This window comes from Lissotriton helveticus, chromosome 2_1, assembly GCF_964261635.1.
Source record: "Lissotriton helveticus chromosome 2_1, aLisHel1.1, whole genome shotgun sequence".
NCBI classification, from domain to species: domain Eukaryota; kingdom Metazoa; phylum Chordata; class Amphibia; order Caudata; family Salamandridae; genus Lissotriton; species Lissotriton helveticus.
This window is the reverse complement of record NC_136059.1, coordinates 1,425,338,036-1,425,482,214: the sequence shown is the minus strand read 5'-3', so window position 1 is coordinate 1,425,482,214 and position 144,179 is coordinate 1,425,338,036.

Genomic DNA, 144,179 nt, shown 5'->3' with positions numbered 1-144,179 from the left:
CCCGTAGATAGGAACGTGGCCAGACACCACTGCCCGGCTTTGGGGGACCCATGTTTCCTTTCCACCCATCCCACCCCCGAGAGCCTGGACATCCAGGCCTCCAATTCCCAGTCTGCATTCCTGTCGGCTCCGCCGGACAGGGAATCCAAGAGGTACGAGCAGTACGGTAAAAAGATCTTCTCCTCCCTTAGTCTGGGACTGCGGTCTTCCAATACCGCCTGCCTCTTGGGCCGCTACACCCACTCTCAGTGGGATACGGTTGCGGAAGTGCTTCCAGAGTGTCCGTTGGAGGTACGGGCCAAACTCGGCCAAGCCCTTGTGGAGGGCCGGGATGCAGCCAAATATTCTATCCTGTGTGGGCTGGATACCACCGACTCACTAGGTAGAGCGATGGCAACAACAGTGGCAGTCAGACGTCACGCCTGGTTGAGGTCCGCCAACTTTTCGGCCGATGTCCAAAACACACTGATGGACATGCCGTTTGATGGCCGTCGCCTTTTTGGCGACAAGGCAGACCATGCGCTTGAGCGCTTTAAGGACTCCAGGGCTACGGCCAAGTCCTTGGGCCTCTCGGCCCCGTGCCAGCAATCGGCTGCCTTTCACTCCTTTCGTGGCCACGGAAGGGGTGTACCCACACGTGCTGCCAGCCACTCTCCGCAGGGTAATACCCAACACGGTGGCGGCCGTGGAAACCGCTGTGGCGGCGGTCGGCGTCAGCGGCGAGGTCAGTCCACACCTTCCCTCCTAGTCCGTGCTTTCAGGCCCATGTGACGCCAGTGGGGGGCAGGGTTCGCCATCACCACCTCCACTGGCGCACTGTCACGTCGGACAGGTGGGTGCTGCAAATCCTCCGAAGGGGCTACTCCCTCCCCTTCGAGGCGACTCCTCCAGCCATGCCACCGCAGAACCACCGTGTATCGGGGGATCATTTGCGACTTCTGCAGGAGGAAGTTACTGCCCTCTTTGCCAAGGGGGCCATCGAGCGCGTTCCTGGGCCAGAAGTAGGGTGTGGTTGCTACTCCCACTACTTTCTGGTACCCAAGAAGGGCAAAGGGGGCCTACGCCCTATCTTGGACCTACGGAACGTCAACGGCTTCCTCCGGAAGGAGAAGTTCAAAATGCTGACTCTGGCTCAGGTCTTAGCTGCCCTGGACCCAGGAGACTGGATGGTAGCGTTGGACTTACAGGACGCTTATTTCTACATCCCCGTCCTGCCGGCCCACCGGCGCTACCTGCGGTTCACGGTTGGCCACAAGCACTTTCAGTATACCGTGCTCCCCTTCAGCCTTACCAGCGCCCCACGGGTGTTCACAAAGGTGATGGCGGTGGTCGCAGCTCTTCTGCGCAGGTTAGGGGTTTCAGTCTTCCCCTACCTCGACGACTGGCTGTTGAAGGCGGGCTCGCCCCAAACAGTCGTCAGCCACCTCCAGACTACGGCAGATCTCCTGCACCAGCTGGGGTTCTCCATCAATGTGCCAAAGTCACACCTGTGCCCCTCTCAGAAGCTCCTCTTCATCGGAGCGGTTCTCGACTCGGCGCAGTTCCGGGTTTATCCACCCGAGCAGCCGGTCTGGGATATTCAGGCTCTGATTCCGATCTTTCAGCCTTTATCCTGGGTCTCGGTCAGGTTGACGCTGCGGCTTCTGGGGCTGATGGCCTCCTGCATCCTACTGGTGCATCACGCCAGGTGGCGGATGCGGGCTCTGCAGTGGGACCTGAAGTTTCAGTGGGCCCAGCATCAGGGCAACCTGTCCGACCACGTCCTGATCTTGGAGGGCACTGCGAGACAGCTGCAGTGGTGGCTCACGGACCACGATTGGGTCAGTGGCAGATCCCTCTCCCTTCCCCAGCCGGAGCACGCAGTTGTGACGGATGCGTTCCTCCAGGGCTGGGGAGGCCACATGGGAGAGGCGGAGATCAGAGGCCTCCGGTCTCCGGCGGAGTCCCAGCTCCATATCAACCTTTTGGAGCTGCGGGCGATTCGTCTAGCACTAAAGGCATTCCTCCCCTCTGTCCGGGGGAGAGTAGTGCAGGTGTTCACGGACAACACCACTGCCATGTGGGACTGCAACAAACAGGGCGGGGTGGGGTCGTGGACCCTTTGCCAGGAGGCTCTGCGCCTCTGGCAGTGGCTGGAACAGCAGGGCGTGACCCTGGTGGTTCAACACCTGGCAGGTTCTCTGAACGCCAGGGCGGACGAACTCAGCCGTCGGTGCATGATGGATCGCGAATGGCATCTGGACTCGGACGTGGCGCAAGGCCTCTTTCAGCGATGGGGAGCTTTGATTAGATCTATTCGCCACCGAAGAGAAAGCTCAATGTCATCAGTTCTGCGCGTTGGAATTTCCAAGGCGGCACTCGCTCGACGATGCTTTTCGTCGCGTGTGGAGTTGCGGTCTGTTATACGCCTTTCCGCCTATACCACTTCTGCCCAGAGTGCTGAAGAAGATCAAGCGCGACCGGGCACAAGTCATCCTTGTGGCTCCGGACTGGGCACGAAGGTACTGGTATCCAGAGCTACTCAGTATGTCAGTCGATCCCCCGGTTCGTCTGCCTCTTCAGGAGGACCTTCTGTCGCAGCAGCAGGGGCCGGTCCTCCACCCGAGCCTGTCCAGTCTCCACCTCCATGCTTGGAGATTGAGCGGCGACAGTTGAGGCCATTTGACTTGCCTCCTGAAGTCTGTAATGTAATTCTGGCTGCCAGGCGTCCCTCCACTAAGTCGGTATACGCCTGCAGGTGGAACATATTTGTGGCATGGTGTACAGCAAAGGCTGTGGATCCTCTTGCTGCCCCTCTTTCTGAGGTTCTTCTCTTCCTTCTTTCTCTTGCCCTGCAGGGCTCTGCTCTGGGCACTATCAAGGGCTATCTTTCTGCTCGTTCAGCCTTTCTGAGGCTGCCTGATCAACCTTCTTTGTTCAAGTCCCCTATTGTAAATCGATTTCTGAAGGGCATCACACACACATTCCCCCCTGTTCAGTTTGTGATGCCTCAGTGGGACTTGAACCTTGTTCTTACGTTTCGGATGTGTGCTCCCTTTGAGCCACTTCAAAACTGTCCTCTCCGTCTTCTTACATTGAAGACTGCCTTCCTGGTTGCCATCACCTCTGCCAGGAGAGAGATGGAGCTCCAGGCTCTTTCTTGTACTCCTCCTTTCCTTTCTGTCCATCCGGACAAGGTTGTGTTGCGTACTAAGCCATATTTCCTGCCCAAGGTTGTCACGGCCTTCCACATCGGGCAGTCTATCACCTTGCCCACCTTCTTTCCGCCACCGCATCCCTCTAAAGAGGAAGAGCGGCTCCACCGTCTGGACCTAAAACGTGCGCTCTCATTCTATTTGGATCGCACACGCCAGTTCCGGGTGGATGACCAACTCTTTGTTGGTTACGTGGACGCTAAGAAGGGGAAAGCGGTGCACAAGAGGACCATCTCCCGGTGGATCAACTTGTGTATCCAGGCATGTTACTCCTTGGCTAAAAAGGAGCCCCCTGTTGGATTGCGGGCTCATTCCACCCGAGCCACGGCGACTACAACCGCCCTGGGCCGGGGTGTGCCCTTACAAGACATCTGTCAGGCAGCTACGTGGGCCTCGCTGCACACGTTTGCAAGACACTACTGCCTGGACAGCCAAGTCCGGAGGGATGGCTTCTTTGGCCGTTCTGTCCTCCAGGACTTTCTGGTGTGATTATTGGTTCGCAGACCCACCACTGGGGTTGGTATTGCTGGGGTATCTATTCTAAGGTAAGGAATCTATAACTAACGTGTCTCTTTCAGATGCACAAGTTACTACTTGTGTAACGATATATCTGTAAGAGACATTAGTTAGTGATAGATTCCTTACCGACCCACCCATCCTCCCTGTTCTGCGAACCGATATCTAGGGTTAGGGTTATCCCCTTTCAGGGCCCTAGTTTCAGTGGCACCAGTGATGGTTTTTAACATGGCTCAGCGCTCCTGGCGCGGAAAAGCTGTGTCTAAGAACTGACGTCAGCACGCGGAGGCGCCGTCTAAGTACTCCGACGTCATCACGGCGCCCACGAAGCCGACGACGGACGCGGAGCCGCAGACGACGCCTACCGACCCGCAAGGGTACTGCTACGCTAAAAATTTCCAGATCCAGTTTGACACCTGGGGAAATTCTAAGGTGAGGAATCTATCACTAACTAATGTCTTCTACAGATATATCGTTACACAAGTAGTAACTTGTGCATTTCTGCCGGTAGTTTGTCGGGTCCAGCCGCTTTCCCCAATGCTAGTCCATTTACAGCTGCTTCCAACTCTTCCATAGTAAACGGTTCCTCTAACCTCTCCCTTTCCCTAGTCTCAAGTTGTACGATGGGCCAATCCCTGCTATCTAGAGTGGGTGTCCTAGGAGGTAGATTCTGCGTATACAATTCTGAGTAAAACTGTTGGAAAATAGCTAAGATCCCTTTAGGGTCCTGGCACCGTACACCAACATTATCCCACATCCCCGCAATACGCCGCCCAGATTCTTTCATACGTAGGCGAAGCGCCAAACACCGGCCGACCGATTCGCCAAATTCGTGAATTTGTTTTTTATGGACCCGATATTTCCTGGCATTATCCATATTTCAGATTCCCTTGTTTTTGGACCTCACTAGCTCCGCAGCCTCCTCTAATTCTTGTATATTGCCTATACGCGTAGTAACCCCCTGAATGAGTCTTTTTTCCGCATCCCTAAGCTTATATAACTCCAACATCTCCTGCTTTCTGTTCCTATTCTGATAACTCACAAAACTTAATACCTCCCCTGTAAAGCATGGTTTGAATGAGTCCCACACAATTGCAGGTTGTGACGAATACCGATTAATAGAAAAAATGTCCTTAGTCCAGTCCGAGATATATCTCTGAAAATCTTCATTCTATCATAATTTCTGGTCGAAAGAAAAATTTAAGGTTGGAGGTGGAAAGGCGAGAGCAGGAGCCCAAAGCACAATTGGAGAGTGATCGGATGTAATTCTTGGCAAAGTTTGCATTGAAGCCCCATTAATTAGTGAAGCGGACAAAAACAAATGGTCTAAACGTACAAACTTTTTGTGAGGGAAAGAATAATAAGTATATCCCGGATCTACCATGTTTAAATGGCCCCACGCATCCACCAATCCAAAATCTGTTACCAGATTGTATAATGCTTTAAACACTTTTGGCTTACGCCCTTTATAGTACCGGGGCCCCTTCTTCAATTCATCAAGGGATAAAGATGTAGGAGAGTAGGGCCTGCTTCCTATGGTCACCCCCACTTTTTGCTGTGATTTTCTGGTTTTTCGACTTTAGTGTGGCTGTGGGCCTGCTAATCAGACCCACAGCCCAGCTGTTCTCTCTCTAAATTGATACAATGTATTTTAGGTACATACCTGATTGGGTATTGGGTCACCTATGTGAGCCCCTATATAGTGTACCATAGGTACCCAGGGCATAGGTGCATCCAAGGCCTACCAGGGGCTGCAGCATGTATTATGCCACCCCTGGCTGGCCATCCAAACTGACACCACAGGCTGATCACTCAGCTTGGCTAAGGTGGTGTAATCACCCCTTACTTAGATATAGTATAGCCCCTCTGTAGCTTTCGGAACCATCTCCTTATAGCTGTTCTATGATATAGCCATACCATGTACTCTTAAGTGCATTATAATCCTCACGGTTAATGCTAACTTTGGTTTGGCTTACCAAACCATGTCGTGTAAGGTGTCAAACACTTTGGAATACTACCCCCCCCGCCAATTCTGGCGGCAGGGGTAGCATTCCATCCTTCTAGAGGGAAAAGACATGTATGTTACTGCTTTACCCGGTTAAAGTTAAACAGAGCCCCAGCATCACAAAATGGATGCTGCTGCCACAGACACGAGTCTGACCTCCTGCTGCTGGAGGAACCACCAGCAAGGGAGGCCTGGACAATAGGTTTCCAGACACTGCCTGGGGCACACAAGGTGCTCCATGCATAGCCCAGTTCAAACCAGTTGCTGGGGCACTCCAGCCCCGCTCTGGCGCGAAACTGGACAAAGGGAAAGGGGTGTAACCACCCCCTTCCCAGGTCCACCCATAGGAGGGACCTAGCAGGTAATCCAGACCATTTTCTTAGTATAAAGATAGGTGCTGTGTCCCCAGGACTTTAGATTATCCTGGAACGAAACTCTGAAACAAAACTCTTGGACCTTCGACGTTCTATTCCGACTAGAAGACAGAAGACATCTCCCTTGTGGTCAAGGAGTGAACACCCTGTGCAAACAGGCACCACCAGCAACTTGCCGGTCTGCTTTGTCGACGCTCCCGATGGAACCCGAAGACTCAGCGACACAGTAACTGGACTCTCAGACTTCTCTGACTCCGATCCACAGCAAAGCTGAGACCCGTGGCGGACACGAGAGACGTGGGACCAGACACCTTGGACATCCTGCATTTTGCTAACTGGATTGACTCCTAAGGCAACTCGCAGTTGTGCATTGGGGTACGAGAAGCCCCAGACCCGAGCGTCATTTGCACCGAAGCTCAGCCCTCCACACTCCACGAGTGCCGCGTGGGGCCCACTCTTGCATTTCAACTCACTCTTGCATTTCAACTCAACACGTCTTCCCGGTTGCTAGCCCGCTGGCTAGTGAGCCCCCAGAAGACAAACCTTTGAAACCAAACTGCTTTCCTGGTTGCTCCAGCCCTGCAAAGGAGAAGCTCCTCGGACCTTGCTGGTCCGACTCGACGCCAATCTTCACTTCCTGCGTGGATTGCGTTTGCCAAGGCTTGTTCGGTCCAATCCGGATACCGACACCGCAGTCAACTAGATCCTTCGTGGGACGGCTTGAATCCAGCTACTGGTCGTCGTCGACACCTCCTGGACCTCGTGGCTGCAGAGACAAGCTTCACCTCTTCACCTGAGATCATCGTGACATCGCCTGGTTCCTTCCTGGTCACTGGCTAGTGACCCAGACTCTGTCCCCTCTGCTTTCAGGTTCTTCAGTTCTTCGATCCACCCTTGGATCCAACCGGACCCTCTTCCTCTGGCCGCCTGAAGCACTTCTTTAGCAGATCTCCATTGAAAGCATTGACGAAACCCAACACCAGAAGGCACATATGCACCCGGCTTCCCTGGGTAAGGTAACACGAGTACTCCGGTGCTCCTGTGGGTCTTGACTCTCGAAATGTCCTAGTCTAAAGGGGTTTTGTCGTAGGTTATCCGAAAGTACCCTAAAACAGTAACTTTGTAACTTCTTCGTTCTCCAGTATAAGTCAATGGTAACTCACGACTGTGTTTAGACACTGCACGCGTCTCCCGTGGGTCTCCTACTTCCTAACCTTTGGTTATCTAGTGTAGCCCCAGCGATTCCTTAGGCCCTAGGCCTATTCACTATTTCTGAAGTGGTCCTTATACCACTTACTTAGTATATGGTTTGTGAGGCCCCTAGGGCATAACTGTGTTTGTGCAACTTATTGTATGCTTATTGAGTAACTTGTGATGTACTTTGATCTCTGCCCTCATAAAGAGTGCAGAGGGGTTGTGTTAGAAATAAATACATATATATTTGATATATACCTTGTGTGGTGTCCTTTCATTTGGTATTCAAGGGATTATAATTGGTAAAACAGATTGCTTCACATGCTCTCTGAAGTTTTAGCCTATGACTGCTGGTCCCTGCTACCACTAGGATAGCGTGTCTATAAGGTTGACTTTACAACCACCATCAATAAGGGTCGTTTAGACTGGTGCAAGGTGCCCACTAGAATAGTGAACATCAAATGCCAAGCTAACTTATCACATTGGTGTGCAGCAGATGGGATAAGAGCTTGCTGTTGTTTTACCATATAATCTTAAGATATCATTTAAAAGATCACATTAAGGTACCTGTAGGTACATATATACATCAAGTTCTTATAATACTTTAAGTTCTACTGAACTTAGCAGTTGTAGAGGAAAGGGCTTAGCGCACACTGACTACAACTCCTAGAGAGGTTCTAGTAGGAAACCATTTAGTGTAGGTAGGTGCACACATCACACCTCACTAGAAAATGTCCTTGGAAGCAGGCCATAGTGGACCTCTTCAAGAAGAAACCCTGAGGGTGCCCTCTAAGTATGACTCATTTACTTTTAATGAACTTAGAAGCCTGTGTGCAGTCAGAAGACTGAGACAAGCACAGAGTCCAACTTTTAACCACCTGGTAGATATCTTAGTGGCTCATGATACAGAGAATGCATCAGCCACAGATAACCAAGGTAGCAGAGAGGGGGGGCCATCCATCCACAGAAGAGAATGTTGGGGAGGATCCAGCCCTATCTGATGAGGAGGTGGATGCTGAACAGGATGAGGTTAATGAACCTATCCTGGGCAACACAGGACTATCTGGAGGTGGAGAGGGCCTTGGTGGGCCCCCACCTGACCTTCCAAGTAGGCCTAACAAGAGGAACAGAAGGAACAGATCACTATCCAGTGGTTCTGGTCATTCTGGGTCCTCAGTAGGGTCCAGTGCCTCTGCTAGGAGGAGGATGACTTCCCCCTCAGAGGAGAGAGCACAAAGCTAGGATGAAGGAAGTAAATCTTAGCATCAAGAGGCAAGAAGTTGCTCTTGCAAAAGAGACCCTGGCTCTTGAAAGAGAGAAAAAGTTAAGTGGGTTATAACCCACTGGTGGCAGCAATATTTCTAGAGATAGGAAAAGGTCTTATGACCATAAAAACCTAAATAATATTGTCCCTCCCTACAAGAGTGGGGATGACATCCACAAGTGGATAACTGCTTTGGAGAGGGCTTGCAAAGTACAGCAGGTACCCCAAAGTCAGTGGGAAGCAATCTTATGGCTCTCCTTTTCAGAAAAAGGTAGAGACAAGCTCCTAACAGTTAGTGATGAGGATGCTAACAACTACACAGTCCTGAAGAGTGCTCTGATTGATGGGTTTGGCTTAACCACTGATCAGTATAGGTTGCTGTTCAGAGACACCCAGAAGACACACTCAGGACTGGACTGACTTTGTAGATTGTGCTACTAAGGCTCTGGAGGGCTGGTTACTGGGCAGTAAAGTTAATGACTATACAGGATTGTATAATTTGATCATGAGAGAACAAATACTTGACAACTGTCAGAACCAGTTATTGCATCAACACCTGATTGACTCTGATCTGACCTCTCCCCTAGAATTAGGAAAGAAGGCAGACAAATGGGTCCGAACCAGGGTGAAGCGGAAGGTACAGAACCAAGGTGGTAATCAGTAGAAGCAAGACCAAAAGGGTGGGGAGAAGGCAAAAGACCAGAAGTCTTCGCCAGGTCCCCAAAAAGCTTCTACTGGTGGGGGTCCCCAAAAGTCTAAAAAGAAAGAAGGTCCAAAGAAACCATGGTGCAACTTTTGTAAGGTTAACACTCACTGGTCCAGTGAATGCACCAAAAAGGAGGCAGCTCCAGCCACCATTGTCTCTAAGGCAACTGTCCCCCCAGTACAGCTAATAGTGGTGGTTCTCAACAGAAGGGTGTTGTAGGGTTGACCCTGGGAACTAAGGTGGATTCTGGCCTAGTCAGAATACCAACTCAAACTGTTCTTGACTGTGATGTGGACATGGCTATGTCCTCTACTGTGAGCCCCAGTAACTTGGGAAAGAAGAGACAGACTCCTTTGATTAATAACAAAGTGGCTCAGGCCTACAGGGACACATGTGCAAGTGTCACAATGGTGACACCCAACTTTGTGGACCCTGGACAGATCATACTAGGTGACAATTAACTAGTGACCAATGTAAGCAATGTCACTACCACCCATAGTATGGCAATTGTTAATTTCTCCTGGTGAGGGGTAGCTGGCCTCAAAAGAGTTGTTGTTAGTTCAGACCTCCCTGTAGAATGTTTGCTTGGCAATGACGTAGAATCTTCAGTCTGGTCTGAAGTGGAGTATAGGATTCATGCAGAAATGTTAGGTATCTCAGCACATGTCCTTGCTGTGACCAGGTCACAGGCCAAAAAGTGCAACTTTGAACAGGCCCTGGATCCTGAAACTATGGACCAGTTGCCTACCAGGATGAGAAGCAGTAGGGTTAAGTCAGTGTCTTCCCCCTTGCCTCAGAATGAGGATCAGGCTTCCAAGGAAGCGGACTGTGAGACCCAAGAAGGAACTGTCCTAGAAGAGCTTGAGACTGATCAGTTTGAGTTTCTTGGGACAGGGGGACCTTCAAAGGCAGATCCGAGGCAGGCGCAGTTGGACTGCCCTTCTCTTGAACCCCTCAGACAGCAAGCTGCTTCTGAGGCTGCTGGAAATGCTAATGGAACCCATAAAGTGTATTGGGATGAAGGGCTCTGCTGTGCGGCAGTCCGAGAGCTCTCCCTCCACACTGGAGTCAGTAGACTGCTAGAGCTTCTAGTATGCAGTTTAAATCGACCTACTAGCCGAATTTCTAAGATTGCAAGTGGGGCACACGCAACTTTAATAATAGCGCGTAATAGCGCGTGTGGCGAAGAAAAGAAGGGAGAAAGGAGAAACAACCGAACCAGCATTGCGGCAGTTTTCTCTTACTTGCAGTTCCCCCGGGACGGCTTCCTTTTTTTTGGCGTCCTCCTCAGGTGACGGATGCTGTGGCTGCCTACGGCTGTCTGGCGAGCGGCCAGGAACTGGCTAGAGACCCGGCTCGCCCGATCTGGAATCGATCTGTTTGGTCTGCCGGCGGTACACAGGGCGCGGAGTACAGCTGATCTACCGAGTGTGAGGCACTGTAGAGACATGTCGCCCAAACACCCCCCGTGCACTACGCGGAATACTAAAACCTCCGCAACGGCTGCAGCAGCGGCAGCCGCTCTGCCCACTTCTACAGTTCCAGCCTCTACCCCTCTGGTTACCACAACATTGGCCATTGCAGAAGATATAACGCCGGAGGGGGTGGCGAATGTGACAACGGTAACAACAGCAGCAGCGGCGGCGGCGGCGTCAGCCCAAGGAGACTCGAATGCACCTCTAAGCGCTGCAACTTTGAGGGGGAGCGATAGGAAGGCGACAGGTAAGACGATCCTGCGCCCTCCTGTATTAATAAACTGCGGGACAATACCTAAAGCTGTTACACAGAATGGTGCCTGTGAAAACACTAGTGACCTTGCTAAGCCCGGGGTGGCTTCGGGGAAGATGTTGGCCCCCCAGCTTAATGTCAGGACACAAGACATTCCTATACCATCTAATATTGAAACTGAGACACAGGCTGTCTCACACTTTTCATCAGGGCTGCGTATGGATAAAGTCTTCTCCTTCAAAGAAGCAGGGCTATTAACATTTATCCACCCAATCGTGCCTTTGTTGGATAATACTAACTATGATGATCTCGCTATCTCGGCTACTTCTCCTACCTCTACCTCTGCCGCGACCAAGGGTAATGAGACCCGGGAAATCTTAGAAAATCCCGAGCTCGAGATACCAGAAGAAGTAAATGTGGTAGATGGGGGGGGGCCCCTTCAGTAAATACCCCTACGATACTACTGGACGCCTCAGGCAGCCCCAGAGAGTTTCCGCCTACTAATCCTACGGCTACCCCCACAATCTTGGGCCCAACAGACATAGGTACTGGCATAACAGAAGAAAACAGCGGTCCAGTGACGCGTCTAATGGACAACACCTCTCTGGAACTGGCCCTGGAACCGGTTGAGGAGTACCACTCCTTTGAGGACTGCGAGGATGATACGGAGGAGGAACTGGATAAGCCTACGGATAAATCTTTGAGTAGGCTACCCTCACAGAGACGCAGAGGTAAAGCCAAGACAAATTACAAGAAGAGAGGGAGAGTTTTATCTAACCTGGCCCACCCTGTGGGAGCAGCCCCCCCGGCTACCAAAAAACTGGTTATTGATAAGAGTCCGTTAAGGAAGTGGATTGAGGCCAAGGGGTTAGTCAAGAGCATGGCTTTAAGGCTCTCAGGGGGCAGCCCTACAGATAATGAGACGCTTCATGTCCCCGTAACAGGGCCTCCTATGATACAAACCACCGGGAACGCTCCCTCTGAGCCAACCGCAGGAGGGAAAGATCTCCCTTCAGCTGCTGCAGGCTCTAATCAGCTGATATCTGTTAGTATAAATACTGATTCAAATATATCTTCGGTCGAAAATATTAATCCAATAGAAGAGTTCAGGTTGGGGCGCACTGATCACTCCCAACTGGATACTATATTAAAACTCTTGATAAGCCAAAGGGTAGAATCGGAAGAACACTATCAGCAACTGAAGAGCGACAACGTTAGATTGCAAACTTCCATATCCGATTTAACATCTATATTAAAGGGTGTTACACAGGAGATAACAGAGCTTCAGCAACGCACAGTCGTGGTAGAAGAAGAAACCCAGCGGATAGGTACCACTGTGGGGCGCCATGATGCAGAGCTAACTCAACTCCAGGGGAAAGTCGAGGACCTGGAAAATCGACAAAGGAGATCCAACCTTAAAATCTATGGAATTCCGGAAGGGCTAGAGGGATCTGACCCAAGGGTTTTTTTGGTGAAACTTTTACCTCGTGCCTTTCCGGATCTTTCCGACTGGGACTGGGACTCCCAAATACAAAGAGCACACCGACTCCCACTTGGTCTGAAACGTCAGAATAGTAAATTCCCACGTCCACTTTTAGTACATTTTGGCAACTTTCTGCTCCGACAAGCTGTGTGGCAAAAAGCTAAACCTAATACTCCAATAACTATAGACAACCTTACCATCTTTACTCGTTCAGATCTTAGTAAAACCACGATGGATAAAAGATGGGAAATGCGTAAATTAATTGACCCAGTTAATAAAGTGGGAGGCCTAGCATACCTACAGGAACCCGCTCGACTTAAAGTGATCATGAATGGGCGCACAAATTTCTTTAGTGATGTGCAGGAGGCACAGTCATTTCTAGCTAGCGCTAATAGGAGTAAAGACTGAAGGAAAGAGGAGGGATCACTTTTACACGTGCTATAATATCACTAGATAAATAGAAATGGGATTATGAAGGGGCACGGGGAATCTAAGATCGAGATGGGGCACTGAATCACTAAACACTTAATCACTAAAATTTAATAAGCACCAAGTATCACTAGACAGCAGTGGATTTATAACTCACCCAGTCAAATATAACACCTTGATATGAAGATAAGACCAGGGTTGATGCTGCATCACTGACAGCTGTAGGTGGGTGGGGGGAGGGGTAATCGGACCCACTGCCGCAGGCGCTGTTTCACCAACGGCAGCAGTTGGTAAGGGGGGAGGGGGGGTGGGTCTTCGCAGAGAGGGGAGGGAGTGGAAGGAGCGGGTAGGAGGGGGGTGGGTGGGGAGAAAAATGAAAAAAAAAATTAACCTGGTAGAGGGACATGATCTGAGATTTGAGTTTGCAAAATATATTTTTTGTTTGGAATTATTTAACGAATTATTTGGACTAATAGAAATTATGGAATGGATGCCATTTAGCGACATAACGCTTTACATTAGTAATGCATAATATTAAGTGTCTGGCATGGAATGTTTCAGGGTTGAATAACAAACGTAAAAGACTCTTAGTGGCAGAAGAACTAAGACTTTATAACCCCCACTTAGTATTTTTGACAGAAACACACATTTTAGATAAAGATAAGAAATTGTTAAATCAATTGGGTTTGGAGATGATAATAAGCTCGGCTGTTGTTTCTTCTACAAGAGGGGTTGCGATACTGAAAGATAAAAGGTTTAAAGCTGAAATAATTAAAACAGCACGTGATAAATGGGGAAGGTGGGCAATCACTCAATCTGCTTTAACAAAGTTAAGTTTGTAGCCTGTTATGTTTACGGGCCTAACAAGAAAGAGCCCAGAATATTTGAACAGTTAAATATAGCTTTATTAGACTGGGAAGGAGAACTAATAGTTATGGGAGATTTTAATTGTATTCTGAACTGTCAAACAGACACTACACGGCCGGGTAATTATAAACGAATGCCCAAAACCAGAGCATCTATATTAGATCTATGTAAGGTACACAATGTTAGAGACGTATGGAGATGTTTATACCCGAACTCTCCTGGCTACACTTACTATTCAGCACCCCACAGGCTATGCTCTTGTTTAGATATGGCTTTTGTTTCAGACTTCCTGATGAAATCTGCATCAATGGTAATTTACCCCCGTATAACATCTGATCATAACCCCATTATGGTCGAACTCTCTACTTCTACGAATCGTAAACCTCCTAGACCTTTTACATTTCCTAGGAACTTAATATCAAATGCGTCTTACACCTCGCAGTTAAAACAACATATAATAGAATTTTTGACTATTAATAGAAACACTGCTTCATGTTTAATAGTATGGGACACATGTAAAGCTAGTATCAGAGGGTTCACGCAATCATTTGTCTTGAAACAGAATCACGAAAGACATAAGAATAATTTAGCCCTGACATCTGATATCGCTGCTGAAGAGACACGGCTAGCACAAGCTTTAAGAGATAACCTATCTACTCTGGAAATCAGTGCAAATCTTAGCCAACTAAAATGCAAGACTAAAGAAATACTTCTAAAAAAAAGAAGTACTCAGATTCATAAATATAAATTTTCACAATATGAGGGTGGAGACAAAATCGGCAAAATTTTAGCATTTAAGGTGGCAGAAGATAGAGCGGAGTCTACGACTGCTCAAATTATAGGGGTTGATAATAAAAGATATAATCAGCCAATTGATATAATTCAACAGTTTGCTAAATATTATGAAGCTCTTTATACATCGGAAAACACGCCTAATGGTTCTGCAATTGAGAACTACTTGAAAGAAAATTTAACGAAACAGATAACAGCGACAGAAGTAGAGGATCTTGCTACAGAAATAACAAGCGAAGAATTAAAAGAGGCTATACAATCATTGCCTATAGGAAAAGCCACCGGTGAAGATACTATTCCATTGGAAATCTATAAATTATGCTTAGATGAGTTAATACCTTTTTTTTTAGAAGTGATAATCCATATCGGCAGAACTGGGTCGGCACCCCGCTCATGGAACAAAGCTAAAATAATTTTTTTTCACAAAAAGGGTCAACCTAAAGAGGAGATGGGTTCATATAGACCGATATCCCTGATCAATGCAGACGCAAAGATCTTTGCAAAATGATTGGCTAAAAGACTTGCACCACTAATGCCCAAAATTGTAAATACACAACAGCACGGGTTTATAACAGGAAGGGATACCTCAGCTCATATCAACACGGCAATAACAGCATTTGACATAGCAGAGGTAGAGGCAACCCCTCTTGCCATGATAATGCTTGACGCCGAAAAGGCATTTGATCGGGTGGGATGGGACTATTTATGGCATATAATGGGATCGATGGGATTTGAAGGAGAATTTTTAAACGGGATCCGAGCACTTTATGACAAACCAACGGCATATACTAGCTATGGAGGGCTCATCTCGCCGTGTTTTCCAATTAGTAGGGGCACACATCAAGGGTGCCCCCTTTCACCTTTATTATTTGCCCTCTCTTTGGAACCGTTTTTAAAGGCTCTGGATACCCAGTCTGGAATAATACCATTCAAGACGGGCACGCAAAGTTTAAAAATTACTGCGTATACCGACGATATTGCTATCTATTCGTCTGAAGTAAACGAGTCTCTAAGAACTATTAATATTGAAGCATCTAAATTTGGCATAGTGTCAGGCTATAAATTGAATGTTCACAAAACCCAAATAATAGCCAACTTCGCGCCCTCGCTACCGGTGCCAGAAATTTGTAAGGTTGCTACCTACCTCGGAGTTAAGATCACTTCAAATATCAAAGAACTTAATGCTATCAATTATAATGATTTAACGAAAACTACCATCTCGAGTTTAAAAAAATGGCTTAGACTTCCACTAAGTCTAATTGGTAGAATAAACCTGATTAAAATGAAAATTATACCCAAATACTTGTATTTATTTAGATCAATTCCTCTGACACAGAGTAGGCTTTTCTTTAAACAACTAGATAGGATCTTTGGTAACTTTATCTGGGGGTACAAGAAGGCTAGGAGATCGTTAAAGCTATTAAAAAATCAAATTGGATCAGGTGGTCTTAATTTTCCCGATATGAAATTATACTTTGGGGCATCATTTGTAAGACGCATACGCTCATTATTAAATTCAGAGGACTTGCTTTTTTACCATCATTTATTGCTAAAAGGCGACTCTAACCAATTTTTATTTCACATCACAGACCCCCAACTACTACAAACGGGTCAAGTTTAAGACCGCACGTGATATAATAAGAATATGGAAGGATATTCTTGATTATTGTAAAACTACTATATTTCATTCTCAACTGATTTTGTGGAATAATCCTGGTTTACCGAGTATATTTAGTGATGGGGAATTTCGAAGGTGGCAGCTGAAAGGTGTAACAGTTTTGGGCGATCTCTATAACTCTCAAGGCATACTAGATTTTCTTACTTTAAAACACTTATTTGGATTATCCGAAACACATAGGTTTAAATATATACAAATTTATGAGTTTTTTTAATGCATAAGAACAGAATTAATACTGTGTCGAGCGGTGGCATCTGGGACTACTTAAACTCTAAGAAAGAAAAATCTATCATTAGCTCGACATATACATTTTTTATAGGCTTACAACCTGACGATAACGATGTACTTGCTAACAAGTGGAATTTAAAACTTGGATCAAATCTTACAGGTAAACAAGTCTATCTTACACTAATATTCATAACTACGTACGATCATCAAGCTTACGACTTCAACAATATAGAACCATCTATATGCTATATTACACACCAGAAAAGTTTTCAAAATGGTCTTTAAAATAATACCATGGGAGAAAAAACTAAATGCCCGAAATGTGCTGAATATGCGGCAGACCTTGTGCATATGCTGTTTTTATGTCCAATGCTTAGGAAATTCTGGGAAGAAGTGGAAAAAACTTTAGTTGCAAAAAACATTCTTAGCTCCCCAATAACGGCTCCTATGGTAATACTTGGCCCACATTTGACTAACCAATCACATCATATACTGTTATCAATACTAATCTCATGTACTAAATTAATCTTAGCCAGGGCATGGATTAGCCCTAACACACCTAATGCTATGGAGTGGTGGCACCTGGTCAACGAAATAAAAAATATGGAGTGTACCTTAGCAGAGTTAAGATGTATTCGTTCGTTATATAAATTTGAGAAAATGTGGGGGGACTTAGAATGAATTGATTGTTCCAAAGGCTACCTTTAATTGCCTAGATGATTTCGCTGAAATAGCCTAGCATCTTTATAAATTTTAGCAAATTGAATGCTGATTTATATATGTTTGTTTATGTATATGACTTATTTGATGAAATGAAATTATTCTGAATGTATTATTGTCTCGTACCAGGTGAAAATAAAATAAAACTTTAAAAAAAAAAAAAAAAGGGATGAAGGGCTCCTGTATTCAGAGGCTAGAGACCCCATGCATGGTGCTTCCAGGAGGTTGGTCATACCTTTGACATTCAGGAGCTTCCTTCTTACATTAGCCCATGATATTCCCCTTGCAGGACATCTTAGCCAGAACAAGACTTGGGACAGGATTGTCCCTCACTTTCACTGGCCCCACATGTCAGAAGACACCAAGGAGTTTTGTCGCTCCTGTGTCACCTGCCAAGCCAGTGGCAAATCAGGTGGCACCACAAAGACCCCCCTAATACCACTACCTGTGGTGGGGGTTCTCTTTGAAAGAGTTGGGATAGACATTGTTGGACCAATGGATCCCCAAACAGCATCTGGGCACAGGTTTATTCTGGTGGTAGTGGATCATGCCACCAGATACCCAGAAGCTATTCCCCTAAGGACTACAGCAGCACCTGTTGTGGCAAGAGCCCTCCTTTGAGTTTCTCAAGAGTGGGTTTTCCGAAGGAGGTTGCCTCAGACAGAGGTGCAAACTTTATGTTTGGATATTTGACTGCCATGTGGAAAGAGGGTGGAGTGAACTACAAGTTCACCACACCCTACCATCCACAGTGCAATGGTCTGGTGGAGAGATTCAACAAGACCTTAAAGGGCATGATTAAGGGTTTACCTGAAAAGCTTAAGCGAAGATGGGACATCCTACTGCCCTGCCTTTTGTTTGCTTACAGAGATGTCCCACAGAAGGGGGTTGGCTACAGCCTTTTTGAACTTCTGTTTGGGCACCCTGTAAGAGGTCCCCTTTGTCTGGTGAAGGAATGATGGGAGTTACCTCTCAAAGATCCAAAGCAAGACATTGTGGATTATGTACTTGGTCTCCGCTCCAGGATGGCTGAGTATATGAAAAAGGCATCCGAAAACCTTGAGGCTAGCCAGGAACTCCGAAAAGCCTGGCAGGACCAAAAGGCTGTGCTGACTGTTTACCAGCAGGGCAGAAAGTGTGGGTGTTGGAGCCAGTGGCACCAGCAGCACTCCAAGACATATGGTCTGGACCCCACACTATTGTTGAACAAAAGGGAGAGGTAACCTATTTGGTTGATCTTGGAACTCCCAGGAGCCCCCACAGAGTGCTTCATGTCAACAGACTGAAACCATATGTTGACAGGGCTTGCTCATGGCTACTGATGAAGGACAGGAGGAAGAGAGTGACCCTCTCCCAGACCTTCTCCTCTCAGAACCCTGATGATGGATCAGTTGATGGTGTAGCCTTGGCAGGCAGCCTCACTGATCAGCAGCAGAGGGACTGCAGACAAGTTCTGCAGGCCTACAGACATATGTTGACCAGTGGCCCGGTGGCAGTGGGCTGATTGGTCTATGCTCGGAGAGTTTGCTAGCACCCTACGCATTTCGCCCCGCTGACTGCGAGCGGAGGCGTCATTTCGCTGATTATTGCTTTTAAATATTGTCACTAACTTGTTTTAAAATTATGCAGGTGCTAATCTAATCTTGCTTCCAGGGGTGAGCTGCCGGCTGGGGCTGATCGGGTTCTCGCGGGCTCCCAGCGTCAGCGGGCGCCATCTTAGCTTGGGCTGAATTCTCCATCACAGCCCTGCCACTCCCCCGCCGCTCCGCCCCTATTTAAACAGGCATTATGAGGCAGCGCAGCGGACGAGCGCAGCGGGCGCGACGGAGGTGCGCCGGAGTTGTGCCTGAGTTAAGCCCGTCTGCGCCCGTCCGCGGCCGATTGAGGCCAGGGGCACGTGATGCTACCGGTTTTGTCACGTACTCACCATCCCAGCTATGCCTGCATTGGGCCCCCGGTTCCATCGACCCCTCCACAATGACCTACCTGACACATCTTGGTCTATACACTCCCCCTCCCCACTCCCTTCCCGGGATTGTTTCACATTTAGCCTCACTACCCTCCACACCCCCCTCTGCCTCCCCCTCATTTCCGGTCCCTCCCGCTCCTTTATTCAGCACTTCGGCCACACTTCTAAACACTAGGTCTGCAGTCAATCACCAATACGAACTATTCGATTACATCGACTCCCATGAACCAGATCTCCTATTCTTAACCGAGACCTGGTTCAAGACCGACTCCCTGCCCAACGTGCTTGCCACCTTGCCATCTTCATACTCCGCCATCCGAGCGGACCGCCCAGAAGGCAAGCGGGGTGGAGGAGTGGCCCTAATAGCTCGTACTGATCTTAATTTCCAAGTTCTCCCTTCCCCCTCTATCCCCGATGTTGATCACCTTGTAGCCCGTTCGACTTCCCACCAGGCCCCCCTTACTTTTGTCTTAATCTATCGTCCCCCCCAACCCACTCCCTCATTTCTTTCCAATATCCAGACCCTCCTGGCTACTCTGGTAATTAACAACTCATCTGTACTAGTCTTAGGGGACCTCAACTTTTCGCCTAACGATTCTGCCGAAAGCCTTCAATCAAAGGAGTTTACCAGTCTTATGAATAGTCTGAACTTCTTGCCGCTCATTCATAGTCCCACCCACATACACGGTCACACGCTAGATCAAATCTGGTCACTGAACGTTCCATCCACATCTCCTACAATATCTCCATGTTCTTGGTCAGATCATTTTACCATCACGTTCTCCCTCGCCCTAGCGCCCCTGGTCAAACCCCCGCTTCCCAAAAACATCTGGGTTCGGAAATGGGGCAAAACAGACATGCCCTCTCTCTGCTCAGCTCTGGCCAAAACCAGCCCCGACCTTTCCGGCCTTGCAGCTACCTCCCAGTTGGCCGCTATTAACAACTGGCTTACTGTGGCGGGTGATGAATTCGCCCCCTTAAGGCGGCTCACAGTCAAACGGGTCCATGCAGCCAATCGCTGGTTTACTCCCGACCTCAAAGCAAAGAAACTAGCTGCAAGGAGGGCGAGCGAGTCTGGAGAAGAACCTACGGCACTGCACAAAAGTCAACCTATCTGTCTGTCCTACAAACTTACAAAAAGGGCATTCTTGAAGCAAAAACTGAATACTACACCAACAGGATAATGACAGCTGAGTCCCAATCGAAGGAAATTTTCTCCACCGTTCATGAACTAGCATCATCCAGTAGAGCCACGGTCACCATCCCCCCTTCCCAGTCCCTCTGTGACTCGCTCAATGAGTTTTTTATTGACAAGGTTGTCAAAATTAAACATAACATTCCCCTGCCCTCCCCCACATTTGTCAACCCCTCCCCACCCCCCACTACCCTCAAATTGACTAACATTCCCTTACTAACCCTTGACACACTCCTTCCTTTGCTTCATCGGGTCAAATCAGGCTCTCCCCAGGACTTTGCCCCTGCTCGTATCCTCAAGGAAATCTACTTAGCCTGCCCCACACCACCTTCGACCCTTCTTAATGATTCACTTATGCACGGTACTGTTTCCAGCCCATACAAATCGGCGGCTGTCATCCCAATTCTAAAAAAACCTGATGCCGACTCATCCTCCCCCTCCAATTACCGCCCCATTTCCCTCCTGCCCTACCTTGCAAAAGTCCTTGAAACCCATGTTACCACCATTTTGAGCACCCATGTTGAGGCAAATCATTGCCTCTCCCCCTGTCAAGCCGGTTTCCATCCCCTGCACTCTACCGAGAAAGTGGTCATCTCAGTAATGGACAAACTGCGTGAAGGCATCGACACCAACCTTCCGCAAGCCTTGATACTCCTAGACTTGTCCGCCGCCTTTGACACGGTGGACCACTCCATCCTCCTCAACCGTGTCAGGGCGGCGGGCATAGAAGGCTTGGCCTTCTCATGGCTTGAGTCCTTTCTTGCTGGGAGAACTCAAGCGGTCCGTTTGGCTGGCTTCGCCGCGGCCTCCCGCAAGGTAGAGTGTGGGGTCCCCCAGGGCTCATCACTTTCCCCTCTTTTGTTCAACCTATATATTTTTCCCCTCATTTCTATGTTACAGCAGCTGGAGGTCACCGTGTTCAACTATGCGGATGACCTCCAGCTAATTTTCAACCTGTCTCACTCATCCTCATCCGCCCAGAACGTCCAGACAGTAATGACGTTCATTCAAGATTGGATGAACTGCAACCACCTCAAACTCAACCCAGACAAGACCGAGCTGGTCTTGACCGGAGGTGGTTGCAGTCCATGGTCCCCCTCTTTTTGGCCCCCTTCCCTTGGTACCCCTCCACTCCCTGTACCCAAAGTAAAAACCCTTGGGATTTTTCTTAACTCTCAACTCACTGTTCACTCACATGTTGGTTCCGTGGTTTCCTCCTGTTTTTTCTCCCTTAGAATAATCAGGAAAGTTTCCCGTTTTTTTTCTCCCTCTGCTTTAAAAATAATTGTGCTGGCCATGGTACTGTCTCGTATAGACTATGGTAACATAGTCTATAATGGGGCCCCTGCCTACGCGATCCATCGCTTGCAATTGGTACAGAATCAGGCTGCCCGCCTGATCCATGGCCTACCTAAATACCATCGGGCCACCCCACTGCTTAAAACATTACATTGGCTCCCTGTGAAAGAGCGTGCCCTTTTTAAACTCGGCTGCCTCACCTACCAGGCCAGATCGGGCACTGCTCCCGAATTCATCTGCTCTGCCATTAAGCCCTACCTCCCAGGCAGAGAACTCCGCTCCACTCATTTGGCCCTCTTAACCATCCCACGTTTTAAAAAACAGAAGGCGGGTGGAGCGAGATTCGCTGTCTTGGGCCCAGCCTTTTGAAACTCCCTCCCGGCTACCCTGCGCACCTCACCTTCTTACCTCCAGTTCCGAAAGGACCTCAAAACCTTCCTCTTTATGCAAGCCTATCTGACTTAGACTCTATCTTAGCTGCTGCCGTCCACTGCTTCAACACTAGCGCCATGAAACCGCTGGGTAAACGAGCGCTGTATAAATGTTTTTAAATTCAAATTCAAATGTTTCACTGACTCCAAGTCAGACTACCTGGTGCACTCATGAGTGGACACTGAGGACAGTCTGCCTGTCAAGAGTAAAATCTACAGGCAACCTGATCATGTCCGGGACTGTATCAGGACAGAGGTCTAAAAGATGTTGGAGTTAGGAGTCATTGAGCCCTCAGAGAGCCCTTGGGCTAGTCCAGTAACCCTGGTGCTAAACCTCACACCCAAGATGGTAAGAGAGAGATGAGGTTTTGCGTGGATTACAGAGGCCTCGATGCTGTCACTAGGACAGTTGCCCACCCAATACCAAGAGCAAATGAGCTCATTCACAGATTGGCTTCTGCCAAGTTGTTGAGTACATTTGACTTGACAGCTGGCTACTGGCAAATCAGACTAGCTTATGATGCAAAAGCCAAAACAGCATTTTCAACCCCAGGAGGTCATTATCAGTTTGTGGTAATGCCCCTTGGTCTGAAGAATGCACCTGCCACATTCCAAAGGTTGGTGAACCAAGTCCTCTCAGGTCTGGATGACTACTGTGCAGCCTATTTTGATGATATTGCTGTCTTTAGCTCCACTTGGGAAGATCACCTGATCCACCTGAAGAATGTTTTGGAGGCCCTGCAAAAGGCAGGCCTAACTATCAAGGCTACCAAGTGCCAGAGCAAGGTTGTGTACCTGGGCCACGTGGTAGCTGGAGATCAGGTTCAACCATTGGAGAGCAAGATCCAGACCATAAAGGACTGGACTGCTCCCACCAACCAGACTCAGGTCAGAGCTTTCTTGGGCCTGACTGGGTACTACAGGAGGTGTGTCAAAAGTTATGGGTCCATTGTGACACCTCTCAATGACTTAACTTCAAAGAACATGCCAAAGAAAGTTAAGTGGACAGGAAGCTGTCAAAAGGCATTTGATGACCTGAAGCTGGCCATGTGCACTGCACCTATTCTGCAAAGTCCAGACTACTCCAAGGAATTCATTGTTCAAACAGATGCTTCTGAATTGGGTGTGGGTGCTGTTCTTTCACAACTGAATAAAAATGGTCAAGACCAGCCAATAGTTTTTATTAGCAGAAGGCTGACCCCTAGAGAGAAACGTTGGTCAGCTATTGAGAGGGAGGCCTTTGCTGTGGTTTAGGCCCTGAAGAAGCTGAGGCCATACTTGTTTGGTACTCACTTCAAGATTCAGACAGACCACAAGCCCCTCTTGTGGCTAAATCAGATGAAGGGTGAAAATCCCAAACTGCTTAGGTGGTCCATTTCCCTAGAGGGGATGGACTTTACAGTGGAACATAGACATGGGGCTGACCATGCCAATGCAGGTGGAGTCTCCAGATATTTCCACTTAGAACATGAAGACTCAACTGTACACTTGATGGGGTCGCACACTGCTTACATACCAGCGGGATCGCCCCTAAGGACTGTGGTGAATGTAGTTCTTCTTCTGCGATGCATCTTCTTTCGAGTCTCGCCTGTCTTCGCTCTCTTCGCCATCCCTGTACACGTGTTTTGGGGTATTTACCCCTCATCAGCAGGGATCAGGCCATCTTCTAGGGTTGCCGGTAGCTGCCAAATATTACCAGGTTTAGTACCACTCCAAGGCACGCAGGTGCGGGGTCCCGGCTCGTCAGCCAATAGCTCGAGGGAGCATAAACAATGCACTTGATGGGGTCGCACACTGCTTACATACCAGCGGGATCGCCCCTAAGGACTGTGGTGAATGTAGTTCTTCTTCTGCGATGCATCTTCTTTCGAGTCTCGCCTGTCTTCACTCTCTTCGCCATCCCTGTACACGTGTTTTGGGGTATTTACCACTCATCAGCAGGGATCAGGCCATCTTCTAGGGTTGCCGGTAGCTGCCAAATATTACCAGGTTTAGTACCACTCCAAGGCACGCAGGTGCGGGGTCCCGGCTCGTCAGCCAATAGCTCGAGGGAGCATAAACAATACACTTGATGGGGTCGCACACTGCTTACATACCAGCGGGATCGCCCCTAAGGACTGTGGTGAATGTAGTTCTTCTTCTGCGATGCATCTTCTTTCGAGTCTCGCCTGTCTTCGCTCTCTTCGCCATCCCTGTACACGTGTTTTGGGGTATTTACCCCTCATCAGCAGGGATCAGGCCATCTTCTAGGGTTGCCGGTAGCTGCCAAATATTACCAGGTTTAGTACCACTCCAAGGCACGGGGCTGACCATGCCAATGCAGGTGGAGTCTCCAGATATTTCCACTTAGAACATGAAGACTCAACTGGTCAAGGTTAGTTTAATGTCCCTGCGTTTAGGGGGGGGGGGGGTAGGAGAGTAGGGTCTGCTCCCTATGGTCACCCTCACTTTTTGCTGTGATTTTCTGGTTTTTCGACTTTAGTGTGGCTGTGGGCCTGCTAATCAGACCCACAGCCCATCTGTTCTCTCTCTAAATTGATACCATGTACTTTAGGTACATACCTGATTGGGTATTGGGTCACCTTTGTGAGCCCCTTTATAGTGTACCATAGGTACCCAGGGCATAGGTGCATCCAAGGCCTACCAGGGGCTGCAGCATGTATTATGCCACCCCTGGCTGGCCCTCCAAACTGACACCACAGGTAAATGTAAATGTATTGCGACTTATATAGCGCACGTATCACCCGAAGGTATCAAGGCGCTTGCTTAGGGAACCCGTCCTGGTATTCCCCTGTGAGATACCCCGGCAGGGTATCCACAAGGTGAAAGCCAGGCATCCCACCGCGAGGGGCCGTAGTGGAGATTAAGCAAGCTATTGCCCAGAGTCGCAGAGTGTGACCCCGTGAGTCGAGTAGGCACCGGAGCGAGAATTGTCGAGTCCATGGAATTTTTGAGCCCGAGACCCGCCGAGGCGGGGAATCGAACCCTGGTCCACGGCCGTTCTCAGCTTCTGGGTCTGCCACCTTTAACCACTGAGCCACGCTTCTCCACTGTTCACACAGCCTGGGTAAGGTAGTGTAATCACCCCTTGCTTAGATATAGTATACCTATATCTACCTTATATATAGATACATATGCCTCGACAATCCTGAAGGCAGAGTGCTTGGTTTTTTGTGAGATGGTGCTCTAGCATGAGCTGAGCCCCTCTGCAGCTTTTGGAACCATCTCCTTATAGCTGTTCTATAATATAGCCATACCATATACTCGTAAATGCATTATAATCCTCGCGGTTAATGCTAACTTTGGTTTGGCTTTATCAAAACATGTTGTGTAAGGTGTCATACGCTTTGGAATACTACCCCCTCGCCAGTTCTTGTGACGGGGGTAGCATTCCACCCTTCTAGAGGGAGAAGACATGTTGTTCCTACTAATCCCGGTTAAAGTTAACCAGAGCCTCAGCATCACAAAATGGATGCTGCTGCCACAGACACAAGTCTGACCTCCTGCTGCTGGATATTCTTTCCAGCGAGGGAGGCTTGGACAATAGGTTTCATGTCTTGGGAGGTGCTAGCACCACCCCAGACAGGCCATAGTGTATTGGGGCAGGGAGGGCTGAATGAAATGAGACACTGCCTGGGGAACACAAGGTGTCCCATGCATAGTCCAGTTAAAACCGGTGCTGGGGAACTCCAGCCCCAACTCTGGCGCGAAACTGGACAAAGGGAAAGGGGTGTAACCACCCCCTTCCTGGGTCCCACCCATAGGAGGGACCTAGCAAGTAATCCAGCCCCTAAATTTGGTACATAGGTAGGAGCTGAGTCCCAAGACTTTAGATTTATCCCGACTGAAACTCTGAAACGAAACTCTGGACCTTCGACGATCTACTTTGCAAGAAGACGACTGAAGAATCTCCCTTGTGGTCAAGGAGTGAGCACCCTGTGCAAGCAGGCACCATCAAGCGATCAACGGTTTGCTTTGTCGACGCTCCTGCCGGAGCCCGAGCACAGAACCTGACAAGACCCGGACTTCCAGGCATCCAGCAGCCCGATCCACAGTCACAGCAGAGCTGAGACCCGTGGAGGAGACGAGAGACGTGGGACCGGCCATCTTGGAAAGCCAGCAAATTGCTTTACGTGCAACTTCTGAGGCACCCTCGAAGTTGTGCATTGGGGATTGAGAAGCCCCAGCCCCAGCCCCGAGCACCAACTGCAACGAAGATCAGTCCTCCACACTCCACGAGTTCTGCGTGCGGCCCTTCTGCATTTTCCTGCTCGACGCGTCTGTCCGGTCACTTGCCCGTTGGCTAGTGGCCTCTGTGATGACGAAACCTTTGATTTACACAACTGGTCTGGTTGCTCCAGAATGGCCCTTGCTTCCCTGAAAAGGAGAAGTCCATCAGACCTTGCTGTTCTGATCAAGGAGCCATCTTCGATTTCTGCGTGGGTTGCCTTTGCTAAGGCTTGTTGACTCCAATCCGGAAGCCGACACCGCCGACAGCGAGAGCCTTCGTGGGACAGTCCGTATCCAGCTCCTGGTCGTCGTGACACCTCCTGGTCCACGTGGCTGCAGAGACAAGCTTCACGACATCACCTGATTGCTTCGCGACATCGCCTGGTTCCTTCCTGGTCACTGACTAGTGACCCAGACTCTGTCCCCTCTGCTTTCAGTTACTCTTCATCCTCGAGCAGCCCTTGGATCCACCCGGACACTTTCCTCCTGGTCGCCTGCAGCATCTTTCTTAAAGGCTCCATAAGATTCAGTGACGAAACCCGACACACTTTGACACCTACGCACCCACTTCCTGTGGCCTCCCACTTCCTGACCTTTGGTAGTGCAGTGCAGCCCCAGCGATTCTCCAGGCCCTAGGCCTTTCCTTTGTTCGTGATGTGGTTCTTTTACCACTATTTTAGTATACGGTTCAAAGTGCCCCTAGGGCATTACTGTATTTTGTGCAACTTATTGTATTTTAATTGAGTATCTTGTTATGTGCTTGTGCCTCTGACCTCATAAAGAGTTCAGAGGATTGTGTTAGAAATAAATACATATATATATTGATATACAACCTGTGTGGTGTCCTTTCACTTGGTATTAAAGGGATTGCATATTTTTATTTATTTATTTAAATAGTTTTATATAGCGCTGGCTAGACCCGAAGGTATCAAAGCGCTTTACATGAGAATCAACAATGTAACAGAGAAAGTTCAACAATTACACAATACTTCCAAAAAAATAGGCAATACAATTAGGAGAGGAGAGAAAAGTAGTGGAGGGGGCAGGGGAGGTGAGAAAGGGAGGATAAGGGAAGAGACAATAAGGAGAGACGAAAAGAAGTCAGTCTAAAGACCGACTGGTTAGATGACAACCAAGGAGGGAATCCATGGCCCATCTCCCCTATAGCTAAACCAAGTAGCTCCATCGGGCATCAGACAAAATAGTTCAGTCTTAATACATAGAGAGAGGAGGGAAGGAGAGCCATAAATAGGGGGAGGATGCGGGAGGGGACGACAGGAGAGACGAAAGGAAGTGCAACAATGTGGTTCAACAATATACCAGAAAAAGATCAACAAGTAAACAATATATCAAACAATCAGCAATACATTTGGGGAGGAGAGAAAGGAGAGAGAAAGTAGTGGGGGGTAGGGGAGGAGAGAAAGTGAGGGTAAGGTTAGAGACAACTGTAGAGACGAAAGGAAGTCTGTCTAAAGACCGACTTGGTGGGTGACGACCAAGGAAGGAATCCACGGCCCATCTCCCCTATAGCTAAATCAGGTAGCTCCATCGGGCATCAGTGTAGGAGGGTGGATACCTGACTATGGTTACCCCAGATTTTCTGCCTAGTGTTTAGCTGGTTTTCGACTTAGTTGGCCTGGGATCCTGCTAACCAGGGCCCCAGGCTATCTGCTCTCTCTTCAAATGGGCTCCATGTACCCTAGGTACATCACCAATTTGGTCCTGAACACCTTATCAGACCCTGCACAGTGCACTATAGGTGCCCAGGGCATAGGTGCATCCAAGGCCTACCAGGGGCTGCAGCAAATCTTTTGCCACCCCTGGCTGGTCCTTAAATTGACACAACTGGCTGATCACTCAGCTGGGGCAAGGTGGTGTAATCACCCCTTGCTTAGATATCGTATAAATATATCTAAACCTATATCTGGACACATATATACCTATCAGTCACTCCTATGGCAGGCCTTAACAATCCTGGAGGCAGAGTGCTTGGTTTTATGTGAGATGGTGCTCTAGCATGAGCTGAGCCTGTCTGCAGCTTTCGGAACCATTTCCTTATAGCTGTTCTAGTGATACTGCCATACCATATACTCTTAAGTGCATTATAATCCTCGCGGTTATTGCTAACTTTGGTTTGGCTTTATCAAAACATGTCGTGTTTGGTGTCATACACTTTTGAATACTACCCCTCGCCAGTTCTGGCGACGGGGGTAGCATTCCACCTTTCTAGAGGGGGAAGACATGTTACTTTACTGAAAACGCGGTTAATTCTAACCAGAGCCCCAGCATCACAAAATGGATGCTGCTGCCACAGACACGAGTCTGGCCTCCTGCTGCTGACCGAAACTTGGCAGAGGATGCCTGGACAAAGGATCTCCTGTCACAGGGAGGTATCACACCACCCCTGACAGGAGATAGTGGATTGTAGCAGGGAGGGTTGAAAGAAACTAGACACTGCCTGGGGCGCACAAGGTGTCCCCGAGCCAATGCCAGCCAAACCGGTTCTGGGACTCTCCAGCCCCAGTCCTGGCGGGATGCTGGACAAAGGAAAAGGGGTGTAACCACCTCTTCCTGGGTCCCACCCATAGGAGGGACCTAGCAGGTAATCCAGCCCCTTGATTTGGAATAAAGGTAGGAGCTGTGCAAATGCACATCAGATTATCCTGACTGAAACTTATGAAACAAAACTCTGGACCCTTCGACATCCCACTCGACGTGGAAGACTGAAGAATCTCCCTTGTGGTCAAGGAGTGACCACCCTGTGCAAACAGGCACCATCCAGCACCTCAACGTTTGCTTTGTTGCAGTTCCCGCCGGAACTCGAGTGACAGAGTTCGACAAGACCCAGCGTGCCTGCCTTCTAACAGCCCGATCCACAGTCTATGCAGAGCTGAGACCCGTGGAGGCGACCTGAAGCGTGGGAGCGGCCATCTTAGAAAACTCAAGAAGTGCTGACCGTGCAGCACCCGAGGCTCCCTCGAAGCTGTACATTGGAGTTTGAGAAGCACCAGCCCCTTTTGCATTTTCCTGCTCGGCGCGTTGGTCCGGTCGCTTACCCGTTGACTAGTGGCCCCAGAACCAACGAACCTTTGAGTTTACACAGCTGGTCTGGTTGCTCCAGACTGGCCCTCGCTCCCCTGAATAGGAGCACCCGCTCTGACCTTGCTGGTCCGAGTGTTAAGCGATCTTCGAATCCTGCGTGGGTTGCCTTTGCCAAGGTTTGTTGACTCCGATCCGGAAGCCGACACCGCCGACAACGAGAGCCTTCGTGGGACAGCTCGTGATCCACTCCAGGGCATCCTCGGTGCCCCAGAGTCCACGTGGCAGCGGAGACAAGCTTCACAACATCAACCTGATTGCGCCCGACATCGCCTGGTTCCTTCCTGGTTCCTTCCTGGTCCCTGGCTAGTGACCCAGACTCTGTCCCCTCTGCTTCCAGGTACTCTTCAACTTCGATCCACCCTTGGATCGCACTGGACACTTCTCTTCTGGACGCCTGCAGCATCTTCATCTCCAGGCACCATAGAACTGCGTGACGAAACCCGACACATCTTTGCACCTGTGCACCCGCTTCCTGTGGGTGAGGTAACTCTTGAACGCCGATGCTCCTGTAGAGGTTTACACCTCTAGTGTCTAAGTCTAAAGTTTTGTACTTCTAGTCCAGTCGGGAGACTCTTAAAACTGTAACTCGATAACTTTTACGCACCATTGACTTTGCATTGGTGCATGCTTGTGCTTTAGGCACTGCACCCGAATCCCGCGGGCTACTCCCGTCCTAACTATCATTAGTCCACTGTAGTCCAAGCGATTCCCAAGGCCCTAGGCCTTACCACTGATCGAATAGTGATTGTTATACCACTTTTTTGATATATAGTTTGAGTGGCTACCAGCCTCATCCATAAAAGTGCAACTTCTATATGTTATATTGTTCTTTTGTTTAAACGCTTGTGCTTCATTGCTCATAAAGAGTAGTGGGGATTATTCTGAGAATAAATACATATATTTTTATAATATATAACTTGTGTGGTGTCCTTTCATTTGATATTACAGGATTGCATATGGTAAAACAGCTGGCTTCACATGCCCTCTTGAGTTTAGCCTTTAAGGCTGCTTAGTCCATGCTACACCTAGGATAGCTTGTCTATAAGGTTGACTTACAACCATCACCATAAGGGATTGTTTGGACTGATACAAGGTGCCCACAGAACTGTGGACATCATATACCAGGCCAACTTCTCACAATCAGAAAAAATAGTTCGGTCTCAATACATTGAGAGAGGAGTTAAGGTGAGACATAAATAGAGGGAGGATGCAGGAGGAGACGACAGGAGATACGAAAGGAAGTGCAACATGGTGGTTCAACAATATACCAGTAAAAGATCAACAAGTAAACATATCAAACAATCAGCAATACATTAGGGGACGAGAGAAAGTAGTGGGGCGTAAAGGAGGAGAGAAAGTGAGGATACACGGCTAGGTCACGTACGCAACAAGTGTGGCACGTCTGCTGTCTTAAGTGCACAACTGCAGGATCTGGTGAAGCAGTGCAGTAGTCTTGACCCTCAAGATACATGCCTGTAAAATCTATAACCTGCAGGATAACTATGCTATGTGAGCGCTGCACAACTGTAACATCTGATTTCTCTGTATGATATACATAAAAACGACATGAGAACAAGTAATAACTGCTGTTTACTAGACACTTAACATCTCTAATCTCAGAGCTAGCTCAGCTGTCAGAACACAGTTCTGTTATCAATATAACCAAAGGCACAGCTATTCTGTCCAAGAGATATGTAACTGATATGGGCAAGCCAACTCTGTTGTTTGAAGCATATTATAGCCCCCCGTAGCAGGCCATACCGGCTATTAAAGGCCCGCTCCAGCGTTCGGCGAGGACCTTTAACAAGGGAGCGGGACTTTAATAGCCGGTACAGCCCACTACGAAGGGCTATAAGGCTATTAGAACATTCTGAAATCCCCTCCGGCTCACTGAAGCCTTAAAGAAATATTGGAATGTTGGAGCTCCGGCCTTATACCAGCTATTATAAGCCTGGAGCTACTTCATTGTTTTCAATGGAGCTCCCAACATTCCAATGTTCTAATATCTCTTGCAACATATTAGACAAGATAATAGACTGTCACAGAAAAACTAACCTAAGTACTCTTCACAGCTTGGGTGAATTGATTATTCTCACAAAGTGGGTGTGTGAAACTCAGGAACCACTTCTCTGATTCGGACATCAATTCTAAATTATGTCACACTTTTAATTTTGCATACTCTGGATTTTCAAGCCAGAACACATATTGGTCAAGAAGCAGACTGGTCGGGCTCTGAGCCTCACTGCCATACTAGTCCCACAACCCCTGTACAGAAGCTCAATCACTAGACTTGCAGATGACCCCTCGCTACCAATAGGTGCTCATAAAAGACAGTAATTGCCTCTTCTGCACTTTACATTTTCTGCAACTACAATTCAGCCGCTGAAGCACATACTTTCTGCCTTCTCTAGTGCCCCCATGTGTGGGCTGCATACTAACTGCATTTCTAAAACTCCAGATGTGGCATTGCCTACAAGGTCCACAATGTATGCTACATCACAATCCCCTCCATTCAATGGGTACAAATCATACGTATGTAGCAACTATTTTTTTCTTTCAACAAGTATACATACTTATGCAGAAGTAGAAATATCTCCCTTACTGTAAATGAAAGTGAAAAGCAGTGAGTTATTGCAACAGGCAAAAGGCTTGAAAGGCCTGCTTTGAGGCCAAGTAAAAGTCGATATTACCCCTACATCCATCATCTTCATCCCAGGCAATACTTCGGAGATGTTCCTCCTTGAGAGTAGAGGAAAAGATCTGGAAGTATGCAGCACTGTCCACCTACATGGATGCTGAATATAGCTAGCTTACCCAACATGTTTCCTGTTATTTCCCTACTGTTTCTGACTAAGCAAGGACCTGGAAACATTGAATTACCTGGGACAAGTGACGCAGGTGTTTCTCAGAAGTTATTTATTGACACTGATCCATGTCAATCTGTTTTATGTTCTAATTTCCAAGTGCAGGTGCTTAAAGGGAAGCAAGTCTTATTGTAGAAAGGCGTCTTAACTTTTGCTGAGCAAAAGCAACAAAGTTTGATCTCAAGGATGTAGGTAGAGATACTGTCATCTAAGCTCCCTTTAATGGCTTCTATGCGGTAAAGCGCAGCGAGCGCAGTTTTGGGAGTCCCGGAGGCACATATTTTCACTTACTGACTGCACATCAGTCAGAAAGTAAAGGTAAATTCTTCTTCTTAGGATATTGTGTTTTTAGCAAATTTGATTCCAGAGATATTTGTTGCAGTGGACAAGCAAAAAAGAAAAAAGTCACCGTTTGGAGGGTTCCTATTGCACTGCCTTCCACATGTTCACCTTATAGGAAACAGTCAGAAGAAATCTTTATAGCAGTATGAGGAAGACACGTCACAGGATTCACAGGATTACTTTTGAAAACATTGCACTTTCCTGCTGTCTACTGCCAGACCAAAAGCAGATAAAGATTTCCAATTTGATTCTTCTGCATCAGAGGTTGAAAGAGCAGACGTTTCTGCTTCTGAAAAGAGAGGAAAATAAATTTAAGAGACTGTCCGAATTCCTGCTGAAAACCCATAACCTAGGATTTCCTATGGAAGAACTGCCTGGTACTAGTAATATGCTCCTTCTATATGTCTACTCCTCCAGCAACACATCCATGATGTGGTAGGGTCCAGATTGGATTAATCTATCTAGGACTTATGTCTAGGTTTTATCCTTTAGAGGCTATGAGGAAAGCTATTCCTGAATCTGTAGAAGTTGACACTCTTGTGACAAGTCCTGCTGGCTGTACATCCAAGGCTGAGGAAGTCATTCTCAAAGACTCTGCAGATAGGAAAGTTGGTTCAGCTTTGAAGAAGGCCTGCAGCGGATCACACTTGGCACTGTGAGCAGGTATTTCGGAGTTTAAGCTTCTCAATCTCTCAGCTTGAATTTTAAGGAGCGCTTTAAGGACATTCAAATTGGTTTGGGGTGCCCAGCTTTGCTGGAAGAATTGGAAAAGCCAAGGGAATTTTTATCTGAAATAACATCTGATGTATTTTATGCTTCAGCCTTGGTGGAAGGATCAACCCCTGCTGCCTGAAGAAACCTTTTTTTCCTCCAGGAATGGCACACTCACACTTACCAGAAGGCTCTGGCTCAAACACTTCATTTAGAAAATGTTAAGAATTTCCTTTCAGAGTAGAAGAAAAGGCCCATTGGCTGTTCAAGGAAAGGAAACATTGTTCCTCTTTCGTCAACATCCTTCAAGTACAATTCAGTCACATTCAAAGTTTTCAATCTTCAAGATCTGATGCTCAACATCAGTATTCTAATACAAACGGTGAAGGCTTCTGTGGGACGTTTTGATAAATGGAAAAGATCCTCAACTAACAAGTCTCAACATTACTGTATATGCCATCTGTGGCCTAAAGCGGCCATTTAGAGGGAGACCAAACCATTTCCAGTCGGCAAAGTAAAGACCTCACTTCTTTTACTTAGGCCTTGAAAGTTAACAAATAATCTCAGAATCCATCTTCTTTATACTTACCATACTTATGCCTTGCCCTAGTGTTATGTTCCAGATTTAGGCCCATGTAACAAGGCACCTTATTCCCTACATTGTCCTTGAAAATACCATTTTAGCAGTGACCTTTTGCACACATTTACATGAACGACCATGTTGAATTAGTTTCTCTGAAACTACTTTGTTTTCATATCCAGCTTCGCGCAACATTATCACCATGCCTTGAACATCATATACTAGGTCTCTCGGCGCACTAGGTACAAAAGTCGCCCTATCTTCATCCATGAGGCAACAGCGCTATCTACATATCCATAATATCACTAATCTTGCATGCACATCGTGAAGGCTGCTTTTTTTATAAATAATAGGCATCCCAGTAGATTGGTAGATGAGACACTTCTGCAGACACAGAAGGACCCTGCATGCTGAAAAATCATCACGCTGACATTCCGTGAGGAGTGTCCAACTTGAGACCGAGACTCTCTCCCATCAGACCTATCACAATCTAGGTACACTTAGAGTAGGGTCCACATCGTAGGAGTATATTAGATTACCACATTGCATATATTCATTGCTTCAGCACCATGGTAGAAATGTATCTACGGTTTACTCTTTTGGTGCCTTAATCTCCTTTATTTGCTTCCGTCTCCTAATCATTGCAGCACGTGTATTTTATGCAACAATAACGTTGGTTCAATAAATATAATGAAAACGTCCCACTGTGTATTCTGTATACTTCTCTGAGGGAGAGTGAACACGAGTGACTGAGCAAAAGATTCTGTACTGTTTCCATGATCCCCGAGTGTTCAGGGTTCTCGTGTTCAGTAGTTGCCAGAAACTGATCCCCGATAGGTTATGGGGATTACTGTGGTACTGTGAGCCAGCTGGTCTATAGGCCAACATAGCATGCAGGGGTGTCCGGAATCAGACTTGACACCAAGACCTTAGTTTATGTTGTCCAAACAATGTGCAGCTCTACGGATTATTAGGAACTACACAATATGGCGCCAACGTTGATTAGGCACTTATTTAATGGTCAAATCGGAGTAGTTCACTGGTGCTTTCTCAGAGACCCCCTACTCACATAAAACCAGACGTCCGTAGTGGGAAAAGGGAATCTGTCTCAGCCGAGTAGGTAGTCCTAGTTATTGGCTGTAGGTTTTATCAAGCTTGAAGGATTAAAAATAACTACCATATTGTACAAACAGAATCTCAAATTAATTTTCATAAAAAACATTTTTCATTTTTACAATGTCCAAACAGAGACGGCGTTGGAGTACAGGAAGATACTCTAAATATTTCAGAAAATTGGAGACAGGCAGTTACTGTAAAATTAGTACAACATGGCCTCCCAGCAATGGGTGGAGATGTTACCTTTGTGGTTGAAGGTCCAAGGTATTTTATTCTTGGATCACATTCCCAGCTTCAGGCGCAAAAACGCAATTGTTTCACACTTACATTGAAGATGAGACACCAGATAAATACTTTCCACACGTGGACATATAGAAGTCCCGTTAACTTACCAAGAGCATATAAATTTGTTTAAAGGTGCCCTCCCCCACACTGTAGAAAACGTGAGACTCGATCCGCACAGCAAAGAAGGAGCAACCTGGCCGGTCTTAGCTTCGTATACACTACATCCCAACATTCACAGGTTAGGAACAGCAGAAATGCGCACACTATACGAAGATTTAGTGAACATTTACAGAAATCTTACACAATGCAAACACTTTTAGTTCAACCTGTGAGGGCCGCTCAGGCTGCACAACCTTAATTAAATACTACAGGTATCAGCCCTCAAACGCTGAATGCCGTAATGGGAAGAATTACCACCAGTCGGGAACAAGTACTGTTCTCAACAGCACAAAAAAAAAAAACTAGCACAGCTTGAAGCGTTTTTTCCCCATACGGGCCCACAGGAAAAAACACAGTATTCTAACAATTTGCTTGCCAATAGGGTTGGCTCCCTGATAGAAGATTGTGCCACTTGGGGTACAGTCTTTGCTGCAGTATACACCAGAACTCATGGTACCCCTTCAATAACGGTAATACCAGAGGTTTTGAAACAAACCCAGAATGAATATGGGGCGGAACATATCCTGGATTTAGGGATGAAAATAATAGGCAATATTGCCCAGGTGTCTGCTATTCTGTTGAGCAACATAAATGGGAAGGCAGCTGCGATGGCTACAAGCCAACGCCTGAGGGAACTCTCTCTCATACAACAGGAGAGGGAGTTACCCAATATTATTGTAGCAACCTACTCTTCCCTGGGAAAAGATAATCTGAGAGATTCAATGGACTAACTCTCTCACTGCAACAGACGTAGATTACAGATTTGATGCTACAATACAAATACAATCATTCCTGCAGTACAAACAAGAATATCCTCTGCCGAATTAAATTATGCCTCTAGATTGATTTGAAAGTTTTATTTATACCGATGGAGCTGCTCAACCTGCCGAAAGATCGAAACAGCAATATTCTGCTGCATGCACAATAGTAAAAGGGCACATGAAAGATGGGAAGTTTTTTCCCCAGAATAACACACACAGTCCTTAGGGGACTGCATATCGCAGTTGGCAGAATTAAAAGCCCTGATACTGGCACTACAAAATACGGATCGCGAATTCCCCACACTTACCATATGTGATTCATTTTACTGTGTCCAGTCTTACAATGAATTTCTTCACTATTGGGGCCAAAATAGGTTTTGAGATTTGAAGGGTTGCACAATAGAGCACAAGATGCTTTCGAAACAAGTGGCGAAGCTGAAAGAAGATCCTCCACGGACTCATGTTATTCATACATTGATTCATCGTGTTGAAGTTTATGATGACGGGACTTCAAGGGCGGATGAAGCCGCCAAGGAAACAGTTTGTACTGCTGCCGTTGCTCCAATCACTCGTTATAGTACGAGCATAGATGGAACAACTAGGATAGCTGTCCATGCCCCACACATCAGCTCAGCATCACCAAAAGGCTTCCCACTCAAGTTCTCTTACAAGATAGATGCACAAAATATTCTGTATGCTCAAATTCCAGGAGTGGGGGATAGAGTAATACCAATCACTGATTGAAGATTGGTATTGATACTAGCTGCACATGAGGGTCTGGGTTCAGCATATGCATGGATTATAGCCACAGTTTCATTAGGTGCAGCGCTACTAGTGGCCCGGTCTCACTAAAGAGACCAAGGACTTTGTCCTTAAATGCGACATCTGCCAGCAGACGAAAGGCTCTACCGTAGCACGTCCACTGCAAGCACCTTTATTGATCTCAGACAAACCTCTCACCTGTGTCTATTTGGATCACTGCGGCTCCTTACACTCAGACAGGGATTACAAGTGCATCTTGGTGGCAGTAGATTCATACTCTAGATTCCTGTGGGTTTGGCCCCAGTGCTCGGATGGCGGCCGAACTGTTATAAAAGATTTGTGAGTCTTTATCAGGACATACGCAATTGGCACATTACATTCCGACCAAGGCCCAGCGTTTAGCTCTCAGTCTTACAAAGCAGCCATGGGAAGCTGGGGTGTGGCCTTGGGGTACTCCTCCCCCTACCATCCAGAGGGAAATTCAGTGGTAGAGAGGAAGAACCGAGACTTAAAGCAATACTTAACAGCTAGGGTACTAGGCTACCGTGGCAGTTGCCAAGAAAATCCAGGGGGGGGGTCGTACACCCTTTGAGATCTTATTTGGTGTGAGAATGTGGGTATCAGACCTTAATAATGTCAGCGCAGTGACGGCGGAAACTCCATTTGACCTCAAGGATTGTTTGGATATTTTACAGGACTTAAAATAATACTGAGCTTTACAAGCACCGCCACTGGAGAAGTTAAAGCAGTATCGGCAAGACTTGCCTGGATCCCGAAGATTGGGGACCTGGTAAGAGAAAAAACAGTGGGCAAGAAAGAATCTGGGCCATCGTACACAGTGCTTGTACCTGTCCTGGCTGTTTAAGGTAGCAGAACTGTACTTCTTCCGCCTCTTGCCGGTTGCTGAGACAAAAGGTTTGTCTCCATCAATCAGATCAGATCACATACTATGTGGCCGATTCTCAATAGTAGGCCACGTGGGCTCCTGGGTAGCCACAGATCTCTTCTCACTATCGGGCAGGAAGTTCAGATGGAAGCCTTAATATCACATGAAGACTCCACTTTCCAAAGAGAAGCAGTAAACAACAATGAAATTATACTTATCCCTATTGAAACAATTACAACTGTTAAGTCAACTAGTTCAGAAATTTCAATTCGACAACTCGATGACATCTATATGAATACAGAACAGATCGAGTCATCTCCTGGTTCTACAAAACCTGCTGAGCTGCCAAAAATAGACCGGAAGGTGTCTGGCTATTTCGTGCATTATGACGATTTTTCATCGGATACCAGTGAACCTGATTTGCCAACACCGCCACTCACTTTCAAGCTACAAGTTTATTCTCTCTATCTTTGGCTGAAAAAGACACACCTTCTTGCCCCCTGGGTACATCTTTGGGTTACAATTGGATTACTTTTCCTGGTACTCAGGATTGGTTTGGCGACTGTCTTTTTTCTACTTCTGAATGGAAATGATCTCCCAGAACCCTCTGCAGTACAACAAGTGAACTTGGTACTGAAACCACATGCATCATCGCACCATGAACTGAGGGATCTGTCCCTAGTGAACATTACATTAGTTCCAGTTACCAATGGAATAGTTTGGGAAAGGTTATTGTATGATGTTTATTGTCCTATTGAACTTTTGTAAACTCCATATTTCTGTAAAATTTCTTTAAATGATAATATCACCTCTAGTACATTCTCTGAAGATTGGGACATTGAAACTGCATAATTTGCTTTCAGATCTAGAGCAATCAGCAGCATTTTCTAATAATCAATTGTATGCTGGTACAAGTAATTTTGGAGATATGTTCTGTTACAACATTATGGTCACCACTTTTTTCACAAAGCTAGTATCCCACGTGCTGTTTAAAACTACACCCAATCGGAACACTGCATAAGAGCGCCGAAGGGTAGTTCAAAAAACATTTTCACAGAAGTTTGCATATTTTTCTCATTTTGACACATCAGACCCAGCCTCTTATTACTTTAGGCTTGCACCAAGACTTACAAAGAAGAACATGCTCAGAAACACCAAGCTTATTTACTCTGCTTCCTTTATTTCCCAACTATCTATACAAGGTTTCGACTTTTGGAATGACTCAATAGACACAAAATCTGCCTGGGGAACAAAAGATTGCCAGGTTCAGGGAAAAGAGGCATTATTTAGAGCATGTATCATTCCACATCAAATGATTTTCCTGAATGAAACAGTGCAACAGACTTCATGCCTTGGTTTAGCTAAGGAAAAAGATTCTAACACAACGCACATTCCCACATTTGCACGCTTTGAACATTGGCAACAATACACAAAGTACAGTGAGGATACATTAGATGCCATCTTAACTCTAACCGTTATTTATGAGGAGTACAAGATGTTCTTTTAATTGTGACTATTGTTATTTCTTGCATCACTAAAAAGTCATTTTGGAGTTAAATGCGTGAGGTCAGGAAATCTGTTGATTTCCAGAAACCCTGTCACTTCCTGCTCACTTTATGTTACTGTATTTTTTCCATGTTTGTTTCAGTGAAATAAATCGTAATACCTATATTTGGATAGTAATAGACCCAATCCTGATTGAAGTTTTGTAGCTATGATTATGTATTTTTCTTGAAAGGGACGCTGTCTCTAATAACATGCTCCATAATGGATCATACAATACATCAGACCCCCATTACCAGGGTTGGTTGGTTTGGCCTCTAGACATGGACAGATGGCAGTCTAGATTCTTGGGTGACACAGGAGGGTTTAAGATCAACAAGCCTGACCTATGCTATGTACAAAAAAGAACACGCTGGGGTGGTGACATCATATAGTGTTGGGAAGTTATGCCTAGATTGGCTAAAGACCTCAATACTTTCTCAGGTTAAACAACACTTGTCCCTTCTTTCTGATGACCTGGATCTCAGGGATTTTTTACTAGGTCTCAAAAACTCACGTCAAAAGCGATTGTTGTATGGAATATACAACAAGCTATGGAAGACTTCTTAGCAGGAAGCTGCAGAGAGATTGCGCAAGATCGATAGGGTAAATATGGAAAAGGCTAGGGCAGTGGTTTTCAATGGTATGACCACTTTATCATCCAGAATGTATTCACTAGGAAACATTCTGTCTTCTGCATCTGACATAATACAGTAGGACATGTCTATTTTACAACATGGACAGTCACAGATACGTTCCATCGTAATGCCGGGGTGGACGCTGCAAACTCTACGTTCTGGCCACGTGCTGTGGCGCTACAAATCAACACTACCTGTCTGTTTTCTGAATACGATCTAACGGAAAGACATAACTATGACACACAGAGATGCAAAATACACCATTTGGACATTGAAAAATTAGACCAATTACCTTTTACCATGGCAGAGACAACATCCACAGACTGGATTATCCATGGTTATATCACCCTACTGGTCACGACTTTCCAATTCCAATATTGTCTCCAATACCAACAGGTAGGCAGATACGAAGCGCTAAGGGAAGGTCATGTACATAAGCATTGGGTATTACGGTTCAGGTTTAAGTGCAGGAAAGGGGACACAGAAGTTTTTCTTAGTGGTTCCAACTGTGAGGATGCCCATCGTGGTTCCTTGTCCTGCTACATTTGGCGGGAATGCTGATTTGAATTTTTTTCCTGCTCCACAATGGGTGTCCCAGTTCGATTCGGAATGGATATAGCACTGCGGGTGCTATGATGCGTGAGCACATGATTTATAAATTTGGCACACTTCGACTTCGAGAACTGGACGAGCACTGACTGGTTCTTGTCCTTCATGCCTGTTTGGCTTAACTGCATACAACATGTATTCTACTGCCTGCTTTGCGGCCACAAATGCTTATTAGACATAGCCTAGGATCACAACTGGTTGCGCCACTGGACACTGATGTACTACTGGACCCAATAACAGCCTCTGGGTATTATTGCCCCCAGAGTTTTCCGTTGCTGATGAATGCATTTCTTGAGCCACCCTGGGGTGCTTCAGCTCCTAGTGACCTAGACAACAGCTTTACGATACACATATCAATCAATCAATCAGAACATTTGTATAGCGCGCTACTCACCCGGAGGGTCTCAAGGCGCTGGGGGGGGGGGTCCGCTACTGCTCGAACAGCCAGGTCTTGAGCTGCTTCCTGAAGGCGAGGTGGTCCTGGGTCAGGCGGAGGTGGGTCGGGAGGGAGTTCCAAGTCTTGGCGGCCAGGTAGGAGAAGGCCCTTCCTCCTGTGGTGGCTCTTCGGATGCGGGGGACGGCGGCGAGGGTGTGGCTGGTCGATCGAAGCTGGCGCGTGGGAGCGTAGAAGTTGAGGCGGCTGTTGAGGTATCCTGGTCCTTGGTTGTGTAGGGCTTTGTGTGCGTGGGTGAGGAGCCGGAAGGTGATTCTCTTGTTGACCGGGAGCCAGTGCAGGTCTCTCAGGTGTCCGGAGATGTGGCTGCGGCGGGGGATGTCCAGGATGAGTCGTGCTGAGGTGTTCTGGATCCGCTGGAGTCTCTTCTGGAGTTTGGCGGTGGTGCCGGCGTAGAGGGAGTTGCCGTAGTCCAGCCGGCTGGTGACGAGGGCCTGGGTGACCGTCTTCCTGGTTTCGGTGGGGATCCATCGGAAGATCTTACGTAGCATGCGCAGGATGTTGAAGCATGACGAGGAGACGGCGTTGACTTGTCTGGTCATGGAGAGGGAGGAGTCCAGGATGAAGCCCAGGTTGCGTGCGTGGTCAGTTGGTTTGGGTGCGCTGCCCAGGGCGGGGGGGCCACCAGGAGTCGTCCCAGGTGGAGGGTGAGGATCCCAGGATGAGGACTTCCGTCTTGTCAGAGTTCAGTTTCAGGTGGCTGTTCGACATCCATTTGGCTACGTCTGTCATCCCTTCGTGCAGGTTGGCTCTGGCGGTGGCGGGGTCGTTGGTGAGGGAGAGGATCAGCTGGGTGTCGTCTGCGTAGGAGATGATGTTCAGGTTGTGCTGGCGTGCGATGGCTGCGAGGGGGCTCATGTAGACGTTGAAGAGAGTTGGGCTGAGCGAGGAGCCTTGAGGGACTCCGCAGATGACTTCGGTGGCTTCCGATCTGAACGGGGGGAGGCGGACTCTCTGTGTCCTTCCGGCGAGGAAGGAGGTGATCCACTCCAGTGCCTTCTCCTGGATTCCGACGTTGCTGAGGCGCTGTACTAGGGTGCGGTGGCAGACAGTGTCGAAGGCCGCGGAGAGGTCCAGGAGGATGAGGGCCGCTGTTTCTCCGTTGTCGAGCAGGGCTCGGACGTCATCTGTAGCTGCGATCAGGGCGGTCTCGGTGCTGTGGTTGGCCCGGAAACCAGACTGCGAGAGGTCGAGGGAGCCGTTCGTCTCGAGGAAGGCGGCCAGTTGCTTGTTGACGGTCTTCTCGATGACTTTGGCTGGAAACGGGAGCAGCGAGATGGGGCGGTAGTTCTTGAGGTCGGTAGGGTCTGCTGATGGTTTCTTGAGTAGAGCGCTGAGTTCGGCGTGCTTCCAGCTCTCCGGGAAGGTGGCGATGTCGAAGGAGGTGTTGATGATGTCCCGCAGGTGGGGTGCGATGACAGCGTCGGCCTTGTTGAAGACGTGGTGAGGGCAGGGGTCTGTTGGAGATCCGGAGTGGATGGAGTTCATCGTGCGGATGGTGTCTTCGGTGCTGATCGGGGTCCAGGCGCGGAGGGTGGCGGTGGGGGGCGGTGGTTCGGTCGTGGCGTGCGTTGGTTGAGTGCTGAAGCTGTTGTGTATGTCCGTGATCTTGTTGTGGAAGAAGGAGGCGAGGGAGTTGCAGAGGTCTTGCGAAGGGGTGATGTCGTTGTTTCCGGCGTTGGGGTTGGAGAGCTCTTTCACGATGTTGAAGAGTTCCTTGCAGTTGTGTGCGTTGTTGTCCAGTCGTTCCTTGAATGCGGTTTTCTTGGTGGCGCGGATCAGCTGGTGGTGTTTTCGGGTGGTGAGCTTGAGGGCAGTCATGTTGTCCGGTGTTGGGTCTCTGCGCCAGGTTTTCTCGAGTGCTCTGCAGTTCTTCTTGGAGCTCTTGAGTTCGTCGTTAAACCATGGGGCTTTCTTGCTGCCGGGTCTGCTCGGCTGGGTCTTCAGAGGGGCGAGGTCGTCTGCGCAGTCGCTGATCCATTTCGTGAGGTTGTGGCCGCTTGGCTGGGGTTCGTTGTGCTGGTGGGAGGGTTCTTGCTCAGGGAAGTAGTGAGCTGGTCTGCAGTGATCTTGTTCCAGCTTCTGCGGGGAGCCTGTTGCTGGTGATGGTGGAGCGTGGTCCTTCTGTAGCTGAAGTGGACGCAGCTGTGGTCCGTCCATTGGAGTCCCGTGGCGTGGCTGAAGGCGATGTCCTTGCTGGAAGAGAAGATCGGGTCGAGAGTGTGTCCGGCGTAGTGGGTGGGGGTGGTCACCAGTTGCTTGAGTCCGAGGTTGGCGAGGTTGTCCAGCAGGGTGGTGGTGTTGCGGTCGTTGTTGTTCTCCAGGTGGAAGTTGAGGTCTCCGAGGAGGATGTAGTCGGTTGAGGGTAGGGCGAGCGGGCTGACGAAGTCGGCGATGTCCTCGCTGAATTGTGCGCGTTGTCCCGGGGGTCTGTAGATGAGGGTGCCTCTGATGGTGGTCTTGGGGTTGACGTGGATCTGGAAGTGCAGGTGTTCGGCGGGTGCGAGGTTGTCGTCGGTGTTGGTCGTAATGCGGATGGAGTTCCTGTGGATGATGGCGATGCCTCCTCCTGTCTGGTTGACGCGGTCCCTCCGGATGATCTTGTAGCCGTCCGGGATGGCGATGGCGGGTGCTGAGGAGGCGTTCATCCAGGTTTCCGTGAGGAAGGCGACGTCTGGGTCTGTGGTGTTGAGCAGGTTCCAAAGCTCGACGGCGTGTCTGTGGACGGAGCGGGTGTTGAGCAGGATGCACTTCAGGTGGGTGCTGCTGGAGTTCGGCTTGGTGGGTGCTGGTGTAGCGTGGGTCCGGTTGCAGGTGAACTTGCAGGAGTGGCAGCTGAAGGGTCCGTGGGTGCATCTCGGTGTGGCTCGGTAGCAGCGCGGGGTTCGGCCGGTGTTGAGAGCGTTGAGTTCGGTGGAGTCGTAGGTTCGTCTGGTCGGCTTCCGGCGGTGGGGGCCAGGGGTCCTGGCACTGGGCGCGGGCCAGGCGCAGACGGGCTTACCTTTGGCGCACCTTCGGCGCTCATTCGGTGCTTCTGCGCGGTCGCTCAGGGGGCGTCATAAGAAGGTGGACGGGAGGGCGGGTCTGCTGGGCTGGGCGAGCGTCCGGGCCAATGGGCCGGTGGTGGGCTGGGCGGCAGGGGCCAGCGGCGGGAAAAGTGGCGAGCGGCCGGGTCAGCTGTGGCTGGCCCGCTCGGGGGTGCTGGGGGGGGGGGCGGCGGTGGCGGCAGGCAGGCGGCAGGCAGGCAGGCAGGAGGCTGGCAAGGAGGCTGGCTAGCAGGGCAGCAGGCGAGTGAGGGGGGTGACCCGGCCTCGACAGGATGCAGTCTCTCTCTAAGCGGCTATGGGAATTGGATGGAATCACTTTTGTGCTCCTTAAATGTGCTTTGAGGTGCACCTCTGGGAGAGTGGCCTGCGGTTATGGACAACAACAATGTTGTGTCTGCCACTCGGGCACATAGCACAAATCTAAAAGGTTCTTCCAGTTCGAGGCAGATGATCCCTTAGGGAAAGTTTTTTCCAATGTAAAGGGAGGTCTTTAAGGTTCTTCATACTTTACCTATTTCCAATGCAATCTAGAACATCAGCAAGTACTCATTCAAATGAACATTCTGGTGTCTTTGGCATACACCAGAGCTTGTTACAGATCTCTCAATCTGTTAAATGCAACTGCTGTCTCTAAAAGTGGTCCGGTTCAAGAGTGAGGCATATACCCGAGCAGACATACAGAGCAACATCATTCCCTCATTTCAGGATGTGTTACTCGCCTCAGAGATCTTCAAGTCCATTTGCCAAAAGTTTGGGAGGTAATTCCTGGATCTATTTGCCTTCCCAGAGAATGAACAGCTTCCCATATTTTACTCTCCCTTTGAATCCTTTGAATACAGTAGTAGTTGCAAGAAAATGTAATAAACAAAATGACACAAAATCAACAAAAATTCATTAAAGGAGACAAACCTTAGATATGAATTTTCACATTTTTAAATAAAAAGAAAATGTAAAACACCACTATGTACTAATGGAAGCATAGACCAGGACCTATACATGATTTCAGACCCACTACAATGGGAGCACAGGTCAGATACACCAAGCAGGTTCTTTGCAGGCAAAGATTTACCCTTCGAACAGCCTGTTTTACAGGGCTTAAAATCCTCCAGCGGGGCAAGCCTGAAGCTATATTCGAGGAAGATGAAATAACTGTGGTACACCTTTATTACTAGGTTCTCCTGACAGCTCGTGGAAATGAAAAAGATGTCTACGTCCCAACTTTCCATCATTACTGGAGCAGATACTTTGGGTCACTCCTAGGGCTCGTAGAAGCTCCAGACAGCACTTGGAAGGCAACATTCATTACAGCAGATATCTTCAGCAAGCTCCAGTCCATGACCAATTTGGTACTGGTCACTTCAGGTTTTCCCTTAAAGTGGGTTAGTCAAATCGATTCAAATTAATTTGGCCACAGCTCACATAATGCAATGACTTAGTTAATGTAGCCAAGAGAATGTAAACAAAGCGAGCCAACAATTCTACATTGGTAAAACAGCTGACTTCACATGCCCTCTTGAGTTTAGCCCAAGACTGCTTACACCATGCTACCACTAGGATAGCTGGTCTATAAGGTTGACTTTACAACCATCACCATAAGGGTTGTTTGGACTGGTGCAAGGTGCTCACTAGAATAGTGAACATCATATACCAGGCCAACTTCTCACATTTCCAACCCCACTCACCAGTAGAACTTGCACTTCCTTCGATAGGATGACCCTGGCTGCTCTTTCCTGAAAAGCCGGCTCAGAGTCGATTTTTGGCACCTACGGATGCTCCTGCAGGGTCAGCCGAGTGGTGAATTCTGATTAACCCACCTTCTATCAGAAGAGACCTCAGGGCTGCATCTTTTAAGCCCAGTACTGATCTCGAAAAGCGTTTCCAACCCCACTCACAAGTGGAACTTGCACTTCCTTCCCTAGGATGTCCCTGGCTGCTCTTCCCTGAAAAGCTGGCTCAGCGTCGATTTTTTGCACCTGCGGATGCCAAAATCGACAATTTTGAAAATTTTGAAAATATTGAACATTTTGAAAATTTCCAAAATTGACAGTCAGCCGAGCGGTGAATTCCTATTTACCCACCTGCTATCAGGAGAGACCTCAGGGCTGCATCTTTCGAGCCCAGTACTGAGCCCGAAAAGCGTTTCTAACCCCACTCATCAGTAGAACTTGCACTTCCTTCCCTAGGATGTCCCTGGCTGCTCTTGCCTGAAAAGCTGGCTCAGCGTCGATTTTTTGCACCTGCGGATGCCAAAATCGACAATTTTGAAACTTTTGAACATTTTGAAAATGTTGAACATATTGAACATTTTGAAAATTTTCAAAATTGACAGTCAGCTGAGCGGTGAATTCCTATTTACCCACCTGCTATCAGGAGAGACCTCAGGGCTGCATCTTTTGAGCCCAGTACTGAGCCCGAAAAGCGTTACTAACCCCACTCATCAGTAGAACTTGCACTTCCTTCCCTAGGATGTGCCTGGCTGCTCTTCAATGAAAAGCTGGCTCAGCGTCGATTTTTGGCACCTACAGATGCTCCTGCATGGTCAGCCGAGTGGCGAGTTCGGATTTACCCACCAGCTATCAGGAGAGAACTCAGGGCTGTATGTTTTGAGCCCAGTACTGAGCCTGACAAGCGTTTCCAACCCCACTCACCAGTAGAACTTGCACTTCCTTCCCTATGATGTCCCTGGCTGCTCTTCCCTGAAAAGCTGGCTCAGCGTCGATTTTTGGCACCTACGGATGCCAAAATCGACAATTTTGAAAATTTTGAAAAAATTGAAAATGTTGAACATTTTCAAAATTAACGGTCAGCTGAGCGGCGAATTCCTATTTACCCACCTGCTATCAGGAGAGACCTCAGGGCTGCATCTTTTGAGCCCAGTACTGAGCCCGAAAAGTGTTTCCAACCCCACTCACCAGTAGAACTTGCACTTCCTTCCCTAGGATGTCCCTGTGAGAAGTTGGCCTGGTATATGATGATCACTATTCTAGTGAGCACCTTGCACCAGTCCAAACAACCCTTATGGCGATGGTTGTAAAGTCAACCTTATAGACCAGCTATCCTAGTGGTAGCATGTGTAGGAGAGTAGGGTCTGCTATCCTATGGTCACCCCATTTTTATTGCTTTTTGCTTCACTGGTTTTCGACTTAATGTGGCTGTGGGCCTGCTAATCAGACCCACAGCCCTGCTGTTCTCTCTCTAAATTCACAACATGTACTTTAGGTACATCACCAATTGGGATTGGGTCACCTTATGAGCCCCTTTACAGAGTACTATAGGTACCCAGGGCATAGGTGCATCCAAGGCCTACCAGGGGCTGCAGCATATCTTTTGCCACCCCTGGCTGGCCATCCAAACTGACTCAAATGGCTGATCACTCAGCTGGGGCAAGGCCGTGTAATCACCCCTTGCTTAGATATAGTATTCCTATGTCTAAACCTATATCTGGACACATATGCACCTATAAGTCACTCCTATGGCAGGTCTTAACAATTCTGAAGGCAGAGTGCTTGGTTTTATGTGAGATGGTGCTCTAGCATGAGCTGAGCCTGTCTGCAGCTTTCGGAACCATGTCCTTATAGCTGTTCCAGGACTTTGCCATACCATATACTCTTAAGAGCATTATGAACCTCGCGGTTAAATGCTATCTTTGGTTTGGCTTTATCAAAAACATGTCATGTAAGGTGTCATACGCTTTGGAATACTACCCCCTCGCCAATTCTGGCGACGGGGGTAGCATTCCACCCTTCTAGAGGTAGAGGACATGTTACTTCCATTAATCCCGGTTAAAGTTAACCAGAGCCTCAGCATCACAAAATGGATGTTGCTGCCACAGACACAAGTCTGACCTCCTGCTGCTGGGAGTCCTTCCAGCGAGGGAGGCTTGAACAATAGGTTTCCTGTCACAGGGAGGTGCTAGCACCACCCTAGACAGGAGATAGTGGATTGGGGCAGGGAGGGCTGAATGAAACTAGACCTTGGCACACAAGGTGTCCCATGCATAGGCCAGTTCAAACCGGTGCTGGGGCACTCCAGTCCCAGCTCTGGCGCAACACTAGACAAAGGGAAAGGGGTGTAACCACCCAATTCCTGGGTCCCACCCGTAGGTGGGACCTAACAGGTAATCCAGCCCCTTGATTTGGAATAAAGGTAGGGGCTGTGTCCTTAGACTTTAGATAATCCTGACTGAAACTCTGATACAAAACTCTGGACCCTTCAACATCCTACTCGACGTAGAAGACTGAAGAATCTCCCTTGTGGTCAAGGAGTGACCACCCTGTGCAAGCAGGCACCATCAAGTGCTCAATGGTTTGCTTTGTTTTTGCTCCCGCCGGAGCTCGAACGACAGAGACCGACAAGAACTGGACTTCCAGACATCCAACAGCCGGATCCACAGCCACAGCAAAGCTGAGACCCGTGGAGGCGACGAGAGACGTGGGACCGGCCATCTTGGAAAGCCAGCGAAGTGCTTTCTGTTCAGCTCCTGAGGCACCCTCGAAGCTGTGCATTGGGGATTGAGTAGCCCCAGCCCGAGCATCCTTTGCACCGAAGATCACCTCTCCACACTCACCGAGTGCTGCGTGGGGCCCTTTTGCATTTTCCTGCTCGGCGCATCTGTCCGGACACTTTCCCGTTGGCTAGTGGCCTCTGTGACGACGAACCTTCGAATTTTCAATGCTGGTCTGGTTGCTCCAGAGTGGCCCTTGCTCCCCTGAAAAGGAGCAGCCCATCAGACCTTGCTGGTCTGACCCAGAAGCCATCTTCGATTCCTGTGTGGGTTGCATTTGCCAAGGCCTGTTGACTCCAAATCGAGAACCGACACCGCCGACAGCGAGAACGTTTGTGGGACAGTTGGTGTCAAGCACCTGGTCATCGTCGACACCTCCTGGTCCACGTGGCAGCGGAGACAAGCTTCACGACATCACCTGATCGCAACCCGACATCGCCTGGTTCCTTCCTGGTCACTGGCTAGTGACCCAGACTCTGTCCCCTCTGCTTTCAGGTACTCTACATCTTCGAGCCACCCTTGGATCCAACCGGACTCTTCTCTCCTGGTCGCCTGCAGCATCTTTTCTCCAAGGCTCCATAGAACTCCACGACGAAACCCGACACACTTTGACACCTATGCACCCGCTTCCTGTGGGTGAGGTAACGCGAGAACTACGGTGCTCCTGTAGAGATTTACATCCCTAGTGTCCTAGTTTTAAGTGGTTAAGTTCTAGTCCAGTCGGAAGACTTCCAAATCTGCAACTTTCTAACTTTACGCACCCTTTGACTTCTATTGGTGCACGCGTGTTCATTTAGATACTGCACCCGCATCCTGTGGGCCTCCCACGTCCTAACTGTTGTTAGTCCAGTGCAGCCACAGCGATTCCCAAGGCCCTAGGCCTTACCATTGTTCGTGACGTGGTTCTTATACCACTATTTTAGTATATGGTTTTATGGGCCACAAGGGCCTATCCATATTTGTGCAACTTTTGTATGTTATATTGAGTTACTTGTTATACGCTTGTGCTCCTGTGCTCATAAAGAATTAAGGGGATTTATTAAGAAATAAATACATATATATTTTGAAAATATAACCTGTGTGGTGTCCTTTCATTTGGTATTAAAAGGTTTGCATATGGTAAAACAGCTGGCTTCACATGCCCTCTTGAGTTTAGCCTAAGACTGCTTTTGTCCATGCTACCCCTAGGATAGCTGGTCTATAAGGTTGACTTTACAGCCATCACCATAAGGGTTGTTTGGACCGGTGCAAGGTGCTCAGTAGAATAGTGAACATCATATACCAGGCCAACTTCTCACAGCATGGACAAAGCAGTCTTAGGCTAAACTCAAGAGGACATGTGAAGCCAGCTGTTTTACCATATGTAACCCCTTTAATACCAAGTGAAAGGACACCACACAGGTTGTATATCAAAATATATATGTATTTATTTCTAACACAATCCTCTGAACTCTTTATGAGGTCAGAGGCACAAGCACATAAAAGATACTCAATTATAATACAATAAGTTCCACAAAATACAGTACTGCCCTCGGGGCACTTCGAACCATATACTAAAACAGTGGTATAAGAACCACGTCACGAACAAAGGATAGGCCTAGGGCCTAGGAAATCGCTGAGGCTACACTGTACTACCAAAGGATAGGAAGTAGGAGGCCCACGGGATGCGCGTGCAGTGTCTTTACACGCACGCAGGTTACCATAGAGTTAGAATGGGAACGAAAGAATTGGAAACTAGTTCTTTTAGGACACTTCCGGATGGACTATGGAAAAGCTACTTGAAACTAGGACACTAGGATAGTCAATACCCACAGGAGTACCGAAATACTCGCGTTACCTCCCCCACAGAAAGCGGGTGCATAGGTGTCAAAGTGTGTCAGGTTTCGTCACTGATTACTACAGAGCCTTGGAGAAAGATGCTGCAGGCGACCAGGAGAGATTTGTCCGGTTGGATCCAAGGGCAGATCGAGGATGAAGAGTACCTGAAAGCAGAGGGGACAGAGTCTGGGTCACTAGCCAGTGACCAGGAAGGAACCAGGAAGGAACCATGCCATGTTGCAAAGCAATCAGGTGATGTTATGAAGCTTGTCTCTGCAGCCATGTGGACCAGGAGGTGTCGGCGATGACCAAGAGCTGGATACGGACTGTCCCACGAAGGCTCTCGCTGTCGGCGGTGTCGGCTTCCGGATTGGAGTCAACAAGCTTTGGCAAAGGCAACCCACGCAGGAATTGAAGATGGCTTACGGATCAGACCAGCAAGGTCTGATGGACTTCTTCTTTTCAGGGAAGCAAGGGCCAGTCTGGAGCAACCAGACCAGCAGTGTAAATTAAAAGGTTCGTCGTCACAGAGGCCACTAGCCAACGGGCAAGTGACCGGACAGACGCGTCGAGCAGGAAAATGCAGAAGGGCCCCACGCAGAACTCGTGGAGTGTGGAGGGCTGATCTTCAGTGCAGTTGGTGCTCGGGGCTGGGGCTTCTGAATCCCCAATGCACAACTTCGAGGGTGCCTCAGAAGTTGCACGGAAAGCAATTTGCTGGCTTTCCAAGATGGCCCGTCCCACATCTCTCGTCGCCTCCACGGGTCTCAGCTCTGCTGTGACTGTGGATCGGGCTGTTGGAAGTCTTGAAGTCCGGGTCTTGTCAGGCTCTGTGCTCGGGCTCCAGCGGGAGCATCGACAAAGCAAACCGTGATCGCTTGATGGTGCCTGCTTGCACAGGGTGGTCACTCCTTGACCACAAGGGAGATTCTTCAGTCTTCTATGTCGAGTAGAATGTCGAAGGTCCAGAGTTTCGTTTCAAGTTTCAGTCAGCATAAAATCTAAAGTCTTGGGACTCAGCTCCTACCTATATACCAAATTTAGGGGCTGGATTACCTGCTAGGTGCTCCTATGGGTGGGACCAGGGAAGGGGGTGGTTACACTCCTTTCCCTTTGTCCAGTTTCACGCCAGAGCCGGGGCTGGAGTGCCCCAGCACCGGTTTGAACCGGACTATGCATGGGACACCTTGTGTGCCCCAGGCAGTGTCTCATTTCATTCAGCACTCCCTGTCCCAATACACTATGGCCTGTCTGGGGTGGTGCTAGCACCTCCCAAGACAGGAAACCTATTGTCCAAGCCTCCCTCACTGGAAGGACTCCCAGCAGCAGGTGGTCAGACTTGTGTCTGTGGCAGCAGCATCCATTTTGTGATGCTGAGGCTCTGGTTAACTTTAACCGGGATTAGTAGGAACAACATGTCTTCTCCCTCTAGAAGGGTGGAATGCTACCCCCGTCGCCAGAACTGGCGAGGGAGTTAATATTCAAAAGTATATGACACCTTACACAACATGTTTTGATAAAGCCAAACCAAAGTTAGCAATAACCGCGAGGATTATAATGCCCTTAAGAGTAAATGGTATGGCTATATCATAGAACAGCTATAAGGACATGGTTCCGAAAGCTGCAGACAGGCTCAGCTCATGCTAGAACACCATCTCACATAAAACCAAGCACTCTGCCCTCAGGATTGTTAAGGCCTGCCATAGGAGTGACTTATAGGTGCATATGTGTCTATATATAATGGTAGGTATAGGAATACTATACCTAAGCAAGGGGTGATTACATGACCATGCCCCAGCTGAGTGATCAGCCAGTTGTGTCAGTTTGGATGGCCATCCAGGGGTGGCAAAAGATATGCTGCAGCCCCTGGTAGGCCTTGGGTGCACCTATGCCCTGGGTACCTATGGTACACTGTACAGGGACTCATAAAAGTGACCCAAATCCCAATTGGTGATGTACCTATGTCATGTATTCCTATAGGTTCTGAATCGATCCCCCTATTCCTGACCCTATTCTGGTTAAACTAACTATCAAGTTAACTAACAGTCAGCCCATGAGGCAAGAACAGCCTCCATGATGCAGATACCGTTATCTGACGCAGTCACACTACGGCACAGGAACGTGTTATCTGATTAGGTCATAACGCTTGAGATCTAATTAGACAAGCGACATTCCTCCAGCCCCTGATAAGGCATACGACGTTCTCATAACAAATCAAACCTATGACAACCTGGAAAATCCGTGCGGCCATTGTTTTGATTTCACAGAGAACTTCAGTAAAAGAATGTGCTAACGAGCAAGTCGTATGACATCTTTATTGACGTATCTATGTCCATCCTTACGTCAATCTCGGCACCTTTAAGGTATAAATATTGCCGATCTTGCCCTATGCAAACACACGCGTGGTGACGAGACGGAGCAGCCATACTTGCCGAAGCCGAGAGCAGAAGCAGACCCCGCTGGCAGCAGCCCCGCCTTCCTGACGCGCTGAGAGACGCGCTGCTATCTCAAGCCGAGAGACCCAGCACCGGCGCTTTCGGGCAGCCCTCACAGGCAGCCTGGAATATCGAGAGCAGAGAAAGAGATACCATTCCTCATTCATCCTAAATTCCAGGTACAGAACTGAATAACCCCTCACAGAGAATTCTTTAGTTATTCACTTGGCAAAAACAAACTTAACTTAAAACTGTAACTTTCTATTCCCGCCCACGCATTAGACTTAGGTCAGGTACACGGGGTAGGCGTATTTAGAAACACCAGTTGAGTACGTTTAGTCAAATGTATATGTGTATGTAAATATATTTTAATCATTTTAAACATCATATGGCTCAGAAACCATATCAATGTTTTTACAGTATTATTTTATACTATTGCTTTTAATGTATGCACTTTACTTAACTATAAGTATTGCAATAATATCGATCCATTTCTCTTGTACGAGAAAAGAGACTGATCAATAAATAACACCTTTTTATTGAACACGCCCGTCTCTTCCTTTTCTCTACAATCTGATGAGACTAAGAATGCACGTACTGACTGAGTAAAATAATTGCCTTGTGCTCACACGACTCTTGAGATTGACTCTTGATTAGGAGAGAGCAAAGTTGTCATGTTCTATGGTTGTCAGAAACTAAATCCCTTCTTGTCTAATCAGGGGAGTTAATTCTTTCCTGAACATTCGAGAAAGTTTCTAGCGAACTCTGAGCTACGCTGGCAAACCCAAAACTTAAGTCTAGTATCGACAGTAGTAGACCTAGTTGACGTCTGGCCTAGGCCTTTACTGCTGTAGGTATTATTCCAATGCGCAGAGCCTATTGGGAAAATAGGAACTACACTACATGGCGCCCAACGCGTTTGGAAAGGGCGATAAAACTAACGTAAGACATTTAGAGTAACTCAGTCGTGCTTTCTCACTCAGACCCCTTTTCCCAAATTCTCCAAAGACGTCTGGAGTGGGTGAAAGGTAATATCCTCCAAAACCGCACAGGAGGGAACTCCTATGTAAGGTTCTTGGTTTAGTCAACGTTGAAGGATACACTGTTCCAAAATATTGTGCATCTAATCTCTGTTCCATAAGAAACCTGATCTGCAAACAAACATAATACCATCCTGTCGGTAAAATGTCAGACAGTGATGATGAAAGAGAGGCAGTTAGATTAGCAGCTGAAATAGCAGCAGCAGATACTGCACTAAAGGATGCAGACGCGGATACAATACTCATTCCGGTCAGCAAAAGGAAATCTATAACCTTAAAACTTATAGAAAATGGACTGACACCTAGAGGTGGCACAGTCATATTCATAATTGAGGCACACGAATATCGGCAGACAGAGGTATACTATTCATGGATACATTTTCCAGCAGCAAATGCTGTAACAAAGTACTTCCACTATTACAAAATAGAGGTTCCACCCGACATTTACACTCTTTTCGAGGAGGTGGAAGTACCACTCAAATTCCAAGAGCATTTGCTCTTATTTGATGGCGCCCTAATACATAACAATCACATTACAAGGCTCGGTCCTTTAGGAAGACCAGGAGCAACGTGGCCGGTCTTAGCCGGATACACACCACACCCAGACATCGAAGGGATGTCTACTGGAGAGCTGTTAATACAGCTAAAACAATTACTAAAAATTCATAGACAATTAGTTCAGTATGTAATGCGGACTTCAACAATTCAGCCAGCGATTAAACTTCCACAGCTGACCCCTCACCAGGGGAACACAAATAAAATCACACCACAGAACATCCAATCCTGCCTAGGTAAAGTTCCGGCTAAACGGGAACAAATACCATTCTGGTTGGCACAGAAAATCACCCAAATAGAGGCGGTGTTTCCTGACACCACCCCGATAGAAAAACACAGGATTCTGACTATATGTCTCCCAATGGGAATCGCACCACACATAGAGGACTGTGACACTTGGGGTACAGTCTTTGCTTCAATCTACACAAAAACGCACGGTGTTCCATCCATTTCGGTAATACCAGATGTGCTAAAACAAATTCAAGATGAATACGGTCCAGAACCAGCTTTAACTCTTGGTATGAAATTACTGAAAGACTTCAAGCAGGTCTCGGCTATATTATTAGCCAATATAAAAGGTGAAGCAGCAAACGTGGCGATCCGCCAGAGGTTAAAAGAGACAGATATAGCAGACCAACCAGCTGAAATTGCCAGAATCATAGAAAAATCTTATGTAGAACTAGGTAGAGATAGTTTAGGTGGAATACCAGTAAAACCGCAACTGACTGAAAGTCCAGAAAAAATATTTTTTAATAATAATTCACCAAAAAAGAACTGGGATGGAAACAAACAATCCAATCCAAAAGAAAAGAAATTCCAGTCCCGAGGAAGGTCTCCTAGGCGAAGGGAGAAATCTCCGAACCAGAGACACAGGTCACCCCAGAGTGACCCCTCTGGGAAAAGATATAACCTTAGAAATAGGGATAATATTAAAAAACCTGATAGATATCAAGACATTGATACACGTCCCTCTCAATCTTTTCAGAATTCCTCGCAGAAATCGGAAAGAAGAGGACGATCAGAACAAAGAGAAGAGCACGCCAAGTCCAAAGACAAGGAACCTGCTCAGCTAAAAAAGAAATTACAATTTCCAAAAAAGAAGGTAGCCAGTATCAAGGTAGTTAACAATGCCGAGAATACTGAGGACACAACTGAAAAACGGAGAGTGGGCTCAGACAATGCTAGACAGCGCAGCAGAAGTGAGCATAGCTCGCAAAGTCCTTATGAATCATCTGGAGACAGTGGACACGAATGAATACCTTCAAGTGGAAACTGCAGACACCAGAGTTAGCAAGCCCCACAAGATATACGAGATAACATTACGTATAGAGGGAGATAAGACTAGGAAAATAAGGGGACTATTTTGGGATAACTTCTCCAAGGGTTATGACATCCTTCTAGCTGAAAAAGACTGGCCACCAGAGTTTGTCAGGGAGTTCCCTCATGGCGAAGAAGTAATTATGCCTGCCTTCTCGAATCAAATCCCGATTCATAAAAAATATACACTTGCTAAAAAGTGGGCAGTGGCCTTAGCACCTGCTTTATATAAAAATCATGTAGGATGGGATGAGGATTCTCCTCCTCACAAAATCCAGTTAAAATCACAACCTACTGCACAAAGGCAGTACCCAATTAAGCAAGAAGCTAAAAAACAGGTAAATGAAATACTAGATCAGCTAGAATACCAGGGGGTGATTGAAACTTGCACCTCACAAATGAACAATCCTTTGTTTCCGGTCTCCAAACCAGACAATTCATATCGTCTAGTTTTGGATTACCGACACCTTAACACATGTTGCAAAACCTTTGCAGTACAAAACTCACACAGTGCTGCACTAATGCATAACATAGTGCGCAAAAAATACAAAACAACCTTGGACATCTCCAATGGATTCTTTTGTCAAAACATAGCACCTGAGAGCAGATATTTAACTGCATTCTCAGTAAATGGCACTCAAAAGCAATTCTGTCGGTTAGCCCAGGGGTACAAGAATAGCCCGGGAGTATTCTCAGCGAGAGTAACAGAATTACTACAACTATATGATGATGAAGCATTATCTTATGTCGATGACATTTACTTAACGGATGATGACTTGGATACTCACTTGAAAAGAGTGAACACTATAATACTTGGGTTCGCAGCAGAGGGTTACAAATTCAACTTTAAAAAGTCCAGAATTGCCCATCTGACAGTCTTGTACGTAGGATATGAATTATCAAGTATAGCCTGGTTGACAATTTTCTAAGAACTAGAAGAATTAAAAAATCTAAAGTATGAAAAGACGTATCCTCTGCCAATCGACATTCTGCCTCTACGACATTACGCCTGTGTAATCTATACAGACGGACATGCTCAACCCTCCGTTTGGGGAGAACAAGCATACAACCCCACATGTGAGATTACAAAAGAAGTGTGGCGGGGAGGTAAACTAAGACCTCTATTAACAAAATCACACTCAGTAGAAACTAATTCAGAACTACAAACTGAAATAATAGCTTTGAAAATGGCGCTAGATAATGCGGATCGCGAATTCCCGACACTTATAGTGTCAGATTCATATTACTGCGTCAAAGCATATAACAAGGATTTGCAGACATGGATTCAGAACGGTTACAAAGATGACACAGATGCACCAATAAAGCAGAAATTGCTCTGGGAACAAATAGCTCTTTTACAAAAAGAACTACCAAGGACTCACGTGACACACTCACTGAGTCATCAGCGTGATGGCGTTCACGTTGCAGGGAATTCATTGGCTGAAACAGCCACAGCGGAAGCAACTAAAACGGCTCCCGTAGTTCGAAAAAAGCGTACATTAAAATACATTGACGGTGAAACAGTGCTGGCAGTGAAAACGTCATCAAAAGGCGACTGCTCAGCATTACCAATCAACTATCCACTCAATTATACATACATAATCGATGCAAACTCCGTCCCTTTTGCTCGAATCCCTGGAGTGGGGGATAGAGTGATTCCAAACATGGACAGGAGAAGCTTGTTAATCGCAGACGCACACATGGGTGAGGGTCTTGGACACCTCAAACTGAAAGATTCTCTGGAAGAATTACAATCACGGTACTGGTGGCCAGGCATGAGCCTGCATCACACCATGTTTGTAAAAAACTGCCCAAACTGCAACAGAGATCGCAGTGGGGAGAGAAACAGTTTAATACCTCGTCGTATCAAGGCAGATAATATCACCAGTAAAAAGCAGGGCTTGCGATTAACATATACAGGCTAGTTTCCACTTATAATGTAGATCACCAGCACTTGGCTGACGTCCGGACTGTTATACAAAGATTTGCGAGTCTAAATGGCATATACGCTAAGAGCATGCTACGTTTGACCATTGTTTTCACTCAAGCCCTCCGGCCGGGGGGGGAAACATGGCCTAATGAGCACAGCCCAGCGGGAATCTTCTCACTTCCTTCCTGAGGGTACGGGATGGTGTAAAGAAAAAACCAAGGCAGAAAGCAATCTATAATGGAAAGGATATTAGGTTCGGGAGCTGGGTGGGTCAAACATCTAATAAGTGTCCAACGTAGTCTAAATAACTTGCCAAGAAATTCTCTGAAGGGATTCAGTCCGTACGAATTATTATTTGGAACTAGAATGATAATCTCTGACCTTGATAGTCAGACTTCAGTGGTTAAAGAAAAAAGCTTTGATGTCAAAGACCGTTTGGCTATTTTGCAGGACTTAAACAAAACAAGAAAAGACCTGAGCAACATACAGTTGAAACAACAGCCAACAACCACTGAAGAATCACCACCTGTCCCAGCAAGACCTGTCTGGATTCCAAAAGTCGGGGATCTAGTCAGGGAGAAGATCGCGGTAAAGAAGGAATTTGGGCCTTCTTACAGAAAAGCAGTTCCTGTCTTGTCTGTCAACGGGACAAGATCAGTTGTACTACCGCCACTTGCTGGTAAAAAGGAGAACCGAGTTGTATCCATCGACCTGGTAAAACCACAACATGTGGCCGATAACAAACAGTAGGCCAAGTGGACTCCCAATAAGTAGCAGAACACCAAGGTTTGCTACCAGTACAGAGGTCTTAACAAAGAGGCTCATCACATTCGAAACGCCTACAGAAGAACAACAAGGACTATGCAACAAAGGAATAGAACTCAGACCTCTGACAACCCAAATAAAAACATTTAGCAGAGACACACCAATCTACAATGAAGTACCAAGTGAAAATGCAAGAAACAAAAATCCTGAAGCAATTGGAACAATTGACAGAACTGCATCCGGGTACTTCATCAACTTCGATGATTCCTCTGAAGGCTTCAGTGAATCAAAGACACAGCCATCATCAAAATCCTTTAAAGACAAAGCTAAGGAACTTTTGAAACAACTGAAAGAAACATATCTGATTTCTCCATGGATTGAATTTTGGGTGGGTTTTGGTGCATTTATCCTCATACTTTGGCTCATCATGGTATTTACTTTGGGACGCTTCATTGAGGGAAAATATGCTAAAATGGACACAGCAAGTCAGAACATCAACTTGGTCCTCAAACCACACACATCTTCACACGTCGAGAAAAGAGAACTTTCTTCAGCCAACTTCACAGCCAATCCTATACCTGGTGGGGTAGCCTGGGACAACACTGACTATGAAATTTATGGTCCGGTCGAGATCCTGAAATATCCACACCAAATCAAGATCTCCTTGAGTGACTTTGCAAAACCAAACTCATTTGCTGATGATTGGGACTTCGAAAGCATTAATAACATGATGTCTGACTTAGTAATGTCTGCTAAATTTACAAAACATGATTATTTGCAAGGTTCTACAAATTATGATAGTATGTATTGCTATAACCACTATGGTAACCATTTTTTACATAAATCTGCACAACCTAGAAATGTTTTAAATTATAATCAATGGGAACATTGTGCAACACCTCCAAAAGGGAGCTCAAGAACCATTTACGACAAATATTCATATTTTTCAGGTTTTAACACAAGTAATGCTGAAACATTCTATTTTAAATTGTCAAACAAGACAGGGATGAAAACCATGATAACCAACACAAAGTTGATATATTCAGATTCATTCTTCGAAGAAATGAATACTTTTGGATTTGATTATTGGGACAAAAATGTTGATTTGAAAAGTGTTTGGGGTACAAAAGAATGGCAAGTACAGGGTTTAGAAGCTTTGTTTAGAGCTTGCATGATCCCAGAACAAATGATATTTTTAAATGACACTGTTCAACAAACCACCTGTCTTGGCCTAGCCAAAATCAAAGATTTAAATAAACCGTCTATTCCAAAGCCAACAATGTTTAGCAATAGCTCTGATACGGATGAAGAGATAGACGTAAACCATATATTAAACCAAAACAGAACACATCCTGATTGAAAACAATGGTTAATCTGGCCCACAGATACAAATAACTGTCAAGACAGATTCCTGAATAAAACACAGGGGTTCAAAATGACCAGGCCAGACCCTAGATATCCCCAAAGACATCACCCAGGGATAATAACAACCTACAGTGTGGGCAAATTATGCCTTCAGTGGCTACAAACTTCCACACTGCCTGAAATTAAGCAACACCTAACTTTACTTACTGATGGTGCTGACTTGCGTGAATTTATAATGGGACCACGCAAACAGCGTCAAAAGCGTTTCATAGCAGCCTCTGTATATGCAGCATACAATGAGGCCTGGAAGGTTAATCAAATTGAAACAGCAGAAAGAATACGGGAAATTGACCGTATTAATTTGGAAAAATCACTTTCTGTAGTGGACAATGGGTTAATGACTCTGTCCTCCAGAATTTTTTCATTGGACAGCATTGTGTCTTCAGCAATCGATATATTATCGCAAGACTTACTGTTATTACAACATGGTCAGTCACAATTGCGTTCTATTGTACAGCTTGGCTGGACGTTACAAAATCTGCGTTCAGGCTATGTGCCTTGGCGTTTAATCAACACAACGTCACTATTCCAAATCTTTAACCTTACTGATAGACAAATCGGTATGGCGCAAAAGGGTGCTGATTATACAATCTTGAGCATTGAAAAACTAGAAAGATTACCAATGACAATGTCAGAACGACCTGTCAGTGAATGGATAATCCACGGAATCATAAATATTCCAATCTCAAACTTCAGGTTTCAATACTGCCAAAAATATATACAGGCTGGCATGTACGAGAAATTGGGAAAGGGGTACCTTAAAACAACTTGGAACCTACCCTATTCACATGCATGTGTCAGTAATAAAGGACAGAAAGTGTTTCTTAGTGGCAACAATTGTGCTATGTCACTAAGCGGCACGCTTCTGTGTAACGGAATTAGTTTGCATGGAGCCTGTGAAGGGAATTCATACAACCTTTCATGTCACCAGCAAGGCGCACCTGCAACTGAAATAGAACCTTTCTTTCAAAGACTCTATAATGGGAGTTACATTCTTATTGTAGACCGCAGATGTTGTAGTCTTATGCCCGGGACTCCTTATCTAGTCACTACGACGGCGAAGGTCAAGTGCTGTGGACGTTCTTTATTCCCCAGCTCCTTTCCAGACAGGGAGGCAAGGGCATGGCCCAATTTGAAAATTACTTCTATTCGAATAGATACTTTAAGCAGAATGAAAACAGTGCTTCTTCAGACGCCTACAAGGCTCACGTCATCAAAAGAAACGTATGATCTACAAGTCGCAAGGACGACTGCAGAGATACATACATTATTATCAACTAATTCCCCCGTACATTTCGCGGAAATCCTGAGCGAAATCTTAAATATTTCTGATACCACTGGGGTCTCAAAGGTATTTAAGACAGTATTTTCGATGGCATTAACACCATTCAAAGCCATACTGGGTATTTTTCCAGATTTCGTCCATTCGATTTTTGGCGGACTTCCCCTGATCCTGGGACTAATTGCAGGAATACTATTCTTAGTCCTTATTTTTCGTTATGGCAACCCATGTCACAGATCAAACTCTCGCGACAATGGAAGATACAATCTAGCCATTGGATACCGGGACCGGATATCAAAAATATGTGTTTTACCTGTATTGAGATGTCTGCTATGCGGAGAAGAATGCGTGTTAGACACCTGTCTGACGCTACAATCGGATGCGCCAGTGGATGCAGATACATTTTTGGTTCCTACCAAGGTTCACGCTTTGTGCTGCCCTCAAAGGCTACCAATCCTGATGACGGCATTCCTGGAATCTTCACCACTACGATTGAAGAGTAGTGAAGTTCAAGATGAGAGCAGCATTGAACAGGTACGACCTTCTGTCAGCAATACGAATCAGAATGTCAATGCAGACAATCATGCGCACGAATGCATGGTTACCCCTATTTCCGACTTAGTGGAACTTTCCCATGAAGCTGTTGACAGTTTTTTCGAAAGCCTTAATGATATGATGTTCTCTCCGGAACAGAAATAGAGACTTTTGAGCAAGCTCGCACACGGCGTTCCCTGAATTCGGCCTTCAACTTTAAAAATAAAGTCACATGAACAATTCTTCCCACCAGTTCACGGACAACAATTTTTTAGCAGCCCCAAATTATTTTTCACAAATTTTTCGGGACACTTATCTTCTGCTTAAAGTAAGAAACTATTCCTAGAGAACTAAGATTTCTATTTTTAGATACTTTATAAACTTTAGTTGCCCGCTGGGATGTTCACAAATATTTTATTATGTGATGAGATGGTCTCGAACTTCCTTTCTGTATAGCCATATTAAGAGCCATTTCATGTGTATTTCTCATATACCAAATAAGCAATAATGTCTACAAATGCGTGTTTACTTTAGCGTTTAATTCATAGCTTAAGTGCATACAATATATATGACTGCAATTTTTCAGTATATTTGAAAATTTCAAAATGCATTTATGTATTTTGGGGTGGTAAGGTATACACTATACTCTATAGTATGTTGTACTATGTTATACTATGCATAGATTAGTAAATATGACCATAGTTAGTGTGGAGTGGGTGTCATGTATTCCTATAGGTTCTGAATCGATCCCCCTATTCCTGACCCTATTCTGGTTAAACTAACTATCAAGTTAACTAACAGTCAGCCCATGAGGCAAGAACAGCCCCCATGATGCAGATACCGTTATCTGACGCAGTCACACTACGGCACAGGAACGTGTTATCTGATTAGGTCATAACGCTTGAGATCTAATTAGACAAGCGACATTCCTCCAGCCCCTGATAAGGCATACGACGTTCTCATAACAAATCAAACCTATGACAACCTGGAAAATCCGTGCGGCCATTGTTTTGATTTCACAGAGAACTTCAGTAAAAGAATGTGCTAACGAGCAAGTCGTATGACATCTTTATTGACGTATCTATGTCCATCCTTACGTCAATCTCGGAACCTTTACGGTATAAATATTGCCGATCTTGCCCTATGCAAACACACGCGTGGTGACGAGACGGAGCAGCCATACTTGCCGAAGCCGAGAGCAGAAGCAGACCCCGCTGGCAGCAGCCCCGCCTTCCTGACGCGCTGAGAGACGCGCTGCTATCTCAAGCCGAGAGACCCAGCACCGGCGCTTACGGGCAGCCCTCGCAGGCAGCCTGGAATATCGAGAGCAGAGAAAGAGATACCATTCCTCATTCATCCTAAATTCCAGGTACAGAACTGAATAACCCCTCACAGAGAATTCTTTAGTTATTCACTTGGCAAAAACAAACTTAACTTAAAACTGTAACTTTCTATTCCCGCCCACGCATTAGACTTAGGTCAGGTACACGGGGTAGGCGTATTTAGAAACACCAGTTGAGTACGTTTAGTCAAATGTATATGTGTATGTAAATATATTTTAATCATTTTAAACATCATATGGCTCAGAAACCATATCAATGTTTTTACAGTATTATTTTATACTATTGCTTTTAATGTATGCACTTTACTTAACTATAAGTATTGCAATAATATCGATCCATTTCTCTTGTACGAGAAAAGAGACTGATCAATAAATAACACCTTTTTATTGAACACGCCCGTCTCTTCCTTTTCTCTACAATCTGATGAGACTAAGAATGCACGTACTGACTGAGTAAAATAATTGCCTTGTGCTCACACGACTCTTGAGATTGACTCTTGATTAGGGGAGAGCAAAGTTGTCATGTTCTATGGTTGTCAGAAACTAAATCCCTTCTTGTCTAATCAGGGGAGTTAATTCTTTCCTGAACATTCGAGAAAGTTTCTAGCGAACTCTGAGCTACGCTGGCAAACCCAAAACTTAAGTCTAGTATCGACAGTAGTAGACCTAGTTAACGTCTGGCCTAGGCCTTTACTGCTGTAGGTATTATTCCAATGCGCAGAGCCTATTGGGAAAATAGGAACTACACTACACCTAAAGTACATGGTGTGAAATGTAGAGAGAGAACAGTAGGGCTGTGGGTCTGATTAGCAGGCCCACAGCCACATTAAGTCGAAAACCAGTGAAGCAAAAAGCAAAAAATCGGGTGACCATAGGAAAGCAGACCCTACTCTCCTACATAACCCCCCCCAAACGCAGGGACATTAGACTAACCTTGACCAGTTGTGTCTTCATGTTCTAAGAGGAAGTACCTGGAGAGACCATCTGCATTGCCATGGTCAGTCCCTGGTCTGTGCTCCACTGTAAAGTCCATCCCCTGTTGGGAAATGGACCACCTGAGCAGTTTGGGATTCTCACCCTTCATCTGATTTAGCCACAAGAGGGGCTTATGATCTGTCTGAATTTTGAAGTGAGTGCCAAACAAGTATGGTCTCAACTTCTTCAGGGCCCAAACCACAGCAAAGGCCTCCCTCTCAATGGCTGACCAACGTTTCTCTCTAGGGGTCAGCCTTCTGCTAATAAAAGCAATGGGCTGGTCTTGACCATCTACATTAAGTTGTGAAAGTACAGCTCCCACCCCCAACTCAGAAGCATCTGTTCGGACAATAAAATCTTTGGAGTAGTCAGGACTCTTCAAGATAGGTGCAGAGCACATGGCCTTCTTCAGGTCATCAAATACCTTTTGACAGCTTACTGTCCACTGAACCTTTTTTGGCATCTTCTTTGAAGTCAAGTAATTAAATGGTGTCACAATGGACCCATAGTTCTTAACAAACTTTCTGTAGTAACCAGACAGGCCCAAGAAAGCTCTGACCTGTGTCTGGGTGGTTGGAGGAGCCCAGTCCTTGATGGTCTGGATCTTACTCTCCAATGGTTGAACATGACCCCCACCTACAAGGTGGCCCAGGTACACAACCTTACTCTGCCCTATCTGGCACTTTGTGGCCTTGATAATTAGGCCCGCCTTCTGCAGGGCCTCTAAAATCTTCTTCAGGTGGATCAGGTGATCCTCCCAGGTGGAGCTGAAGACAGCAATATCATCAAGATAAGCTGCACAAAAGTCATCCAACCCAGTGAGGACTTGGTTCACCAACCTTTTGAAAGTGGCAGGTGCATTCTTCAAGTCAAAGGGCATCACCACAAATTGATAATGACCTCCTGGGGTTGAGAAAGCAGTTTTGGCCTTGGCATCCTCAGCTAACCTGATTTGCCAATAGCCAGCTGTCAAATCAAATGTGCTCAGAAACTTGGCAGAAGCCAATCTATCAATGAGCTCATCTGCTCTTGGAATTGGGTGAGCATCTGTCCTAGTGACAGCATTGAGACCGCTATAGTCCATACAGAACCTCATCTCTCTCTTACCATCTTGGGTGTGAGGTTTTGGTACAAGGACTACTGGGCTGGCCCAAGGGCTCTCTGATGGCTCAATTACTCCCAACTCCAGCATTTTCTGTACTTCAGTCTTTATACAGTCCCATACATGGTCAGGTTGCCTGTAGATCTTACTCTTCACAGGCAGACTGTCACCAGTGTCCACCTCATGGGTGCACCAGTTAGTCTGACTAGGTGTCAAGGAAAACATATGTCTGAAGGACTGTAGAACTTGTCTGCAGTCCTGTTGCTGCTGGTCAGTGAGGCTGCCAGCTAAGGCCACACCATCAACTGAACCATCGTCAGGGTTCTGAGTCAACAGGTCTGGAAGAGGGTCACTCTCTTCCTCCTGTCCCTCATCTGTAGCCATGAGCAAGTCCATATCTGCCCTGTAAACATATGCTTTGAGTCTGATGACATGGAGCACCCTGTTGGGGCTCCTGGGAGTTCCAAGGTCCACCAAGTAGGTGACCTCTCCCTTTTTCTCAACAATTGTGTGGGGTCCAGACCATTTGTCCTGGAGTGCTGCTGGGGCCACTGGCTCCAACACCCACACCTTCTGTCCTGGCTGGTACTCGGTCAGCACAGCCTTTTGGTCATGCCAAGCTTTTTGGAGTTCTTGGCTAGCCTCAAGGTTTTTAGAAGCCTTCTTCACATACTCAGCCATCCTGGAGCGGAGACCAAGTACATAGTCCATTATGTCTTGGTTAGGCTTTTTGAGAGGTAACTCCCATCCTTCATTCACCATACATAGGGGTCCCCTTACAGGATGCCCAAGCAAAAGTTCAAAAGGGCTGTAGCCAACCGCCTTTTGTGGGACCTCTCTGTAAGCAAACAAAAGGCAGGGCAGTAGGATGTCCCATCTTCGCTTAAGCTTTTCAGGTAAACCCTTGATCATACCCTTAATGGTCTTGTTAAATCTTTCAACAAGCCCATTGCACTGTGGATGGTAGGGTGTAGTGAATTTGTAATTAACACCACATTCCTTCCACATAGCAGTTAAGTACCCAGACATGAAGTTGGCACCTCTGTCTGAGACAACCTCCTTTGGAAAGCCCACTCTTGAGAAAACTCCCAGGAGGGCTCTTGCCACAACAGGTGCTGGTGTGGTCCTTAGGGGAATAGCTTCTGGATACCTGGTGGCATGATCCACTACCACCAGTATAAATCTGTGCCCAGAGGCTGTTTGGGGATCCATTGGTCCAACAATGTCAATCCCTACTCTTTCAAATGGTACCCCCACCACAGGTAGTGGTATGAGGGGGGGGGGCTTTGTTGTGCCACCTGATTTGCCACTGGCTTGGCAAGTCACACAGGAGCGACAAAACACCTTGGCATCTTCTGACATATGGGGCCAGTGAAAGTGAGGGACAAGCCTGTCCCAAGTCTCGTTCTGGCCTAGATGTCCTGCTAAGGGAATATCATGGGCTAAGGTAAGAAGGAAACCGTTAAAGGCCTGAGGTATGACCAACCTCCTGGAAGCACCAGGCTTGGGGTCTCTACCTTCAGAATAAAGGAGTCCTTCATCCCAGTAAACTTTATGGGTACCTGTAGCATTACCAGCAGCCTCAGAAGCAGCTTGCTGTCTGAGTGGTTCAAGAGAGGGGCAGTGTAACTGTGCCTGCCTCAGGGCTGCCCTTGAAGGTCCCCCTATCCCAAGAAACTCAACCTGGTCAGGTTCAGGCTCTTCTAGCACAGTTCCTTCAGGGGGTCTCACAATCAGCTTCCTGAGAAGGCTGATCATCACCTGAGGGCAGGGGGGAAGGCACTGCCTTAACCCTACTGCTCTTTCTCTTGGGTGGTACTTGGTCCATAGTTACATGATCCAAGACCTGTTCAGTTTAGCACTTTTTGGCCTGTGACCTGGTCACAGCAAGGACATGAGCTGATCTGCCTAACATCTCTGCATGAGTCCTATACTCCACTTCTGACCATACTGAGGATTCAAGATCATTGCCCAACCGACATTCAACTGGGAGGTCTGCACTTACCACAACTCTTTTGAGGCCAGTTACCCTTCCCCAGGAGAAGTTAACAACTGCCACACTATGTGTAGTAGTGACGTTGCTTGCATTGGTCACCAGGTAATTATCACCCAGTACAATCTGTCCAGGGTCCACAAAGTTAGGTGTCACCATAGTGACACTGGCACATGTATCCCTGTAGGCCTGAGCCACTTTGTCATTGATTATAGGTGTTTTCCTGTACTTGCCCAAAGTACTGGGACTCACAGTTGAGGACATAGCCATGTCCACATTACAGACAAGAACAGCCTGAGTGGGGATCCTGACTAGGCCAGAATCCACCTCAGTACCCAGGGTTAACCCCACTATAGCCTTGGGTTGGGAACTACCACTGTTAACTGTACTAGGGGGTGCAGATGCCTTAGGGGCTACAGTGGACCTTTCTTGGTGCACTACAGTGTACCTTTCTTGGTGCACTCACTAAACCAGTGAGAGGCAGATGTACAATAATTACACCAAGGTTTCTTTGGACCTTCTTTCGTCTTCTTCTTGGAATTTTGGGAGCCCCCTTCATTAGAATTTTGGGGGCCTGATGAAGACTTCTGGTCTTTTAGTTTCTGATCTCCCCCCCTTCTGGTCTGCCTTTTTCTGATCACCACCTTGGACCTGGTTTTTCTGCTTAACCCTGGTTCTGACCCATTGTCTGCCTTTTTTCCCAATTCATAGGGAGAGGTCAGATCTGAGTCAATCAGGTGTTGGTGCAACAACTGGTTCTGACAATTGTTAATAATTTGCTCTCTCATGATCAAATTATACAATCCTGTATAGTCCTTAACTTTACTTCCCAGCAACCAGCCTTCCAGAGCCTTAGTGGCACAATCAACAAAATCAGTCCAGTCCTGGGTCTGTCTCTTCTGGGTATCTCTGACCATCAACCTGTTCTGTTCAGTGGTTAGGCCAAACCCATCAATTAGAGCACTCTCCAGGACAAGGTAATTGTTAGCATCATCATCACTAACTGTGAGGAGCTTGTCTCTACCCTTTTCTGAAAAGGAGAGCCACATGATTGCTGCCCACTGACTTTGGGGTACCTACTGTACCTTGCAGGCCCTCTCCAAAGCAGTTATCCATTTGTGGATATCATCCCCAACTTTGTAGGAGGGCACAATCTTACTCGGGTCTCTATTGTCATAGGACCTGTCTTTATCTTTAGGGATATTGCTGCCACCAGTGGAATCTAATCCACTCAACTTGTGCTCCCTTGCTAAAGCAGGTTTTGCTTGAGCTAGGGCAAGTTCTACCCTCTCTATTCTGATTTGGACTTCCCTCATCCTAGCCTGGTGTTCTCTCCTCTGAGGGGAAGTCATTCCCCTCTGAGCACCTCTTGAGGCATTGGAGTGGAGAGACTCAACTGAGTGAGATCTTTCCCTCCTACACCTCTGGTTAAGTCTACTTAGAGGCCTGAATGGGGCTGTCCCATTCTCAGCCCCAAATAGGCTTAAGTCTCCTAACTTGGACCTGGCCCTGGCTGCCCTCCCCATCTTCAGAGTCGTCTGCCTCCACATCATCCTCATTATCTATGACAGTAGAATCAGTGGTATCCCCTACTGAGGGCAGGACCTCATCTGCATTGCCTGTAAGACCTGAGCTAGAGGCCTTATGAACATCATAACCTTCTAGGAGTTCTATCCGGTGCTGAAGGGTAGGGTTAGAACCTTGTTTCAACCTCCTTGTGGTACACAAGTGTCTCAGCTCTTTGAAGTTGAGTATTTCATATCTGGAGGGTGCCCTTGGAGGGTCACTCCCCACAGGCACATTTGGCTCACCTGTGGCAGACATGATCTAGTGAGGTGTGGTGTGTGCACCTACCTACACTAAGTGTTTCCTACTAAACCTCTCTAGGAGTTGTAGTCAGGGTGTGCTAGGCCCTTTGGTCTACAACAACTAAGTTCAGTAGAACTTAAGTATTCTAAGTCTTGTTTTATATGTACCTATGGTACCTAATGTGATCTTTCAAATGATATCTCACAGATTACAATTGGTAAAACAACAGCAAGCTCAAATCCCAACCGCTGCACACCAATGTGAGAAGTTGGCCTGGTATATGATGTTCACTATTCTAGTGAGCACCTTGCACCAGTCCAAACAACACTTATGGTGATGGTTGTAAAGTCAACCTTATAGACCAGCTATCCTAGTGGTAGCATGGACAAAGCAGTCTTAGGCTAAACTCAAGAGGGCATGTGAAGCCAGCTGTTTTACCATATGTAACCCTTTTAACACCAAGTGAAAGGACACCACACAGGTTGTATATCAAAATATATATGTATTCATTTCTAACACAATCCTCTGAACTCTTTATGAGGTCAGAGGCGCAAGCACATAACAAGATACTCAATTATAATACAATAAGTTGCACAAAATACAGTAATGCCCTCGGGGCACTTCGAACCATATACTAAAATAGTGGTATAAGAACCACGCCACGAACAAAGGATAGGCCTAGGGCCTGGAGAATCGATGGGGCTATGCTGTACTACCAAAGGATAGGGAGCAGGAGGCCAACGGGATGCGCGTGCAGTGTCTTTACACGCACGCAAGTTACCATAGAGTTAGAATGGGAACGAAAGACTTGGAAACTAGTTATTTTAGGTCACTTCTGGATGGACAAGGAATAAGCTACTTGAAAGTTAGACACTAGGATAGTAAATACCCACAGGAGCACCGAAGTACTTGCGTTACCTCGCCCACAGGAAGCGGGTGCATAGGTGTCAAAGTGTGTCGGGTTTCGTCGCTGAATCCTATGGAGCCTTGAAGAAAGATGCTGCAGGCGACCAGGAGGGAAGTGTCCGGGTGGATCCAAGGGCGAATCGAGGATGAAGAGTACCTGAAAGCAGAGGGGACAGAGTCTGGTTCACTAGCCAGTGACCAGGAAGGAACCAGGCGATGTCGCGAAGCAATCAGGTGATGCCGTGAAGCTTGTCTCTGCAGCCACGTGGACCAGGAGGTGTCGACGATGACCAGGAGCTGGATACAGACTGTCCTACAAAGGATCTCGCTGTCGGCGGTATCGGCTTCTGGATTGGAGTCAACAAGCCTTGGCAAAGGCAACCCACGCAGGAATCGAAGATGGCTTACGGATAAGACCAGCAAGGTCTGATGGACTTCTCCTTTTCAGGGAAGCAAGGGCCAGTCTGGAGCAACCAGACCAGTGGTGTAAATCAAAAGGTTCGTTGTCACAGAGGCCACTAGCCAACGGGCAAGTGACCAGACAGATGTATCGAGCAGGAAAATGCAGAAGGGCCCCACGCAGAACTCGTGGAGTGTGGAGGGCTGATCTTCGGTGCAGTTGGTGCTCGGGGCTGGGGCTTCTCAATCACCAATGCACAACTTTGAGGGTGCCTCAGAAGTTGCACGGAAAGCAATTCGCTGGCTTTCCAAGATGGCTGGTCCCACGTCTCTCGTCGCCTCCACGGGTCTCAGCTCTGCTGTGACTGTGGATCCGGCTGTTGGAAGTCTAGAAGTCCGGGTCTTGTCAGGCTCTGTGCTCGGGCTCCGGCGGGAGCGTCGACAAAGCAAACCGTTGATCGCTTGATGGTGCCTGCTTTCACAGTGTGGTCACTCCTTGACGACAAGGGAGATTCTTCAGTCTTCTATCTTCAAGTAGAACGTTGATGGTCCAGAGTTTCGTTTCAAGTTTCAGTCAGGATAAATCTAAAGTCTTGTGACTCAGCTCCTACCTATATACCAAATTTAGGGGCTGGATTAACTGCTAGGTCCCTCTTATGGGTGGGACCAGGGAAGGGGTGGTTACACCCCTTTCCCTTTGTCCAGTTTCGCGCCAGAGCTGGGGCTGGAGTGCCCCAGCACCGGTTTGAACCGGACTATGCATGGGACACCTTGTGTGCCCCAGACAGTGTCTCATTTCATTCAGCCCTCCCTGTCCCAATACACTATGGCCTGTCTGGGGTGGTGCTAGCACCTACCAAAACAGGAAACCTATTGTCCAAGCCTCCCTCGCTGGAAGGACTCCCACCAGCAGGAGGTCAGACTTGTGTCTGTGGCAGCAGCATCCATTTTGTGATGCTGAGGCTCTGGTTAACTTTAACCGGGATTAGTAGGAACAACATGTTTTCTCCCTCTAGAAGGGTGGAATGCTACCCCCGTCACCAGAACTGGCGAGGGGGTAGTATTCCAAAGCGTATGACACCTTACACGACATGTTTTGATAAAGCCAAACCAAAGTTAGCAATAACCGCGAACATTATAATGCACGTAAGAGTATATGGTATGGCTATATCATAGAACAGCTATAAGGACATGGTTACGAAAGCTGCAGACAGGCTCAGCTCATGCTAGAGCACCATGTCACATAAAACCAAGTACTCTGCCCTCAGGATTGTTAAGGCCTGCCTTAGGAGTGACTTATAGGTACATATGTGTCTATATATAATGGTAGGTATAGGAATACTATACCTAAGCAAGGGGTGATTACATGACCTTGCCCCAGCTGAGTGATCAGCCAGTTGTGTCCGTTTGGATGGCCAGCCAGGGCTGGCATAAGATATGCTGCAGCCCCTGGTAGGCCTTCGGTGCACCTATGCCCTGGGTACCTATGGTACACTGTACAGGGACTCACAAGAGTGACCCATTTCCCAATTGGTGATGTACCTAAAGTACATGGTATGAATTTAGAGAGAGAACAGCTGGGCTGTCGGTCTGATTAGTAGGCCCACAGCCACATTAAAGTCGAAAACCAGTGAAGCAAAAAGTGGGGTGACCATAGGAAAGCAGACCCTACTCTCCTACAGGGACATCCTAGGGAAGGAAGTGCAAGTTTTACTGGCAAGTGTGATTGGAAACACTTTACAGGCTCAGGACTGGGCTCAAAAGATGCAGCCCTGAGGTCTCTCCTGATAGCAGGTGGGTAAATCGGAATTTGCAGCTCGCGTGACCCTACAGGAGCATCTGTAGGTGCCAAAAATCGACTCTGAGACAGCGTTTCATGGAAAAGCAGCCAGGGATATCCTAGGGAAGGAAGTGCAAGTTCTACTAGTGAGTGGGGTTGGAAACGCTTTTCGGGCTCAGTAAAAATGTAAATGTAAATGTAAATTGATACTTGTATAGCGCACTACTCACCTGCAAGGGTCTCAAGGCGCTTGTACGAATACCGCTGTGGAACCCATCCTGGCTTTCCCTGTGAGGTGTCCACTCCTGGGCATCCCCAAGGTGGAGGCCAGGCATCCATAGCGTTGTGGGGGCCGTTGTGGAGATTAAGCAAGCTATTGCCCAGAGTTGCAGAGTGGGACTCCATGATTGGAATAGGCACCGAGGCGAGAATTATCAGGTCCGTGGAATTTTATTTAGCCCAAGACCCGCCGAGGCGGGGAATTGAACCCTGGTCCCGGGCTAGACCTCTGCATCAGGGTCTGCCGCTCTAACCATTGAGCTACACTTCTCCACTGTGCTGCGCTCAAAAGATACAACCCTGAGGTCTCTCCTGATAGCAGGTGTAGGAGAGTAGGGCCTGCTTTCCTAGGGCCACCCCATTTTTTTGCTTTTTGCTTCACTGGTTTTCGACTTAATATGGCTGTGGGCCTGCTAATCAGACCCACAGCCCTGCTGTTCTCTCTCTAAATTTCACACCATGTACTTTAGGTACATCACCAATTGGGATTTGGGTCACTCTTATGAGTCCCTGTACAGTGTACTATAGGTACCCAGGGCATAGGTGCACCTAAGGACTACCAGGGGCTGCAGCATATCCTATGCCACCCCTGGCTGGCCATCCAAACTGACACAACTGGTCGTGTAATCACCCCTTGCTTAGGTGTAGTATTCCTATACCTACCATTATAAATAGACACATATGCACCTATAAGTCACTCCTATGGCAGGCCTATGGCAGGCCTTAACAATCCTGGAGGCAGAGTGCTTGGTTTTATGTGAGATGCTGCTCTAGTAAGAGCATTAAGTGCACTAGATGCTCTTAAGTGCATTATAATCCTCGTGGTTAAATGCTAACTTTGGTTTGGCTTTATCAAAACATGTCGTGTAAGGTGTCATACGCTTTGGAATACTACCCCCTCACCAGTTCTGGCGTCGGGGGTTGCATTCCACCCTTCTAGAGGGAGAAGACATGTTACTTCCACTAATCCCGGTTAAAGTTAACCAGAGCCTCAGCATCACAAAATGGATGCTGCTGCCAAAGACACAAGTCTGACCTCCTGCTGCTGGGAGTCCTTCCAACGAGGGAGGCTTGAACAATAGGTTTCCTGTCACAGGGAGGTGCCAGCACCACTCCAGACAGGCTATAAAGTATTGGGGCAGGGAGGGCTGAATGAAATGAGACACTGCCTGGGGCACAGAAGGTGTCCCATGCACAATCTGTTCAAACCGGTGCTGGGGCACTCCAGCCCAAGATCTGGCGCGAAACTGGACAAAGGAAAGGGGTGTAACCACCCCCTTCCTGGGTCCCACCCATAGGAGGGACCTTGCAGGCAATCCAGCCCCTAGATTTGGTATATAGTTAGGAGCTGAGTCCCATGACTTTAGATTTATCCTGACTGAAACTCTGATACGAAACTCTGGACCTTCGACATCCTACTCGACGTAGAAGACTGAAGAATCTCCCTTGTGGTCAAGGAGTGACCAACATGCACAAGCAGACACCATCAAGCGATCAACGGTTTGCTTTGTCGACGCTCCTGCCGGAGCCCAAGCACAGAGCCTGACAAGACCTGGACTTTCCAGACTTACTTCAGCCTGATCCACAGCAAAGCTGAGACCCGTGGAGGCGACGCGAGACATGAAACCGGCCATCTTGGAAAGCCAGCGAATTGCTTTCCGTGCAATTTCTGAGGCACCCTCAAAGTTGTGCATTGGGGATTGAGAAGCACCAGCCCCGAGCACCAACTGCACCGAAGATCAGCCCTCCACACTCCACGAGTTCCGCGTGGGGCCTGTAGGAAGATGGATACCTGACTATGGTTACCTCAGAATTTTTGCCTTGTGTTTAGCTGGTTTTTTACTTAGTTTGCCTGGGATCCTGCTAATCAGGGACCCGGGCTATCTGCTGTTCTCTCTCTAAATTCACACCATGTACTTTAGGTACATCACCAATTGGTATTTGGGTCACTCTTATGAGTTCCTGTACAGTGTACTATAGGTACCCAGGGCATAGGTGCACCCAAGGCATACCAGGGGCTGCAGCATATCTTTTGCCACCCCTGGCTGGCCCTCCAAACTGACACAACTGGCTGATCACTCAGCTGGGGTAAGGTCGTGTAATCACCCCTTGCTAAGATATAGTATTCCTATGTCTAGCCTTATATCTGGACACATATACACCTATAAGTAACTCCTATGGCAGGCCTTAACAATCCTGAAGGCAGAGTGCTTGGTTTTATGTGAGATGGTGCTCTAGCATTAGCTGAGCCTGTCTGCAGCTTTCAGAACCATGTCCTTATAGCAGTTCTAGGATAATGCCATACCATATACTCTTAAAGTGCATTATGAACTTGGCGGTTAAATGCTATCTATTGTTTGGCTTTATCCAAACATGTCGTGTAAGGTGTCATATGCTTTGGAATACTACCCCCTCGCCATTTCTGGCGACGGGGGTAGCATTCCACCCTTATAGAGGGAGAAGACATGTTACTTCCATTAATCCCGGTTAAAGTTAACCAGAGCCTCAGCATCACAAAATGGATGCTGCTGCCACAGACACAAGTCTGACCTCCTGCTGCTGGGAGTCCTTCCAGCGAGGGAGGCTTGGACAATAGGTTTCCTGTCACAGGGAGGTGCTAGCACCACCCCAGACAGGCTATAGTGTATTGGGGCAGGGAGAGCTGAATGAAATGAGACACTGCCTGGGGCACACAAGGTGTCCCATGCATAGTCCAGTTCAAACCGGTGCCGGGGCACTCCTGCCCCAGCTCTGGCGTGAAACTGGACAAAGGGAAAGGAGTGTAACCACCCCCTTCCTGGGTCCCACCCATAGGAGGGACCTAGCAGGTAATCCAGCCCTTAGATTTGGTATATAGGTAGGAGCTGTGTCCTTAGACATTAGATATATCCTGACTGGAACTCTCATACAGAACTCTGGACCATCGACATCCTACTCGACGTAGAAGACTGAAGAATCTCCCTTGTGGTCAAGGAGTGACCACCCTGTGCAAACAGACACCATCCAGTACCTCACCATTTGCTTTATTGCAGTTCCCGCCGGAACTCGAGCGACAGAGATCGACAAGACCCAGCTTTCCTGCCTTCCAACAGCCCGATTCACAGTCCCTGCAAAGCTGAGACCCGTGGAGGCGACCTGAAGCGTGGGGCCGGCCATCTTGGAAAAACTACGAAGCGCTGACCGTGCAGCTCCCGAGGATCCCTCGAAGCTGTGCATTGGAGTTTGAGAAGCTCCAGCCCCGAGCAGCTTGTGCATTGAAGCTCACTCCTCCATACTCAACGAGTGCTGCGTGGGGCTCTTTTGCAGTTTCCTGCTTGACGCGTTGGTCCGGTCGCTTGCCCGTTGGCTAGTGGCCCCAGTACCGATGAACCAAAGAATTTAAACTGCTAGTCTGGTTGCTCCAGACTGGCCCTCGCTCCCCTGAACAGGAGCACCCGCTCTGACCTTGCTGGTCCGAGTAAGAAGCAATTTTCGAATCCTGCGTGGGTTGCCCTTGCCAAGGCTTGTAAACTCTGATCCGGAAGCCGACACCGCCGACAGCGAGAGCCTTCGTGCGACAGCTTGTGATTCGACCCTGGTCATTCTTGATGCCCCGAGTCCACGTAGCAGCGGAGACAATCTTCACGACAAGCACCTGATTGCGCCCGACATCACCTGGTTCCGTCCTGGTCACTGGCTAGTGACCCAGACTCTGTCCCCTCTGCTTTCAGGTACTCTACATCTTCGATCCACCCTTGGATCACACTAGACACTTCTCTTCTGGACGCCTGCAGCATCTTCATCTCCAGGCACCCTAGATCTTCACGACAAAACCCGACACGCTTTTGCACCTGTGCACCCGCTTCCTGTGGGTGAGGTAACTCTTGAACGCCGGTGCTCCTGTAGTGGTTTACACCTCTAGTGTCTAAGTCTAAAGTTTTGTCCTTCTAGTCCAGTCGGAAGACTCTTAAAACTGTAACTCGATAACTTTTACGCACCATTGACTTTACATTGGTGCATGCGTGTGCTTTAAGCGCTGCACCCGAATCCCGCGGGCTACTCCCGTCCTAACTGCTGTTAATCCAGTGTAGTCCCAGCGATTCCCAAGGCCCTAGGCCTTACCACTGATCGAATAGTGATACTTATACCACTTTTTTGATATATGGTTTGAGTGGCCACCGGCCTCATCCATAAACGTGCAACTTTCATATGTTATATTGTGCTTTTGTTTAAACGCTTGTGTTTCTATACTCATAAAGAGTACAGGGGATTAGTCTGAGAATAAATACATATATGTTTATAATATATAACTTGTGGTGTACTTTCATTTGATATTACAGGATTGCATATGGTAAAACAGCTGGCTTCACATGCCCTCTTGAGTTAAGCCTGTTAGGCTGCTTAGTCCATGCTACCCCTAGGATAGCTTGTCTTTTAAGGTTGACTTACAACCACTACCATAAGGGATTGTTTGGACTGATACAAGGTGCCCACAGAATTGTGGACATCATATACCAGGTCAACTTCTCACATTAGCGTGTAGCGGTGTGGATTTGAGCTTGCTGTTGTTTTACCATTGCAATCTTTTTATCAAATTGAAAGATCACATTAAGTACCTTAGGTACATATAAAGAAAGGTTACATATTTAAGTCCTACTGAACTTAGTAGTTGTAGATCAAAGGGCTTAGCACACCCTGCCTACAACTCTCTAGCAAGGTACAGTAGGAAAACACTTAGTGTAGGTAAGTGCATCACTTACACCTCGCTAGAGTCATGTCTGGCACAGGTGAAGCTTCCAGCTCTCTACCTGTGTTGGTCGACCTTACCAAGGCACCTTCCAGCCATGACAAACTCAGCCATAAGGACTTGAGTGCCTTGTGCACTGCAAGGAGGCTGAAAAAGGGTCACAACCCTACCATTCCCATCCTGATAGCCATCCCGGAGAAGGATGATCTTGAGAAAGCTAGTACAGCTCCCTTAGGGTCAGGAGAAGGGGTGAATCCCCCAGATACTGAGACCACCACCCCAGAGGTAGAAGATGAGGAGGTGGACCCTGAATCAGAAGGTGAAGAGTCAGATCATGATCAAGGGATAACCAGGTACCTGTTGGGAGGCTTAGCCAAGTCAATTTGGACCTACATGGAAATGGAGAGGGCCAGCACCTCTCCAGAGTACATAACAGAATACTTCCTGGCAATAGAAGGGAGAGATCTCCTTCCAGGGATTCTCACCTTTCTAGTGCCTCAAGGGAATCTTAAATGGGAATGACTTCCCCCCAGAGAAAAGAGCATGAGGCCAGGATGAGAGCTGTCAAACTCCAGATAGAGAGGGAGGAGGTAGCCCTGGCCCAAGCTAAACTTGCTTTAGCAAGGGAACAAAAATTGAATGGGTTAGAACCCACTGGTGGCAGCATTATTTCCAAAGAGAAAGACAGGTCCTATGATACTAGAAACCTGACAAAGATTGTGCCCCCCTATAGGGAAGGGGATGACATCCACAAGTGGATAACTGCTCTGGAGAGAGCCTGCATGGTACAGCATGTTCCTCAAGAACAGTGGGCAGCAATTTTATGTTACTCCTTTTCTGAGAAAGGGAGAGATAAGCTCCTCACAGTTAGACCTGAGGATGCTAAAAACTACACAGTCCTGAAGAGTGCTCTTATTTATGGGTTTGGCTTAACCACTGAACAATACAGGTTGTTGTTGAGAGACACCCAAAAAGCTCAGACTCAGGACTGGACTGATTTTGCAGATTGTGCTACTAAGGCTCTGGAAGGTTGGCTACATGGCAGCAAAGTACATGACTATACAGGATTGTATAATTTGATTATGAGGGAGCAGATCCTAAGTAATTGTCAGAACCAGCTTTTGCACCAGCACCTGGTGGACTCAGATCTGACCTCTCCACAAGAATTGGGTAAGAGGGCAGACAAATGGGTCAGAACCAGGATTAGGCCTAAGAATCTGAGTAATGACCAAAAGAAGGATACTTCCAAGACTGAAGAGAAGGGTGTGGATACATCTAAAGACAAGTCTCCCACAGGGCCCCAAAACTCCAAGGAGGGGGGTGGGTCCCAAAACACTTCCTCTATCCAGAAGAAACCTTACTGCCATGCCTGTAAGCAGACTGGCCACTGGAAAACAGACAGCTGTTGTCCAAAGAATAGTAACAAAGAAAATATACATCCAAGTAAAGCTCCAACACCTCCTGTTACTATTAGTAGTAATCCCCCAGGTGGTGGGAGCACCCCCAAGAATTTGGCTGGTTTACTTTTGGAACTCAGGTGGACTCTGGCCTAACCAGGTCCCCTACTACACCTACTCTTGTCTGTGAAAATGGCATGGGGTTTGCCAACTTCACTGATTGCCCAAACACTTTCAGCAAGTACAGGCAAGAGCCCCTCATCAATGGTAAAAAAGTTGAGGCCTACCGAGACACAGGGGCTAGTATCACTATGGTGACTGAGAATCTAGTCCCCTCAAGGCAACTTTTACATGGTGCCACATACCAGGTGACAAACATTGATGGAGTGCAGAAAAATCATCCCATGGCAGTGGTAAATCTCAGCTGGGGAGGTGTCACTGGCCCAAAGAGAGTGGCAGTGTCAACAAACTTGCCTGTAGATTGTCTACTTGGGAATGATTTAGAAATCTCAGCCTGGGCTGAGGTGGAACAAGAAACCCATTCTAAAATGGTAAATCTCCATGGAAAGGCTAGTGGGGCTGTGATGGCCACAGCGCCAGTCCAAGATGTCCTTCCTGAAAAGGTTGGTAGGGCTGTGCTTGTCTCAGCCCCATCTCAAACAGATTCTTTCCCTGAAAAGGTTAGCAGAGCTGTTATGGTAACAGCCCATACCCAAACTGAGTCCCTTCCTGAAAAGGTTGGTGGACTGTGATGGCCATAGCCCAAACTCAAACTGATTCATGTGTTGTGAAGCCTGAAACTATGGATCACTCCACACAAACAGAGAGCATTGAGGAGGAAGAGAAATCTCCCTCCTACCAGACATTAGGAAAGGAGCAGCCTCCTCAGGGAACTGATCTTACCCCTTGTGAAGAAACTGCCCCAGAGGTAGTCAGGCCTAGCCTGGCAGAGCCCCTGATGTCAGTGGACCCTTCCAAGGTGGGACCCAGTCTGGAGCAGGTAACCTGCCCCTCTCTACCCTGCCTCAGTCAGCCCAGGGCTGCAGAGGTTAAGGAGGTCAGTGAGCCCCAAAGGGCCCCCTGCCAAATTAAATACCCCTATCAGCAGATTAGGGGCACCAAAGCTAGCAGCCCTAGCAAGGTGAAAACTTTAAACATTCCTGAGGGATTCCCTTACCACTAGTTAGGGACCTCCCCCAGATGGACACTGTTGGGCACAGCCAAACCTGGGACCCAGGGCCCCAAACCTGACCTGTCCCTCCAGTAAGCCAACAGAGGGACCCAGCCTCCAGCTGTAGGCAGCCAGAGGTTGACCCTGAGAGCACAGTGCAACTCAGTCAAGGAAAGAAAGGCACACATGGTGGAGGATGATTGGAGGAAGCTGCGCCCTACATTAGTGGAGCCTCACTTCAGTACTCCATCTCAACACCAGCCTATTACTTTGCCAAAACACATCACAGGTAGTGATTCCCTATGGTGGAGACCCTCTGATACCCCTAGGGTGAGGGATTGCTTAGTGGACCATGAGACAGGGGGTAACCATGCTAGTGCAGGTACTTCCTTATATGGCCACGTAGGTAATATAGGCTTACCTGGTCAAGGATAGCCTTATCTCCTTTCGTTTGGGGGGGGTGGTTATGTAATCACCCCTTGCTTAGGTATAGTATACCTATATCTAAACCTATATCTGGACACATATATACCTATAAGTCACTCCTATGGCAGGCCTTAACAATCCTGGAGGCAGAGTGCTTAGTTCTCTGTGAGATGGTGCTCTAGCATGAGCTGAGCCTGTCTGCAGAGGTCGGAACCATCTCCGTACTGCTGTTCCAGTGATACTGCCATACCATATACTCTTAAGTGCATTATAATCCTCGCGGTTATTGCTAACTTTGGTTTGGCTTTATCAAAACATGTCGTGTTTGGTGTCATGCACTTTGGAATACTACTCCCTCGCCAGTTCTGGCGACGGGGGTAGCATTCCACCCTTCCAGACGGAGAAGACATGTTACTTTACTTAAAACGCGGTTAATCCTAACCAGAGCCTCAGCATCACAAAATGGATGCTGCTGCCACAAACACGAGTCTGACCTCCTGCTGCTGACCGAAACTTGGCAGGGGAGGCCTGGACAAAAGGGTTCCTGTCACAGGTAGGTGTTACACCTCCCCAGACAGGAGATAGTGGATTGGGGCAGGGTGGGTTGAAAGAAACTAGACACTGCCTGGGGCACACAAGGTGTCCCATGCAAAATCCAGTCAAACAGGTTCTGGGGCACTCCAGCCCCAGTCCTGGCGTGAAACTGGACAAAGGAAAAGGGGTGTAACCAACCCCTTCCTGGGTCCCACCCATAGGAGGGACCTAGCAGGTAATCCAGCCCCTTGATTTGGAATAAAGGTAGGAGCTGTGCTGATGCACATCAGATTATCCTGACTGAAACTAATGAAACAAAACTCTGGACACTTCGACATCCTACTCGACGTAGAAGACTGAAGAATCTCCCTTGTGGTCAAGGAGTGACCACCCTGTGCAAACAGGCACCATCCAGCACCTCACCGTTTGCTTTGTTGCCGTTCCTGCCGGAAATCGAGCGACAGAAATCGACAAGACCCAGCTTTCCTGCCTTCCAACAGCCCGATCCACAGTTCCTGCAAAGCTGAGACCCGTGGATGCGACCTGAAGCGTGGGGCCGGCCATCTTGGAAAAACTACGAAGCGCTGACCGTACAGCTCCCGTGGATCCCTCGAAGCTGTGCATTGGAGTTTGAGAAGCTCCAGCCCCGAGCAGCTTGTGCTTTGAAGCTCACCCCTCCATACTCAACGAGTGCTGCGTGGGGCCCTTTTGCAGTTTCCTGCTTGACGCGTTGGTCCGGTTGCTTGCCCGTTGGCTAGTGGCCCCAGTACCGATGAACCAAAGAATTTAAACTGCTAGTCTGGTTGCTCCAGACTGGCCCTCGCTCCCCTGAACAAGAGCACCCGCTCTGACCTTGCTGGTCCGAGTAAGAAGCAATTTTCGAATCCTGCGTGGGTTGACCTTGCCAAGGCTTGTAAACTCTGATCCGGAAGCCGACACCGCCGACAGCGAGAGCCTTCATGCGACAGCTTGTGATTCGACCCTGGTCATTCTTGATGCCCCGAGTCCACGTGGCAGCGGAGACGATCTTCACGACAAGCACCTGATTGCGCCCAACATCACCTGGTTCCTTCCTGGTCACTGGCTAGTGACCCAGACTCTGTCCCCTCTGCTTTCAGGTACTCTACATCTTCGATCCACCCTTGGATCACACTAGACACTTCTTTTCTGGATGCCTGCAGCATCTTCATCTCCAGGCACCCTAGATCTTCACGACGAAACCCAACATGCTTTTGCACCTGTGCACCCGCTTCTTGTGGGTGAGGTAACTCTTGAAAGCCGGTGCTCCTGTAGTGGTTTACACCTCTAGTGTCTAAGTCTAAAGTTTTGTCCTTCTAGTCCAGTCGGAAGACTCTTAAAACTGTAACTCGATAACTTTTACGCACCATTGACTTTACATTGGTGCATGCGTGTGCTTTAAGCGCTGCACCCGAATCCCGCGGGCTACTCCCGTCCTAACTGCTGTTAGTCCAGTGTAGTCCCAGCGATTCCCAAGGCCCTAGGCCTTACCACTGATCGAATAGTGATACTTATACCACTTTTTTGATATATGGTTTGAGTGGCCACCGGCCTCATCCATAAACGTGCAACTTTCATATGTTATATTGTGCTTTTATTTAAATGCTTGTGCTTCTATACTCATAAAGAGTACAGGGGATTAGTCTGAGAATAAATACATATATGTTTATAATATATAACTTGTGTGGTGTCCTTTCATTTGATATTACAGGATTGCATATGGTAAAACAGCTGGCTTCACATGCCCTCTTGAGTTAAGCCTCTTAGGCTGCTTAGTCCATGCTACCCCTAGGATTGCTTGTCTTTTAAGGTTGACTTACAACTACCACCATAAGGGATTGTTTGGACTGATACAAGGTGCCCACAGAATTGTGGACATCATATACCAGATCAACTTCTCACAGCAGATAGCCTGGGGCCCTTATTAGCAGGGTCCCAGGCCAACGAAGTCAAAAACCAGCTAAACACAAGGCAAAAAATCTGGGGTAACCATAGTCAGGTATTCACCCTCCTACATAACCCCCCCCCCCCCAAACGAAAGTAGATCAGCCTATCCTTGACCAGATAAGCCTATATTGCCTGAGTGGCCATATAAGGAGGAACCTGCACTGGCATGGTTACCCCCATCTCATGGTCCACTAAGCAATCCCTCACCCTAGGGGTATCAGAGGGTCTCCACCATAGGGAATTACTACCTGTAGTGTGTTTTGGCAAAGTAAAAGGCTGGTGTTGAGATGGAGTACTGAAGTGAGGCTCCACTAATGTAGGGCTCAACTTCCCCCAATCCCTATCCACCATGGATGCCTTTCTTTCCATGACTGAGTTGCACTGTGCTCTCAGGGTCAACCTCTGGCTGCCTACAGCTGGAGGCTGGGTCCCTCTGGTTGGCTTACTGGAAGGACAGGTCAGGTTTGGGGCCTTGGGGTCCCAGGTTTGGCTGTGCCCAACAGTGTCCATCTGCGGGAGGTTCCTAACTAGTTGTAAGGGAGATCCCTCAGGAGTTGTTATTTTTTTCACCTGGCTAGGGCTACTAGCTTTGGTGCCACTAATCTGCTGATGGGGGTGTTTTATTGGACAGGGGGCCCTTTGGGGTCCACTGGCCTCCTTGACCTCTGCAGCCCTGGGCTGGCTAAGGCAGGGTAGAGAGGGGCAGGTTACCTGCTCCAGACTGGGTCCCACCTTGGAAGGGTCCACTGACATCAGGGGCTCTGCCAGGCTAGGCCTGACCACCTCTGGGGCAGTTCCTTCACAAGGGGTAAGATCAGTTCCCTGAGGAGGCTGATCCTTTCCTAAAGTCTGGTGGGAGGGAGATTTCTCTTCCTCCTCAATGCTCTCTGTTTGTGTGGAGTGATCCATAGTTTCAGGCTTCACCACACATGAATCTGTTTGAGTTTGGGCTGTGGTTATCACAGCCCACCAACCTTTTCAGGAAGGGACTCAGTTTGGGTATGGGCTGTTACCATCACAGCCCTGCTAATCTGCCTAGGGAAGGAGTCTGCTTGAGATGGGGCTGAGTCTAGTACAGCCCTACCAACCTTTTCAGGGAGGACATCTTTGATTGGGGCTGTGGCCATCACAGCCCCACTACCCTTTCCATGGAGATTTACCATTTTAGAATGGGTTTCTTGTTCTATCGCAGCCCAGGTTTAGATTTCTAAATGATTTCCTAGTAGACAATCTACAGGCACGTTAGTTGACACTGCCACTCTCTTGGGGCCAGTGACACCTCCCCCCAGCTGAGATTCACTACTGCCATGGGATGATTTGTCTGCACTCCATCAATATTGGTCACCTGGTATGTGGCACCAGGTAAGAGTTGCCTTGAGGGGACTAGATTCTCAGTCACCATAGTGATACTAGCCCCTGTGTCTCTATAGGCCTCAATTTTCTGACCATTGATGAGGTGCGCCTGTCTGTACTTGCTCAAAGTGTTTGGGCAAGCAGTGAAGTTGGCAAACCCCATGCCATTTTCACAGACAAGGGTAGCTGTAGTAGGGGACCTGGTTACGGCAGAGTCCACATGAGTTCCAAAAGTAAACCCAGCCAAATTCTTGGGGGTGCTCCCACCACCTGGGGATTACTACTAATAGTAACAGGAGGTGTTGAAGCATTACTTGGAGGAATATTTTCCTTATTGTTATTCTTTGGGCAACTGCTATCAGTCTTCCAGTGGCCAGGCTGCTTAAAGGCATGTCAATAAGGTTTCTTTGGGTTAGATGAAGTGATTTGGGACCCACCCCCATCCTTGGAGTTTTGGGGCCCTGTGGGAGACTTGTCTTTTGATTTATCCCCACCTTTCTTTGGAGCCTTGGAATTATCCTTCTTTTGGTCACCACCCTGATTCTGAGGCCTAATCCTGGTTCTGACCCATTTGTCTGCCCTCTTACCCAATTCTTGTGGAGAGGTCAGATCTGAGTCCACCAGGTGCTGGTGCAAAAGCTGGTTTTGACAATTACTAAGGATCTGCTCCCTCACAATCAAATTATACAATCCTGTATAGTCATTTACTTTGCTGCCAAGTAACCAACCTTCCAGAGCCTTAGTAGCACAATCTACAAAATCAGTCCAGTCCTGAGTCTGAGCTTTTTGGGTATCTCTGAACAACAACCTGTATTGCTCAGTGGTTAAGCCAACCCCATCAATAAGAGCACTCTTCAGGCCAGTGTAGTTTGTAGCATCCTCAGGTCCAACAGTGAGGAGCTTATCTCTCCCTTTCTCAGAAAAGGAGTACCACAAGATTGCTGCCCACTGATCTTGGGGAACCTGCTGTACCATGCAGGCTCTCTCCAGAGCAGTCATCCATTTGTGGATGTCATCCCCATCTTTGTATGGGGGCACAATCTTGCTCAGGTTTCTATGTTCATAGGACCTGTCTTTATCGCTAAGGATATTGCTGCCACCAGTGGAATCTAATCCACTCAATTTTTGCTCCCTTGCTAAAGCAAGTTTAGCTTGGGCCAGGGCTATCTCTTCCCTCTCTATCTGGAGTTGGACAGCCTCCATCCTAGCCCTATGCTCTCTCCTCTGAGGGGAAGACATTCCCCTTTGAGAAGCCCTTGAGGCATTAGAAAGGTTAGATTCCCTGGAAAGGGATCTCTCTCTTCTATTGCCAGGGAGTATTCTGCTATTAGGTCTGGAAAGGTGGTTCACCTCTCCATTCCCATGTAGGCTCAAGTTAGCATGGCTAAGCCTCCTAACTTGGACCTGGATATCCCCTTGATCATCTGAATCTTGACCCTCATCTACCTCCTCATCTACCTCTGGGGTAATGGTATCATCATCTAGGGGTGTTATTCCATCTCCTGGATTACCTGAGGGGCCTGCAGTAGACTTCTCAAGATCATCCTTCTCTAGGACTTGTATCAGGATAGGAATGGTAGGGTTGTGACCCTTTTTCAGCCCCCTTGTAGTGCACAAGGCACTCAAGTCTCTGAAGCTGAGTTTGTCATAGCTGGAAGGTGCCTTGGCAAGGTCACCTGTCACAGGTAGAGAACTGGTTTGTTCCCCTGTGCCAGACATGACTTAGTGAGGTATAAGTGTGTGCACTTACCTACACTATGTGTTTTCCTACTGGAACCTTGCTAGTGAGTTGTAGTCAGGGTGTGCTAAGCCCTTTAGTCTACAACTACTAAGTTCAGTAGAACTTAAGTATGTAAGCTTTGTTTATATGTACCTATGGTACTTAATGTGATCTTTCAAATGATATAAATATTACAATTGGTAAAACAACAGCAAGCTCAAATCCCAACCGCTGCACACCAATGTGAGAAGTTGGCCTGATGTATGATGTTCACTATTCTAGTGAGCACCTTGTATCAGTCCAAACAACCATTATGGTGGTGGTTGTAAAGTCAACCTTATAGACAAGCTATCCTAGGGGTAGCATGGACTAAGCAGTCTTAGGCTTAACTCAAGAGGGCATGTGAAGCCAGCTGTTTTACCATATGCAATCCTGTAATATCAAATGAAAGACACCACACAAGTTATATATTATAAAAATATATGTAATTATTACTAGAATAATCCTCTGTACTCTTTATGAGGGCAGAGGCAAAAGCGTTTAAACAAAAGCACAGTTAAACATACAAAAGTTGCACAGTTATGGATAGGCCGCTGTGGCCACTTAAACCATATACTAAATAAGTGGTATAAGAACCACGTCTCGAACAATGGTAAGGCCTAGGGCCTTCGGAATCACTGGGGCTACTCTGGACTAACAGCAGTTAGGACGGAAGAGGCCCGCGGGACTCGGGTGCAGCGCTAAAAGCACACGCATGCACCATTGCAAAGTCAATGGTGCGTAAAAGTTACAATGTTACAGTTTTGGAAGTCTTCCGACTGGACTAGAACTTAGCCATTTTAAACTAGGACACTAGAGGTGTAAACCACTACAGGAGCACCGGTGTTTGATCCTTACCTCACCCACAGGAAGCGGGTGCATAGGTGCCAAAGTGTGTCGGGTTTCGTCGTGGAGTTCTATGGATCCTGGAGATGAAGATGCTGCAGGCGGCCAGGAGAGAAGAGTCCGGGTGGATCCAAGGGTGGATCGAAGATGTAGAGTACCTGAAAGCAGAGGGGACAGAGTCTGGGTCACTAGCCAGTGATCAGGATGGAACCAGGAAGGAACCAGGCGATGTCAGGTGCAATCAGGTGTTTGTCGAGAAGCTTGTCTCCGCTGCCACGTGGGCTCGGGGGCATCGACGATGACCAGGAGTGGATCACGAGCTGTCCCACAAAGGCTCTCGCTGTCGGCGGTGTCGGCTTCCGGATCGGAGTCAACAGGTCTTGGCAAAGGCAATCCCATGCAGGATTTAAAGATCGCTTCTTACTCGGACCAGCAAGGTCAGAGCTGCTGCTCCTTTTCAGGGGAGTGAGGGCCAGTCTGGAGCAACCAGACTAGCAGAGTAGTTTTGTAGTTTCGTCGTCGTAGAGGCCACTAGCCAATGGGCAAGCGTCCAGACGGACACGTCGAGCAGGAAAATGCAAAAGGGCCCCACGCAGCACTCTGTGAGTGTGGAGGGGTGGTCTTTGGTGCACGAGCTGCTCGGGGCTGGGGCTCCTCAAATGCCAATGCACAGCTTCGAGGGTGTCTCGGGAGCTGCACGGTCAGCACTTCGCAGTCTTTTCAAGATGGCCGGTCCCACATCTCACGCCGCCTCCACGGGTCTCAGCTTTGCTGTGGCTGTTGATTGGGCTGTTGGATGTCTGGGAATCCAGTTCTTGTCGATCTCTGTCGCTCGAGCTCCGGCAAGAGGTGAAACAAAGCAAACCGTTGGGCGCTGGATGGTGCCTGTTTGCACAGGGTGGTCACTCCTTGACCACAAGGGAGATTCTTCAGTCTTCCACGTCGAGTGGGATGTCGAAGGGTCCAGAGTTCTGTATCAAAGTTTCTATCAGGATAATCTAATGTCTATGGACACAGCTCCTACCTTTATTCCAAATCAAGGGGCTGGATTACTTGCTAGGTCCCTCCTCTGGGTGGGTCCCAGGAACGGAGTGGTTACACTCCTTTCCCTTTGTCCAGTTTTGCGCCAGAGCTGGGGCTGGAGTGCCCCAGGACCGGTTTGAACTGGGCAATGCATGGGACACCTTGTGTGCCCCAGACAGTGTATAGTTTCACTCGCCCTGCCTACCTCAATCCACTATCTCCTGTCTGGGGTGGTGTAATACCTCCCTGTGACAGGAGACTTTTTGTCCAGGCCTCCCCTGCCAAGTTTCGGTCAGCAGCAGGAGGCCAGAATTGTGTCTGTGACAGCAGCATCCATTTTGTGATGCTGAGGCTCTGGTTAGTTTTAACCGTGTTTACTGTTACCCACATGTCTTAACCCTCTAGAAGGGTGGAATGCTACCCCCGTCGCCAGAATTGGCCAGGGGGTAGTATTCCAAAGTGTATGACACCTTACACGACATGTTTTGATAAAGCTAAACCAAAGTTAGCAATAACCGCGAGGATTATAATGCACTTAAGAGTATATTGTATGGCAGTATCCCAGAACAGCTACAAGGACATGGTTCCGAAAGCTGCAGACATGCTCAGCTCATGCTAGAGCACCATCTCACATAAAACCCAGCACTCTGCCTCCAGGATTGTTATGGCCTGCCATAGGAGTGACATAGGTATATATGTGTCCAGATATAGGTTTAGATATAGGTATACTATATCTAAGCAAGGGGTGATTACACAACCTTGCCCCAGCTGAGTGATCAGCCAGTTGTGTCAGTTTGGATGGCCAGCCAGGGGTGGCAAAAGATATGCTGCAGCCCCTGGTAGGCCTTGGATGAACCTATGCCCTGGGTACCTATAGTACACTGTACAGGGGCTCATAAGGTGACCCAATATCTAATTAGGTATGTACCTAGGGTACATGGAGTCCATTTTACAGAGAGAGCAGATAGCCTCGGGCCCTGATTAGCAGGGTCCCAGGCCAACTAAGTCGAAAACCAGCTAAACACAAGGCAAAAAATCTGGGGTAACCATAGTCAGGTATCCACCCTCCTACAGGCACCATTAAGCGCTCAACAGTTTGCTTTGTCGTTGCTCCCCCCGGAGCTCGAACACAGAGCCTGATAAGACCCAGACTTCCAGACATCCAACAGCCTGATCCAGAGCCACAGCAAAGCTGAGACCCGTGGAGGCGACGAGAGACGTGGGACCGGCCATCTTGGAAAGGCAGCGAATTGCATTCCATGCAACTTCTGAGGCACCCTCGAAGTTGTGCATTGGGGATTGAGAAGCCCCAGCCCCAAGCACCAACTGCACTGAAGATCACCACTCCACACTCACCGAGTGCTGCGTAGGGCCCTTTTGCATTTTCCTGCTCGACGCGTCTGCCCGGTCACTTGCCCGTTGGCTAGTGGCCTCTGTGACGATGAAATCCGAAATCTACACCACTGGACTGGTTGCTCCAGAATGGCACTTGCTTCCCTGCGAAGGAGAAGCCACTCAGTCCTTGCTCGCCAGAGTAAGAAGCCATCTTCAATTCCTGCGTGGTTTGCATTTGCCAAGGCCTGTTGACTCCGAATCAAGAACCGACACCGCCGACAGCGAGAACCTTTGTGGCACAGTCGGTATCCAGCTCCTGGTCATCGTCGACACCTCCTGGTCCACGTTGCTGCAGAGACAAGCTTCACGACATCACCTGATTGCTTCCCGACATCGCCTGGTTCCTTCCTGGTCACTGGCTAGTGACCCAGACTCTGTCCCCTCTGCTTTCAGGTACTCTTCATCCTCGATCCACCCTTGGATCCAACCGGACTCTTCTCTCCTGGTCGCCTGCAGCATCTTTTCTCCAAGGCTCCATAGAACTCCACGACGAAACCCGACACACTTTGACACCTATGCACCCGCTTCCTGTGGGTGAGGTAACACGAGTACTGCGGTGCTCCTGTAAAGATTAACTCTCCTAGTGTCCTAGTTTCAAGTGGTTAGCTTCTAGTCCAGTCGGAAGACTCCTAATTCTTTAACTTTGTAACTTTACGCACCCATTGACTTCTATGTGTGCACGCATGCGCAATTAGACACTGCACACGCATCCCTGCTCCCTAACAACTGTTAGTCCAGTGTAGCCCCAGCGAATCCCAAGACCCTAGGCCTTACCATTGTTCGTGACGTGGTTCTTATACCACTATTTTAGTATATGGTTTAGCGGGCCACCAGGGCCTATCCATATTTGTGCAACTTACTGTATGTTATATTAAGTTTCTTGTTATGCGCTTGTGCCTCTGCCCTCATAAAGAGTTCAGAGGATTGATTTAGAAATAAACACATATATATTTTGAATATATAACCTTTGTGGTGTCCTTTCATTTGGTATTAAAGGGATTGCATATGGTAAAACAGCTGGCTTCACATGCCCTCTTGAGTTAAGCCTAAGACTGCTTTTGTCCATGCTACCACTAGGATAGCTGGTCTACAAGGTTGACTTTACAACCATCACCATAAGGGTTGTTTGGACTAGTGCAAGGTGCTCACTAGAATAGTGAACATCATATACCAGGCCAACTTCTCAAAGGGCCCTTCTGCATTTTCCTGCATGACGCATCTGTCCGGTCACTTGCCCGTTGGCTAGTGTCCTCTGTGATTACGAAACCTTCAACTTAAAATGCTAGTCTGGTTGCTCCAGACTAGCCCTTGCTCCCCTGAAAAGGAGCAGCCCATCAGACCTTACTGGTTGGATTAGGAAGCCATCTACCTTTTCTGCGTGGGTTGCCTTTGCCAAGGCTTGTTGACTCCAATCCGGAAGCCGACACCGCCGACAGTAAGATCCTTCGTGGGACAGTCGGTATCCAGCTCTTGGCCGTCGTCGACACCTCCTGGTCCACGTGGCTGCAGAGACAAGCTTCATGACATCACCTGATTGCTTTGCGACATCGCCTGGTTCCTTCCTGGTTCCATCCTGGTCACTGGCTAGTGACCCAGACTCTGTCCCCTCTGCTTTCAGGTACTCTTCATCCTCGATCCGCCCTTGGATCCACCCGAACACTTCTCTCCTGGTCGCCTGCAGCATCTTTCTCCAAGGCTCTGTAGGAATCAGTGACGAAACCTGACACACTTTGACACCTATGCACCCGCTTCCTGTGGGTGAGGTAATGTGAGTATTTCGGTACTCCTGTGGGTATTGACTATCCTAGTGTCCTAGTTTCAAGTAGCTTTTCCCTAGTCCATCCAGAAGTGTCCTAAAAGAACTAGTTTCCATTTCTTTAGTTCCCATTTTCACTCTATGGTAACTTGCGTGCATGTAAAGACACTGCACGCGCATCCCGTGGGCCTCCTGCTCTCCATCCATTGGTAGTACAGTTTAGCCCCAGCGATTCTCCAGGCCCTAGGCCTTTCCTTTGTTCGTGACGTGGTCCTTATACCACTATTTTAGTATATGGTTTGAAGTGCCCCTAGGGCATTACTGTATTTTGTGCAACGTATTGTATTTTATTTAAGTATCTTGTATTGTGCTGGTGCCTCTGACCTCATAAAGAGTTCAGAGGATTGTGTTAGAAATAAATACATATATATTTTGATATACAACCTCTGTGGTGTCCTTTCACTTGGTATTAAGGGGATTGCATATGGTAAAAAAGCTGGCTTCACATGCCCTCTTGAGTTTAGCCTGACTGCTTTGTCCATGCTACCACTAGGATTGCTGGTCTATAAGGTTGACTTTACAACCATCACTATAAGGGTTGTTTGGACTGGTGCAAGGTGCTCACAGGAATAGTGAACATCATATACCTGGCCAACTTCTCACAGCAGGTGGGTAAATAGGAAATCGCCATTCGGCTGACCGTCAATTTTAACATTTTTAAAAATTCTCGATTTGGGCATCCGTAGGTGCCAAAAATCGACGCTGAGCCAGCTTTTCAGGGTAGAGCAGCCAGGGATATCCTAGGGAAGGAAGTGCAAGTTTTTGGTATGTGTGCTTGGAAACACTTTATAGGCTCAGGACTGGGCTCAAAAGATGCAGCCCTGAGGTCTCTCCTGATAGCAGGTGGGTAAATTGGAATTTGCCGCTCGGCTGACCCTGCAGTAGCATCCGTAGGTGCCAAAAATTGATGCTGAGACAGCTTTTCAGGGACGAGCAGCCAGAGACATCCTAGAGAAGGAAGTGCAAGTTTTACAGGTAAGTGTGCTTGGAAATACTTTACAGGCTCAAGACTGGGCTCAAAAGATGCAGCCCTGAGGTCTCTCCTGATAACAGGTGGGTAAATAGGAATTCACCGCTCGGCTGACCCTACAGGAGCATTCGTAGGTGCCAAAAATCGACTCTGAGCCAGCTTTTCAGGGAAGAGCAGCCAGGGACATCCTTGGGAAGGAAGTGCAAGTTCTACTGGTGAGTGGGGTTGGAAACACTTTACAGGCTCAGGCCTGAGCTCAAAAGATGCAGCCCTGAGGTCTCTCCTGATAGTAGGTGGGTAAATCAGAATTTGTCACTCGGCTGACCCTACAGGAGCATCTGTAGGTGCCAAAAATCGACACTGAGCCAGCTTATTAGGGAAGAGCAGCCAGGGACATCCTAGGGAAGGAAGTGCAAGTTCTACTGGTGAGTGGGGTTGGAAACGCTTTTCGGGCTCAGTACTGGGCTCAAAAGATGCAGCTCTGTGGTCTCTCCTGATAGCAGGTGGGTTAATCGGAATTTTCTGCTCGGCTGACCCTGCAGGAGCATCCGAAAGTGCCAAAAATCAACTCGGAGCCAGCATTTCAGGAAAGAGCAGCCAGGGACATCCTAGGGAAGGAAGTGCAAGTTCTACTGGTGAGTGGGGTTGGAAACGCTTTTCGGGCTCAGTATTGGGCTCAAGGATGCATCTCTGAGGTCTCTCCTGATAGCAAGTGGGTAAATCGGAATTTGCTGCTCGGCTGACACTGCAGGAGCATCCGTAGGTGCCAAAAATCGATGCTGAGCCAGCTTTTCAGGGAAGAGCAGCCAGGGACATCCTAGGAAAGGAAGTACAAGTTTTACTGGTGAGTGGGGTTGGAAACGCTTTTCAGGCTCAGTACTGAGCTCAAAAGATGCAACCCTGAGGTCTCTCCTGATAGCAGGTGGGTAAATCAAAATTCGCCGCTTGGCTGACCCTGCAGGAGCATCTGTAGGTGCCAAAAATCGACGCTAAGCCAGCTTTTCATCGAAGAGCAGCCAGGGACATCCTAGGGAAGGAAGTACACTTTCTACTGGTAAGTGGGGTTGGAAATGCTTTTCAGGCTCAGTACTGGCCTCAAAAGATGCAGCCCTGAGGTATCTCCTGATAGCAGGTGGGTAAATGGGAATTAGCCGCTCGACTGACCGTCAATTTTCAAAAGTTTAAATTTTCAGTATTTTCACATTGTCGAAATTGTCGATTTTGGCATCAGTAGGTGCCAAAATTTGACACTGAGCCAGCTTTTCAGGGAAGAGAAGCCAGGGACATCCTAGGGAAGGAAGTGCAAGTTTTACTGGTAAGTGTGGTTGGAAACACTTTACAGGCTCAGGACTGGGCTCAAAAGATGCACCCCTGAGGTCTTTCCTGATAGCAGGTGGGTAAATCGGAATTCGCCGCTCGGCTGACCCTACAGGAGCATCTGTAGGTGCCAAAAATTGACGCTGAGACAGTTTTTCAGGGTAGAGCAGCCAGGGATATCCTAGGGAAGGTAGTGCAAGTTCTACTGGTGACTGGGGTTGGAAACGCTTTCGGGCTCAGTACTGGGCGCGTAAAAGACGCAGCCCTGAGGTCCCTCCTGATAGCAGGAGAGTTAATCGGAATTCACCGCTCGGCTAACCCTGCAGGAGCATCTGTAGGTGCCAAAAATCAACTCGGAGCCAGCTTTTTATGACAGAATCGGAATTCACTGCTCGGCTGACCCTGCAGGAGCATCCGAAAGTGCCAAAAATCAACTCAGAGCTAGCATTTCAGGAAAGAGCAGCCAGGGACTGTAGGAAGGTGTATAGTGTTTAGCTGATTTTTTACTTAGTTGGCCTGGGATCCTGCTAATCAGGGCCCCAGGCTATCTGCTCTCACTGTAAAATGGACTCCATGTACTTTAGGTACATCTCCAATTGGGAATTGGGTCACTCTTGTGAGTCCCTGTACAGTGTACCATAGGTACCCAGGGCATAGGTGCACCCAAGGCCTACCAGGCAGACTTATTGTCATGGTGGATTTTAATTGTATCATGGATTACCAGCAGGATACAACTAGACAGGGCGCTTTACAGCGCATGCGCAAAGTCCACGCAGCCATCTTAGATATCAATCGGTTATATAATGTAAAAGATGTATGGCGCTCTCTGTATCCTGACATACCGGGTTATACGTTCTACTCAGCGCGTCATAAACTTTGTACCCGTATTGATATGGCATGGGCAACTGACCAAATAATACAAAATAGCTCTATGGAAATTTGCCCTCGGGTATCCTCGGACCATAACCCCATTTTATTGACATTTAATTATCCGGAAGGTCAAGCGACCTCAAGACTGTTTTCTTTCCCCCGCTACTTATTATCAGATGAAGTTTATATTTCTCAGCTGAAGTGCCATCTGCGTGAATTTATGAAAATAAATCTCCACTCGGCATCCCATATAATCGTTTGGGACACGTGTAAGGCCAGCATTAGAGCCATGCACAACAATATATTTTTAGACAGAATGTTGAACGCCGGAACGCTAATAATAAACTAATATCGGAAATCACGGCACAGGAACTCCTTTTGGCCGATGCACTACGATCATGCTCCCCTGATTTGGTCGAATTAGAGCTAAAACTTGGATCTCTTAAATCGAACCTTAAAACAATTTTAGTGGAAAAGAGCTGTACTAAACTACATAAGACTAAAATTTTGCATTATGAGGGAGGGGATAAAATGGGTAAGATATTAGCGTACAAGGTTGCGGAGGATAGAGTTCAGACCCTGATTAAAGGCATTAAAGGCTCGAATCAAATTATTTATAATCAACCAGCGCAGATCTTGGCCCAATTTACGGAGTACTATAACACCTTGTATACTCCTGAGAGCCATCCTTCCGCATCAGACATCTTAGAATACTTGGAAAACAATATTAAAGAAAAATCTAATTTACCTGGCTTAGCACATTTATCGGATGATATTACTGAGCTAGAGATACAGCAAGCCATTCTTTCTGTACCCTTGGGGAAAGCCTCGGGGGAAGATTCCATTCCGGCTGAACTCTATAAAATCTGTATCGAGGAACTAACCCCACTTTTCCTTCTAATAACTCAAGCAATTGGGGTAACCGGGAAAGCACCAAAATCTTGGAATATTGCCAAAATGATCTTTTTTCTAAAAAAGGACAAGCCAGCAGAGGAGTGTGGGTCATATAGACCCATTTCGTTGATAAACACAGATGCTAAGGTCTTTGCCAAGATTCTGGCAAATAGGCTAGCCCCGATTATCCCTGAAATTGTTAATGTGCAACAACATGGCATTGTTATAGGTAGGGATACAACGACTCACATTAACACTGCTATTACCGCTATTGATATAACAGACACAGAAACTATCTTTGGTCTGTGCTGTCTTTTATTGGCTTCAGGGGTAAAATTATTAGCTGGATTCGGGCTTTATATGACCAACCCATGGCAAAAATCAGCTACGCTGGCTTGTCATCTTCCAGTTTTGCGATTTCTCGGGGCACTCGGCAGGGGTGCCCGTTGTCACCATTACTTTTTGCTCTTTCCATGGAGCCATTTCTTTCGGCACTCCAGGCCCAGTCGAGGATAAGGCCATTTGCTCCGGGCTACAATATCTAAAAATCACCGCATATGCGGATGATATTGCGATATATTCTGCCAATGTCGCAATGGCTTTGGAGGGAATTATGATCGAAGATTTGGTAGTATTTCTGGCTATAAGCTCAATGTGAACAAAACCTAAATAGTGGTTAATTATAAACCTTTGGGTGTAGTTCCAGGGATCTGTAGGGCCGCTAGTTATTTAGGGGTGAACATTTCATCCAAAATCAGGGACATAATTCCTATTAACTATGATGTGCTGGTCAAATCAACTGAGATGTTATTAAAAAAAATGGCATAAACTCCCCTTAAATATTATTAGCAGAATTAACCTGATTAAGATGAAAAATTTGGTTTAATATTTAGGTTTTTTGTAAAACCTCCTTTTTTCATTCAAGACTACGACTCTGGGGTAATCCGGCACTCCCTGGGATATTTAACGATGGCCGGGTGTAGGAGGGTGGATACCTGACTATGGTTACCCCAGATTTTTTGCCTTATGTTTAGCTGGTTTTCGACTTAGTTGGCCTGGGACCCTGCTAATCAGGGCCCCAGGCTATCTGCTCTCTCTGTAAAATGGACTCCATGTACCATAGGTGCATAACTAATTGGATATTGGATCACCTTATGAGCCCCTGTACAGTGTACTATAGGTACCTAGGGCGTAGGTGCATCCAAGGCCTACCAGGGGCTGCAGCATATCTTTTGCCGCCCCTGGCTGGCCACCCAAACTGACACAACTGGCTGATCGCTCAGCTGGGGCAAGGTCGTGTAATCACCCCTTGCCTAGATATAGTATACCTATACACCGCGCCAGGATACTATTTTTTAGTAATAGAGCGCGTTATAAAAGCCTTTAATAATAATAATAATATCTAAACCTATGTCTGGACACATATATACCTATGTCACTCCTATGGCAGGCCATAACAATCCTGGAGGCAGAGTGCTGGGTTTTATGTGAGATGGTGCTCTAGCATGAGCTGAGCCTGTCTGCAGCTTTCGGAACCATGTCCTTATAGCTGTTCTGGGATATTGCCATACCATATACTCTTAAGTGCATTATAATCCTCGCGGTTATTGCTAATTTTGGAATGGCTTTATCAAAACATGTCGTGTAAGGTGTCATACGCTTTGGAATACTACCCCCTCACCAGTTCTGGCGACGGGGGTAGCATTCCACCCTTCTAGAGGGGTAATACTTGTGGGTAACAGTAAACACGGTTAAAACTAACTAGAGCCTCAGCATCACAAAATGGATGCTGCTGCCATAGACACAAGTCTGGCCTCCTGCTGCTGACCAAAACACCGGCAGGGGAGGCCTGGACAAATGGTATCCTGTCACAGGGAGGTGTTACACCACCCCAGACAGGAGATAGTGGATTGAGGTAGGCAGGGCGAGTGAAACTAGACACTGCCTGAGACGCACAAGGCTCCCCATGCATAGCCCAGTTCAAACCGGTCCTGGGACACTCCAGCCCCAGCTCTGGTGCAAAACTGGACAAAGGGAAAGGGGTGTAACCACCCCCTTCCTTGGTCCCACCCATAGGAGGGACCTAGCAGGTAATCCAGCCCCTTGATTTGGAATAAAGGTAGGAGCTTTGTCCATAGACTGTAGATTATCCTGACTGAAACTTTGATACAGAACTCTGGACCCTTCGACATCCCTCTCGACATGGAAGTCTGAAGGTTCTCCCTTGTGGTCAAGGAGTGACCACCCTGTGCAAACAGGCACCATCCAGCGCCCAATGGTTTGCTTCGTTGCAGCTCCTGCCGGAGCTCGAGTGACAGAGATCGACAAGAACCGGATTCTCAGACATCGAACAGCCTGATCCACAGCCACAGCAAAGCTGAGACCCGTGGAGGCGACGTGAGACGTGGGACCGGCCATCTTGAAAAGACTGCAAATTTCTTTCCGTGCAACTTCTGAGGCACTCTCGAAGTTGTGCATTAGGGATTGAGAAGCCCCAGCCCCGAGCACCAACTGCACTGAAGATCAGCCCTCCACACTCCACGAGTTCTGTGTGGGGCCCTTCTGGATTTTCCTGCTCGATGCGTCTGTCCGATCACTTGCCTGTTAGCTAGTGGCCTCTGTGATGACGAACCTTTGAATTTACACCACTGGGCTGCTTGCTCCAGACTGGCCCCTGCTTCCCTGAAAAGGAGAAGCCCATCAGAACTTGCTGGTCAGATCCGTAAGCCATCTTCGATTCCTGCATGGGTTGCATTTGCCAAGGCTTGTTGATTCCAATCCGGAAGCCGACACCGCCGACAGTGAGAGCCTTTGTGGGACAGTCTGTATCCAGCCTCTGGTCATCGTCGATACCTCCTGGTCTACGTGGCTGCAGAGACAAGCTTCACAACATCACCTGATTGCTTCACGACATCGCCTGGTTCCTTCCTGGTTCCTTCCTGGTTACTGGCTAGTGACCCAGACTCTCCCCTCTGCTTTCAGGCACTCTTCATTCTCGATCTGCCCTTGGATCCAACCGGACACTTCTCTCCTGGTCGCCTGCAACATCTTTTTTCAAGGCTCCATAGGATTCAGCGACGAAACCCGACACACTTTGACACCTATGCACCCGCTTCCTGTGGGTGAGGTAACGCGAGTACTTCGGTGCTCCTGTGGGTATTTACTATCCTAGTGTCTAATTTTCAAGTAGCTTTCACCTTGTCCATCCGGAAGTGACCTAAAAGAACTAGTTTCCAATTCTTTCGTTCCCATTCTAACTCTATGGTAACTCGCATGTGTGTAAAGACACTGCACACGCATCCCGTGGGCCTCCTGCTCCCTATACTTTGATAGTACAGCATAGCCCCAGCGATTCTACAGGCCCTAGGCCTATCCTTTGTTCGTGACGTGGTTCTTATACCACTATTTTAGTATATGTTTCGAAGTGCCCCATGGGCATTACTGTATTTTGTGCAACTTATTGTATTATAATTGAGTATCTTGTTATGTGCTTGTGCCTCTGAAGAGTTCAGAGGATTTATTTAGTAATAAATACATATATTTTATATATATAACCTGTGTTGTGTCCTTTCACTTGGTATTAAAAGGGATTGCATATGGTAAAACAGCTGGCTTCACATGCCCTCTTGAGTTTAGCCTAAGACTGCTTTGTCCATACTACCACTAGGATAGTTGGTCTATAAGGTTGACTTTACAACCATCACCATAAGGGTTGTTTGGACTGGTGCAAGGTGCTCACTAGAATAGTGAACATCATATACCAGGCCAACGTCTCACATTGGTGTGCAGCAGTTGGGATTTGAGCTTGCTGTTGTTTTACCAATTGTAATCTTTGAGATATCATTTGAAAGATCACATTAGGTACCATAGGTACATATAACAAGACTTATAATACTTAAGTTCTACTGAACTTAGTTGTTGTAGACCAAAGGGCCTAGCACACCCTGACTACAACTCCTAGAGAGGTTTAGTAGGAAACACTTAGTGTAGGAAGGTACACACACCACACCTCACTAGATCATGTCTGCCACAGGTGAGCCAAGTGTGCCTCTGCCTGTGGGGAGTGACCCTCCAAGGACACTCTCCAGATATGAAATACTCAACTTCCAAGAGCTGAGACACTTGTGTGCCACAAGGAGGTTGAAACAAGGTTATAACCCTACCCTTCAGCACCCGATAGAATTCCTAGAAGGTTATGATGTTCATAAGGCCTCCAGCTCAGGTATTACAGGCAATGCAAATGAGGTCCTACCTCAGTAGAGGATACCACTGATCCTACTGTCATAGATAGTGAGGATGATGTGGAGGCAGAAGACTCTGAAGATGGGGAGGGCAGCCAGGTCCAAGTTAGGAGACTTAGCCAGGCTAACCTAAGCCTATTTGGGGCTGAGAATGGGACAGCCCCATTCAGGCCTACAAGTGGACTTAGCCAGAGGTATAGGAGGGAAAGATCCCACACCAGGGAGTCTCTCCACTCCAATGCTTCAAGGGGTTCTCAGAGGGGAATGACTTCTCCTCAGAGGAGAGAACACCAGGCTAGGATGAGGAAAGTCCAACTCAGGATTGAGAGGGAAGAACTTGCCCTAGCCAAGGCAAAACTTGCTCTTGCAAGAGAGCAAAAGTTAAGTGGACTAGAGTCCACTGGTGGCAGCAATATCCCTAAGGTTAAAGATAGGTCCTATGATCATAGAAACCTAAGTAAGATTGTGTCCCCCTACAAAGATGGGTATGACATCCACAAATTGATAACTGCTTTGGAGAGGGCTTACACAGTACAGCAGGTAACCCAAAGTCAGTGGGCAGCAATCTTGTGGCTCTCCTTTTCAGAAAAAGGTAGAGATAAGCTCCTCACAGTTAGTGATGATGATGCTAAAAACTACTCAGCCCTGAAGAGTGCTCTGATTGATGGGTTTGGCTTAACCACTGAGCAATATAGGTTGTTGTTCAGGGATACCCAGAAGACACAGACTTAGGACTGGACTAATTTTGTAGATTGTGCTACTAAGGCTCTGGAGGGCTGGTTATTGGGCAGCAAAGTACAGGACTTTACAGGATTGTATAATTTGATTATGAGGGAGCAGATTCTTAGTAATTGTCAAAACCAGCTTCTACACCAGCACCTGGTGGACTCTGATCTGACCTCTCCACAAGAATTGGGTAAGAGGGCAGACAAATGGGTCAGAATCAGCATAAGGCCTAAAAATCAGGGTGGTGACCAGAAGAAAGATTCTACCAAGCCTCAAGAGAAAGGTGGGGATAAATCAAAAGACAGGTCCTCTACAGGGCCCCAAAACTCCAATGGTGGGGGTGGGTCCCAAAACACTTCCTCTAACCAAAAGAAACCTTATTGCCATGTATGTAAGCAGCCTGGCCACTGTAAGACTGACAGCAGTTGCCCAAAGGCAAACAATAAGGAAAACATTCCACGAAGTAATACTCCCAGACCTCCTGTTACTATTAGTAGTAATCCCCCTGGTGGTGGGACTGCCCCCAAAAATGTGGCTGGGTATGCTTGGGGAACTCAGGTGGACTCTGGCCTAACCAGGTCATCTAACCAAGAAACTTTAGTCTGTGAGGATGGCATGGGGTTTGCCAACTTTTCCGCTTGTCCCAACACTTTCGGCAAGTACAGACAGGAGCCCATCATCAATGGCCAGAAAGTTGAAGCCTATAGAGACACAGGGGCTAGCATCACTATGGTGACTAACAGTCTAGTCCCCTCAGGACAACTTTTACCTGGGTTCACCTATCAGGTGACCAACATTGATGGAGTGCAGAAAGATCATCCCATGGCAGTAGTTAATCTCAGCTGGGGAGGTGTCACTTGCCCAAAGAGTGGCAGTGTCTACAAACTTGCCTGTAGATTGTCTACTAGGAAATGATCTAGAGATCTCAGCCTTGGCTGGGGTAGAGCAAGAAACCCATTCCAAAATGGTAGGCCTTCCAGATAAGGTTAGTGGGGCTGTGATGGCAACAGCCCCAGCTCAAGCAGAATTCCTTCATAAAGAGGATGGAAGGGCTGTGATGGTCACAGCCCAAGCTCAAGCAGACTTCCCTGAAAAGGTTGACAGGGCTGTGACGATCACAGCCCACACACAAACAGAGTTCCTTCCTGAAAAGGTTGGTAGGGCTGTGATGGTCACAGCCCAAACTCAAACAGATTTTAGTGTTGTGAAGCCTGAAACTATGGATCACTCCACTCAGACAGAGAGTATTGGGGAGGAAGAAAAGTCTCCCTCCCACCAGACATTAGGTGAGAGTCAGCTTCCTCAGGGAATTGACCCTACCCCTTGTGAAGGAACTGCCCCAGAGGTAGTCAGGCCTAGCCTGGCAGAGCCCCTGATGTCAGTGGACCCTTCCAAGGTGGGACCCAGTCTGGAGCAGGTAACCTGCCCCTCTCTACCCTGCCTCAGTCAGCCCAGGGCTGTATAGGTAAGGGCGCCAGTGGACCCCAAAGGGCCCCCTGTCCACAGGAACCCCCCCTCCCCCATCAGCAGATTAGGGGCACCGAAGCTAGCAGCCCTAGCAAGGTTAAAAATCCAAAAACTCCTGAGGGAACTCCCTTACTCTTAGTTAGGAACCTCCCCCAGATGGACTCTGTTGGGCACAGTCACACCTGGGGCCCAATGGCCCCAAACCTGACCTGTCCCTCCAGTGAGCCAACAAAAGGGACCCAGCCTCCAGCTGTAGGCAGCCAGAGGTTGACCCTGAGAGCACAGTGCAACTCAGTCATGGAAAGAAAGGCCTATATGGTGGATAGTGATTGGAGGAAGCTGAACCCTACATTAGTGGATCCTCACTGCAGGACTCCATCTCACGACCAGCCTTTTACTTTGCCAAAACACACCACTGGTAGAGATTCCCTATGGTGGAGACCCTATGATACCCTTAGGGTAAGGGATTGCTTCATGGACCATGAGAACGGGGATAGCCATTCTAATGCAGGCACTTCCTTATATGGCCACTTAGGCAATATAGGCTTACCTGGTCAAGGATAGCCGTATCTCCTTTAGTTGGGGGGGTTGTGTAGGAAGGTGGATACCTGACTATGGTTACCCCAGATTTTTTGCCTAGTGTTTAGCTGGTTTTCGACTTAGTTGGCCTGGGATCCTGCTAATCAGGACCCCAGGCTATCTGCTCTCACTGTAAAATGGACTCCATATACTTTAGGTACATACCTAATTGGATGTTGGGTCACCCTTGTGAGTCCCTGTATAGTGTACCATAGGTACCCAGGGCATAGGTGCACCCAAGGCCTACAAGGGGCTGCAGCATATATTTTGCCACCCCTTTCTGGCCATCCAAACTGACACAACTGGCTTAGCTGGGGCAAGGTCGTGTAATCACCCCTTGCTTAGGTATAGTATTCCTATACCTACCATTATATATAGATGCATATATACCTATAAGTCACTCCTATGGCAGGCCTTAACAATCCTGAAGGCAGAGTGCTAGGTTGTATGTGAGTTGAGGCTCTCGCATGAGCTGAGCCTGTCTGCAGCTTTCCGAATCATGTCCTTATTGCTGTTCTATGATATTGCCATACCATATACTCTTAAGTGCATTATAATCCTCGCGGTTGAATGCTAACTTTGGTTTGGCTTTATCAAAACATGTTGTGTAAGGTGCCATACGCTTTGGAATACTACCCCCTCGCTAGTTCTGGCGACTGGGGTAGCATTCCACCCTTCAAGAGGGAGAAGACATGTTGCTCCTACTAATCCCGCTTAAAGTTAACCAGAGCTTCAGTGTATGTTTAACTGTGCTTTTGTTTAAACGCTTGTGCCTCTGCACTCATAAAGTGTACAGAGGATTATTCTAGTAATAAATACATATATTTTTATAATATATAAATTGTGTGTGCCCTTTCATTTGATATTACAGGATTGCATATGGTAAAACAGCTGGCTTCACATGCCCTCTTGAGTTTAGCCTAAGACTGCATAGTCCATGCCACCATTAGGACAGCTTCTCTATAAGGTTAACTTTACAACCACCACCATAAGGGATTGTTTGGACTGATACAAGGTGCCCACAGAATTGTGGACATCATACATCAGGCCAACTTGTCACATTGGTGTGCAGCGGTTGGGATTTGAGCTTGCTGTTGTTTTACCATTGCAATCTTTATATCAATTTGAAAGATCACATTAAGTACTATAGGTACATATAAACAAAGCTTACATACTTAAGTTCTACGGAACTTAGTAGTTGTAGACTAATGGGCTTAGCACACCCTGACTACAACTCACTAGCAAGGTTCCAGTAGGAAAACACATAGTGTAGGTAAGTGCACCACTTACACCTCACTAGAGCTATGTCTGGCACAGGTGAAACTCCCAGTTCTCTACCTGTGAGAGGTGACATGACCAAGGCACCTTCCAGATATGCAAACCTCGGCTTCAAAGACTTGAGTGGCTTGTGCACTTCAAGGGGGCTGAAAAAGGGTCACAACCCTACTATCTCACTCCTGATAGCAATGTTAGAAAAGGATGATTTTGAGAAGGCTAATGCATGTCCCTCAGGGCATCCAGGAGATGAGGTAAACCCCCCAGAGACTGACCCCATCACTCCCATAGTATTGGATGAGGAGGTAGCAGATGATGAGGACTCAGATGATCAGGGGGATATCCAGGTACAAGTTAGGAGGCTTAGCCAAGCTAACTTGGATCTACATGGGAACAAAGTTAGTGGCAAGTGTTAGTCCCAGTGTATGTCAAATTTGGCTATAAGTATTGAAGAAAAATAAACAGCAAATTGTGTCATTTGTAGTCACGATACTGCCCTTTTCTGTAAGGAACAGGCAGCCCTAAAATTATATATCCTGATTGGACGGAAGGATAAATTATAGATTTGTGACTCTTGTACATGGTGACCTAATTTCTATATCACATTAGTCAGTTTTATTCTGCTTCCTAAGTGGCCTTCCTATGGCTCTGGACCGTAAAAGAAACCAGGTTTAATTTTTTCCTGAAGAAGGAACTGGAACATTAGCTGAGATTACCGTATCTGGTGCAGAGGGCCAGCGGTAGAGTTAAAATTGGAAACTATTGTGATTTTTTTTTTTGCGTATCACCCATACTCTTGGTATTGTGTCACATGCCTGACTATCACCCAAGCACATCAGGCCTAGTTTTGGGGATTTTAGCTGTGTCCTATTCTCTTTTCCGTATTCCTTTCACCAGTCAGTTTTTTATTATTATTAGTGTATTGTTCAGGTTCACACTTTTAGGTTGCAGTAATGTACCATGGACCCCCATCTTATGTATAATTCCCTTTTGCATAACTAGACTGGTTCTAAGAATTTTCTTTAGGCCTGTTTTTCCAGTCTGTCTGTTAAGGTAGTCATGGACTGATTAACTGACTCAATACTATGATACAATAAGCTTGCCATCTCAATAGGAGACACCTTACCTTTTTTTTTTAATATGACAAATTCAATTGACATTTTGAATCATTTTTGGTACAGTCCAAAAAATTAACTTTATGATGAAAAACGATGACTCCGGACCTGTCAAGCGTTCCCAAAATGGTCAATATGGGTGAAATTTTAACATTTAATCTTTTGACTCTAAATGACTGTTGGATGTGAATTATGACTTTTTCAACTAAAATAAGTGTGTTTAAAGTCATTTCTGTGCCTGAAATTGGTCAAAATTGAAGATTTTGAGTAAGCAAAACTCTGTAAAACTGGCAATTATGGTCACTGTGAGGGTTTAAAAAGTGGTTATCCAACATGAGGCACGATCCAATTGACATTTTGAATAATTTTTGGTACAGTCCAAAAAATCAGTTTTCTGATGAAAAACGATGACTCCGGACCTGTCGAACGTTCCCAAAATGGTCAATATGGATGAAATTTTAACATTTAATCTTTTGACTCTAAATGACTGTTGGATGTGAATTATGACTTTTTCAACTAAAATAAGTGTGTTTAAAGTCATTTCTGTACCTGAAATTGGTCAAAATTGAAGATTTTGAGTAAGCAAAACTCTGTAAAAATTGCAATTTTGGTCACTGTGAGGGTTTCAAAAGTGGTTATCCAACATGAGGCACGATCCAATTGACATTTTGAATCATTTTTGGTACAGTTAAAAAAATCAAGTTTCTGATCAAAAACGATGACTGTCGAACGTTCCCAAAATGGTCAAAATGGATGAAATTGAAGCATTTAATCTTTTGACTCTGAATGATTGTTGGATGTGAATTATGACTTTTTCAACTAAAATAAGTGTGTTTAAAGTTATTTCTGTGCCTGAAATTGGTCAAAATTGAAGCTTTTGAGTAAGCAAAACGCTGTAAAACTGGCAATTATGGTCACTGTGAGGGTTTAAAAAGTGGTTATCCAACATGAGGCACGATCCAATTGACATTTTGAATCATTTTTGGTACAGTCCAAAAAATTAACTTTATGATGAAAAACGATGACTCCGGACCTGTCAAGCGTTCCCAAAATGGTCAATATGGGTGAAATTTTAACATTTAATCTTTTGACTCTAAATGACTGTTGGATGTGAATTATGACTTTTTCAACTAAAATAAGTGTGTTTAAAGTCATTTCTGTGCCTGAAATTGGTCAAAATTGAAGATTTTGAGTAAGCAAAACTCCGTAAAAATTGCAAATTTGGTCACTGTGAGGGTTTAAAAAGTGGTTATCCAACATGAGGCACGATCCAATTGATATTTTGAATTATTTTTGGTACAGTCCAAAAAACTCAATTTTCTGATCAAAAACGATGACTGTCGAACGTTCCCAAAATGGTCAATATGGATGAAATTTTAACATTTAATCTTTTGACTCTAAATGACTGTTGGATGTGAATAAAGACTTTTTCAACTAAAATAAGTGTGTTTAAAGTCATTTCTGTGCCTGAAATTGGTCAAAATTGAAGATTTTGAGTAAGCAAAACTCTGTAAAAATTGCAATTTTGGACACTGTGAGGGTTTAAAAAGTGGTTATTCAACATGAGGCACGATCCAATTGACATTTTGAATAATTTTTGGTACAGTTCAAAAAATCAATTTTCTGATCAAAAACGATGACTCTGGACCTGTCGAACGTTCCCAAAATGGACAATATGGATGAAATTGAAGCATTTAATCTTTTGACTCTGAATGATTGTTGGATGTGAATTATGACTTTTTCAACTAAAATAAGTGTGTTTATAGTTATTTCTGTGCCTGAAATTGGTCAAAATTGAAGGTTTTGAGTAAGCAAAACTCTGTAAAACTGGAAATTATGGTCACTGTGAGGGTTTAAAAAGTGGTTATCCAACATGAGGCACGATCCAATTGACATTTTGAATCATTCTTGGTACAGTCCAAAAAATCAGTTTTCTGATGAAAAACGATGACTCCGGACCTGTCGAACGTTCCCAAAATGGTCAATATGGATGAAATTTTAACATTTAATCTTTTGACTCTCAATGACTGATGGATGTGAATAAAGACTTTTTCAGCTAAAATAAGTGTGTTTAAAGTCATTTCTGTGCCTGAAATTGGTCAAAATTGAAGATTTTGAGTGAGCAAAACTCTGTAAAACTGGCAATTATGGTCACTGTGAGGGTTTAAAAAGTGGTTATCCAACATGAGGCACGATCCAATTGACATTTTGAATAATTTTTGGTACAGTCCAAAAAATCAGTTTTCTGATGAAAAACGATGACTCCGGACCTGTCGAACGTTCCCAAAATGGTCAATATGGATGAAATTTTAACATTTAATCTTTTGACTCTAAATGACTGTTGGATGTGAATTATGACTTTTTCAACTAAAATAAGTGTGTTTAAAGTCATTTCTGTGCCTGAAATTGGTCAAAATTGAAGATTTTGAGTAAGCAAAACTCTGTAAAAATTGCAATTTTGGTCACTGTGAGGGTTTAAAAAGTGGTTATTCAACATGAGGCACGATCCAATTGACATTTTGAATCATTTTTGGTACAGTTAAAAAAATCAAGTTTCTGAACAAAAAACGATGACTCTGGACCTGTCGAACGTTCCCAAAATGGACAATATGGATGAAATTGTAGCATTTAATCTTTTGACTCTGAATGATTGTTGGACGTGAAATATGACTTTTTCAACTAATATAAGTGTGTTTAAAGTTATTTCTGTGCCTGAAATTGGTCAAAATTGAAGCTTTTGAGTAAACAAAACTCTGTAAAAATGGCAATTTTGGTCACTGTAAGGGGTTAAAAAGTGGTTATCCAACATGAGGCACGATCCAATTGACATTTTGAATCATTTTTGGTACAGTTCAAAAAATCAATTTTCTGATCAAAAACGATGACTGTCGAACGTTCCCAAAATGGTCAAAATCGATGAAATTGTAGCATTTAATCTTTTGACTCTGAATGATTGTTGGATGTGAATTATGACTTTTTCAACTAAAATAAGTGTGTTTAAAGTTATTTCTGTGCCTGAAATTCGTCAAAATTGAAGCTTTTGAGTAAGCAAAACTCTGTAAAAACGGCAATTTTGGTCACTGTGAGGGTTTAAAAAGTGGTTATCCAACATGAGGCACGATCCAATTGACATTTTGAATCATTTTTGGTACAGTTCAAAAAATCAATTTTCTGATCAAAAACGATGACTGTCGAACGTTCCCAAAATGGTCAAAATCGATGAAATTGTAGCATTTAATCTTTTGACTCTGAATGATTGTTGGATGTGAATTATGACTTTTTCAACTAAAATAAGTGTGTTTAAAGTTATTTCTGTGCCTGAAATTCGTCAAAATTGAAGCTTTTGAGTAAGCAAAACTCTGTAAAAACGGCAATTTTGGTCACTGTGAGGGTTTAAAAAGTGGTTATCCAACATGAGGCACGATCCAATTGACATTTTGAATCATTTTTGGTACAGTTCAAAAAATCAATTTTCTGATCAAAAACGATGACTGTCGAACGTTCCCAAAATGGTCAAAATCGATGAAATTGTAGCATTTAATCTTTTGACTCTGAATGATTGTTGGATGTGAATTATGACTTTTTCAACTAAAATAAGTGTGTTTAAAGTTATTTCTGTGCCTGAAATTCGTCAAAATTGAAGCTTTTGAGTAAGCAAAACTCTGTAAAAACGGCAATTTTGGTCACTGTGAGGGTTTAAAAAGTGGTTATCCAACATGAGGCACGATCCAATTGACATTTTTAATCATTTTTGGTATAGGCCAAAAAATCAATTTTCTGATGAAAAACGATGACTCCGGACCTGTCGAACGTTCCCAAAATGGACAATATGGATGAAATTTTAACATTTAATCTTTTGACTCTAAATGACTGTTGGATGTGATTTATGACTTTTTCAACTAAAATAAGTGTGCTTAAATTCACTTCTGTGCCTGAAATTGGTCAAAATTGAAGCTTTTAAGTAAGCAAAACTCTGTAAAAAGGGCAATTTTGGTCACTGTGAGGGTTTAAAAAGTGGTTATCCAACATGAGGCACGATCCAATTGACATTTTGAATCATTTTTGGTACAGTTCAAAAAATCTATTTTCTGATCAAAAACGAGGACTGTCGATCGTTCCCAAAATGGTCAAAATGGATGAAATTGAAGCTTTTAATCTTTTGACTCTGAATGATTGTTGGATGTGAATTATGACTTTTTCAACTAAAATAAGTATGTTTAAAGTTATTTCTGTGCCTGAAATTGGTCAAAATTGAAGGTTTTGAGTAAGCAAAACTCTGTAAAACTGGCAATTATGGTCACTGTGAGGGTTTAAAAAGTGGTTATCCAACATGAGGCACGATCCAATTGACATTTTTAATCATTTTTGGTACAGGCCAAAAAATCAATTTTCTGATGAAAAACGATGACTCCGGACCTGTCGAACGTTCCCAAAATGGACAATATGGATGAAATTTTAACATTTAATCTTTTGACTCTAAATGACTGTTGGATGTGATTTATGACTTTTTCAACTAAAATAAGTGTGCTTAAAGTCACTTCTGTGCCTGAAATCGGTCAAAATTGAAGCTTTTGAGTAAGCAAATCTCTGTAAAAAGGGCAATTTTGGTCACTGTGAGGGTTTAAAAAGTGGTTATCCAACATGAGGCACGATCCAATTGACATTTTGAATTATTTTTGGTACAGTTCAAAAAATCAATTTTCTGATCAAAAACGATGACTCTGGACCTGTCGAACGTTCCCAAAATGGACAATATGGATGAAATTGTAGCATTTAATCTTTTGACTCTAAATGATTGTTGGACGTGAAATATGACTTTTTCAACTAAAATAAGTGTGTTTAAAGTTATTTCTGTGCCTGAAATTGGTCAAAATTGAAGCTTTTGAGTAAACAAAACTCTGTAAAAATGGCAATTATGGTCACTGTGAGGGTTTAAAAAGTGGTTATCCAACATGAGGCATGATCCCATTGACATTTTTAATCATTTTTGGTACAGGCCAAAAACTAAATTTTCTGATGAAAAACGATGGCTCCGGACCTGTCGAACGTTCCCAAAATGGTCAATATGGATGAAATTTTAAGATTTAATCTTTTGACTCTAAATGACTGTTGGATGTGAATTATGACTTTTTCAACTAAAATAAGTGTATTTAAAGTCATTTCTGTGCCTGAAATTGGTCAAAATTGAAGATTTTGAGTAAGCAAAACTCTGTAAAAATTGCAATTTTGGTCACTGTGAGAGTTTAAAAAGTGGTTATCCAACATGAGGCACGATCCAATTGACATTTTGAATCATTTTTGGTACAGTTGAAAAAAATCTATTTTCTGATCAAAAACGATGACTGTCGAACGTTCCCAAAGTGGTCAAAATGGATGAAATTGAAGCATTTAATCTTTTGACTCTGAATGATTGTTGGATGTGAATTATGACTTTTTCAACTAAAATAAGTGTGTTTAAAGTCATTTCTGTGCCTGAAATTGCTCAAAATTGAAGTTTTTGAGTAAGCAAAACTCTGTAAAAATTGCAATTTGGTCACTGTGAGGGTTTAAAAAGTGGTTATTCAACATGAGGCACGATCCAATTGACATTTTTAATCATTTTTGGTACAGGCCAAAAAATCAATTTTCTGATGAAAAACGGTGACTCCGGACCTTTCGAACGTTTCCAAAATTGTCAATATGAATACAATTTTAACATTTAATCTTTTGACTCTAAATGACTGTTGGATGTGAATTATGACTTTTTCAACTAAAATAAGTGTGTTTAAAGTCATTTCTGTGCCTGAAATTGGTCAAAATTGAAGATTTCGAGTAAGCAAAACTCTGTAAAACTGGCAATTATGGTCACTGTGAGGGTTTAAAAAGTGGTTATTCAACATGAGGCACGATCCAATTGACATTTTGAATCATTTTTGGTACAATTCAAAAAATCAATTTTCTGATCAAAAAACGATGACTCTGGACCTGTCGAACGTTCCCAAAATGGACAATATGGATGAAATTGTAGCATTTAATCTTTTGACTCTGAATGATTGTTGGACGTGAAATATGACTTTTTCAACTAATATAAGTGTGTTTAAAGTTATTTCTGTGCCTGAAATTGGTCAAAATTGAAGCTTTTGAGTAAACAAAACTCTGTAAAAATGGCAATTTTGGTCACTGTAAGGGGTTAAAAAGTGGTTATCCAACATGAGGCACGATCCAATTGACATTTTGAATCATTTTTGGTACAGTTCAAAAAATCAATTTTCTGATCAAAAACGATGACTGTCGAACGTTCCCAAAATGGTCAAAATCGATGAAATTGTAGCATTTAATCTTTTGACTCTGAATGATTGTTGGATGTGAATTATGACTTTTTCAACTAAAATAAGTGTGTTTAAAGTTATTTCTGTGCCTGAAATTCGTCAAAATTGAAGCTTTTGAGTAAGCAAAACTCTGTAAAAACGGCAATTTTGGTCACTGTGAGGGTTTAAAAAGTGGTTATCCAACATGAGGCACGATCCAATTGACATTTTGAAACATTTTTGGTACAGTCCAAAAAATCAATTGTCTGATGAGAAACGATGACTCCGGACCTGTCGAACGTTCCCAAAATGGACAATATAGATGAAATTTTAACATTTAATCTTTTGACTCTAAATGACTGTTGGATGTGATTTATGACTATTTCAACTAAAATAAGTGTGCTTAAAGTCACTTCTGTGCCTGAAATTGGTCAAAATTGAAGCTTTTAAGTAAGTAAAACTCTGTAAAAAGGGCAATTTTGGTCACTGTAAGGGGTTAAAAAGTGGTTATCCAACATGAGGCACGATCCAATTGACATTTTGAATCATTTTTGGTACAGTTCAAAAAATCAATTTTCTGATCAAAAAACGATGACTCTGGACCTGTCGAACGTTCCCAAAATGGACAATATGGATGAAATTGTAGCATTTAATCTTTTGACTCTGAATGATTGTTGGACGTGAAATATGACTTTTTCAACTAATATAAATGTGTTTAAAGTTATTTCTGTGCCTGAAATTGGTCAAAATTGAAGCTTTTGAGTAAACAAAACTCTGTAAAAATGGCAATTTTGGTCACTGTAAGGGGTTAAAAAGTGGTTATCCAACATGAGGCACGATCCAATTGACATTTTGAATAATTTTTGGTACAGTTAAAAAAATCTATTTTCTGATCAAAAACGATGACTGTCGAACGTTCCCAAAATGGTCAAAATCGATGAAATTGTAGCATTTAATCTTTTGACTCTGAATGATTGTTGGATGTGAATTATGACTTTTTCAACTAAAATAAGTGTGTTTAAAGTTATTTCTGTGCCTGAAATTGGTCAAAATTGAAGCTTTTGAGTAAGCAAAACGCTGTAAAACTGGCAATTATGGTCACTGTGAGGGTTTAAAAAGTGGTTATCCAACATGAGGCACGATCCAATTGACATTTTGAATCATTTTTGGTACAGTCCAAAAAATTAACTTTATGATCAAAAACGATGACTCTGGACCTGTCGAACGTTCCCAAAATGGACAATATGGATGAAATTGTAGCATTTAATCTTTTGACTGAATGATTGTTGAACGTGAAATATGACTTTTTCAACTAAAATAAGTGTGTTTAAAGTTATTTCTGTGCCTGAAATTGGTCAAAATTGAAGCTTCTGAGTAAGCAAAACTCTGTAAAAATGGCAATTGTGGTCACTGTGAGGGTTTAAACATGTGGTTATCCAACATGAGGCACGATCCAATTGACATTTTGAATTATTTTTGGTACAGTCCGAAAAATCAATTTTCTGATGAAAAACGATGACTCCGGACCTGTCAAACGCTCCCAAAATTGTCAATAAGAATGACATTTTAACATTTAATCTTTTGACTCTAAATGACTGTTGGATGTGAATTATGAATTTTTCAACTAAAAAAATTGTGTTTAAAGTAATTTCTCTGCCTGAAATTGGTCAAAATTGAAAATCTTGAGTAAGCAAAACTCCTTAAAAATGGCAATTTTGGTCACTGTGAGGGTTTCAAAAGTGGTTATTCAACACGAGGCATGATCCAATTGACATTTTGAATCATTTTTGGTACAGTCCAAAAAATCAATTTTCTGATGAAAAACGATGACTCCGGACCTGTCGAACGTTCCCAAAATGGTCAATACGGATGAAATTTTAACATTTAATCTTTTGACTCTAAATGACTGATGGATGTGAGTTATTACTTTTTCAACTAAAATAAGTGTGTTTAAAGTCAAATCTGTGCCTGAAATTGGTCAAAATTGAAGCTTTTGAGTAAGCAAAACTCTGTAAAAATGACAATTATGGTCACTGTGAGGGTTTAAAAAGTGGTTATCCAACATGAGGCCCGATCCAATTAATATTTTGAATCATTTTTGGTACAGTCCAAAAAATGAACGTTATGATGAAAAACGATGACTCCGGACCTATCGAGCGTTCCCAAAATGGTCAATATGGGTGAAATTTTAACATTTAATCTTTTGACTCTAAATGACTGTTGAATGTGAGTTATTACTTTTTCAACTAAAATAAGTGTGTTTAAAGTCATATCTGTGCCTGAAATTGGTCAAAATTGAAGCTTTTGAGTAAGCAAAACTCTGTATAACTGGCAATTATGGTCACTGTGAGGGTTTAAAAAGTGGTTATCCAACATGAGGCACGATCCAATTGACATTTTTAATCATTTTTGGTACAGGCCAAAAAATCAATTTTCTGATGAAAAACGATGACTCCGGACCTGTCGAACGTTCCCAAAATGGACAATATGGATGAAATTTTAACATTTAATCTTTTGACTCTAAATGACTGTTGGATGTGATTTATGACTTTTTCAACTAAAATAAGTGTGCTTAAAGTCACTTCTGTGCCTGAAATCGGTCAAAATTGAAGCTTTTGAGTAAGCAAATCTCTGTAAAAAGGGCAATTTTGGTCACTGTGAGGGTTTAAAAAGTGGTTATCCAACATGAGGCACGATCCAATTGACATTTTGAATTATTTTTGGTACAGTTCAAAAAATCAATTTTCTGATCAAAAACGATGACTCTGGACCTGTCGAACGTTCCCAAAATGGACAATATGGATGAAATTGTAGCATTTAATCTTTTGACTCTAAATGATTGTTGGACGTGAAATATGACTTTTTCAACTAAAATAAGTGTGTTTAAAGTTATTTCTGTGCCTGAAATTGGTCAAAATTGAAGCTTTTGAGTAAACAAAACTCTGTAAAAATGGCAATTATGGTCACTGTGAGGGTTTAAAAAGTGGTTATCCAACATGAGGCATGATCCCATTGACATTTTTAATAATTTTTGGTACAGGCCAAAAACTAAATTTTCTGATGAAAAACGATGGCTCCGGACCTGTCGAACGTTCCCAAAATGGTCAATATGGACGAAATTTTAAGATTGAATCTTTTGACTCTAAATGACTGTTGGATGTGAATTATGACTTTTTCAACTAAAATAAGTGTATTTAAAGTCATTTCTGTGCCTGAAATTGGTCAAAATTGAAGATTTTGAGTAAGCAAAACTCTGTAAAAATTGCAATTTTGGTCATTGTGAGAGTTTAAAAAGTGGTTATCCAACATGAGGCACGATCCAATTGACATTTTGAATCATTTTTGGTACAGTTGAAAAAAATCTATTTTCTGATCAAAAACGATGACTGTCGAACGTTCCCAAAGTGGTCAAAATGGATGAAATTGAAGCATTTAATCTTTTGACTCTGAATGATTGTTGGATGTGAATTATGACTTTTTCAACTAAAATAAGTGTGTTTAAAGTCATTTCTGTGCCTGAAATTGCTCAAAATTGAAGTTTTTGAGTAAGCAAAACTCTGTAAAAATTGCAATTTGGTCACTGTGAGGGTTTAAAAAGTGGTTATTCAACATGAGGCACGATCCAATTGACATTTTTAATCATTTTTGGTACAGGCCAAAAAATCAATTTTCTGATGAAAAACGGTGACTCCGGACCTTTCGAACGTTTCCAAAATTGTCAATATGAATACAATTTTAACATTTAATCTTTTGACTCTAAATGACTGTTGGATGTGAATTATGACTTTTTCAACTAAAATAAGTGTGTTTAAAGTCATTTCTGTGCCTGAAATTGGTCAAAATTGAAGATTTTGAGTAAGCAAAACTCTGTAAAAATGGCAATTATGGTCACTGTGAGGGTTTAAAAAGTGGTTATTCAACATGAGGCACGATCCAATTGACATTTTGAATCATTTTTGGTACAATTCAAAAAATCAATTTTCTGATCAAAAAACTATGACTCTGGACCTGTCGAACGTTCCCAAAATGGACAATATGGATGAAATTGTAGCATTTAATCTTTTGACTCTGAATGATTGTTGGACGTGAAATATGACTTTTTCAACTAATATAAGTGTGTTTAAAGTTATTTCTGTGCCTGAAATTGGTCAAAATTGAAGCTTTTGAGTAAACAAAACTCTGTAAAAATGGCAATTTTGGTCACTGTAAGGGGTTAAAAAGTGGTTATCCAACATGAGGCACGATCCAATTGACATTTTGAATCATTTTTGGTACAGTTCAAAAAATCAATTTTCTGATCAAAAACGATGACTGTCGAACGTTCCCAAAATGGTCAAAATCAATGAAATTGTAGCATTTAATCTTTTGACTCTGAATGATTATTGGATGTGAATTATGACTTTTTCAACTAAAATAAGTGTGTTTAAAGTTATTTCTGTGCCTGAAATTCGTCAAAATTGAAGCTTTTGAGTAAGCAAAACTCTGTAAAAACGGCAATTTTGGTCACTGTGAGGGTTTAAAAAGTGGTTATCCAACATGAGGCACGATCCAATTGACATTTTGAAACATTTTTGGTACAGTCCAAAAAATCAATTGTCTGATGAGAAACGATGACTCCGGACCTGTCGAACGTTCCCAAAATGGACAATATAGATGAAATTTTAACATTTAATCTTTTGACTCTAAATGACTGTTGGATGTGATTTATGACTATTTCAACTAAAATAAGTGTGCTTAAAGTCACTTCTGTGCCTGAAATTGGTCAAAATTGAAGCTTTTAAGTAAGCAAAACTCTGTAAAAAGGGCAATTTTGGTCACTGTAAGGGGTTAAAAAGTGGTTATCCAACATGAGGCACGATCCAATTGACATTTTGAATCATTTTTGGTACAGTTCAAAAAATCAATTTTCTGATCAAAAAACGATGACTCTGGACCTGTCGAACGTTCCCAAAATGGACAATATGGATGAAATTGTAGCATTTAATCTTTTGACTCTGAATGATTGTTGGACGTGAAATATGACTTTTTCAACTAATATAAATGTGTTTAAAGTTATTTCTGTGCCTGAAATTGGTCAAAATTGAAGCTTTTGAGTAAACAAAAATCTGTAAAAATGGCAATTTTGGTCACTGTAAGGGGTTAAAAAGTGGTTATCCAACATGAGGCACGATCCAATTGACATTTTGAATCATTTTTGGTACAGTTCAAAAAATCAATTTTCTGATCAAAAACGATGACTGTCGAAAGTTCCCAAAATGGTCAAAATCGATGAAATTGTAGCATTTAATCTTTTGACTCTGAATGATTGTTGGATGTGAATTATGACTTTTTCAACTAAAATAAGTGTGTTTAAAGTTATTTCTGTGCCTGAAATTGGTCAAAATTGAAGCTTTTGAGTAAGCAAAACGCTGTAAAACTGGCAATTATGGTCACTGTGAGGGTTTAAAAAGTGGTTATCCAACATGAGGCACGATCCAATTGACATTTTGAATCATTTTTGGTACAGTCCAAAAAATTAACTTTATGATGAAAAACGATGACTCCGGACCTGTCGAGCGTTCCCAAAATGGTCAATATGGGTGAAATTTTAACATTTAATCTTTTGACTCTAAATGACTGTTGAATGTGAGTTATTACTTTTTCAACTAAAATAAGTGTGTTTAAAGTCATATCTGTGCCTGAAATTGGTCAAAATTGAAGCTTTTGAGTAAGCAAAACTCTGTAAAACTGGCAATTATGGTCACTGTGAGGGTTTAAAAAGTGGTTATCCAACATGAGGCACGATCCAATTGATATTTTGAATAATTTTTGGTACAGTCCAAAAAATCAACTTTATGATGAAAAATGATGACTCCGGACCTGTCGAACGTTCCCAAAATGGTCAATATGGATGACATTTTACATTTAATCTTTTGACTCTAAATGACTGTTGGATGTGAATTATGACTTTTTCAACTAAAATAAGTGTGTTTAAAGTCATTTCTGTGCCTGAAATTGGTCAAAATTGAAGATTTTGAGTAAGCAAAACTCCGTAAAAATTGCAAATTTGGTCACTGTGAGGGTTTAAAAAGTGGTTATCCAACATGAGGCACGATCCAATTGACATTTTGAATCATTTTTGGTACAGTTCAAAAAATCAATTTTCTGATCAAAAATGATGACTCTGGACCTGTCGAACGTTCCCAAAATGGACAATATGTATGAAATTGTAGCATTTAATCTTTTGACTCTGAATGATTGTTGGGCGTGAAATATGACTTTTTCAACTAAAATAAGTGTGTTTAAAGTTATTTCTGTGCCTGAAATTGGCCAAAATTGAAGCTTCTGAGTAAGCAAAACTCTGTAAAAATGGCAATTTTGGTCACTGTGAGGGTTTCAAAATGTGGTTATCCAACATGAGGCACGATCCAATTGACATTTTGAATTATTTTTGGTACAGTCCAAAAAATCAATTTTCCGATGAAAAACGATGACTCCGGACATGTCAAACGCTCCCAAAATGGTCAATATGGATGAAATTTTAACATTTTATCTTTTGACTCTAAATGACTGTTCGATGTGAATTATGACTTTTTCAACTAAAATAATTGTGTTTAAAGTCATTTCTGTGCCTGAAATTGGTCAATATTTAAGATTTTGAGTAAGCAAAACTCTGTAAAAAGGGCAATTTTGGTCACTGTGAGGGTTTAAAAAGTGGTTATCCAACATGAGGCACGATCCAATTGACATTTTGAATCATTTTTGGTACAGTTCAAAAAATCAATTTTCTGATCAAAAACGAGGACTGTCGAACGTTCCCGAAATGGTCAAAATGGATGAAATTGAAGCATTTAATCTTTTGACTCTGAATGATTGTTGGATGTGAATTATGACTTTTTCAACTAAAATAAGTGTGTTTAAAGTTATTTCTGTGCCTGAAATTGGTCAAAAATGAAGCTTTTGAGTAAGCAAAACGCTGTAAAACTGGCAATTATGGTCACTATGAGGGTTTAAAAAGTGGTTATCCAACATGAGGCACGATCCAATTGACATTTTGAATCATTTTTGGTACAGTCCAAAAAATTTACTTTATGATGAAAAACGATGACTCCGGACCTGTCAAGCGTTCCCAAAATGGTCAATATGGGTGAAATTTTAACATTAAATCTTTTGACTCTAAATGACTGTTGGATGTGAATTATGACTTTTTCAACTAAAATAAGTGTGTTTAAAGTCATTTCTGTGCCTGAAATTGGTCAAAATTGAAGATTTTGAGTAAGCAAAACTCTGTAAAAATTGCAAATTTGGTCACTGTGAGGGTTTAAAAAGTGGTTATCCAACATGAGGCACGATCCAATTGATATTTTGAATTATTTTTGGTACAGTCCAAAAAACTCAATTGTCTGATGAAAAACGGTGACTCCGGACCTGTTGAACGTTCCCAAAAAGGTCAATATGGATGAAATTTTAACATTTAATCTTTTGACTCTAAATGACTGTTTGATGTGAATTATGACTTTTTCAACTAAAATAAGTGTGTTTAAAGTCATTTTTGTGCCTGAAATTGCTCAAAATTGAAGCTTTTGAGTAAGCAAAACTCTGTAAAACTGGCAATTATGGTCACTGTGAGGGTGTAAAAAGTGGTTATCCAACATGAGGCACGATCCCATTGACATTTTTAATCATTTTTGGTACAGGCCAAAAACTAAATTTTCTGATGAAAAACGATGGCTCCGGACCTGTCGAACGTTCCCAAAATGGTCAATATGGATGAAATTTTAACATTTAATCTTTTTTGACTCTAAATGACTGTTGGATGTGAATTATGACTTTTTCAACTAAAATAAGTGTGTTTAAAGTCATTTCTGTGCCTGAAATTGGTCAAAATTGAAGATTTTGAGTAAGCAAAACTCTGTAAAAATTGCAATTTTGGTCACTGTGAGAGTTTAAAAAGTGGTTATCCAACATGAGGCACGATCCAATTGACATTTTGAATCATTTTTGGTACAGTTCAAAAAATCAATTTTCTGATCAAAAACGATGACTGTCGAATGTTCCCAAAGTGGTCAAAATGGATGAAATTGAAGCATTTAATCTTTTGACTCTGAATGATTGTTGGATGTGAATTATGACTTTTTCAACTAAAATAAGTGTGTTTAAAGTTATTTCTGTGCCTGAAATTGGTCAAAATTGAAGCTTTTGAGTAAGCAAAACTCTGTAAAACTGGCAATTATGGTCACTGTGAGGGTTTAAAAAGTGGTTATCCAACATGAGGCACGATCCAATTGACATTTTGAATCATTCTTGGTACAGTCCAAAAAATCAGTTTTCTGATGAAAAACGATGACTCCGGACCTGTCGAACGTTCCCAAAATGGTCAATATGGATGAAATTTTAACATTTAATCTTTTGACTCTAAATGACTGTTGGATGTGAATAAAGACTTTTTCAACTAAAATAAGTGTGTTTAAAGTCATTTCTGTGCCTGAAATTGGTCAAAATTGAAGATTTTGAGTAAGCAAAACTCTGTAAAAATTGCAATTTTGGACACTGTGAGGGTTTAAAAAGTGGTTATTCAACATGAGGCACGATCCAATTGACATTTTGAATAATTTTTGGTACAGTTCAAAAAATCAATTTTCTGATCAAAAACGATGACTCTGGACCTGTCGAACGTTCCCAAAATGGACAATATGGATGAAATTGAAGCATTTAATCTTTTGACTCTGAATGATTGTTGGATGTGAATTATGACTTTTTCAACTAAAATAAGTGTGTTTAAAGTTATTTCTGTGCCTGAAATTGGTCAAAATTGAAGGTTTTGAGTAAGCAAAACTCTGTAAAACTGGAAATTATGGTCACTGTGAGGGTTTAAAAAGTGGTTATCCAACATGAGGCACGATCCAATTGACATTTTGAATCATTCTTGGTACAGTCCAAAAAATCAGTTTTCTGATGAAAAACGATGACTCCGGACCTGTCGAACGTTCCCAAAATGGTCAATATGGATGAAATTTTAACATTTAATCTTTTGACTCTAAATGACTGATGGATGTGAATATAGACTTTTTCAACTAAAATAAGTGTGTTTAAAGTCATTTCTGTGCCTGAAATTGGTCAAAATTGAAGATTTTGAGTAAGCAAAACTCCGTAAAAATTGCAAATTTGGTCACTGTGAGGGTTTAAAAAGTGGTTATCCAACATGAGACACGATCCAATTGACATTTTGAATCGTTTTTGGTACAGTTCAAAAAATCAATTTTCTGATCAAAAATGATGACTCTGGACCTGTCGAACGTTCCCAAAATGGACAATATGTATGAAATTGTAGCATTTAATCTTTTGACTCTGAATGATTGTTGGGCGTGAAATATGACTTTTTCAACTAAAATAAGTGTGTTTAAAGTTATTTCTGTGCCTGAAATTGGTCAAAATTGAAGCTTCTGAGTAAGCAAAACTCTGTAAAAATGGCAATTTTGGTCACTGTGAGGGTTTAAAAATGTGGTTATCCAACATGAGGCACGATCCAATTGACCTTTTGAATTATTTTTGGTACAGTCCAAAAAATCAATTTTCCGATGAAAAACGATGACTCCGGACCTGTCAAGCGTTCCCAAAATGGTCAATATGGGTGAAATTTTAACATTTAATCTTTTGATTCTAAATGACTGTTGGATGTGAATTATGACTTTTTCAACTAAAATAAGTGTGTTTAAAGTCATTTCTGTGCCTGAAATTGGTCAAAATTGAAGATTTTGAGTAAGCAAAACTCCGTAAAAATTGCAAATTTGGTCACTGTGAGGGTTTAAAAAGTGGTTATCCAACATGAGGCACGATCCAATTGATATTTTGAATTATTTTTGGTACAGTCCAAAAAACTCAATTTTCTGATCAAAAACGATGACTGTCGAACGTTCCCAAAGTGGTCAAAATGGATGAAATTGAAGCATTTAATCTTTTGACTCTGAATGATTGTTGGATGTGAATTATGACTTTTTCAACTAAAATAAGTGTGTTTAAAGTTATTTCTGTGCCTGAAATTGGTCAAAATTGAAGCTTTTGAGTGAGCAAAACTCTGTAAAACTTGCAATTATGGTCACTGTGAGGGTTTAAAAAGTGGTTATCCAACATGAGGCACGATCCAATTGACATTTTGAATCATTCTTGGTACAGTCCAAAAAATCAGTTTTCTGATGAAAAACGATGACTCCGGACCTGTCGAACGTTCCCAAAATGGTCAATATGGATGAAATTTTAACATTTAATCTTTTGACTCTAAATGACTGTTGGATGTGAATAAAGACTTTTTCAACTAAAATAAGTGTGTTTAAAGTCATTTCTGTGCCTGAAATTGGTCAAAATTGAAGATTTTGAGTAAGCAAAACTCTGTAAAAATTGCAATTTTGGACACTGTGAGGGTTTAAAAAGTGGTTATTCAACATGAGGCACGATCCAATTGACATTTTGAATAATTTTTGGTACAGTTCAAAAAATCAATTTTCTGATCAAAAACGATGACTCTGGACCTGTCGAACGTTCCCAAAATGGACAATATGGATGAAATTGAAGCATTTAATCTTTTGACTCTGAATGATTGTTGGATGTGAATTATGACTTTTTCAACTAAAATAAGTGTGTTTAAAGTTATTTCTGTGCCTGAAATTGGTCAAAATTGAAGGTTTTGAGTAAGCAAAACTCTGTAAAACTGGAAATTATGGTCACTGTGAGGGTTTAAAAAGTGGTTATCCAACATGAGGCACGATCCAATTGACATTTTGAATCATTCTTGGTACAGTCCAAAAAATCAGTTTTCTGATGAAAAACGATGACTCCGGACCTGTCGAACGTTCCCAAAATGGTCAATATGGATGAAATTTTAACATTTAATCTTTTGACTCTCAATGACTGATGGATGTGAATAAAGACTTTTTCAACTAAAATAAGTGTGTTTAAAGTCATTTCTGTGCCTGAAATTGGTCAAAATTGAAGATTTTGAGTAAGCAAAACTCTGTAAAACTGGCAATTATGGTCACTGTGAGGGTTTAAAAAGTGGTTATCCAACATGAGGCACGATCCAATTGACATTTTGAATAATTTTTGGTACAGTCCAAAAAATCAGTTTTCTGATGAAAAACGATGACTCCGGACCTGTCGAACGTTCCCAAAATGGTCAATATGGATGAAATTTTAACATTTAATCTTTTGACTCTAAATGACTGTTGGATGTGAATTATGACTTTTTCAACTAAAATAAGTGTGTTTAAAGTCATTTCTGTGCCTGAAATTGGTCAAAATTGAAGATTTTGAGTAAGCAAAACTCTGTAAAAATTGCAATTTTGGTCACTGTGAGGGTTTCAAAAGTGGTTATCCAACATGAGGCACGATCCAATTGACATTTTGAATCATTTTTGGTACAGTTAAAAAAATCAAGTTTCTGATCAAAAACGATGACTGTCGAACGTTCCCAAAATGGTCAAAATGGATGAAATTGAAGCATTTAATCTTTTGACTCTGAATGATTGTTGGATGTGAATTATGACTTTTTCAACTAAAATAAGTGTGTTTAAAGTTATTTCTGTGCCTGAAATTGGTCAAAATTGAAGCTTTTGAGTAAGCAAAACGCTGTAAAACTGGCAATTATGGTCACTGTGAGGGTTTAAAAAGTGGTTATCCAACATGAGGCACGATCCAATTGACATTTTGAATCATTTTTGGTACAGTCCAAAAAATTAACTTTATGATGAAAAACGATGACTCCGGACCTGTCAAGCGTTCCCAAAATGGTCAATATGGGTGAAATTTTAACATTTAATCTTTTGACTCTAAATGACTGTTGGATGTGAATTATGACTTTTTCAACTAAAATAAGTGTGTTTAAAGTCATTTCTGTGCCTGAAATTGGTCAAAATTGAAGATTTTGAGTAAGCAAAACTCCGTAAAAATTGCAAATTTGGTCACTGTGAGGGTTTAAAAAGTGGTTATCCAACATGAGGCACGATCCAATTGATATTTTGAATTATTTTTGGTACAGTCCAAAAAACTCAATTTTCTGATCAAAAACGATGACTGTCGAACGTTCCCAAAATGGTCAATATGGATGAAATTTTAACATTTAATCTTTTGACTCTAAATGACTGTTGGATGTGAATAAAGACTTTTTCAACTAAAATAAGTGTGTTTAAAGTCATTTCTGTGCCTGAAATTGGTCAAAATTGAAGATTTTGAGTAAGCAAAACTCTGTAAAAATTGCAATTTTGGACACTGTGAGGGTTTAAAAAGTGGTTATTCAACATGAGGCACGATCCAATTGACATTTTGAATAATTTTTGGTACAGTTCAAAAAATCAATTTTCTGATCAAAAACGATGACTCTGGACCTGTCGAACGTTCCCAAAATGGACAATATGGATGAAATTGAAGCATTTAATCTTTTGACTCTGAATGATTGTTGGATGTGAATTATGACTTTTTCAACTAAAATAAGTGTGTTTATAGTTATTTCTGTGCCTGAAATTGGTCAAAATTGAAGGTTTTGAGTAAGCAAAACTCTGTAAAACTGGAAATTATGGTCACTGTGAGGGTTTAAAAAGTGGTTATCCAACATGAGGCACGATCCAATTGACATTTTGAATCATTCTTGGTACAGTCCAAAAAATCAGTTTTCTGATGAAAAACGATGACTCCGGACCTGTCGAACGTTCCCAAAATGGTCAATATGGATGAAATTTTAACATTTAATCTTTTGACTCTCAATGACTGATGGATGTGAATAAAGACTTTTTCAGCTAAAATAAGTGTGTTTAAAGTCATTTCTGTGCCTGAAATTGGTCAAAATTGAAGATTTTGAGTGAGCAAAACTCTGTAAAACTGGCAATTATGGTCACTGTGAGGGTTTAAAAAGTGGTTATCCAACATGAGGCACGATCCAATTGACATTTTGAATAATTTTTGGTACAGTCCAAAAAATCAGTTTTCTGATGAAAAACGATGACTCCGGACCTGTCGAACGTTCCCAAAATGGTCAATATGGATGAAATTTTAACATTTAATCTTTTGACTCTAAATGACTGTTGGATGTGAATTATGACTTTTTCAACTAAAATAAGTGTGTTTAAAGTCATTTCTGTGCCTGAAATTGGTCAAAATTGAAGATTTTGAGTAAGCAAAACTCTGTAAAAATTGCAATTTTGGTCACTGTGAGGGTTTCAAAAGTGGTTATCCAACATGAGGCACGATCCAATTGACATTTTGAATCATTTTTGGTACAGTTAAAAAAATCAAGTTTCTGATCAAAAACGATGACTGTCGAACGTTCCCAAAATGGTCAAAATGGATGAAATTGAAGCATTTAATCTTTTGACTCTGAATGATTGTTGGATGTGAATTATGACTTTTTCAACTAAAATAAGTGTGTTTAAAGTTATTTCTGTGCCTGAAATTGGTCAAAATTGAAGCTTTTGAGTAAGCAAAACGCTGTAAAACTGGCAATTATGGTCACTGTGAGGGTTTAAAAAGTGGTTATCCAACATGAGGCACGATCCAATTGACATTTTGAATCATTTTTGGTACAGTCCAAAAAATTAACTTTATGATGAAAAACGATGACTCCGGACCTGTCAAGCGTTCCCAAAATGGTCAATATGGGTGAAATTTTAACATTTAATCTTTTGACTCTAAATGACTGTTGGATGTGAATTATGACTTTTTCAACTAAAATAAGTGTGTTTAAAGTCATTTCTGTGCCTGAAATTGGTCAAAATTGAAGATTTTGAGTAAGCAAAACTCCGTAAAAATTGCAAATTTGGTCACTGTGAGGGTTTAAAAAGTGGTTATCCAACATGAGGCACGATCCAATTGATATTTTGAATTATTTTTGGTACAGTCCAAAAAACTCAATTTTCTGATCAAAAACGATGACTGTCGAACGTTCCCAAAGTGGTCAAAATGGATGAAATTGAAGCATTTAATCTTTTGACTCTGAATGATTGTTGGATGTGAATTATGACTTTTTCAACTAAAATAAGTGTGTTTAAAGTTATTTCTGTGCCTGAAATTGGTCAAAATTGAAGCTTTTGAGTGAGCAAAACTCTGTAAAACTTGCAATTATGGTCACTGTGAGGGTTTAAAAAGTGGTTATCCAACATGAGGCACGATCCAATTGACATTTTGAATCATTCTTGGTACAGTCCAAAAAATCAGTTTTCTGATGAAAAACGATGACTCCGGACCTGTCGAACGTTCCCAAAATGGTCAATATGGATGAAATTTTAACATTTAATCTTTTGACTCTAAATGACTGTTGGATGTGAATAAAGACTTTTTCAACTAAAATAAGTGTGTTTAAAGTCATTTCTGTGCCTGAAATTGGTCAAAATTGAAGATTTTGAGTAAGCAAAACTCTGTAAAAATTGCAATTTTGGACACTGTGAGGGTTTAAAAAGTGGTTATTCAACATGAGGCACGATCCAATTGACATTTTGAATAATTTTTGGTACAGTTCAAAAAATCAATTTTCTGATCAAAAACGATGACTCTGGACCTGTCGAACGTTCCCAAAATGGACAATATGGATGAAATTGAAGCATTTAATCTTTTGACTCTGAATGATTGTTGGATGTGAATTATGACTTTTTCAACTAAAATAAGTGTGTTTAAAGTTATTTCTGTGCCTGAAATTGGTCAAAATTGAAGGTTTTGAGTAAGCAAAACTCTGTAAAACTGGAAATTATGGTCACTGTGAGGGTTTAAAAAGTGGTTATCCAACATGAGGCACGATCCAATTGACATTTTGAATCATTCTTGGTACAGTCCAAAAAATCAGTTTTCTGATGAAAAACGATGACTCCGGACCTGTCGAACGTTCCCAAAATGGTCAATATGGATGAAATTTTAACATTTAATCTTTTGACTCTCAATGACTGATGGATGTGAATAAAGACTTTTTCAACTAAAATAAGTGTGTTTAAAGTCATTTCTGTGCCTGAAATTGGTCAAAATTGAAGATTTTGAGTGAGCAAAACTCTGTAAAACTGGCAATTATGGTCACTGTGAGGGTTTAAAAAGTGGTTATCCAACATGAGGCACGATCCAATTGACATTTTGAATAATTTTTGGTACAGTCCAAAAAATCAGTTTTCTGATGAAAAACGATGACTCCGGACCTGTCGAACGTTCCCAAAATGGTCAATATGGATGAAAAACATTTAATCTTTTGACTCTAAATGACTGTTGGATGTGAATTATGACTTTTTCAACTAAAATAAGTGTGTTTAAAGTCATTTCTGTGCCTGAAATTGGTCAAAATTGAACATTTTGAGTAAGCAAAACTCTGTAAAAATTGCAATTTTGGTCACTGTGAGGGTTTCAAAAGTGGTTATCCAACATGAGGCACGATCCAATTGACATTTTGAATCATTTTTGGTACAGTTAAAAAAATCAAGTTTCTGATCAAAAACGATGACTGTCGAACGTTCCCAAAATGGTCAAAATGGATGAAATTGAAGCATTTAATCTTTTGACTCTGAATGATTGTTGGATGTGAATTATGACTTTTTCAACTAAAATAAGTGTGTTTAAAGTTATTTCTGTGCCTGAAATTGGTCAAAATTGAAGCTTTTGAGTAAGCAAAACGCTGTAAAACTGGCAATTATGGTCACTGTGAGGGTTTAAAAAGTGGTTATCCAACATGAGGCACGATCCAATTGACATTTTGAATCATTCTTGGTACAGTCCAAAAAATCAGTTTTTTGATGAAAAACGATGACTCCGGACCTGTCGAACGTTCCCAAAATGGTCAATATGGATGAAATTTTAACATTTAATCTTTAGACTCTAAATGACTGTTGGATGTGAATAAAGACTTTTTCAACTAAAATAAGTGTGTTTAAAGTCATTTCTGTGCCTGAAATTGGTCAAAATTGAAGATTTTGAGTAAGCAAAACTCTGTAAAAATTGCAATTTTGGACACTGTGAGGGTTTAAAAAGTGGTTATTCAACATGAGGCACGATCCAATTGACATTTTGAATAATTTTTGGTACAGTTCAAAAAATCAATTTTCTGATCAAAAACGATGACTCTGGACCTGTCGAACGTTCCCAAAATGGACAATATGGATGAAATTGAAGCATTTAATCTTTTGACTCTGAATGATTGTTGGATGTGAATTATGACTTTTTCAACTAAAATAAGTGTGTTTAAAGTTATTTCTGTGCCTGAAATTGGTCAAAATTGAAGGTTTTGAGTAAGCAAAACTCTGTAAAACTGGAAATTATGGTCACTGTGAGGGTTTAAAAAGTGGTTATCCAACATGAGGCACGATCCAATTGACATTTTGAATCATTCTTGGTACAGTCCAAAAAATCAGTTTTCTGATGAAAAACGATGACTCTGGACCTGTCGAACGTTCCCAAAATGGTCAATATGGATGAAATTTTAACATTTAATCTTTTGACTCTCAATGACTGATGGATGTGAATAAAGACTTTTTCAACTAAAATAAGTGTGTTTAAAGTCATTTCTGTGCCTGAAATTGGTCAAAATTGAAGATTTTGAGTAAGCAAAACTCTGTAAAACTGGCAATTATGGTCACTGTGAGGGTTTAAAAAGTGGTTATCCAACATGAGGCACGATCCAATTGACATTTTGAATAATTTTTGGTACAGTCCAAAAAATCAGTTTTCTGATGAAAAACGATGACTCCGGACCTGTCGAACGTTCCCAAAATGGTCAATATGGATGAAATTTTAACATTTAATCTTTTGACTCTAAATGACTGTTGGATGTGAATTATGACTTTTTCAACTAAAATAAGTGTGTTTAAAGTCATTTCTGTGCCTGAAATTGGTCAAAATTGAAGATTTTGAGTAAGCAAAACTCTGTAAAAATTGCAATTTTGGTCACTGTGAGGGTTTCAAAAGTGGTTATCCAACATGAGGCACGATCCAATTGACATTTTGAATCATTTTTGGTACAGTTAAAAAAATCAAGTTTCTGATCAAAAACGATGACTGTCGAACGTTCCCAAAATGGTCAAAATGGATGAAATTGAAGCATTTAATCTTTTGACTCTGAATGATTGTTGGATGTGAATTATGACTTTTTCAACTAAAATAAGTGTGTTTAAAGTTATTTCTGTGCCTGAAATTGGTCAAAATTGAAGCTTTTGAGTAAGCAAAACGCTGTAAAACTGGCAATTATGGTCACTGTGAGGGTTTAAAAAGTGGTTATCCAACATGAGGCACGATCCAATTGACATTTTGAATCATTTTTGGTACAGTCCAAAAAATTAACTTTATGATGAAAAACGATGACTCCGGACCTGTCAAGCGTTCCCAAAATGGTCAATATGGGTGAAATTTTAACATTTAATCTTTTGACTCTAAATGACTGTTGGATGTGAATTATGACTTTTTCAACTAAAATAAGTGTGTTTAAAGTCATTTCTGTGCCTGAAATTGGTCAAAATTGAAGATTTTGAGTAAGCAAAACTCCGTAAAAATTGCAAATTTGGTCACTGTGAGGGTTTAAAAAGTGGTTATCCAACATGAGGCACGATCCAATTGATATTTTGAATTATTTTTGGTACAGTCCAAAAAACTCAATTTTCTGATCAAAAACGATGACTGTCGAACGTTCCCAAAATGGTCAATATGGATGAAATTTTAACATTTAATCTTTTGACTCTAAATGACTGTTGGATGTGAATAAAGACTTTTTCAACTAAAATAAGTGTGTTTAAAGTCATTTCTGTGCCTGAAATTGGTCAAAATTGAAGATTTTGAGTAAGCAAAACTCTGTAAAAATTGCAATTTTGGACACTGTGAGGGTTTAAAAAGTGGTTATTCAACATGAGGCACGATCCAATTGACATTTTGAATAATTTTTGGTACAGTTCAAAAAATCAATTTTCTGATCAAAAACGATGACTCTGGACCTGTCGAACGTTCCCAAAATGGACAATATGGATGAAATTGAAGCATTTAATCTTTTGACTCTGAATGATTGTTGGATGTGAATTATGACTTTTTCAACTAAAATAAGTGTGTTTATAGTTATTTCTGTGCCTGAAATTGGTCAAAATTGAAGGTTTTGAGTAAGCAAAACTCTGTAAAACTGGAAATTATGGTCACTGTGAGGGTTTAAAAAGTGGTTATCCAACATGAGGCACGATCCAATTGACATTTTGAATCATTCTTGGTACAGTCCAAAAAATCAGTTTTCTGATGAAAAACGATGACTCCGGACCTGTCGAACGTTCCCAAAATGGTCAATATGGATGAAATTTTAACATTTAATCTTTTGACTCTCAATGACTGATGGATGTGAATAAAGACTTTTTCAGCTAAAATAAGTGTGTTTAAAGTCATTTCTGTGCCTGAAATTGGTCAAAATTGAAGATTTTGAGTGAGCAAAACTCTGTAAAACTGGCAATTATGGTCACTGTGAGGGTTTAAAAAGTGGTTATCCAACATGAGGCACGATCCAATTGACATTTTGAATAATTTTTGGTACAGTCCAAAAAATCAGTTTTCTGATGAAAAACGATGACTCCGGACCTGTCGAACGTTCCCAAAATGGTCAATATGGATGAAATTTTAACATTTAATCTTTTGACTCTAAATGACTGTTGGATGTGAATTATGACTTTTTCAACTAAAATAAGTGTGTTTAAAGTCATTTCTGTGCCTGAAATTGGTCAAAATTGAAGATTTTGAGTAAGCAAAACTCTGTAAAAATTGCAATTTTGGTCACTGTGAGGGTTTCAAAAGTGGTTATCCAACATGAGGCACGATCCAATTGACATTTTGAATCATTTTTGGTACAGTTAAAAAAATCAAGTTTCTGATCAAAAACGATGACTGTCGAACGTTCCCAAAATGGTCAAAATGGATGAAATTGAAGCATTTAATCTTTTGACTCTGAATGATTGTTGGATGTGAATTATGACTTTTTCAACTAAAATAAGTGTGTTTAAAGTTATTTCTGTGCCTGAAATTGGTCAAAATTGAAGCTTTTGAGTAAGCAAAACGCTGTAAAACTGGCAATTATGGTCACTGTGAGGGTTTAAAAAGTGGTTATCCAACATGAGGCACGATCCAATTGACATTTTGAATCATTTTTGGTACAGTCCAAAAAATTAACTTTATGATGAAAAACGATGACTCCGGACCTGTCAAGCGTTCCCAAAATGGTCAATATGGGTGAAATTTTAACATTTAATCTTTTGACTCTAAATGACTGTTGGATGTGAATTATGACTTTTTCAACTAAAATAAGTGTGTTTAAAGTCATTTCTGTGCCTGAAATTGGTCAAAATTGAAGATTTTGAGTAAGCAAAACTCCGTAAAAATTGCAAATTTGGTCACTGTGAGGGTTTAAAAAGTGGTTATCCAACATGAGGCACGATCCAATTGATATTTTGAATTATTTTTGGTACAGTCCAAAAAACTCAATTTTCTGATCAAAAACGATGACTGTCGAACGTTCCCAAAGTGGTCAAAATGGATGAAATTGAAGCATTTAATCTTTTGACTCTGAATGATTGTTGGATGTGAATTATGACTTTTTCAACTAAAATAAGTGTGTTTAAAGTTATTTCTGTGCCTGAAATTGGTCAAAATTGAAGCTTTTGAGTGAGCAAAACTCTGTAAAACTTGCAATTATGGTCACTGTGAGGGTTTAAAAAGTGGTTATCCAACATGAGGCACGATCCAATTGACATTTTGAATCATTCTTGGTACAGTCCAAAAAATCAGTTTTCTGATGAAAAACGATGACTCCGGACCTGTCGAACGTTCCCAAAATGGTCAATATGGATGAAATTTTAACATTTAATCTTTTGACTCTAAATGACTGTTGGATGTGAATAAAGACTTTTTCAACTAAAATAAGTGTGTTTAAAGTCATTTCTGTGCCTGAAATTGGTCAAAATTGAAGATTTTGAGTAAGCAAAACTCTGTAAAAATTGCAATTTTGGACACTGTGAGGGTTTAAAAAGTGGTTATTCAACATGAGGCACGATCCAATTGACATTTTGAATAATTTTTGGTACAGTTCAAAAAATCAATTTTCTGATCAAAAACGATGACTCTGGACCTGTCGAACGTTCCCAAAATGGACAATATGGATGAAATTGAAGCATTTAATCTTTTGACTCTGAATGATTGTTGGATGTGAATTATGACTTTTTCAACTAAAATAAGTGTGTTTAAAGTTATTTCTGTGCCTGAAATTGGTCAAAATTGAAGGTTTTGAGTAAGCAAAACTCTGTAAAACTGGAAATTATGGTCACTGTGAGGGTTTAAAAAGTGGTTATCCAACATGAGGCACGATCCAATTGACATTTTGAATCATTCTTGGTACAGTCCAAAAAATCAGTTTTCTGATGAAAAACGATGACTCCGGACCTGTCGAACGTTCCCAAAATGGTCAATATGGATGAAATTTTAACATTTAATCTTTTGACTCTCAATGACTGATGGATGTGAATAAAGACTTTTTCAACTAAAATAAGTGTGTTTAAAGTCATTTCTGTGCCTGAAATTGGTCAAAATTGAAGATTTTGAGTGAGCAAAACTCTGTAAAACTGGCAATTATGGTCACTGTGAGGGTTTAAAAAGTGGTTATCCAACATGAGGCACGATCCAATTGACATTTTGAATAATTTTTGGTACAGTCCAAAAAATCAGTTTTCTGATGAAAAACGATGACTCCGGACCTGTCGAACGTTCCCAAAATGGTCAATATGGATGAAAAACATTTAATCTTTTGACTCTAAATGACTGTTGGATGTGAATTATGACTTTTTCAACTAAAATAAGTGTGTTTAAAGTCATTTCTGTGCCTGAAATTGGTCAAAATTGAACATTTTGAGTAAGCAAAACTCTGTAAAAATTGCAATTTTGGTCACTGTGAGGGTTTCAAAAGTGGTTATCCAACATGAGGCACGATCCAATTGACATTTTGAATCATTTTTGGTACAGTTAAAAAAATCAAGTTTCTGATCAAAAACGATGACTGTCGAACGTTCCCAAAATGGTCAAAATGGATGAAATTGAAGCATTTAATCTTTTGACTCTGAATGATTGTTGGATGTGAATTATGACTTTTTCAACTAAAATAAGTGTGTTTAAAGTTATTTCTGTGCCTGAAATTGGTCAAAATTGAAGCTTTTGAGTAAGCAAAACGCTGTAAAACTGGCAATTATGGTCACTGTGAGGGTTTAAAAAGTGGTTATCCAACATGAGGCACGATCCAATTGACATTTTGAATCATTCTTGGTACAGTCCAAAAAATCAGTTTTTTGATGAAAAACGATGACTCCGGACCTGTCGAACGTTCCCAAAATGGTCAATATGGATGAAATTTTAACATTTAATCTTTAGACTCTAAATGACTGTTGGATGTGAATAAAGACTTTTTCAACTAAAATAAGTGTGTTTAAAGTCATTTCTGTGCCTGAAATTGGTCAAAATTGAAGATTTTGAGTAAGCAAAACTCTGTAAAAATTGCAATTTTGGACACTGTGAGGGTTTAAAAAGTGGTTATTCAACATGAGGCACGATCCAATTGACATTTTGAATAATTTTTGGTACAGTTCAAAAAATCAATTTTCTGATCAAAAACGATGACTCTGGACCTGTCGAACGTTCCCAAAATGGACAATATGGATGAAATTGAAGCATTTAATCTTTTGACTCTGAATGATTGTTGGATGTGAATTATGACTTTTTCAACTAAAATAAGTGTGTTTAAAGTTATTTCTGTGCCTGAAATTGGTCAAAATTGAAGGTTTTGAGTAAGCAAAACTCTGTAAAACTGGAAATTATGGTCACTGTGAGGGTTTAAAAAGTGGTTATCCAACATGAGGCACGATCCAATTGACATTTTGAATCATTCTTGGTACAGTCCAAAAAATCAGTTTTCTGATGAAAAACGATGACTCTGGACCTGTCGAACGTTCCCAAAATGGTCAATATGGATGAAATTTTAACATTTAATCTTTTGACTCTCAATGACTGATGGATGTGAATAAAGACTTTTTCAACTAAAATAAGTGTGTTTAAAGTCATTTCTGTGCCTGAAATTGGTCAAAATTGAAGATTTTGAGTAAGCAAAACTCTGTAAAACTGGCAATTATGGTCACTGTGAGGGTTTAAAAAGTGGTTATCCAACATGAGGCACGATCCAATTGACATTTTGAATAATTTTTGGTACAGTCCAAAAAATCAGTTTTCTGATGAAAAACGATGACTCCGGACCTGTCGAACGTTCCCAAAATGGTCAATATGGATGAAATTTTAACATTTAATCTTTTGACTCTAAATGACTGTTGGATGTGAATTATGACTTTTTCAACTAAAATAAGTGTGTTTAAAGTCATTTCTGTGCCTGAAATTGGTCAAAATTGAAGATTTTGAGTAAGCAAAACTCTGTAAAAATTGCAATTTTGGTCACTGTGAGGGTTTCAAAAGTGGTTATCCAACATGAGGCACGATCCAATTGACATTTTGAATCATTTTTGGTACAGTTCAAAAAATCAAGTTTCTGATCAAAAACGATGACTGTCGAACGTTCCCAAAATGGTCAAAATGGATGAAATTGAAGCATTTAATCTTTTGACACTGAATGATTGTTGGATGTGAATTATGACTTTTTCAACTAAGATATGTGTGTTTAAAGTTATTTCTGTGCCTGAAATTGGTCAAAATTGAAGCTTTTGAGTAAGCAAAACTCTGTAAAACTGGCAATTATGGTCACTGTGAGGGTTTAAAAAGTGGTTATCCAACATGAGGCACGATCCAATTGACATTTTGAATAATTTTTGGTACAGTCCAAAAAATCCGTTTTCTGATGAAAAACGATGACTCCGGACCTGTCGAACGTTCCCAAAATTGTCAATATGCATACAATTTTAACATTTAATCTTTTGACTCTAAATGACTGTTGGATGTGAATTATGACTTTTTCAACTAAAATAAGTGTGTTTAAAGTCATTTCTGTGCCTGAAATTGCTCAAAATTGAAGATTTTGAGTAAGCAAAACTCTGTAAAAATTGCAATTTTGGTCACTGTGAGGGTTTAAAAAGTGGTTATTCAATATGATGCACGATCCAATTGACATTTTGAATAATTTTTGGTACAGTTCAAAAAATAAATTTTCTGATCAAAAACGATGACTCTGGACCTGTCGAACGTTCCCAAAATGGACAATATGGATGAAATTGTAGCATTTAATCTTTTGACTGAATGATTGTTGAACGTGAAATATGACTTTTTCAACTAAAATAAGTGTGTTTAAAGTTATTTCTGTGCCTGAAATTGGTCAAAATTGAAGCTTCTGAGTAAGCAAAACTCTGTAAAAATGGCAATTGTGGTCACTGTGAGGGTTTAAACATGTGGTTATCCAACATGAGGCACGATCCAATTGACATTTTGAATTATTTTTGGTACAGTCCGAAAAATCAATTTTCTGATGAAAAACGATGACTCCGGACCTGTCAAACGCTCCCAAAATTGTCAATAAGAATGACATTTTAACATTTAATCTTTTGACTCTAAATGACTGTTGGATGTGAATTATGAATTTTTCAACTAAAAAAATTGTGTTTAAAGTAATTTCTCTGCCTGAAATTGGTCAAAATTGAAGATCTTGAGTAAGCAAAACTCCTTAAAAATGGCAATTTTGGTCACTGTGAGGGTTTCAAAAGTGGTTATTCAACACGAGGCATGATCCAATTGACATTTTGAATCATTTTTGGTACATTCCAAAAAATCAATTTTCTGATGAAAAACGATGACTCCGGACCTGTCGAACGTTCCCAAAATGGTCAATACGGATGAAATTTTAACATTTAATCTTTTGACTCTAAATGACTGATGGATGTGAGTTATTACTTTTTCAACTAAAATAAGTGTGTTTAAAGTCAAATCTGTGCCTGAAATTGGTCAAAATTGAAGCTTTTGAGTAAGCAAAACTCTGTAAAAATGACAATTATGGTCACTGTGAGGGTTTAAAAAGTGGTTATCCAACATGAGGCCCGATCCAATTGATATTTTGAATCATTTTTGGTACAGTCCAAAAAATGAACGTTATGATGAAAAACGATGACTCCGGACCTATCGAGCGTTCCCAAAATGGTCAATATGGGTGAAATTTTAACATTTAATCTTTTGACTCTAAATGACTGTTGAATGTGAGTTATTACTTTTTCAACTAAAATAAGTGTGTTTAAAGTCATATCTGTGCCTGAAATTGGTCAAAATTGAAGCTTTTGAGTAAGCAAAACTCTGTATAACTGGCAATTATGGTCACTGTGAGGGTTTAAAAAGTGGTTATCCAACATGAGGCACGATCCAATTGACATTTTTAATCATTTTTGGTACAGGCCAAAAAATCAATTTTCTGATGAAAAACGATGACTCCGGACCTGTCGAACGTTCCCAAAATGGACAATATGGATGAAATTTTAACATTTAATCTTTTGACTCTAAATGACTGTTGGATGTGATTTATGACTTTTTCAACTAAAATAAGTGTGCTTAAAGTCAATTCTGTGCCTGAAATCGGTCAAAATTGAAGCTTTTGAGTAAGCAAATCTCTGTAAAAAGGGCAATTTTGGTCACTGTGAGGGTTTAAAAAGTGGTTATCCAACATGAGGCACGATCCAATTGACATTTTGAATTATTTTTGGTACAGTTCAAAAAATCAATTTTCTGATCAAAAACGATGACTCTGGACCTGTCGAACGTTCCCAAAATGGACAATATGGATGAAATTGTAGCATTTAATCTTTTGACTCTAAATGATTGTTGGACGTGAAATATGACTTTTTCAACTAAAATAAGTGTGTTTAAAGTTATTTCTGTGCCTGAAATTGGTCAAAATTGAAGCTTTTGAGTAAACAAAACTCTGTAAAAATGGCAATTATGGTCACTGTGAGGGTTTAAAAAGTGGTTATCCAACATGAGGCATGATCCCATTGACATTTTTAATAATTTTTGGTACAGGCCAAAAACTAAATTTTCTGATGAAAAACGATGGCTCCGGACCTGTCGAACGTTCCCAAAATGGTCAATATGGATGAAATTTTAAGATTTAATCTTTTGACTCTAAATGACTGTTGGATGTGAATTATGACTTTTTCAACTAAAATAAGTGTATTTAAAGTCATTTCTGTGCCTGAAATTGGTCAAAATTGAAGATTTTGAGTAAGCAAAACTCTGTAAAAATTGCAATTTTGGTCACTGTGAGAGTTTAAAAAGTGGTTATCCAACATGAGGCACGATCCAATTGACATTTTGAATCATTTTTGGTACAGTTGAAAAAAATCTATTTTCTGATCAAAAACGATGACTGTCGAACGTTCCCAAAGTGTCAAAATGGATGAAATTGAAGCATTTAATCTTTTGACTCTGAATGATTGTTGGATGTGAATTATGACTTTTTCAACTAAAATAAGTGTGTTTAAAGTCATTTCTGTGCCTGAAATTGCTCAAAATTGAAGTTTTTGAGTAAGCAAAACTCTGTAAAAATTGCAATTTGGTCACTGTGAGGGTTTAAAAAGTGGTTATTCAACATGAGGCACGATCCAATTGACATTTTTAATCATTTTTGGTACAGGCCAAAAAATCAATTTTCTGATGAAAAACGGTGACTCCGGACCTTTCGAACGTTTCCAAAATTGTCAATATGAATACAATTTTAACATTTAATCTTTTGACTCTAAATGACTGTTGGATGTGAATTATGACTTTTTCAACTAAAATAAGTGTGTTTAAAGTCATTTCTGTGCCTGAAATTGGTCAAAATTGAAGATTTTGAGTAAGCAAAACTCTGTAAAAATGGCAATTATGGTCACTGTGAGGGTTTAAAAAGTGGTTATTCAACATGAGGCACGATCCAATTGACATTTTGAATCATTTTTGGTACAATTCAAAAAATCAATTTTCTGATCAAAAAACGATGACTCTGGACCTGTCGAACGTTCCCAAAATGGACAATATGGATGAAATTGTAGCATTTAATCTTTTGACTCTGAATGATTGTTGGACGTGAAATATGACTTTTTCAACTAATATAAGTGTGTTTAAAGTTATTTCTGTGCCTGAAATTGGTCAAAATTGAAGCTTTTGAGTAAACAAAACTCTGTAAAAATGGCAATTTTGGTCACTGTAAGGGGTTAAAAAGTGGTTATCCAACATGAGGCACGATCCAATTGACATTTTGAATCATTTTTGGTACAGTTCAAAAAATCAATTTTCTGATCAAAAACGATGACTGTCGAACGTTCCCAAAATGGTCAAAATCGATGAAATTGTAGCATTTAATCTTTTGACTCTGAATGATTGTTGGATGTGAATTATGACTTTTTCAACTAAAATAAGTGTGTTTAAAGTTATTTCTGTGCCTGAAATTCGTCAAAATTGAAGCTTTTGAGTAAGCAAAACTCTGTAAAAACGGCAATTTTGGTCACTGTGAGGGTTTAAAAAGTGGTTATCCAACATGAGGCACGATCCAATTGACATTTTGAAACATTTTTGGTACAGTCCAAAAAATCAATTGTCTGATGAGAAACGATGACTCCGGACCTGTCGAACGTTCCCAAAATGGACAATATAGATGAAATTTTAACATTTAATCTTTTGACTCTAAATGACTGTTGGATGTGATTTATGACTATTTCAACTAAAATAAGTGTGCTTAAAGTCACTTCTGTGCCTGAAATTGGTCAAAATTGAAGCTTTTAAGTAAGCAAAACTCTGTAAAAAGGGCAATTTTGGTCACTGTAAGGGGTTAAAAAGTGGTTATCCAACATGAGGCACGATCCAATTGACATTTTGAATCATTTTTGGTACAGTTCAAAAAATCAATTTTCTGATCAAAAAACGATGACTCTGGACCTGTCGAACGTTCCCAAAATGGACAATATGGATGAAATTGTAGCATTTAATCTTTTGACTCTGAATGATTGTTGGACGTGAAATATCACTTTTTCAACTAATATAAATGTGTTTAAAGTTATTTCTGTGCCTGAAATTGGTCAAAATTGAAGCTTTTGAGTAAACAAAACTCTGTAAAAATGGCAATTTTGGTCACTGTAAGGGGTTAAAAAGTGGTTATCCAACATGAGGCACGATCCAATTGACATTTTGAATCATTTTTGGTACAGTTCAAAAAATCAATTTTCTGATCAAAAACGATGACTGTCGAACGTTCCCAAAATGGTCAAAATCGATGAAATTGTAGCATTTAATCTTTTGACTCTGAATGATTGTTGGATGTGAATTATGACTTTTTCAACTAAAATAAGTGTGTTTAAAGTTATTTCTGTGCCTGAAATTGGTCAAAATTGAAGCTTTTGAGTAAGCAAAACGCTGTAAAACTGGCAATTATGGTCACTGTGAGGGTTTAAAAAGTGGTTATCCAACATGAGGCACGATCCAATTGACATTTTGAATCATTTTTGGTACAGTCCAAAAAATTAACTTTATGATGAAAAACGATGACTCCGGACCTGTCGAGCGTTCCCAAAATGGTCAATGTGGGTGAAATTTTAACATTTAATCTTTTGACTCTAAATGACTGTTGAATGTGAGTTATTACTTTTTCAACTAAAATAAGTGTGTTTAAAGTCATATCTGTGCCTGAAATTGGTCAAAATTGAAGCTTTTGAGTAAGCAAAACTCTGTAAAACTGGCAATTATGGTCACTGTGAGGGTTTAAAAAGTGGTTATCCAACATGAGGCACGATCCAATTGATATTTTGAATAATTTTGGGTACAGTCCAAAAAATCAACTTTATGATGAAAAATGATGACTCCGGACCTGTCGAACGTTCCCAAAATGGTCAATATGGATGACATTTTACATTTAATCTTTTGACTCTAAATGACTGTTGGATGTGAATTATGACTTTTTCAACTAAAATAAGTGTGTTTAAAGTCATTTCTGTGCCTGAAATTGGTCAAAATTGAAGATTTTGAGTAAGCAAAACTCCGTAAAAATTGCAAATTTGGTCACTGTGAGGGTTTAAAAAGTGGTTATCCAACATGAGGCACGATCCAATTGACATTTTGAATCATTTTTGGTACAGTTCAAAAAATCAATTTTCTGATCAAAAATGATGACTCTGGACCTGTCGAACGTTCCCAAAATGGACAATATGTATGAAATTGTAGCATTTAATCTTTTGACTCTGAATGATTGTTGGGCGTGAAATATGACTTTTTCAACTAAAATAAGTGTGTTTAAAGTTATTTCTGTGCCTGAAATTGGCCAAAATTGAAGCTTCTGAGTAAGCAAAACTCTGTAAAAATGGCAATTTTGGTCACTGTGAGGGTTTCAAAATGTGGTTATCCAACATGAGGCACGATCCAATTGACATTTTGAATTATTTTTGGTACAGTCCAAAAAATCAATTTTCCGATGAAAAACGATGACTCCGGACATGTCAAACGCTCCCAAAATGGTCAATATGGATGAAATTTTAACATTTTATCTTTTGACTCTAAATGACTGTTCGATGTGAATTATGACTTTTTCAACTAAAATAATTGTGTTTAAAGTCATTTCTGTGCCTGAAATTGGTCAATATTTAAGATTTTGAGTAAGCAAAACTCTGTAAAAAGGGCAATTTTGGTCACTGTGAGGGTTTAAAAAGTGGTTATCCAACATGAGGCACGATCCAATTGACATTTTGAATCATTTTTGGTACAGTTCAAAAAATCAATTTTCTGATCAAAAACGAGGACTGTCGAACGTTCCCGAAATGGTCAAAATGGATGAAATTGAAGCATTTAATCTTTTGACTCTGAATGATTGTTGGATGTGAATTATGACTTTTTCAACTAAAATAAGTGTGTTTAAAGTTATTTCTGTGCCTGAAATTGGTCAAAAATGAAGCTTTTGAGTAAGCAAAACGCTGTAAAACTGGCAATTATGGTCACTGTGAGGGTTTAAAAAGTGGTTATCCAACATGAGGCACGATCCAATTGACATTTTGAATCATTTTTGGTACAGTCCAAAAAATTAACTTTATGATGAAAAACGATGACTCCGGACCTGTCAAGCGTTCCCAAAATGGTCAATATGGGTGAAATTTTAACATTAAATCTTTTGACTCTAAATGACTGTTGGATGTGAATTATGACTTTTTCAACTAAAATAAGTGTGTTTAAAGTCATTTCTGTGCCTGAAATTGGTCAAAATTGAAGATTTTGAGTAAGCAAAACTCTGTAAAAATTGCAAATTTGGTCACTGTGAGGGTTTAAAAAGTGGTTATCCAACATGAGGCACGATCCAATTGATATTTTGAATTATTTTTGGTACAGTCCAAAAAACTCAATTGTCTGATGAAAAACGGTGACTCCGGACCTGTTGAACGTTCCCAAAAAGGTCAATATGGATGAAATTTTAACATTTAATCTTTTGACTCTAAATGACTGTTTGATGTGAATTATGACTTTTTCAACTAAAATAAGTGTGTTTAAAGTCATTTTTGTGCCTGAAATTGCTCAAAATTGAAGCTTTTGAGTAAGCAAAACTCTGTAAAACTGGCAATTATGGTCACTGTGAGGGTGTAAAAAGTGGTTATCCAACATGAGGCACGATCCCATTGACATTTTTAATCATTTTTGGTACAGGCCAAAAACTAAATTTTCTGATGAAAAACGATGGCTCCGGACCTGTCGAACGTTCCCAAAATGGTCAATATGGATGAAATTTTAACATTTAATCTTTTTTGACTCTAAATGACTGTTGGATGTGAATTATGACTTTTTCAACTAAAATAAGTGTGTTTAAAGTCATTTCTGTGCCTGAAATTGGTCAAAATTGAAGATTTTGAGTAAGCAAAACTCTGTAAAAATTGCAATTTTGGTCACTGTGAGAGTTTAAAGAGTGGTTATCCAACATGAGGCACGATCCAATTGACATTTTGAATCATTTTTGGTACAGTTCAAAAAATCAATTTTCTGATCAAAAACGATGACTGTCGAATGTTCCCAAAGTGGTCAAAATGGATGAAATTGAAGCATTTAATCTTTTGACTCTGAATGATTGTTGGATGTGAATTATGACTTTTTCAACTAAAATAAGTGTGTTTAAAGTTATTTCTGTGCCTGAAATTGGTCAAAATTGAAGCTTTTGAGTAAGCAAAACTCTGTAAAACTGGCAATTATGGTCACTGTGAGGGTTTAAAAAGTGGTTATCCAACATGAGGCACGATCCAATTGACATTTTGAATCATTCTTGGTACAGTCCAAAAAATCAGTTTTCTGATGAAAAACGATGACTCCGGACCTGTCGAACGTTCCCAAAATGGTCAATATGGATGAAATTTTAACATTTAATCTTTTGACTCTAAATGACTGTTGGATGTGAATAAAGACTTTTTCAACTAAAATAAGTGTGTTTAAAGTCATTTCTGTGCCTGAAATTGGTCAAAATTGAAGATTTTGAGTAAGCAAAACTCTGTAAAAATTGCAATTTTGGACACTGTGAGGGTTTAAAAAGTGGTTATTCAACATGAGGCACGATCCAATTGACATTTTGAATAATTTTTGGTACAGTTCAAAAAATCAATTTTCTGATCAAAAACGATGACTCTGGACCTGTCGAACGTTCCCAAAATGGACAATATGGATGAAATTGAAGCATTTAATCTTTTGACTCTGAATGATTGTTGGATGTGAATTATGACTTTTTCAACTAAAATAAGTGTGTTTAAAGTTATTTCTGTGCCTGAAATTGGTCAAAATTGAAGGTTTTGAGTAAGCAAAACTCTGTAAAACTGGAAATTATGGTCACTGTGAGGGTTTAAAAAGTGGTTATCCAACATGAGGCACGATCCAATTGACATTTTGAATCATTCTTGGTACAGTCCAAAAAATCAGTTTTCTGATGAAAAACGATGACTCCGGACCTGTCGAACGTTCCCAAAATGGTCAATATGGATGAAATTTTAACATTTAATCTTTTGACTCTAAATGACTGATGGATGTGAATATAGACTTTTTCAACTAAAATAAGTGTGTTTAAAGTCATTTCTGTGCCTGAAATTGGTCAAAATTGAAGATTTTGAGTAAGCAAAACTCTGTAAAAATTGCAATTTTGGACACTGTGAGGGTTTAAAAAGTGGTTATTCAACATGAGGCACGATCCAATTGACATTTTGAATAATTTTTGGTACAGTTCAAAAAATCAATTTTCTGATCAAAAACGATGACTCTGGACCTGTCGAACGTTCCCAAAATGGACAATATGGATGAAATTGAAGCATTTAATCTTTTGACTCTGAATGATTGTTGGATGTGAATTATGACTTTTTCAACTAAAATAAGTGTGTTTAAAGTTATTTCTGTGCCTGAAATTGGTCAAAATTGAAGGTTTTGAGTAAGCAAAACTCTGTAAAACTGGAAATTATGGTCACTGTGAGGGTTTAAAAAGTGGTTATCCAACATGAGGCACGATCCAATTGACATTTTGAATCATTCTTGGTACAGTCCAAAAAATCAGTTTTCTGATGAAAAACGATGACTCCGGACCTGTCGAACGTTCCCAAAATGGTCAATATGGATGAAATTTTAACATTTAATCTTTTGACTCTAAATGACTGATGGATGTGAATATAGACTTTTTCAACTAAAATAAGTGTGTTTAAAGTCATTTCTGTGCCTGAAATTGGTCAAAATTGAAGATTTTGAGTAAGCAAAACTCCGTAAAAATTGCAAATTTGGTCACTGTGAGGGTTTAAAAAGTGGTTATCCAACATGAGGCACGATCCAATTGACATTTTGAATCGTTTTTGGTACAGTTCAAAAAATCAATTTTCTGATCAAAAATGATGACTCTGGACCTGTCGAACGTTCCCAAAATGGACAATATGTATGAAATTGTAGCATTTAATCTTTTGACTCTGAATGATTGTTGGGCGTGAAATATGACTTTTTCAACTAAAATAAGTGTGTTTAAAGTTATTTCTGTGCCTGAAATTGGTCAAAATTGAAGCTTCTGAGTAAGCAAAACTCTGTAAAAATGGCAATTTTGGTCACTGTGAGGGTTTAAAAATGTGGTTATCCAACATGAGGCACGATCCAATTGACCTTTTGAATTATTTTTGGTACAGTCCAAAAAATCAATTTTCCGATGAAAAACGATGACTCCGGACCTGTCAAGCGTTCCCAAAATGGTCAATATGGGTGAAATTTTAACATTTAATCTTTTGATTCTAAATGACTGTTGGATGTGAATTATGACTTTTTCAACTAAAATAAGTGTGTTTAAAGTCATTTCTGTGCCTGAAATTGGTCAAAATTGAAGATTTTGAGTAAGCAAAACTCCGTAAAAATTGCAAATTTGGTCACTGTGAGGGTTTAAAAAGTGGTTATCCAACATGAGGCACGATCCAATTGATATTTTGAATTATTTTTGGTACAGTCCAAAAAACTCAATTTTCTGATCAAAAACGATGACTGTCGAACGTTCCCAAAGTGGTCAAAATGGATGAAATTGAAGCATTTAATCTTTTGACTCTGAATGATTGTTGGATGTGAATTATGACTTTTTCAACTAAAATAAGTGTGTTTAAAGTTATTTCTGTGCCTGAAATTGGTCAAAATTGAAGCTTTTGAGTGAGCAAAACTCTGTAAAACTTGCAATTATGGTCACTGTGAGGGTTTAAAAAGTGGTTATCCAACATGAGGCACGATCCAATTGACATTTTGAATCATTCTTGGTACAGTCCAAAAAATCAGTTTTCTGATGAAAAACGATGACTCCGGACCTGTCGAACGTTCCCAAAATGGTCAATATGGATGAAATTTTAACATTTAATCTTTTGACTCTAAATGACTGTTGGATGTGAATAAAGACTTTTTCAACTAAAATAAGTGTGTTTAAAGTCATTTCTGTGCCTGAAATTGGTCAAAATTGAAGATTTTGAGTAAGCAAAACTCTGTAAAAATTGCAATTTTGGACACTGTGAGGGTTTAAAAAGTGGTTATTCAACATGAGGCACGATCCAATTGACATTTTGAATAATTTTTGGTACAGTTCAAAAAATCAATTTTCTGATCAAAAACGATGACTCTGGACCTGTCGAACGTTCCCAAAATGGACAATATGGATAAAATTGAAGCATTTAATCTTTTGACTCTGAATGATTGTTGGATGTGAATTATGACTTTTTCAACTAAAATAAGTGTGTTTAAAGTTATTTCTGTGCCTGAAATTGGTCAAAATTGAAGGTTTTGAGTAAGCAAAACTCTGTAAAACTGGAAATTATGGTCACTGTGAGGGTTTAAAAAGTGGTTATCCAACATGAGGCACGATCCAATTGACATTTTGAATCATTCTTGGTACAGTCCAAAAAATCAGTTTTCTGATGAAAAACGATGACTCCGGACCTGTCGAACGTTCCCAAAATGGTCAATATGGATGAAATTTTAACATTTAATCTTTTGACTCTCAATGACTGATGGATGTGAATAAAGACTTTTTCAACTAAAATAAGTGTGTTTAAAGTCATTTCTGTGCCTGAAATTGGTCAAAATTGAAGATTTTGAGTAAGCAAAACTCTGTAAAACTGGCAATTATGGTCACTGTGAGGGTTTAAAAAGTGGTTATCCAACATGAGGCACGATCCAATTGACATTTTGAATAATTTTTGGTACAGTCCAAAAAATCAGTTTTCTGATGA